This window comes from Tachyglossus aculeatus, chromosome 2 (assembly GCF_015852505.1).
Source record: "Tachyglossus aculeatus isolate mTacAcu1 chromosome 2, mTacAcu1.pri, whole genome shotgun sequence".
In the NCBI taxonomy this organism is placed as follows: domain Eukaryota; kingdom Metazoa; phylum Chordata; class Mammalia; order Monotremata; family Tachyglossidae; genus Tachyglossus; species Tachyglossus aculeatus.
Genome location: NC_052067.1, coordinates 90,781,196 through 90,925,374, shown reverse-complemented (window position 1 = coordinate 90,925,374; position 144,179 = coordinate 90,781,196). Strand labels below are relative to the sequence as shown.

Genomic DNA, 144,179 nt, shown 5'->3' with positions numbered 1-144,179 from the left:
AGTGTGGTTAAACTGGACTCTGGGGGAAGGGGCCATAATAGCTTTATTCTTGCTGCAGTCTCTGCCAGCCGAGTAATGAAGAAGCATTGTCCTCTAAGGAGACTGTATTCCATTCCCAGATTGAAGGAAAAGGTCACTTAGCAGTGACTGAGGAAATGGGAACAAAGTGGGATTCTTGTGGATGTTCAGCATTCTAAACACCAAATTCAATTGTTCTCAATATTCCCAAAAAGCTTCACAAAAATGGAAACAAAGGGCCTCTTGCTCATCCCCTGGCCAGTGGTCGCTATAGGAGGGAGTATCTACCTTAGTCAGGCCTGATGAACTATAGAACCAGAAATAGGAAAGTGTTTTGCTTTCTTTTTTTCAGCTCTCAAGAAGAATCTCGTGTCATTTGTCTGATGTAAATTGTGACTGGCTGATGGTCTCTCATTTGCTCACAAAAGGGGTCAGCTGTCGCTTTTATGAGGACAAATCCCAAATCTACCACTCTAGGCCTGACCTCTTATCTAACCTGCAATCCTGCATTTCTTCATGCCTCTAGGACCTCTGAGCCTGCGGACAGCTCCAACTTGATTCATCTAAAACCAAACCACTCATCTTTCAGAAAAAAATCTCCCCCTCCTCCCCTTCTCCCCTTCTTCCCCTTATTTTTTCTTTTAAGAAAAGCATTGTGGTCTAGTGGACAGAACATTGGCCTGGGAGTTAAAGAACCTAGGTTCAAATACTGGCTCTACCACTTGTTTGCTCTGTGACCTTGGGCAATCATTTAACTTCTCCGTGCTTCAGTTACCTCATCTGTAAAATGGGGATTAAAGCCTCTCCCTCTTACTTAGACCATCAGTCTCATGTGGGGCAGGAACTGTGTCCAACCTGATTAACCTGCATAGACCCCAGTGTTTAGAACAGTGCTTAGCACATAGTAAGTACTTAACAAGCACCCTAATCATCATTATCAGTCAACAGCCACAACACCCTCTCTTTCTCTAAAGTTCACAAACTTGGTATCATTCTGAACTACTCACTCTTCTACAATTCCACACTCAACCAACTGCCAAATCCTGCTGGTTCGTCCAGCATAACATTGCCTGGATCGGCCTCTTCCCTTCCTCTATACCCAAATGGAAAGTACTGTTGTATAAGCTCTGATCACATTGTATCAGTCCTTCATTCATTCATTCAATCACACTAATTGAGCACTTACTGTGTGCAGAGCACTGTACTAAGCACTTGAAAAGTACAAGAGATGGTCCCTACCCAACAGTGGTCTCGCAGTCTAGAAGGGGGAGACAGACAACAAAACAAAACAGGTAGATAGGTGACAAAACATGTAGACAGGTGACAAAACGTGTAGACAGGTGACAAAACATGTAGACAGGTGGATAGTGTAGAATACTGTTGGCAGAGTCGGGGGTCAAAAGAACTGAGGTCTCAGACTTCTCAGTGGTCTCCTCACTTCCTGCCTTTCCCCTCTCCAGTCTTTACTACACAGTGCTATAAGGATCATCTTCCTGAAAACTCACTGAGCACACATTTCCCCCCTCTACAAAACCTCCGCTGTTTCTCCGGGTCCCTCCACATTCAGCAAAACCTTCTCACAACTGGCTTAAAGGCTTTACAGCACCTCACCCAACCCTTAAATAATCTGTTTTCTTCAAGGGCTGTTCCCCAACTCAGTGTCTTCACTCCCTCAGGCTAAACTTCTAATTGTACTTTCCTCTTGATTCTCTCACCTTTGTCCCCTTTCTAATTCTAAGCCCTGTTTTGTAACATACCCCCAAAAAACCAACCGTAGTTCCCATAGTCAAAGCCCTCTTGAAAGCACACTCCTCCAACACACCTTCCCTGATTAATGGGCAGCATAGGAAACCATATAATCCCATCAGTCATCTGTAGCACTAATGTACCTATGAATACCCCTCCTCAGTAAATATATATGCTTGCATATATATATATTCAGTTGCACATTCAATTTTAATTACTCTGCTTGTAAATATTTTTGTCTCTCTCCCCCCTTAGAGTATAAATTCCCTGTGGATAGGGAATATGTCACTTTCTTGTTCTGTGCTTCCCAAGCACTCAGTGCAGTTCATTATGTCCAGCAGGTACACAATAAACTACTAGCAGGATGAACTGAGCATTTGAGGCCTACTTTATTAGATGAAACCTGATTTGGAAACCAAGTTCTGGAAAATGCAAATTAGGGAGGGAGAGGAGAAGGAGGAGAAAGCCAGGCGCAAGCAGGGAAAGTGTCTGTTTATTGTTAATTTTATTCATTCATTCATTCATTCATATTTATTGAGCACTTACTGTGTGCAGAGCACTATACTAAGCTCTTGTAAAGTACAATTTGGCAACAGATAGAGACAATCCCGGGGGGGAGAGCAATTATCTGTTCATTCATTCATTGTACTCTCCCAAGTGCTTAGTGCAGTGTTTTGCTTAGTGCAGTACTTTGCACAAAGTAAGCGCTCAAGAAATACAATTGAATAAATGAATGAGTGTCACTAGGTGGTGACCCCTCTAGAAGGAAGTGTAATACTTAGCCAAGATAATCAGAGAGAAGGATGATGTCGGGCAGCGGGGGCATGGGAGGGTGAAAGGGATTGGACAGGTAGTTGTAGAGGAAGACTTTGGGCCATCTTGAGGTGAGAGGTTGTGAGCTGTGTGAGTAGGACACAGGGAGAGCTCATGCTGTGACCCTAGATGGACACAGCACAGACAAAAGTAGGTGAAAATCCTGGATTAGTGCTAAGATACCCTGGAGGTTAGGGGCCCAAAGTTAGGACTCCAGAGGAGTGAAGGTCCTGGCATTGAGTGGTAGAAAGAATGCTAAGAGATTCTGCTTCCAGAAGACTCAGTGAGATTGAGAATGGAACTTGGCACTCCCCAAGAGAAGAGGGGAGAGGGTCGGGTGAACACAAACTCTGGGTAACCTGCAGGAATGTAGTGGGTCCTGCAGGAGAAAAGCAATAGATCAAGAGAAAAATAACTTGAAACATAATTGTTTTCACTGTTACTAAAACCCATTAAATGTTGTTGAGATTTCATCTTTGTGACTGCCTAAGGTAGGAGCTCCATGAGATGCTTTGAGTGCCTGGGAGATGTGTGAAATTGGGAAGCCACAGGAAGGGGATGGAGCACTTTTTCCATTAGCCTCTTGCTGCCAGCCCTAGAAGGGGTTTGGCAGGCTTTATCCTCGGGAAAACCACTCGGCCCCAGTCGAAGGGTGGTGACAGCGATGGGAGGACTTGGAGTGCCCCGAGCAGAAAGGGTAGCAAACTTGTGAAACTAGAGGGGAAGAACCTAAGGACTTTAGGGCTTGGCAGAAGCTGACGAGAGTCTACCTGTTCCTTAAGTGACTCTGGGGACTCTTTTGGCTGAGAACCCTCGATAATATCACAGGAAGTCAACCTATTTCATAGACAGACACCTATATCCACATCAGGTGGGGACGAGTGCTGGGAAGGACAGACACAGGTGGCCCTGTTAGTTGAGTCAGAGAGGGATCATATCAAAGACATCATAGACACATGTTGCAGCCCATTGATTGGGCCCGCAGATGACATCATCCTTATTTTGGAAAGGAATTTTCTACTAGACCAAATTAGTGAGGAACACCCACAACTCTGAGAGGAAAGCAAGGATCAGCGAGGATTATATCGGAAGCAATGATGAAGTATATTTTGGTGCATTTTTTGTATGGAAAACATTGTACTAGGCTGGGAAAAAAGGGTACACAGAAGAGGGAAGAAGGGGTGAGAAGGGGTTAGCATCAGGAACATGAGGAAAGAAGAAAAACAAATAAATATGAAAGACATAGATGACGATAATAAGAGGAACAATATGGCACAGTGGCTAGAGGTACGGGGTGTCAGAGTCCTTGAGGCTCTATCTAACAGCCCCAGGAATCACAGCTGCAGTCATGGCTATAAAAATTGAGAAGTTCTCATGCCTCTCCTCTTTAATTCCTTTCTGGGATGGAGCAGGAGCTGGAGGAAATCCCAAAGGAATGTGTTGGGGCTGAGCGAGTACAGAAAGCATCTCATTTCCTGTGGGGCAGGCCCTGGCAGTTCCATGTAAGGGGACCCAGGATAGGCTCACTCTGCTGCTACTGCTGCTCTTTGGGTCCTTCCTAGAGTGGAGTAGGAGCTCTGTATTTGTGCTGCTTTGGGCTCAGCAATCTCTAATTACCAGGTAGAATTCAGGTAAATATCCCCAAAAGTCAAGTCTAAAACCCTTCTGGGGCATTTTCTGTATCTTGGACTTCCCAGCTGACCCATCTCATCATACCATGACCTATAGAGGCTGGGGAAACAGTTCTAGAACATGTGTTTTTCCCCATCTCACTCTCCACCTAACCTCATCACGTCTCAATGCTCAAACTTGCCAGCCTCATTTTCATTCTGCTTTCCTCTCTCTCCCTCTCCTCCACTTACCAACCCCCTTCTCCATTTTCTCTTTTCCTCTGTCTCTCCCATCCCTCACCCTTTCCCCAGCTGAACCTTCTTGCTCCATGTCCTCTTCATCTTCTTTCCTTTCCCTTCACTATTTTCCCACTATCCCGCTCATTTATCTCCTTCCCCTCTGCTCTCTCCCTTCTTTCTTATCTCCTTCCTTTTTCTTTTTCTTTGGGTCTATCCTTTTCCTCTGTTCCTACTGCCAGCAGCATGGCCTAGTGGCGAGAGCACAAGCCTGGGAGTCAAAGGTTGTGAGTTCTAATCTCAGCTCTGCCCCTTGTCTGTTGTGTAACCTTGGGGAAGTCACTTCACTTCTCTATACCTCAGTTACCACATTTGTAAAACGGGGATGGAGACTGTGAGCCCCAAGTGGGACAGGGACTGTGTCCAACCTGAGTACCCTGATTCCACCCTAGTGCTTAGAACAGTGCTTGGCACATAGTAAACACTTAACAAATACCATAATTATTATTGTTATTATTCTCCTTTCTCCATCTTCATGTATTTCTTTCCCTATCCTGTTTCTTCTCCCCAATTTTTTTCTCCTCTTCCTCATCATTCTCCACATTCTCCCTCTTCCCTTTCATCTGATCTTCTTCTGTCTCCAACTCACACTCTCAACTCTTTCCTCACTATCTCCCCAAACCCTTTCCTCTGTCTCTCCCATCCCTCACCCTTTCCCCAGCTGAAACTTCTTGCTCCATGTCTTCTTCATCTTCTTTCCTTTCTCTTCATTATTTTCCCACTATCCCACTCATTTATCTCCTTCCCCTCTGCTCTCATCCCATTCTTTCCCAGTCCCTCTCCTATGTACTCAAGTGTTTAGTACACTCCAAACCCCACCCCACATTTCCAGTCTCTGATCTGCTCTACCTGGAGAAGCAGTGTGGCTTAGTGGAAAGAGCACGGGCTTGGAAGTCAGAGGTTGTGGGTTCTAATCCCAGCTCTGCTGCTTATCAGCTGTGTGAATTTGGGCAAGTCACTTAACTTCTCTGTGCCTCACTTACCTCATCTGTGAAATGAAGATAAAGGCTGTGAGCCCCACGTGGGATAACCTGATCACCTTGTATCTACCCCACTTCTTAGAATAGGGCTTCGCATATAGTAAGCACTTAAATACCATTATTATGATTATTATTGTTACCTACTTTGGTCTTTTCCTCTTTGAGCCCCCTGTTAAACTATCCCACATGGTCCTGGGTCCCACCACTTCTTACTAGCGCAGACCTCCCCACCTACAAACTGTCCCAAGTCAAGGCTTACCCTTCTGCCAACAGGAGAATACATCTCGGAGCTCCACAGGCTCAATTCCAAGCCAGCCAGCTGCTTTACTATCTTAGGTACACATACATTTTCAGGACATGCAAAAATGACCCGCTATTCTACTTTATTTTTAATATGTCACATTCATTGTTTTGTTGGGATTTCAGCTTACACACCAACCAACCAAAGCTATATGTATATAAATATATATATAATTTATAATATATAAATATATATATAAATCCTCTTGTTTTCAGACCCTCAAAAGACTTTCTCTTTTCTTTTCAATTTTAAGACTGAAGCACAACCACCTAGATTCCACCCCCCAGCTGGTACTTTTTTTTTCTTTTTAAAGCCTCTATAGAATGAAATGGATTCATTTTACCATTGTTTAATTAAAATTTGGAAAGCCTAACTGCATCGGATGACAGACTCAACTCTAAAAGAAACATTACCTTGAATGAGAAGTAATTATTTAAAGCTTTAAACATTGTTAATGTAGAATCTGCCAGCCAAATTAATTTTGCTACAAAAAACTCTCAAGCTTGTTAAAAGACACTAATGTACACCCTGGAAGCAGGCGCGGGGGCAGTGGGGAGGGGATTCATCCTTGTCCAGCAAACAAAAGACGAGAATCTCTAAATGAATGATTACCAGAGGAATTTCCAGTGTGTTTCTACGGTACCGCACACTGTGATAGCAGTAAAATCATGAGTTGACACATCCCATTAGAGCCTGAAATGTTAGGGTGTCTCACCAGGTTTATAAATGATTCAGCATTCTTGCTGGATGTCTTTCTCCCTAACATTCCCATGGAGGGTTTTTCCACTCATCTACTTTTACCTCCAGCTGAGTTGGGAAAATACTTGCAAAAAAAAAAAAGCGCTCAAGCTACACTACAGAGCTGCTCCAGCACATTACTCCCGGACGTGAAACCACATTTAAATAAAAGATTTCTCTCTCAGGTTGCATTTATCTTCTGTTGGGAGGGGGTATTTTCTTTGTCAGCAGCTCCTGAGGCCTGTGTGCGTGTGTTTATTATTTTTAAACGTCCAAGCGGCTGCCAGAATCCAGCTTTGTGGCAACCTGTGGCTACTAACCTCATGCCTCAATGTCCGTGAAGGTAAGGATTTTCATTAATCCTGTTGTCGCTCTTAAATAGGTGATTTGAGAGAGCACCACATGGGTGGAATATTTGGGGGTCACTAAGAGAGCAGCTGACCATTTGACACTGTCTGAGTTCTCACCCCCACGCACCGGCTCCTTATTACTGCACGGTTAATCACTGCCAAGGTAGTGAGGCTGGGGCAGCTCATAAATGGCTTCGAAATTGATCTTTCCACATTTGGAGTCAGATTGCAGGGTTAAGTGGGAAACTGGATTGAAGCAAGCTTCTTATTAATTACAAGTGAATGAGGGTGCTTCACTAAATTTAGAGGCTCACTATCTCCTGGATAGTTTCACATGCTGATGCACTGATCAAGCACAGTTTCATTATCGAATATCCACGGTTTGAAATTTGCTCATGTCAGACCACATCCCCAAGGGGTTTTGTCCCTCATTTCATGGCCCACGTGGAGTATAACTTTCATTCAACTCATTCAATTGTATTTATTGAGCACTTACTGTGTGCAGAGTTCTGTTCTAAGCGCTTTGGAGAGTATAAAAATGACAAAAAGCAAATTTCCTGCCCACAGTGAACCCAGCAAATATATTTTCAGGATCTTTTACTGAGCTACGTCTCCACATCACCTCAGTCATGTGGCCCCTGTATCATGCCTGAAGGGAGCATTTGGTTTAGAAAAATCCCTCATATTCAATCAGTCAATCAATCAGTAGCATTAACTGAGCACCTACTATGAGCAAATCGCTTTTCTGAGTACTTGAAAGAGTACAATAGAGTAGGTAAAGATGATCCTTGACTGCAAGGACTTTACAATCTAGAGGGATAGAAATATTCCAATGGGAAACAGTGAGGTGAAGTAGAAAGAGAGCAAGTCTGGAAGCCAGAGGACCTAGGTTCTAATCCTGACTCTGCCAATTGCTTGCTGTGTGACCTTGGACAAGGCACTTAACTTTTCTGTGCCTCAGTTCTCCTGTTCTCCCTTCTACGTAAACTGAGACCCATGCACGACAGGGATTGTGTCCGACCTAAAATTAACTTGTATCTTATGCCAGTGTTTAGAACAGTGCCTGACACATAGTAAAAGCTTAACAAATAGCATCAAAACAAATAAATAATAAGAAAAATAAAAATTCCAATAATTTACAGTTGGTGGATATTTAGATCAATCAATCCTGTTTATTAATTGCATACTGTGTGCAGGGAACTGTACTAAGCATTTAGGAGTGTACAATTGAACATAGTTGGTAGACATGATCCCTCCTCACAGGGAGCTTACAGTCTAGAGGGATGAATGCTTAACTATAAAGATATGTACAAAATTGATACAGGTGGTTGTGAGAAACTAATTGAGGGGTTGAGGGGTAGTAATTCAAGGGATAAAGCTGGAGGAATGGATAAATTATTCAGGAAAGAAGATGTGATCTTAGAAGGGGTTTGCTGATGGGAAGAGAGGAAGTCTGGCAGATGAGTACTCTCCCAAACCTTAGTGCAGTGCTCTGCACACAGTAAGCACTCAATATATACCATTGACTGTTAGACTGTTGTTTCAGAAACAGGAAGGATAGTGTTGTTCTCAACTGTGATGAGAAAATTAGGTGACTAGAGGATTTGAGAGAGAAGATGAAATGATGAGTCCTGGACATATTAAATTTAAGGTGTCTGTGGGGCATCTGGTTAGAGATATACTGGAAGCGGGAGAAAGTTTTAGATTGTAGTGGAGGTGGCTAGTGCTAGTAAGGGAGATTTGGGAGTAATCCCCATACATATGGTAATTGAAACTAACATAGTAGATAAGTTCTTTGAGGGAATGAGTGTAAAGAGCACAGTTGTCTGCTATGTGACCTTGGACAAGTCACTTCTCTTCTTTGTGTCTCAGTTACCTCATCTATAAAACAGGGATTAAGACTTTGAGCCCTATGTGGGACAGGGACTGTGTGTCCAACCTGACTAGCCTGTATCACAGAGAAAATGAGAGAGAGAGAGAGAGAGAGAGAGAGAGAGAGAGAGAGAGAGAGAGAGAGAGAGAGAGAGAGAGAGAGAGAGAGAGAGAGAGAGAGAGAGAGAGAGAGAGAGAGAGAGAGAGAGAGAGAGAGAGAGAGAGAGAGAGAGAGAGAGAGAGAGAGAGAGAGAGAGAGAGAGAGAGAGAGAGAGAGAGAGAGAGAGAGAGAGAGAGAGAGAGAGAGAGAGAGAGAGAGAGAGAGAGAGAGAGAGAGAGAGAGAGAGAGAGAGAGAGAGAGAGAGAGAGAGAGAGAGAGAGAGAGAGAGAGAGAGAGAGAGAAGGGCTCAGAAAGGACCCTTAAGAGAAACCCAGAGTTTGTGGGTGAGAGGTGGAGGAAGAGCTAGGGAAAAAGACTGAGTTCAGCCTATACTTCACTCTGCTGCCTGAATTATCTTTGTACAGAAACGTTCTGGGCATGTCACTCCCCTCCTCAAAAATCTCCAGTGGTTGCCTATCAACCTTTGAATCAAGCAAAAACTCCTCACTCTCGGCTTCAAGGCTCCCCATCACCTCACCCCCTCCTACCTCACCTCCCTTCTCTCCTTCTCCAGCCCAGCCCGCACCCTCCGCTCTCCTGCCGCTAACCTCCTCACTGTGCCTCGTTTTCGCCTGTCCCATCGTTGACCTCTGGACCAAGTCCTTCCCCTGGCCTGGAATGCCCTCCCTCCACACATCCGCCAAACCAGCTCTCTTCATCCCTACCAAGCCCTACTGCGAGCTCACCTCCTCTAGGAGGCCTTCCCTCACTGAGCCCCCCTTTTTTCCTCTCCTCCTCCTCCTCCCCTCCCCATCGCCCCCCTTCCCTCCCTCTGCCCAAACCTCATCCCCTCTCCAGAGCACTTGTATATGTTTGTACATATTTATTACTATATTTATTTTATTTGTGCATATTTACTATATTTATTTTATTAATGATATGTATATAGCTATGAGTCTATTAATTCTGATGGTATTGACACCTATCTATTTGGTTTTTTTGTCTGTTTCCCCCCTTCTAGACTGTGAGCCCATTGGTGGGTAGGGACCATCTCTATATGTTGCCGATTTGTACTTCCCAAGCTCTTAGTACAGTTCTCTGCCCACAGTAAGCTCTCAATAAATACGATTGAGTGAAAAAATGAATGAGTGGTCTGAGAGTAAAAGAAACCAAGAGAAAACTGTGATGAGAAAACCAAGCTTTGGTAGTGCTTCCAGGAGTAAGGAGTGGTCCACAGTGCCAAAGGCAACCTAGAAATCAAAGAGGATTAGTTTAGAACATATTAAATTTTGAAAGGAGGGGTTCATGGATGACCTGAGAGAGAGTTTACCCTTGAAAATTATAATTGTATTAACAAATACATTGGCAAGATGCAGATGTAATACGAAAGTAGGGAAACATGAGGCCAGACAGCTCCAGGAGGGAGTTAGAAGAAATGATTACTGCTTCTCTTCCTCTGCCAGAACAGTGAAGATCCTCAGACATACTGCTTCTCTTCCTCTGCCAGAACAGTGAAGATCCTCAGACACACAATCAGTGGTTGGACCGTGAGCAGGAAAGGGAAACAGATCATTAAAACCAAGATTTGGTCGAGGCAGACTAACCTACTTTAGCCAAACAACATCCCTGAAATATCTTATCATATGCCATTATCTCTGACCCCATAGTGACGCAATGGACATATCTTTTCAGAACGCCTTACCTCTATCTGCAATTATTCTAGTAGTGTATCCATAGAGTTTTCTTGGTAAAAATACGGAAGTGGTTTCCCATTGCATCCTTCCTCACAGTAAAATTTAGTCCCCACCCTTGACTCCTCGGCTCTCTCACCGGCCGATGCTGCCCAGCCCAGGTGAATTTTGACTTGTAGCCGACTGCCTTCCATTCTCTAGCCACTGCCCAAGGTAGGAATGGAATTGGTATGCCTCTGCTTGACTCTTCCTCCCACTTCCAAGACTGGAAGAGGACTGGAAACTCTTCAGGTGCAACCCTGAGAGGGGCCCTGAAGGATAAGGAGAGGCAAATTTATTATTCTCTTAGACTGTAAACTCATTATGGGCAATGAATATGTCTACCAACTCTGTTATATTTACTCTCCCAAGAACTTAGTACAGTGCTAGGCACACAATAAGCACTCAATTAACTCACATTGATTGATCAATTGATTTAAAAGGTGAAGGCGCTGAGGCCCAGATAAATTGAGGGGCTTACTTGAGCTCATGTAGGAGGCCAGGTATTGGGCTCAGCCAATCAATAGTATTTACTGAATGCTTACTCTGGGCAGAGCACTTTACTAAGAACTTGGGCAAATACAATATAACAGAGTTGATAGACACATTCCTTATCCACAGGTAGCTTACAGTCTAGAACCCATGCATCCCATTCATGAGTTCTTTTCATTAGGCCATACTGCCACAACTAGCTCCAACAGGTCCCAGATAGCTGCTCTGATGGAGCAGGAAGAAGAAATGGAGCACCCAGAAGCCTCATAAATGGGCAATTCTTACCAACCCATCCAGCAAACAAAATATCATTCCCTTAGTCTATTGAGAGGCCAGACCAAGTTGCAAAGAGTAGATTTAGCCTTCCTTGACTAAGCCCTCCTTTGCTCTTCTACTACTCCCTTCTGTGTCACACTGATTTGTTCCCTTTATTCATCCCTACTCCCAGCTGCACAGCACTATGTACATATCTGTAATTTATATATATATAAATTTATATATATATATTAATGCCTGTCTCCCCCTCTAGATGTCTGTCTCCCCCTCTAGACTGTAAGCTTGCTATGGGCAGGAACTGTGTCCATTATAATGTTATATTGTATGGTCCCAAGTGCTTAGTACAGTGCTCATCACACAGTAAACACTCAATAAATGTGATTGATTGACTATTTTCTCCCAGTGAGGAAACATTACTGCTCATATAGCCACCTTTCAACCATGCCTGCTTCTCCCCCTGGGGCAGGAGTAAGTGCTCAGCAGGTTCACCCATGAATACATGTGATAACACGTAAACAGAAATGAAAAACTTCACCTCTCCCACCTATCAGTCATTCCACAATGGGAAAGACTGCAATTATTGACCAAAGAGCCTCAGGGTGTCCAGTGCCTTCGTAATCTCTAGGGAGGGTATATGCATAAGATGATTGTGGTCAAGGGATAGGCTGAAAATTGAAATTTAAAACGGTGGTTCTGCAGCAATAAAAAAGGAATATTTTTAAAGCCCCTGTGACTCACTTTATTTCTATTTGTTCTGACGACTTGACACCTGTCCACATGTTTTGTTTTATTGTCTGTCTCCCCCTTCTAGACTGTGAGCCCGTTGTTGGGTAGGGACCATCTCTATATGTTGCCAACTTGTACTTCCCAAGCGCTCAGCACAGTGCTCTGCACACAGTAGGTGTACAATAAATGCAATTGAATGAATGAATGGACTCACACGGTTTAATTCCAATTGATTTTTTTCACATTATCCCTAGGTGTTTATTTAGTTAACTTTCTTGATGCAGTATGGCAGGTGGAAGGTTTGTTCAGCAAGAGAAGGTGTATACATTCTCAGCTGATGACACCTTTGTGGGATCTAAAGAGAATCGCTCTCTTCAGAGAGAAATTCAGTAGTTTTCTTGGGCTCTTCTACTTAGCCATTCACAGCAATGACGCAGGACTCCTGAAGTAGAGAGGTGGTTACCTGATTCTTGCCTGAAAACACATTTTCAATGTGATTCTTCAAGAGAGCTGTCATTATTCTCAGAGGAAGGCAATATGGTTCTTTCTGGCTCTTCCCCCGTTTCCTAAAGCAACAATATTTCCATGAGCTTATATACTGTGTAGGCGAAGCTTGGTAAATATCCCAGTGCATATGGGAGGCAGATCTGAACAAAGGGGTCTGATGAAGTAAAGAAGTCTATTTCTGTAACCCTTTCCTTTCTGAGAATACCATTTCCCAGAATCCTCTAGACCTTCTAGAAGATCAAGTAGACCTTTTTAAATCCAAGGGAGGAAGCATTTTCTCTATTTTTTGTCCTCCCTTTCTCTCAAAGACCTGCTCTTCCTCTAAGTAATGACCTGTAAGTCACTGTAATTACTGATTTGCAGAAACCTCACTTGTTCCTGAATTCAGTGAGATGCCCTAACTACCAGGTGTTATTGGAAATAATTTGGGGTGATATATGATTTTTTTCACAGTCCATCCATTATTACTCTTGGTGATTAAATGCCACGTGGCTCATAACCACTACCTTGAGGTGGGGAACCATTATCTACTAGATAGTGAAAAAGCACAAAATTTCCCAAAATCCAGCATGCTGTCAATCTTTAACATATTGGGCAGTCCTCACAGGATAGGATGTGTTTTCCTTTCATCTCTACTCCTTGTCTCAAGTCCTACAATCCTCAGAACTTCAGTGAAAATTTTTACAGGCCCATCAAAAGAGCAGCCTATTTTTTGTTTAAGGCAAAAGCAGAATTGGTAACTATTAAATAATAATAATAATAATGGCATTTATTAAGCACTTTCTATGTGCAAAGCACTGTTCTAAGTGCTGGGGAGGTTACAAGGTGATCAGGTTGTCCCACGGGGGTTCACAGTCTTCATCCCCATTTTACAGATGAGGTAACTGAGGCCCAGAGAAGTTAAGTGACTTGCCCAGAGTCACACAGCTGACAAGAGGCGGAGCTGGGATTTGAATCCATGACCTCTGACTCCAAAGCCCGGGCACTTTCCACTGAGCCACGCTGCTTCTCTTAAATTTGTTTGAATTAAACAAATTCCAAAGTAAAATTCAAAAAGGAGAAACCAGAAAAAATCAAAAACAAGCTCTTAAGAAGTAGGACTACCAAATAACATTTCTGAAGACACAACAATCAAAAGGGTCAAAAATAGTTTGGATAAATTAATGGATGAGAGGTCTATGTTGGGTAAATAGATGGAGAAGTTTAGAAGGAAGAGGACTAAGCTAGGGGTTTTGGGTGGTGTCTATGACATCACTGGGGGTTTTCAGCACTAAATCCTGGCTAAAAGAACTCAGGAATTACTGTATATATGCCAGACCACGGTCAATCTTCCCTGGGTCCTAAAGCACTACGAATTTCTCATTTTTTTACTACAGGTTTTGAGATGTCCTACTCACTGTTCTCCAAGTCCCTGCGCCCCTCTTGTTGCCCCTTCTATACGGAATAGAAGCATAATAGTAATGATGATAATAACTGTGGTATTTGTAAGCGCTTATTATTTACCTGGCACTGAACTAAGCACTGGAGTACTTACCTCATCTGTAAAATGGGAATTGAAACTGTGAGCCCCCATAGGACAACCTGATCGCCTTGTAACCTCTCCAGCACTTAGAACAGTGTGTTGCACATAGTAAGCACTTAACAAATATCATCATTGTTACTATTATACAAGCAAGTCAAGTTGGACACAGTCCCTGTCCAATGTGGGGCTCACAGCTTCAATCCCCATTTTACAGATGAGGGAAATGAGGCACAGAGAAATGAAATTACTTGCCCAAGGTCACACAACAGACGAATGGCAGAGGCGGGATCGGAACCCATGACCTTCTGACTCCCAGGGCCGTGCTCTATCCACTATGCCATGATCATTGAGGACTGGCCTACCGCCCCTTTCCTGGGACTGGCTGCAGGAGACCCATGGGCAAAGTACTCCTGCTCTTGGCTCCCCAGGTCACATGTCTCTTAGGTCTCCCAGAACATCTGTCCCAGCTCCCGCCACAGTCAGACACCAAGATCTGATATCTCTCGATATTTAATGTATTCTTAATAAGGTAAGAACCAAAGCAAATCCGAGTTAAAATGTCTTTCCCTAGATCTAATTCTATTCCCACCATGACCTTCTGAACTTCTCTTTAGTCATCCTGGGGCTCACATTTGTCTCACCTTGAACCTATAGGGATCATCTCTGATCCCTTCCCATGCCCTATGTCTATCCAGGGTCCACAGCATGAGCTGTCCTGTGTCCTCCTCTCCCAAGAACACCAGTTTGTTTCCCCTTGACTCAAGATGGCTAAGGTTCTCACTGTTCTTCATTCCTTCATTTATACAATCATATTTATTGAGTGCTTACTGTGAGCAGAGCACTGTACTAAGCACTTGGAAAGTACAGTTCAGCAACAGAGACAATCTTCCCACCTTGCTTTTCTCTTTCCCCAATTCTTCTCTTTGATGGGTTGGCCCTTCTCAGTATCACACCTGGAGAGTTTCTAATATTCTACCAGTCTTGGCTACTGGAGGGAGAGTCATGCAGAGGCCTACCCATTCCATTCTTAGCTTGGCCAGTGGCTAACGATTGAAAGACAATCTACTTCAAGTTAAACCTCACCTGTGCTGGGCAGCAGCAGCACGGAAGAGAATCGAGGGTGGAGACTCAAGTTTACTGCGCAGAAGAAGGCAATGGTAAACCACTTCTATATTTTTACCAAGAAGACTCTACAGATCCACTACCAGAACGATTGCAGTTGGAGCTCCTGATGCGAGCTCACCTCCTCCAAGAGGCCTTCCCAGACTGAGCCACCTTTTTCCTCTCCTCCTCCCCATCCCCCCCGACTTACCTCCTTCCCCTCCTCACAGCACCTGTATATATGTTTGTACAGATTTATTACTCTATTCATTTTACTTGTATATATTTAATATTCTATTGATTTTGTTAATGATGTGCATCTAGCTTTAATTCTACTTGTTCTGTCGACTCGACACCTGTCTACATGTTTTATTTTGTTGTCTGTCTCCCCCTGCTAGACTGTGAGACCGTTGTTGGGTAGGAACCGTCTTTATATGTTGCCAGCTTGTACTTCCCAAGTGCTTAGTACAGTGCTCTGCACACAGTAAGCGCTCAATAAATACGATTGAATGAATGAATGGAGGTGGAGCGTTCTGGAAGAGCTGTGTCCATGGCGTTGCTGTGGGTTGGAGATGACTAGACAGCATAAGACAAGACAAGACTTCAGGGAAGGACACTGTGGAGTGATTGACTCTCCTGGCTTCCTCCTTCCTGCCTTAAGTGTGGGGGCTAGTGGGAGTGGTTGTCACAGTATCCACTTGAGCACTCATCATACCTTTCCTCCAGGCATCCCAGTCCCCTTGTTGGGGATAAAATACCGAGTGCATTGACAGTGGCTCCAATGTAGGTTTAAATTTTTTTATGGGGGTTCCCAAAGTTTTGGTCTAGGAACCAAAATAGGTGTGCTACTCCATTCATTCAATCGTATTTGTTGAGCACTTACTGTGTACAGCAGCGTGGCTCAGTAGAAAGAGCCCGGGCTTTGGAGTCAGAGGTCATGGGTTCAAATCCCAGCTCCACCAACTGTCAGCTGTGTGACTTTGGGCAAGTCACTTCACTTTTCTGTGCCTCAGTTACCTCATCTGGAAACTGGGGATGAAGACTGTGAGCCCACCATGCCCCGGAACAACCTGATCACCTTGTATCCTCCCCAGTGCTTAGAATAGTGCTTTGCACATAGTAAGCGCTTAATAAATGCCATTATTATTATTGTTATTATTATTGTTATTATTATTATTACTAAGTGCTTGGGAAGTACAAGTTGGCAACTTATAGAGACGGTCCCTACCCAACAGTAGGCTCAATGAAAGATCACTAATAAGATTCTTGTTCTGCATTAAGGTATACTAATGTCATTAATTTTATGTGTTTGTAGGCCCCATAAAGAAACAGCACAGCCCACACTGGGTCAACAGGCTATACTTAGAACTCATATTATTTTTTTCTGGGTTTTTTTCACAGTATTCATTAAGCACTTACTGGATACCAGGGACTCTACAAAGTTCTGGGGTAGACACAAGCTAATCTGATTGGACACAGTCTATGTCCCACATGAGCCTCAAATCTTAATTCACATTTTACAGATGAGGTAACTGAGACACAGAGAAGTTAAGTGATTTTCCCAAGGTCACACAGCAGACAATTGGCAGAGGCAGGATTAGAACCCAGGTGCTTCTGACACTCAATGCCATGCTGTATCCATTAGGCCATGTTCCTTCTAATCATAGTCTTATGATCAGGTAAATGGTAATTGCTCCATTTATATACTTCATATATTACCCCTCTCCTAGTTTTTGTCAGCCCTTGCACTCTCATGAAGTTTCATTTTGCAGAAACAATAGAAAAATCCCCTGTACTCACAGAGTTCCAGGTGACTTCTGGACAATAGGCAGAAGCTAAGTTTGGTGGTGTCAGAAAATTGCATTTTTTGAGCACTTACTGTATGCAGGGCACTGAACCAAGTCCTGGGGAGAGGACAAAACAACAATAAGGAAACACATTCCCTGCTCACATTGGGCTTTCAGTCGGGTAAGGTCAGGGTTTTGGAAATTCCAGTACCTCAGACATCAGCTGGTCTTCAAGATCAATCAGAGAGTATCTTCAGGTGACACATATCCCTGTCCAACGGCCTTGTCTCCTCAACCCAACCCTCCTCGAAGTAAAATCTATTGAATTATGACTTTCACCTTTCATTCAATGGAAAATAAGACTGGGTGCTCCCACTGTCTTGCAGTTGTTCCCATTCTTTTCATTGTTTTCAAACTGTAGTATTATTCACTTTGGGAGAGACATGCTGTTGGTCTTCTTTACTTCAAATAGCGACCGGCTTCCAGTGCCTTACTGGGTATTGAGCAAAAGCTCAGAACAGCTAACTGAGCTCTTAAAAGTTTGGATAATGCATGGAACCTTAGGAGACTTTTACTCTACCTCAGTAAGTCATTGTGTTGGCTTTTTGCCCAAACTAAGCTGAACAGCTGTTGACATGTTATTATGTATTAAATGTTACCAGAGTACTCTTGTTCCTCTTGGGGAGGGGGCCTAGGGAGGGGGGGAAAGTTCAGTACCACCACCCTGTTTCCCCTGGAATTTGTTCTAGCCTTCTGGGTTGCATGATATTTCCTGGACACGAAGGTCTTGGGAAATGAGAAAGTTGCAGAGCAACACTAGCGGGTTGTTTAAGTTGTTAATTTTGGATTCCTTCTCTCCACCACCCTCCAACTGTGGTAACTGATGACGATTCTAGGAATATGTTCATCTGAACTCTGTCGAAATAATTTCTGAACACCTGGACACAGGACTCTTCCCTCTCCAGCCTGCCTATCTATCCTGCTATACCCCAGACAGAGTTCAGGTTTTTTAAAAAAAACTGATTTCCATGGTACAGGCTTATCTACAAAGGCATCAGCCACCCTGCCCCTGCCAGAATAGAAAAGACTGCATCAATAGGATCTTGCTTAGTGAATTGCTTGAAGGAAAACAAAAATCAGCATGGAAACACAACCAGCATCAGGGGGCTCCTAAACCCCCTCTTCCCACCTCCCACCCCCAGCCCAACAAGATTTTACAAAAATAATGCAATCGGTCCCATCTGTATCTGATGTCCTGACACGGTTATATTCACTTAGTCAGCATAGTCAAACTATTTCATTCCAGTCTTGTCCTGGGGATTAAAATCTATTTTCCCTCCTGAAACTTCATGTGATATAATAGGGATGGCTGGAAGTCATTTAGGAAAAAAACCCCGCAAAAAACCCTGTGTATCCTCAAGGCATAATGAAAATGAACCAAGAGCAAGTTTTTAAGTGTTTAGCATGATGCAGTCCGTGAAACCAGTTGTTACTTAAAAAAATGATTAGTCTCTATGGGTACATTCACTGCATGTCATACCTTAACAGTGTTGCTTAAGGTTTTTCAATTTGAGGGAAAACATCAATTGATTTTTGGTACAGTTAAATAGGAATGGGAATAAAATGTTCAAACTCGCCATCCTGGTACAGTTTTTTCTGTTTAATTTTTTCCTGTGGCCTAGCTGGGTGATAAACAGACACTTATTTTAATAAGAGATGCTAATTCTAGAGAGTTCAATTCAGCTGCACTACTGAGGGTTAGTTAGCTCCTCATCACTCAGTTTGGAAAAGGTTTTTGGTGGAACAATCACCTCTTAGCTAGAAAAGCATGGCTAGAGATAAGATCTTACTGTCAATAGCTGATGGGCAGAACTAACTTGCCGAAGGTCACACAGCAGGTCAGTGGCAGATCTGCGACCTGAATCCAGATCCTGCAACTACCAGGATCATATCCTTTCCCCTAGTTCATGTTATCCAATTTAACGTGAGCCAATTTGATCCAGAGTCTGAAGAGCGATGAAAACACCAAATTCTACATTTGCTTCAAGGTTGGGATAGGATAGCCATTGGAGAAACATTTTGCAGGTGGGCAACAGCTCTCTGAATTCACCTACTTGAGATTTACAAGACTGAGGGAGGGAGGGAGACAGAGGGAAAGATAATTTATTCTGCCAAGGTTGATCAGTTAACTTGTTCTCAGTGACTGGTGGAACTGCCTTTCTAAAATTTCCACACTATTAAATTGCTCCTGTTTCAGGAAGAGTGAAATTATTTTTATTTTGTGTTCACCTGGGGCTTGACCAAAGCTGGGTTAAAAACTCTAGACAAGGTATCAAAGCTTTTATACTAGGTTCTCTTTCTCTCTCTCTCTCTCTCTCTCTCTCTCGCTCTCTCTCTCTCTCTCTCTCTCTCTCTCTCTCTCTCTCTCTCTCTCTCTCTCTCTCTCTCTCTCTCTCTCTCTCTCTCTATTTTCTCTCTCTCCCCACTCTTATGTTTTCCTCTTCACCTCTTCCCATGTTCAGGTCTCAAGGAAATGAATGGCAACAATATTTACATTCCAAGTTAGTATTCTGTATTCTAGAAGTGTTTCAGACAGAAAACAAAATGAATGCATTCATAATCTCCCCAAGGAATTTTTTCCACCAAGAACTTGCAGTTTGGAAAAACTAAGTTTAGTCCACTAGTCACCTAATAACAGCTGGTTTTTTAGGGGATGACCTTGGATATCCCATCATCCACACTAAGCAGGTAGAGAAGATAAAATTATTTGAGCCAGATGCTCGAGGCCATGATGCTGAGAAAAGAATGTGGAAATAGGCTTCTCTCCTTTTGCTTCTCTTCTGTCCGTTCCACTGATTGTGCCCTTCATTGGGCCTGAAATACCTATAAAGCACAGTTTGCTTAGGATGCCTGCCTAAACAAAGGATGTGTCACGTGCTTAAGTATCTGAGATTTGGTCATTTGAGGAAGACCAACTTCTGTCTTCAAGCATTATTACGAAAAAGATATGCTCTCTGGAGCAAACAATTCACACAAACAAACTCCCTCCATGCCCTTCACCACTACTCTGCAGCTTCCAAAGTTCCTGAGAGGCTGAAATTGGAATTGAGACTGAGTGTCTTCACAGCCCATAAGTGTAAAGAAATATGAGCTTGCAACCATGGGAGGAACTGTCTTTTTCCTCTGCCCCCGTGGCCACATTTCAACTATACTCATCAAAGTCCACTGCAATCACTCAACTTTGGAAGTTTGAAGGGAATCTCAGGATCCGGCATGTGGGAAGAAGAGACCATCAGAAACTCTCCAAGATATGATGGGGAAATCCAATTTCTCCAGCAGGCCGGCAGAGTTGGGGCTGGCCCCTGTGTATCTCACAACGTATGGCTCCCAACCTCCCCTGGCAACTGAAGCCATCTCCCTTCTCATGGTTTGCTTCAGTCCCGCCACCTGTATCCGGACTCTGACAATCGACCTCCCACCGTGCATGGGGAGAGGAATGGGGGATCGTACCAAGCCAGCTAGCTGGGGGCAAATCAACAAACGGGAAGTAGGCAAAACATTTTCTTCCCGCATTCTTCAAATACTTTTCTGGGAAAAACCTCTCGAGATGCAACATCTGATTCTTCAGTTCGTCCGGGGAGGTGGATAAAGGAGTCAGTGTGTTAAAGTTATCCATATTCTGATGTAAAAACAAATAGCAAGGCCCTTTTCTCTTTCCTTTTAAATAATGATGATAGACAAGAACAAACAGGTCCTGAAAACTGCAACATGGTGGGTCTCGAAACTTTGCGACAACAAGAGATCTTATATCCATATGGGACAGATTTCCACAGAGATGGGGAAATATATTAAATGCTGTTTGGGAAAAATTCATTTTGACCAAGAAGGGAGTTCTCTTACAATGGCCCAGCATACTCTGTGGTAAGTGATAAAATAAATAGATAGCTCCTCAAGTCTCTTGCTTTGCAATCATCCGGTGGCCAAGGATGCCAGAATAATCATTTGATTGCCGGATGGCCACACAGAGGGTTTAGTTCTTCTGTTTGTGGGAAGAAGATTCCTTTCTCTCTGGCCCTGACCAATGTGGATTATGTTAGCTTCTGGGAACTCACCTCTGTGAGAACCTGAGCTGCCATTTAATTAGGTCAACTCGATGGTTTTTCTGGGAAATTGGGACAGTTTTCCAAGCCTACACTCCTTCCCCTTTTCTCTTAGGCAATTGTGGAGGGGAAGAGAGGGAAGAAAGAGAGAGTGTGGGGTTCAAATTCCCCAGCATTCTGGAACATCCATACTGTGAGTGTGGCTAGGGGAAAGAACACTAGCCCGGGAGTCTGAAGATGCAGGCTCCAATAGTAGCTCTTTTATGGCCCGAGGAGAAGAGGCTTGGCCTAGTAGTAAGGGCACAGGCCCGGGAATCAGGTCGTATAGGTTCTAATCCCTGCTCCACCACTTGCCTGCTTTGTAACAATCCATCAGTCATCTTTACTGAACCCTGAATGTGTTTGGGAGAGGACAATATAACAGAGATGGTAGACATTACCTGCCCATGAGGAGCTTACAGTCTAGACAGGGAGCTTACAGTCTTCGTAACCTTAGTTAAGTCACTTCTATACTGTGAGCCCACTGATGAGTAGGGACCGTCTCTATATGCTGCCAACTTGTACTTCCCAAGCACTTAGTACACAGGAAGCGCTCAATAAATACGATTGAATGAATGAATGAACTTAACTTCTTTGTGCCTCAGTTTTTCATTTGTAAAATGGGAATCAAATGCCTAATCTCTCTCCCCTGTGAGTCCTTATGTAAGACAGGGACTTTGCCATCTGCTGACACTGTAACAACCCCAGAGCTTAGAACAGCACTTGGCACATAGTAAGTGCTTAACAACTACCACAATTACTTATCATTATCGTTTACTTGGTCTGACCTTAAGTCATAAGGAAAGCAAAAGTCCAGGGACCAGAATGATAACAGGGAGCCAAGGAGAGGGAAGTATAACAGGAATATCACCCAGGATTGACTGAGAAACTACTGGGCAGATCATTGCACAAAGTAGAAGCAGTCCCTTCGCTAAAGGAGTTTCCAATCTAAATGGAAGATAATGATCCATGAATTGGGTGTTCAGTAAATATTATTCCTACTACTGCTACTACAACTACTACTTCTGCTGCTGCTACTACTACTATTACTTCTGCTGTTGTTACTACTACTTCTAATGTACAGAGCATGAGGATACATAAAGCGGAGTTTTGAATAAATAAATAAACTGATATAAGCAATAATTTTGAGGTGGCCAAAGGGATGACCTGCTTGGAAAATTGGGAGAGGGGAAGAGGTAGTGCTTAAGATCATACCCATTTGGTATTCACTTCACCCTGGCCGCGCTCCACTTAAATAAATGTCCTTATAGTTTTCCATTCTCCTGTTAGTATTGCATTTTTATGTCCATCTTCCCCTCTAAACGTTGAGCTCCATTTCAGCAGGGAACATTTCTATCAACTCCACTGTATTTTTGTCTCCCAAGAACATGGTATAGCACTCAACACACAGTAAGTGCTCAGCAAATACCACTGGTTGGTTGATTGATGTTTGACAAGCAACTTCAAATTCCTACAGAACAAAAAACCCAAAGAAGTGATGTTTTATAGTGCCCTAGACTGGAGTTTCAGATACCTGGAAAGCAGAATTGCTTTCTGAAAACAATTCCCTCTCCCAAGTTTATACTTAGATTGTGAGCCCCTGAAAGGCTAGAAACCATGACTAATTCTTCCCATGTACTCTTTCCCAGGACTTAGGACAGTATTTTGCGTACAGTAAGCACTTAATAAATAATATTACGACTACTACCGGATTGGACTGGACAGGGCAAATAAAAAGTCTGAGAGGAAACCATCACAGCCACCCTTCTCTCCATCCTACCCCAGCCAGGGCCCCACAGGGGAGGTGAAGAAGGGGAAGGAGTTAGGTCGGGATGGCATCCTCTCCTAAGCCATTGGGGTGCCATATTAGCTTCAGATTGGTAACATGGGCCTGTTTTTGAGAATTTAGCCCCAAATCATTTATGTACATATGCATATTTCATTTATTTATATTTTGTCTGTCTCCCCCTCTAGACTGTATGACAGTTGAGGGCAGGGAATGTGTCTGTTGCATTGTACTATTCTAAGAGCTTAGTTTCATCAGCAGCAGCAGTGGTATTTATTTAGTGCTTACTATATGCAGAACACTGTACTAAGCACTTGGAAGAGTATTCATTCATTCAATCACATTTATTGAGCGCTTACTGTGTGCAGAACACTGTACTAAGCGCATGGGAAGTACAAGTTGGCAACATATAGAGATGGTCCCTACCCAACAACAGGCTCACAGTCTAGAAGGGGGAGACAGACAACAAAACAAAACAGATGTCAAGTCGTCAGAACAGACAGAATTAAAACTAAATGCCCATCATTAACAAAATAAATAGAATAGTAGATATGTACAAGTAAAATAGAGTAATATATCTGTACAAACATATATGCAGGTGCTGTGGGGAGGGGAAGGAGGTAGGGTGGGGGGGGTGATGGGGAGGGGAGGAGGAGAGGAAAAAGGGGGCTCAGTCTGGGAAGGCCTCTTGGAGGAGGTGAGCTCTCAGTAGGGCTATGAAGGGAAGAAGAGAGCTAGCATGGCAGATGTGGGGAGGGAGGGCATTCCAGGCCAGGGGGATGACGTGGGTCAGGGGTCGATGGCAGGACAGGCGAGAATGAGGTACAGTGAGGAGGTTAGCGGCAGAGGAGCGGAGGGTACGGGCTGGGCTGGAGAAGGAGAGAAGGGAGGTGAGATAGGAGGGGGTGAGGTGATGGACAGCCTTGAAGCTGAGAGTGAGGAGCATTTGCTCGATGCGTAGGTACAATATAACAGAGTTGGCAGACACTTTCCCTGCCCACAGTGACTTTACAGTCTAGCAGTGCAGTGCTTTGCACACGGTTAGGTGATTAATAAATATGATTTATTGACTGTTAGCATCAAGTAAATATCATAAGCAGCTATTGAGACAATTGTGAGACCCTCTCCAGATGGAAATAATCATTGACTGCCAACAGAGAAGACTAGACACTTTCTCAGCATGGAGAAGCTGCTGAAGCGTTCGTTTCACCACATGCTGCTGAAACCTGGCATGTTTAATGCGTGGCTGGTTCTATGCTGGTTCATGAGACCATGCAGAATGAACTGGGTAGCAGGTCTCCCCCGAACCTGGTAGGGTTTACAAGCTCTGATGTGCCCCTTTACAGACCGGAGAGGGAATGCATTCCCAGACGATCTAATATTCAGATCTTTTTATGATCCTTCAAGCTGATGTCACCTCTCTGGGTATGCCAGCTCAAAGTGCCAAACCCAACCACAAATTGCAGGATGGATAATTGAAAAATCACCGACACGTAGCCAGATGTTGTGGACATGCTGAGAGGATGTCAGTTGAGGCTTCACTTCCTATGTATTCCTGGAATGCTCAGTCCTGCCTATAGTATTTATCCAAATTCAGCTGAGATAGGGAGAATCGGCCCCTTTCTAACCAAAACCAGGAAGCGTGGAAGAATCTTTCCGCATTCTGCTATGGTTAACTTCCAAAATGGTCATTTCCCTGCAAAAAATACTGACCTAAACTTTGGCCTAAAATTCAAACTGAACAGAACCCAAGGTCTGACCTTTCCCTACTTGTTTTCAATCACTTCATGCACTTCACAGGCTCTCTCTTCAGCTAGAGCTCTAAGTCTTGGTTCCAGGCGGAAAGGTCAACCTTGAAGCCCCTCTTTCGGCCGGCACAAATAAAGATGTTAAGAGAAATGGAGACTGCAAGCTTATTGTGGGCAGGGAATGTGTCTCATTAATGTTTTCATCATCATCATCATCAATCGTATTTATTGAGCGCTTACTATGTGCAGAGCACTGTACTAAGTGCTTGGGAAGTACAAATTGGCAACACATAGAGACAGTCCCTACCCAACAGTGGGCTCACAGTCTAAAAGGGGGAAACAGAGAACAAAACCAAACATACCAACAAAATAAAATAAATAGGATGTATATGTACAAGTAAAATAAATAGAGTAATAAATATGTTTTCATAATACAGGCATTTTTTAAGTGCTTACTATGTGCAAACCACCGTTCTAAGTGCTGGAGAGGTTACAAGGTGATCAGGATGTCCCACGGGGACACAGTCTTCCAACAGTGTCTCACAGTCTTCATCCCCACCAGCACTTAGAACAGTGCTTTGCACATAGTAAGTGCATAATAAATGCCATCATTATTATTATTATTATTATTACATCTGAGGTAACAGACACAGAGAAGTTAGGTGACTTGCCCAAAGTCACACAGCTGACATACCTCCTCCAGGAGGCCTTCCCAGACTGAGCCCCTTCCTTCCTCTCCCCCTCGTCCCCCTCTCCATCCCCCCCATCTTACCTCCTTCCCTTCCCCACAGCACCTGTATATATGTATATATGTTTGTACATATTTATTACTCTATTTATTTATTTATTTATTTTACTTGTACATATCTATTCTATTTATTTTATTTTGTTAGTATGTTTGGTTTTGTTCTCTGTCTCCCCCTTCTAGACTGCGAGCCCACTGATGGGTAGGGACTGTCTCTATGTGTTGCCAATTTGTACTTCCCAAGCGCCTAGTACAGTGCTCTGCACATAGTAAGTGCTCAATAAATACGATTGATGATGATGATGACAAGTGGTGGAGCTGGGATTTGAACCCTTGACCTCTGACTCTAAACCCCAGGGCTTTTTCCACTGAGCCATGCTGCTTCTCAATGTTATGTTAATGTTATGTTGTACTCTCCCAAGTTCTTGATACAGCGCACTTACATAGTAAGTGCTCAGGAAATACAATTGACCGACTGATTGGACTACTGACTGGAAGATAAATTTTGGTAAGAAACAACTTGTCTGCGTTGGTGGCCTGAGTCTGCCAGAGGAAGTTTGCTAATATTGGTACCTAACACTTACTACAGTGCTCTGCAAACAGTATGCACTCAAGAATTACATTTGATTGATTGAATGAACCACGGTGACAAAATTCAGTTCCTCTTGCCAAGCCCACCCAGGAAATTTAATATCAGCCCATCGTCTTGACTGAAACAGCACATATCTGGAGATTATTATTATTGTTATTATTATAATTGTCTTTATTATTAGTACTACTACTACTATTAGAGAAGCAGCGTGGCTCAGTGGAAAGAGCCTGGGCTTTGGAGTCAGAGGTCACGGGTTCAAATCCCGGCTCTGCCATGTGTCAGCTGTGTGACTTTGGGCAAGTCACTTAACCTCTCTGAGCCTCAGTTACCTCATCTGTAAAATGGTGATGAAGACTGTGAACCCCCCGTGGGACAACCTGATCATCTTGTAACCTCCCCAGCGCTTAGAACAGTGCTTTGCACATAGTAAGCACTTAACAAATACCATTATTATTATTATTATTATCTCTGCCACTTGTCTTCTGTGTGACCTTGGGCAGGGCACTTAACTTCTCTGTGCCTCAGTTACCTCATCTGTAAAATGGGGATCAAGACTGTGAGCCTCCCGTGGGACACCCTGATCACCTTGTAACCTCCCCAGTGCTTAGAACAGTGCTTGGCACATAGTAAGTGCTTAATAAATGCCATTATTATTATTACTACTACTAATAATAATAGCATTTGTTAAGTGCTTACTATGTGCCAAACACTGTACTAAACAATGGAGTAGATACAAAGTAATCAGGTTCCACATGGGGCCCACAGTCTAAGAATGAGGAAAATAGAGAAGCAGCATGGCTCAGTGGAAAGAGCACGGGTTTTGGAGTCATGGATTCAAGTCCTGTCTCTGCTAATTGTCAGCTGTGTGACTTTGGGCAAGTCACTTCACTTCTCTGGGCCTCAGTTACCTCATCTGTACAATGGAGATGAAGATTGTGAGCCCCCTGTGGGACAACTTGATCACCTTGTATCCTTCCCAGAGCTTAGAACAGTGCTTTGCACATATTGAGTGCTTAAAAAATGCCATCATTAAATATTAACAGGTATTGAATCCCCATTTTATAGGTGAAGTACCTGAGGCACAGGGAAGTTAAGTGACTTATCCAAGGCCACGTAGCAAGATAAGTGGAGAAGCAGGGGCTGGAACCCAAGTCATTCATTAATTCAATCATTTTTATTGAGCACTTGCTGTACGCAGAGCACTGTACTAAGCTCTAGGGAAGTACAAGTTGGCAACATACAGAGTTGGTCCCTACCCAACAACGGGCTCACAGTCTAGAAGGGGGAGACAGACAACAAAACAAAACATGTGGACAGGTGTCAAGTCACCAGAATAAAAATAAAGCTAAATACACATCATTAACAAAATAAATAGAATAGTAAATACGTACAAGTAAAATTAATAGAGTAATAAATCTGTACAAACATATATACAGGTGCTGTGGGGAGGAGAAGGAGGTAGGCAGGGGGGATGGGGAGGAGGAGAGGAAAAAATGGCCTCAGTCTGGGAAGGTCTCCTGGAGGAGGTGAGCTCTCAGTAGGGCTTTGAAGGGAGGAAGAGAGGTAGTTGGCGGATGTGTGGAGGGAGGGCATTCCAGGCCAGGGGGAGGATGTGGGCCGGGAGTCGATGGCGGGACAGGTGAGAAAGAGGTACAGTGGGGAGGTTAGCAGTAGAGGAGCGAAGGGTGTGGGCTGGGCTGGAGAAGGAGAGAAGGGAGGTGAGATAGGAGGGGGATAATAATGGCATTTATTAAGTGCTTACTATGTGCAAAGCACTGTACTAAGTGCTGGGGAGGTACAAGGTGATCAGGTTGTCCCACAGGGGACTCACAGTCTTCATACCCATTTTACAAATAAGGTAACCGAGGCACAGAGAAGTGAAGTGACTGACCCAAAGTTACACAGCTGACAATTGGTGGAGCCGGGATTTGAACCCATGACCTCTGACTCCAAAGCCCGTGCTCTTTCCACTGAGCCACGCTACTCCTTCTAAGCCCTAGTCCAGTGGTTGTCCCTCCATTTCTGCATCAAACAGAAATTCCTTACCCATCAGCTTTAAAGCACTCAGCTCTTACCTCACTGATTTCCTACTACAACTCAGCCTACAGATTTTGTTCTTCTAGCACCAACCTACTCAATGTACCTCAATCTTGACTATCTCTCTCTTGACTATCTCACCACCAACCTCTAGACGACATGCTCTCTCTGGTCTGGAACTTCCTCTTCCTTCATACACAACAGCCCACCACTCTCTGAACTTTCAAAGTCTTATTAAAATCCCATTGCCTCCAAGAGGCGTTTCACAACTAAGCCCTCATGTAATAATAATAATGGCATTTATTAGGTATTTACTATGTGCAAAGCACTGTTCTAAGTGTTGGAGAGGTTACAAGGTGATCAGGTTGTCCCACGGGGGTGCTCACAGTCTTCATCCCCATTTGACAGATGAGGTAACTGAGGCACAGAGAAGTGACTTGCTCAAAGTCATACAGCTGACAATTCGCAGAGCCAGGATTCAAACCTATGACCTCTGACTCCAAAGCCCATGCTCTTTCCACTGAGCCATGCTGCTTCATGTACCCCTACTCCCTCTCCCTTTTGTGTCAGCTATGCACTTGGATCTGTCCCCTTTAAGCATTTGATTTTCACCCCACCCTCACCCCACAGATTTTATAATAATAACTGCGGTATTTGGTAAGTGCTTACTAAATGTGTGAAGCACTGTTCTAAGTCCTGGAAAAAATGGAAGATCATCAGGTCAGACACAGTCCCTATCCCCAACAAGGCTCACAATCTAAGTAAGAGGGGGAATCTGTATGGAATTGGTACCCATTCCACACGAGGTAACTGAGGCACAGAGAAGTTAAATGACTTGCCCAAAGTCGCACAGCAGAAAAGTGGCAGAGACAGGAGTTAGGATCCAAATCCTCTGGGTCCCAGGCCCATGCTCTTTCCACTCGGCTATGCTGCTTCTCATTCAGAGCCTGCAACAGCCCGGGATAGTCACTGCAAATTGGTAGTGACAGTCAGTAGAGGGCATAACCTCCTCATTAAAGTCCACTGATTTAATCAGTCTAAAGTGTTGTGTATATCCTCATTACTGGATATAAGAAAATGAGACCTTGGGCCACTCCTGGTTCAGACCAGTGGGATATCCATCCCTGGATTCTGTCTCCAACCAGGGCATGAGGAGGAATCACATGCCTGCTAATCATCCTCTTGGACACCCAACATCTTGGTTAGGGATGGACCATCCTACATCCCACTCACTCCTTTCCATCCCTAACTTCTCTTCATCCCTAACGTTCCCTCTAGTAATCCACCATGGATTTCTACTCCATGAATGTATCCAAACCCTTTTTGAATTTACTGATGATTCCGGCCTACCCAGCTTCCTGTGGGAATGAATGCCACATGCCTTTCCCCACACTGGATGGAGAAGAATCTTCTTTGACGAGTTTAGAACCCAACACCCTCAAGGTTCAGTGGGTGTTACGAGAGATGGAGGCGATGATGGCTCAGCAGCCTAAAAAAAAAACATAGAGAGTCCATGACCTCGCTTCCCTTGTGGTACTTGCTCCACACTCTAGAGATTAGGACTCTCCCTTTGACTGGTGAGCAACCTCTGTGAACAGTAAATTGAGTAATAGAGAAGATTTACCCTGAGACCCAGCACAGAGTAGCAGCTGCAGAAGGAAACCACTTCCTCAGTCTGTGTATATTCAGCCAAAAGGGGTATTGGCCAGACCCTGACCACGGGAGTCCATATCACACCATCGCACACCCCAAAATAATAAACATGCAGATTAAGTGATAAAATGAACGGGTTTAACGATTCATGGATATCACAGGGAATTACCAACAGAAGGCCAGCTGGTTCTCATCTGTATTTCCACCTTCTTGCAGGGAAGATTTGTGACTCCATTCTGTGCCGCAGTTATGAGATTTACAAATCTAGAATCACAGCTAGGCTATTTCTAGCCCAGGTTTACCACGATTCTGACAAATTTGTCCAATGTCTGGAAACAGGATTAAGAATGTTGGGGTGGCCTATGGCATATACAAATGGTTTTCAAGGGGAGGAGGCTTTGGGATAAGAATGGGGAAAAAAAGTGGAAAATGATTTTCCCAAGAACTAGAAGCAAAAGCAGCAGAGGCCGAAAACTACTTGGATCTTTCTTTTCACTTGAAAGGTTCACAGTAGACCAAGGTTTTGAGAGTTTTTCACACCTCTGGAAAAGAATATTCTAACTTCAAATTCTCATGGATACTGAAACACCCACTCTAACAAATGGATGCCTATATTATTGCTGCATCTATGATCAATTCACTTCCATTTAATGTGAATATTAAGGAACCAATTCCTTCCTTCCTCAACAATGAGCACATCAGTGTTCCTCTTATTGATCAAGAAAATTTCCTGAACATACAGAAATGCAGAATAATTATAAGCCTTGCTCCATGCTCTCAAGTAGCTTATAGTCTGATGGAGAAGATACGCAGACCTAAATTGACAAATCTACAATAGCTGTAAGAATGTGAAGGAAGGTGTCGCTAATAACACAAAAGGGTTAAGCAGATCAAAACCAAATGAACAGACAAATGTGATAGAATGAGGAGGTAGTTCAGGTTGCTGAAGGGTTTTGTCTCTTTTTCTTAGCTTGAGGGGCCACTATTAGCCTGCTTCCAGCCCAGACTAAAAGACCATTAAGTATGGAAGCTACATTTGGCTCCTATTTTGTTCCTGGAGAGACCTGCAGGGATGGATTCAGGGAACTGGTATCTGTATTTATTACGTTCTATTTCTTCACCATGCCTTTTTTGTTCACCAAAGAGTCTGTGTATTTCTGTGCATTCTAACCCCCCACATTAGACTGTAAACTCCTGCTTTTCCTAAGTAATCACAAACAAGCCTGATTCACAGCCTGATGCTGGGGGAAGCTTAATGATTGTTGTAGATGATGATGAGGATCAAGAAGATGCTGCTGCTTCTGAAGATGCTGATCATGATGATCCACGGACATCAATCATTCAATCAATAAGTGGTATTTACTGAGCATTTACTGTGTACAGAGCAATGAACTTAGCACTTGGGAAAGTACAGCAGAGTTAGTAGATATGATTCCTGCCCACAAGGAGCTGAAAGTCTACAGAAGGAGGCAGACATTAAAATCAATTACAGATAAGGGAAATAATAAAGTGTAAGGACAGCTACATCACTGTGGGGCTAGGATGAGCATCAAAGTGCTTAAGGGATACAAAGACAAGGGCATAGTCAATGCAGAAGGAAGGGCAATTAGGGAAGTTAGTCAGGGAAGGCCTCTTGGGGTAGATGCGGTCATAGCAGTAACGATTTTACCGTTATGCTGCTTTCCCCCAGCCTCCTTATCAGCTCTTTGTATTTATTTGTACTTGATTTATTTATCCTCTTTTGTGTCATATTTCTATTTGCTTTGTGCTATTCAAGTTATTGTCTTGACAATTTTCGTCTCCTTGTCTTCTTCATAAGCCACCCCCCCCCACAACTAGAATGACAGATCCTTGAGGGCCATCAACTCTATTGGATTGAATTCTAACCCAAGTGCTTTGGACAATGCTCTGCACACAGTAAGTGCTCAGTAAGTACCACTGATTGATGGAGGGCCAATGTTTTTCTTCTGCGGCATGTCCTCCAATTGTTTAAACAATGTTCTGCGCAGTAGAACATAGTAGACGTTCAACCAATACTGATGATGATGATGATGGTGGTGGTGGTGGTCCCCACCACACGTGTTTATATGTGCATATTTGTAATTTTGATTCTATTTATTTTTATTAATGATGTGTATATATCTATAATTCTATTTACTTATAATGATGCCACTGATGCCTTGTTTACTTGTTTTGATGTCTGTCTCCCCCCTTCTTGACTGTGAGCCCATTGTGGGTAGAGATTGTCTCTATTTGTTGCTGAATTGTACTTCCCAAGTGCTTAGTACAGTGCTTTGCACACAGTAAGTGCTCAATAATTACCACTGAATGAATGAATGGTGGAGGTGAGGTGGTGACAATGATGTGGATACTGTAATGTTGACCGGCTGAAAGTGAAGAGGGGACAAACACCTTCACAATAAGAATAATACCCAATGAGAAATTGCTTCTTGGGACATCCAACTTCTCTGTTGCCAAAGTTTTACCCTTCTCTCAACTGTAAGCTTTGGGAGACTGTCTTCAGGCCCATATTTTAAGGCCAAGAATTTAGTCGTGTTCCACTAATCAGTGGAAGGTATGTCACGATTATAGCAATAGCTGAGGAACATCAAGAAAGAGTGACCTGGAGGAGAAAAGGAAGAAAAAGATGAAGGAAGAAATTTCTATGTGAATATTCTTGCCAATGCTGCATATCAAACTTTCATGAAAAATGAAAGGTCCTTCCTTGAATTCAGAGAAAACACTGAATAAGAACTATTGATTGATCAATGATTGATCGCTGATTCCCAAGATTCCCAAAGGAACTTTACTTCATTTACTGCTCTCTTTTTGTTTTAATGGTATTTAATAATAATAGTAATAATAATAATAATGGCATTTATTAAGCGCTTACTATGTGCAAAGCACTGTTCTATGCGCTGAATCTGTTAAGTCATTTTTAAGCGTCAGGCAATGTTCTAAGCACCAGGGTAGATGCAAGTTAATCAGATTAGACACAGTCTGTTTCCCACAAGGGGCTTACAGTATCAATCCCCATTTTACAGATGAGGCAACTGAGGCAAAAAGAAGTTAAGTTCACATAGCAGACAAAAGGCAGAGTGGAATTAGAACCCAGATCCTTCTGACTCCCACTATCCGCTAGGCCACACTGCTTCTCATGTTTTGCTTTTGGCAGCATATTACCCTAGGACTATGACACAATTAGATGAATGCTGCTTCTACATGTTACCCCGTTTTAGGGCTTCCATACAATGTTCAAATGACAAAATAAAGAAGTATGGAAAAGAAGCTAAAACTCTCACCTACTATTCCTCCATTCAAATAGTATTGACAAGCAAATAAATATTAAGAAAATGACCTTGTTGAATTTGGGAATTTATATAAGTATAAACTTGTTTACCAAGAATTCCTAAAATGGAGTACTTTCAATGAATGTAATAAGCACAGTCTAATTACCAAAAGGAATAAGAAAGTTTAAAAGAATTCCTACTACCAAGTTAGTATTAATTACTAATTAACAGAGTGATTGGTTGATGCTTAAAAGCAGAAATCTGGGGGCTGTCTTGTGGAAGATATCTGAATTCAGTCTTCTTTATAAAAGTCCATATCCTGTTCCAATTCTCTGTCTCTGCTTCCAGGAAGTGTAAAGCACTGGGTAAACAAAATAAATAAAAAGTGTAATGTTTGCCTTTGTTGAGTTTACAGTCTAATAAAAGAGATGGTGGATTTCACTTGATAAATATACCTTAGTTAAGAGAGAGAGAATGGGTGTAAATAGTAGTCACAAGTAGATAAATGAATCAAAAATAAATTGAAAAACTTGAGAGGTATCAGGACTAGTGGGATAATATGCCTGGGAAGGTAGAAATCAATAAAGGGAATGTTTCCTGGAGAAGTTGGCTTTCTAGAAGGACTTTGAAAGATAGGAGGCATATGACATTGCTAAACTATAGATGGGAGTAGATTTTAGCCGCAGAGAACTTCAAACCATGGATAAAGGGATGGAAAAGGTGGCTAGGTGTTATAGAAAAGACTGATGTGCTTCTGACTATCCTTCCCACACTGTGTCCTTTTAAAAATCAATCAATTGGATTTATTGAGCACTTAGTGTGTGCAGAGTATTGTACTTAAGTGCTTGGGAAAATTACTTAAGTGCTTGGTAAAATTCGACAGGTTGGTAGACACAGTCCCTGCCCATAAAGACCTTACAATCTAAAGGACTGCAAATCTGGAACATTTTATACTCTCCTCGCCTGATGTCCTTTTAATTCCTCCCTCTTCTTTTAGCCCTTGTGTTAAGAGAGTGTCCCCTATTTCTAATTCCTGTATGCCAGGCTATCTTTGCTGCAAACACACAATTAACCCTGGTTACAAATCCTTGTTTGACACACACTTCTGTTATCTTCAATGACTCATATCCCTAGATGCTGGAAATCTACTCTCTGCAGGTATTGTCTTGTACTAAAAACTGACCATGAGTAAGGAAGGTAGATTATGAAGACTGGAGGGAGTAGGGAGAGAGTCAAAGCCTGCTCAAAAAATGGCTAAAGTGTTTCACAAATAATCTTCCAAATAGATCCATACACAACACATATGCTTTGTGGAGGTTTCATTGTAGGTTTCATTCGTCTGGCCCACATATGTTCTGTCACATGAGTCACACAGCATCTCATAGACACCTCGGGCTTCCAGGGGTATTGTAGCCCAAAGTGTCTATGAAATACCGTGTCATTCACATGCCAGAACATATGTGCTCCAGACAAGGCAAAGGCTATTTGCCTGATGCCAGAAACATATTCTTCTCCAGGACGGCCCCAGGACAAAACATACAGAAGGCAGGACAGCGCATCAACTTTGAAAACTTTGAAGAAATCTGAACCATCATTCCATTGACCCAACTTTGGAGTAGGAGAACTGGGGAAACAAAACAAAGATCAATATGCCTGAATGGAATAGAGCTTAGCCACTTCAACTGCTGCAGTTCAATTGAAGAACATCAATGAGACACCTTGAAAATACAAAGCCTCTAGAAGTGTTACTGGCTGTGAAAACCTTACATCGATGTAAGTCTCCGGACATATGAGTAATATGGTTTCATACCCATTAATTAATTTACACCCACTGTTCGAAACAGCCTAGAGGCCCAGTGGATAGAGCACTGGCCTCCTAGGTTCTAATCCCATCTCCCAGCATGGCTCAATGGAAAGAGCATGGGCTTTGGAGTCAGAGGTCATGGGTTCAAATCCCAGGTCCGCCAACTGTCAGCTGTGTGACTTCGGGCAAGTCACTTAACTTCTTTGTGCCTCAGTTACTTCATCTGTAAAATGGGGATTAAAAGTGTGAGCCCACCGTGGGACAACCTGATCACCTCCCCAGTGCTTAGAACAGTGCTTTGCACATAGTAAGCACTTAAAAAATACCATTATTATTATTATCTCTGCCACTTGTCTTCTGTGTGACCTGGGGCAGGGCACTTAACTTCTCTGCGCCTCAATTACCTCATCTATAAAATGGGGGTAAGACTGTGAGCCTGTCGTGGGGCAGAGACTGTGTCCAACCTGATTAGCGTGGATCTACTCCAGCGCTTAGCACAGAGTCTGGTGCAGAGTAAGTACTTAACAAATATAAAAAAAACTTCCCTGTGAAGGGATTCCCATGGCTCCGTCCTCAAAAAGCAGCCTTGGATCCTCCCAGCCTCCACGGAGTGCCAGTCAGACAAGCAAGTATATATTGATGATGTTGTGGCGCTGTCATGCAATACCATAAACCTTCACTTCCAAGGTGGGAAACTCCTCATATCCTTGTTCTTTCCCAGTCACTGCTTCTCATTTCATTCTCAACCTCCCAAACTTCAGGGTTCTGAAATGTTCATTTGAGGAGTCGATAAAAACACCACACACATCACCCTGTTTCTCTTTTACAGCGGCATCCTTTTCTGAAATCCTGGCGATCGTTTAGCCAATGATATACCTGACTGCGTTCCAAGCCAAATGACAGCATCCCATTACTTTTTCCCAGGCTGCTGCAGGCTATCAGGGAGTATTAGAGTTAATGTGCAATCAGGTAAGTAAACCCATATTACATATCTGTAATTTCCATCCAGTAGAAAGAAAATATTATATTACAGTGCCTATAATTACATTCAAATGTAATCAAACCCAAATGGTTTAATTTCTCAAATCCTTTGAGTTACAAGATCTCTTTTTCTATATACTTAATTAAGCTTGTAGCTGCAAAACAAAATACAAAAAGTACTAAAACAATTCCTGGGGCCCAAAGAATAAGGAGATGACTGGAAGCTCATTGTGGGCAAGGGAATGTGTCTACCAACTCGGTTATATTGTACTCTCCCAAGAACTGAGTACGGTGCTCAGCATACAGTAAGTGCTCAAGAAATATGATTGATTGATGACTTCCTAAGGTGTTTACCTGTTGTGCAATGATTTGCAAGTTTTTATTCTTTCAGAATAGGTCAGTGTCTTGCCATCAGTTGAAGGAGTTGGAGCTGCCTAGACTGGGCGAGTCAATCTTGTGGGTCACAGATAGGAGCTAATTATCTTGTTTTATATCAGACAGTCCTGTTGAATAATTATGTCATTTGTTAAAGGGCTTACTATGTGTCAAGCACTGTTCTAAGCCTTGGGGTAGATACAAGTTAATCAGGTTAGAGGACTCACAGCCCAAGTGTCTAATCTATTTATTTATATTAATGTCTCTCTCCTCCTCTCTAGACTTAAGCTTATTGTGGGCAGGGAATGTGTCTGTTTACTATTATTATATTGTATTTATTCATTATCATTATTATTCATTCAAATTTCTTAAGTGCTCACTGTGTGCAGAGCACTGTAAAAAAACGCTTGGGAAAGTACAACATAGCAATAAAGAGTGACAATCCCTGCCCACAATGAGCTCACAGTCTAGAGGGTCTGATCTAGTCTGATCAATGACAGACATCAATATAAATAAATAAAATTACAGAAACATACATAAGTGCTGTGGGGCAGGGATGGTGGGGGAAGAGAAAAGGGAGCAAGTTATGGAGACACAGAAGGGAGTGGGAGAAGAGGAAAAGTGGGGCTTAGTCTGGGAGCGTTTCTTGGAGGAGATGTGTCTCCAGTAAGGCTTTGAAGAGGGGGAGAGTAATTGTATTGTACTCTCCCAAGCTCTTAGTACAGTGCTCTGCACATAGTAAACACTCAATAAATACAATTGAATGAATAAGTAGGAGCTCCCTGTCTGCAACTGGCTTGTCCCCTGCCTATAAGCTGGCACTTTAATAAATATATTTTTTTCAATATTCTGTTCAGGTCCTGCCACTAAGTTCTGTGGTTCAGGTGCCGTGCCAGACTTCACACTGACCTGTAAGGGGAATCCAAAGGACCTGCAGCAAGTGGTAGGTTTTTGGGTCCTCCCAGGGAAGTGCTCTTGGATTTTGCAAAATGTGCATTCTTTGGGAAAAGTGCCCCCGTGAAGTCGTCACATTCCGCTGTATGTCTGGCATTATACATGTGATGCCATGTGCATCGGCTTGTTCAGTGTGTGGGAGGACCAACCATGAACACCGTAGCTGGGGACTCCAGACGTTGCTGATGTGGCTTGCAAAGCAGGAAAGATAAGCTGAGGCCCACCCCCTGAGCCTTTGATAGCCCAGCCCCAGTTTCCTGATCAGTGTGGATGGGGCTGATTCTACCACTGCTCTCTGAAGTGTGTCAGGTTCTGGGGATGGTGTTTTATTCAATCTGAACACCCGAGTTCCAGGGGAATGTGGGAGTAGGTGACCCAGTGTCAACTCCTTTGGTGTGGAGCCTGGAGCCAGATGACAGAGAGGATCAGTCTCCCTTCCCCACAGCACCTGTATATATGTATATATGTTTGTACATAGTTATTACTCTATTTATTTATTTATTTTTTACTTGTACATATCTATTCTATTTATTTTATTTTGTTAGTATGTTTGGTTTTGTTCTCTGTCTCCCCCTTCTAGACTGTGAGCCCACTGTTGGGTAGGGACTGTCTCTATATGTTGTCAATTTGTACTTCCCAAGTGCTTAGTACAGTGCTCTGCACACAGTAAGCGCTCAATAAATACGATTGATTGATTGACTCACTCCTACTGCTGCTACGTCTACCCTCACTGTCCAAGGGGGAATAATGTAGTGAGTGAGAGTGAGAGAGAGAGAGAGAGAGAGAGAGAGAGAGAGAGAGAGAGAGAGAGAGAGAGAGAGAGAGAGAGAGAGAGAGAGTGTATGTGTGTGTGTGTGTGTGTGTGTGTGTGTGTGTGTGTGTCTGCCACTCACACATGCCTTCATCTCTCTCCTGTGTCTTTGTCTCTCTTTGGTCTCGTGAGTCTGCCCGAATCATTTTACAGACGAGGGAACTGAGGCCCAGAGAAGTGAAGTGACTTGTCTAAGATCACACAGAGAAGCAGCATGGCTCAGTGAAAAGAGCACGGGCTTTGGAGTCAGAGGTCACAGGTCCAAATCCCAGCTCTGCCAATTGTCAGCTGTGGGACTTTGGGCAAATCACTTAACTTCTCTGTGCCTCAGTTCCCTCATCTGTAAAATGGGGATTAATCAATCAATCAATCAATTGTATTTATTGAGCACTTACTGTGTGCAGAGCACTGTACTAAGCGCTTGGGAAGTACAAGTTGGCAACACATAGAGACAGTCCCTACCCAACAGTGGGCTCACAGTCTAAAAGGGGGAGACAGAGAACAAAACCAAACATATTAACAAAATAAAATAAATAGAATAGATATGTACAAGTAAGATAAATAGAGTAATAAATATGTACAAACATATATACATATATACAGGTGCTGTGGGGAAGGGAAGGAGGAAAGATGGGAGAAGGAGAGGGGGATGAGGGGGAGAGGAAGGAATGGGCTCAGTCTGGGAAGGCCTCCTGGAGGAGGTGAGCTCTCAGTAGGGCCTTGAAGGGAGGAAGAGAGCTAACTTGGCGGATGGGCAGAGGGAGGGCATTCCAGGCCCAGAGGAGGACGTGGGCCGGGGGTCGATGGTGGGACAGGCGAGAACGAGGCACGGGGAGGAGATTAGCGGCAGAGGAGTGGAGGGTGCGGGCTGGGCTGGCGCTGGTACAGAGGGATCCTTGGTAGGGGGTGAGGGGGAGTGGTCTTGGTGGGGAAGAGGGATGGATTAAGACTGTGAGCCCCATGTGGGATAACCTGATCACTTTGTATCTCCCCAGCACTTAGAACAGTGCTTTGCAAATAGTAAAGGCTTAACAAATACCAAAATTATTATTATTATTATTATTAGACAAGCGTCAAAGCCAGATTAGAACCCATAACCTCACGACTCCTAGGCTCTATCCATTCCACCATGCTGCTTCTTGGTAAGCCCTCCTGGAAGAAGTGGGCATTTGAAGGAAAGGACTGATATGAGGAGGAGAAGCTGGGAGGAGAGGGTGTGCTAAGCTGGGACAGTGGGTCAGAGGCAGGAAAATCAAGGGGAGATTTAGCTTGAAAGGGCCAAGAGTCCCAGAGTGGGTAGAGGAGGGGAAGAAAATGGGGAAGAGGGAGCCAACGGAAAGGGAGCCTCCAGCTGTAGTTTGCTTTTGGCCACTTTTGTTTCGACGGGGATTTTATGTTTGTCTCATTGTTAGCTCCTTGAAGGCAGGAACCGTGCTGTCTCTGTGTCTTTTACATCTTTGATCTCTCCACAGTACCTAATACAGTGCTCTGTGTTCCCTGGGTTTTAACCACTATTTAATAACTGTCTCACGGGCAAGTGAACTCACACTATTCTGCAATGAATGGAATATAACCAGAGCACTTAAGCCATTCCAGAACAGAAGAGAACATTCAACCTTTGTGGCACTGAGACACCAAGCTCAATTGGCTACCTTCTAGGGCCAGGCTATGAGGAATGCTGTTGAAACGTTGGGAAATCCTGAAACTGAGAACAAGAACCCAGTCTATGTGGCTCCACTTTGTCAAACCCATTGCGTTGGGCAGAATGAGATCAGGAATCGACATACCCAGGGTCTACCCCTTCAGACCAGCCGGAGCAGGCCGGGATGGCCCCACCTTCCTCTATTGCTTGGGAGACTTGTTGTGTGGCTTACTCATGTTTATGAGCTCTTTGGGAATCAGGGATGATGATGATGGCATTTGTTAAGTGCTTACTATGTGCAAAACACTGTTCTAAGCACTGGGGGGGATACAAGGTGATCAGGTTGTCCAACTTGGGGCTCACAGTCTTAATCCCCATTTTACAGATGAGGTAACTGAGGCTAAGAGAAGTTAAGTGACTTGCCAAGGTCACACAACAGACACGTGGCGGATCTGGGATGACCTCTGACTCCCAAGCCTGGGTTCTTTCCACTGAGCCATGCTGCTTCTCTCGCTGCTTTGCAATCGAACTTCAGTCAAAAGGCCTAGTGCTTTGCAGATAGAATCATATTAATCCTGCTTCTGCTGGGGATGACAATTACACGCTAATAATATTTTATTAATTCATTCAGTTATATTTACTGAGCACTTAACTGTGCAGAGCACTTTACTAAGTGCTTGGGAGAGTACAATGCAACAATAAACAGATACATTCCCTGCCCACAATGAGGTTAGAGTCTAGGGTGGGGAGACAGATATCAATACAAATAAATACATTGTGGACATGAACATAAGTGCTGTGGGGCTGGGAAGGGGGAAGAACAAAGGCAGCAAGTCAGGGAGAGGCAGAAGGAAGTGGTAGGAGAGGAAAGGAGGGGCTTGGTCTGGGAAGACCTTCTGGAGATGTGCCTTCACTAAGGCTTTGAAGAAGGGGAGAGTAATTGTCTACCAAATTTGAGGAGGGAAGGCATTCCAGGCCAAATGGTAGGTGCCCCCATTTTGTATCCTTTAAGCACTTGATATTCAGACCACCTTCAGCGGCACAGCTCCTATGTTCATATCATATGTTCATTAATTTATATTATATGTTCATTAATTTATATTAATTATCTGTCTCCCCCATCAAGACTGTGAACTTCTTGTGGTCGGGGACATGTCTACCAACTCTGCTGTCCTCCACTCTCCCAAGCACTCAGTACAGTGCTCCGCACACAGTAAGCACTAAATAAATACCACTGATGGATTGTCTTCCCCCAGTTAAGCTGCCTCTCCGTGGGTGTCAGCCACAAACCTGTAGTGCCTGGAAGATATTTGCCTCATGGGGTTGCTATATGCATAGAGGGAGACCACATCGTTTCTCTATAATTTACTGTAACCTGTAATTCATCAACTTTCTCTTTTGCCCTCATCTGCTCACGGTTGACCTCTTCTTAATGCACTGAGGGGCACAGTAACTCCCCTAACAGGGCAGTCTTGTTCGCGAAGACTTGATTTGAAATAGGAGTGTTCGGAGAGACAGTACAAGAGAAAGCTCCTGTGAAGCTCTTGACCATCGGAAAATGTTCACTGTAAATTTTTCCACATGAGGGATGAGGGTGTAATCAAAAACCAAACTACTATTGTTAGGACAGCCCTTGTTGGTACTTTTGTCTTTTCTGTGGTTCTCTCAAATACCATTTGTTCATTGTCCTCAGAGCGCTTTGATTCCCCACAAGATTGTTAGGCTCCTCGAGGGTAGGAATGGTGTTTTGTCCTTCTGAATGTTCCCCAAGCACCTAGCACAGTGTCCTGCACACAAAAGGTCCTCGGTGCACTGTTCTGAATGTCCTGCCTCTGGTCTGGAATGCCCTCCCTCTTCAAATCTGACAGATGATTATTCTCACCCTCTTCAAAGCCTTATTAAAGGCACATCTCATCCAAGAGATCTTCCTAGACCAAACCCCACTTTTCCTCATCTCCCACTCCCTTCTGTGATGCCATAACTTGCTCCCTTTGCTCTTCCCCCTTCTCCCTGCCCCCCAGCACTTATGTATATATCTGTCATTTTATTTATTTATGTTGAAGTCTGTCTCCCCTACTCTAGACTGTAAGCCTGTTGTGGGCAAGGAATGTAACTGTTTATTGCTGTTTTGTACTCTCCCAAGTGCATAGTACAGTGCTGTGCACACAGCAAGCACTCAATAAATATGATTGAATGAATGAATTAATGAATAAACGAAGCCCTCGATAAAGAGATCTGCAAAGAATGGAGGCTCTGCCCAGAGAAGATTCCCAGTACAGCAGGGCCTAGTGGGAAGACCACAGGTTTGGGAGTCAGAGGACCTGGGTTCTAATCCCAGCTTCTCCACTTTTCTGCTGTGTGACCTTGAACAAGTCACTTCACTTCCCTGGGCCTCAGTTACCTTATCTGTAAAATGGGGACTAAGATGGTAAGCCTTAAGTTGGATAGGGACTGTGTCCAACCTGACTAGCTTGAATCTACCCCAGTGCTTCGTACAGTGCCCTGGAACATAGTAAGCACGTAATTCATTCAATCATATTTATTGAGATCTTACTGTGTGCACAGCACTGTACTAAGCACTTGGAAAGAGAGACGTCAAAACAAGTAAACAGACATCAATACAAAAAAATAGAATTATACATATATACACATTAAAACAAGCAAATAGGGATCAATATAAATAGAATTATAGATATATACATATACTGTAATTAGTAGTAGTAGTAGTATAGTGCCCTACATTCACTACAATGGCTTTAAAGAGTAGTCACTCATCACAGCACTCTGTACACAGTAGGTGCATGGTACAACAGTAGCAATAATGATATTTATTGAGCACCTACTGAGTGTAAGGCACTTTACTGGGAAAGTACAACCAAAGCAAAACACATTTTCCCTGGTCAAAAGGTCAAAAGAAGTTTGGGGAAACAGTATGGCCTAATGGAAAGAGCATGGGTCTAGGAATCAGAAGACGTGAACTCTACTCCCAGGTCCCTCACTTGTCTTCTGTGTGACCTTGGGCAAGTCACTTCAATTCTCTAGGCTTCAGTTTCCTCACATGCAAAATGGGGATTCAATACCTATTCTTCTCCTATTTATGCTAGGAGCTCCATATGGGGCAGGGACTGTGTCCCTCCAGATTAACTTGTATCTACTCCAGTGCTTAGAAAAGTGCTCAACGTAGTAAGTACTTAACAAATATAATAATAATAATAATAATGATAAAGAGGTAACAGTGCTCTGCACACAGTAGTTAGGCAGTAGTGTTGGTGTGTGGGTTGATGAGAAAATAACCCGATGGAATGCTCCAGGAAGATTGCTCTTATGTGACACCTGAATGATGTGCATGTACTAAATTCATGTACCTGTTAATTTAAGCATGCACCCGTTAATTTAGATGTTGCCCTGCCTGGGATGAAGTCAGAAATCAATGACCATGAGCACTCATTTCAATAAAAGCCCCAATCAACTCCATATGTTGACCCTATGACCAGTCCTTGCAGGCAGAAAAATGAAACCAACAAACCGGTGGTGTTTCTCATAGGATGTTCAAGTCACAGTCTGCGTTCACCTAAGTTGGTTTCTCCAAGCCTGAGTGCACCTGCATAAATAAAACATCCTTTATCCATTCTCTGAAGAACTATGGATTCTACTTCATGTAAAAAGAAATGTTCCCTAACCATACATGCGTGCACACAGATGGATTTACTCCTTCACACATTTATCCACTCCTAAAAGTTAATCCGGACAAACATATGGCTATGAAGATTTTACCCAGAAAACTATATTTTTATCTCTTATATCTGGACCAATGTCCCATGTGTTTCTCATTTTTCAAAATGAGCTCGCTCTACAGTCCTCTGTCCTACTGGAATACATCTCACCCAAAACTCTGATGAAATCCTTAACCTGTGTACTCAGCATACTACAGTTCACAGAATAAAACCCACATCGGTAATGCATAAATTCATAATTAATAACCTGTAATGGGTTTATATAGGGAGAGTTAGGATTATGGGAAAGTCAACTACTTACCATGGTGATGGGTGTCTAGGAGAGTTACTGTCACATCCAAGCATCCTTGGGGCACTACTGTAGATAGAATTCATTCATTCATTCATTCAATCGTATTTATTGAGCACTTACTGTGTGCAGAGCACTGTACTAAGTGCTTGGGAAATACAATCCAATGGGTGGACCATTAATCTGACCCAATGCAGCATTGTAATGTGGCCTACTAGATAGATCATAGGCCTGAGAGTCAGAAGGACCAGGGTTCTAACCTCGACTTCACCACTTGTCTGCTGTGTGACCTTGGGCAAGTTACTTCACTTCTCTGTGCCTCAGTTACCTCATCTGCAAAATGGAGATTATAACTGTGAGCCCCATGTGGGACAGTCCCTGTCCAACCTGATTACCTTGGTAATCTATCCCAGCACTTACAACAGTGCCTCACATATAGTAAATGCTTAACAAATGCCATTATCATCATCTTGTTTCTATCAATCACTCAACATTATGTTTTGAGCACTTACTGTGTGCAGAGCAATGTACTAAGCATTTAGGAGAGTTCTATATAACAGACCTGTTCTTCTAGACTAGACTGTGAGTCTAGTTCTTCTAGACTGTGAGTCCGTTATTGGGTAGGGACTGTCTCTATATGTTGCCGATTTGTACTTCCCAAGAGCTCAGTACAGTGCTCATTCAATAAATACGTTTGAACGAATGAACATTTTCCCTTCCGACGAGGAGCTCGCAGTCCAGAAAGGTAAACAGACATACAAATAAAATTATGGATAGGCACGTGTTATGGGGCTGAGGTGGGGATGAATAAAGGGTTCAAATCCAGGGGCAAGGGTGATGCAGAAGGGAGAGGGAGTAGGGGAAATGAATTCCTGGTCAGGGAAGGACTCTTGAAGGAGATGTGATTTTAATAAAGCTTTGATGGGGCAGAGAATGCTGGCTGGTTGGATATGAAAAGTGAGAGAGTTCCAGGACAGAGACAGGGTGAAGTGTTGGAGATGAGAGATGAGATAACAGATTTGACTGTCAATGAGACATCTTCTTCCCAAATTCTTCCCACCCTCATTTCTGATAAGAAAAGGCATAATAAGGCCTGATACGACTTTATAGAAGGGCTCTAGTTGGTAAGATCGTTGTGGGCCGTGAAGATGTCTGCCAACACTGTTGTGTTCAACTCTCCCAAGTGCTTAGTACAGAGCTCTGCACACAGTCAGCATTCAATAAATATCACTGATGATGATGATGTTGATGACTAAGCCAGCCCTTCATATTCTTCCTTGTCATGAGCCCCCAGTTTGTACCAACCAGGGCCTTCCCTGACCGGAGGAGCTTCAGTGGTATATAGTAGAGTTCAAACCACACCTCTGACCCCCAAGGTTACTGTGGAGAGTTTTTTACAGAGTTTTACCAATGTGCATGGGAGTGACACATGCACACACACTCACTCCACTCCACCCAGGGTCCAATACCAGTCTGTTGCTCATGGGAGCCCGTTCTGCCGATGCTTCTTCTTTCTGCTTCCAAGTGCTACTCTCCTGCTGCTCCAATGCTTGCTTCTCTCTGTATCTCAATGTGCCTCTGCCCACTCCAGATGCTCCCTCTTTAGGCATGCCTCTGTTTGTGTGCCCTGTGTGTACCTCCAGGTGCCCCTTGATGATTCAAAGGAACTGCCTTTTATCTGCCTCAGGTGCTACAGCTGTGGCTCTATGTGGCAATAATTGATTGGTCCAAGCCCATTACCAGGTAGCACAGGGAGATAGTCACACCTCCCTCTGTGCTCTGCCTTCACAGGCCAGCAATCACCTGCCCTCAAATAAATCCCACCTGTGCCTTCACAAAATCTCTCCCTTGTTGTTCGCAAGATCACAAACAGTGAAGGGTAAGGCAGCTTGTTGAGGGCTCACCACATTCCTTACTTGCTTTACAATTAATCAATCAATAGCATTTTTTAACATCTAAGCTCTTGGGAGGAGTGTAGTAGAATTAATAGACACGATGCTTGCTCTCAAGGAGCCTACAATCTAGTCGGGAAGGTGTGGCAATCACCGCAATAAGTTCCTATGCTCAGGATGGAGGAAATTTATTCTGTAGTATCCCTCCTTGAGGGGTTTTTAATTAAAGGCTTATTTGGTAGCATTGGAACCTACGTATTTGGAGGAAGAAGACTCTTATCCCTCTTGAGGAGAGGGACTTGAGCCATGTGACTAGGAGAAAAAGACACAAATAAAGCTTGAGCTGTGAACCTAGACAGACACAAGGAGGAGAGATGATTCCCAGTGAGGGTTGGGATACCCTGAAAGCTTGGGGTCTAGAGATAGGGCTCCAGAGGAGTGAGACTCCTGATCCTTAGGGCATGAAACAGCTCAGAGCTGCCCTGGCATCAAAATGACTCAGAGAGGGTGAAATTGAACTTGACATTCCCATAGAAAAGAGGAGAAAGAAGCAGTGGAGATGAGCCCTGCTATGCCTACTGGAAGTCACACAGGCCATGGAGAGAAAGTATGAGAGATAGGGAAAGGAGGGTTGAGTTGGACTTTAGTTTGATTGATGTTATCAGGAAGCGACACGGCCTAGGGGATAGAGCACAGCCTTGGAGAGTCAGAAGGACCTGCATTCTAATCCCGCCTTTGCCACTGTCTACTGTGTGACCTTGGGCAAGTCACTTCACTTCTCTGTGCTTTAGTTACCTCATCTATAAGACTATGAGCCCCATGTGGGATAGGGACTCTGTCCAACCTGATTATCTTGAACTTCCTCCAGCACTTAGAACAGTGCTTAATAAGAATAAGAATAATTATGCACCTGTTAAGCACTTACAAGCAAATAGGGCTGGACACAGAACCCCGTCCCACGTAGGGCTCAGAGTCTCAGTCTCCATTTTTCAGTTGAGGTAACTGAGGCCCAGAGAAGTGAAGTGACTTGCCCAAGGTCACACAGCAGACAAGTGGTGGAGTCGGAATTAGAGCTCATGACCTTCTAACTCCAAGGTCCATGCTCTGTCCACCAAACCATGCTGCTTCTTACAGTAAGCACTGAACAAATATCATTATTATTGTTATTATTGTTATTATTAGTTGATTAAGAATGCTTGCAAGAAACTATTAAACATTGAAATCTCTTATCTTGTCATTTTCCTGCAATGGAGGCTGAAGGAGATGCTACATGTTTCAGAAAGATGCACAGATCTGAGAAGCTTTGAGAGGGAGGGCTTTCTCCTTGAGTTTCCTGAAGTCAGCCCTATAAGGGGGATGGTTGGCTAGTCACTAGTCAGTAACCCCCCTTCCTTTGGGGAGATGCCTGGGTTTCAGACAAGGGGTGTTGGCAGCATTAGGGATAAGTGGATTTGGGGAACACTAAGTGGAAGGGAAGAAATGGAAGGCTTTAGAGCCCAGCAGAGGTTAACAGGGGCCTCAGCATTATTGAAGAGACTCCAGAAGCTATTCTGACTGAGATTTAGGGTTGAGAACTCTGATAATCTTACAGAGAAACAGACCCTACAATAAAATAAAGATAAGAGTTGTTAAGATATGTATACAAGTGCTTTGTAGAGGGAATGGGAGGCTGTAAGTACCCACATGTTTGGGTGGTGCAGAAGTGCTGAAGTGTGATATAAATCAGGGAGATTAGACATGAACTGCAGAAGGTATCCTGGAGGAGATAGAATTTCAGAAGGACTTTGAATATGAGGAGAGCAGTTGGAGTAAGTCCCAGGCTGGAGCAGGGAAAGGCGTGAGCAAGGAGTGGATGATGGGAGAAACAAGAATAAGGGACAGAGAACAGATTGGCTTGAGAGGAGCAAAGCATCCAAGCAGAAGTGTAGTGGGAAAAGGGAGAACTAGGAGAGAAGCAGAAAGTTGACAGAAACCAAATCAATGGTTCTCTCACACATTGAAACTGGATTTCCAAACCTGTTTAGCATTGGCCCATCCAAAACCCTTAACCTTCCCTTCCAAAGAAATGCATACAAACACGTACACACACACACACACCCCTACATATTCATTTTGTTTCAAAAAAAGTTCCTCCTCACACATCCTTCACTATTCTTTATATGCTATTTCAAGGCTGCCTCTGCTGTTATTCAAGTGTATTTATTGAGCACTTACTGTGTGCAGAGCACTGTACTAAGTTCTTGGGAGAGTACAATATAATAGAGTTAGTTGGTAGGCACGTTTCCCTGCTCACAACAAGCTTACTGTCTGGAAGGGGAGACAGACATTAATATAAGTGAATGAGTAATGGACACTACATAAGTGCCGTGGGGCTGAGGGAGGGGTGAATAAAGGGTGTGACTCCAAGTGCAGCGGTGACACAGAAGGGACTTAAAAAAGAAGAAATGAAGTTTTAATCAGGGAAGGCCTCTGGGAAGAAAAGTACTTTTAATACAGCTTGGAAGGTGGAGAGAGTGATCATCTGTCAGATATGAAGAGCAAGGGCCTTCCAGGTTAGAGGCAGGATGTTGGTGAGGAGTTAGCAGCAAGATAGATGACATTGAGATATCATGAGTAGGTTGGCATTAGAAGAATGAAGTGTGTGGGTTGTATTGCCACAAGAAGTCAGGGAGGTAAGACAGGAGGAAAGGTGATGGATTGCTTTAAAACCTATGGCAAGGATTTTCTGTTTGATCCAGAGGTGGATGGGCAACCACTGGAGGTTCTTGAGGAGTGGGGAAATAAGGACTGAACAATTTTCCAGAAAAGTGGTCCGGACATAGAATGAAACCTGAATTGAAGTGGAGAGGGACAAGAGGCAGGGAGGTCACTGATGCAGTGATCAAGGAGGGATTTGGTAAGTGCTTGAATTAATATAGTTGCAGTTTGGATGGAAAGGAAAGGGTGGATTTTAGTGATCTTGTAAAGGTAGAACTGTTAGGATTTGGTGACAGATTAAAAGTGTGGATTGAATGAGAGAGATTAGTCGAGGATAATGCCATTTTTATGGGTTTGTGATACAGGGAGGATGGCGGTGCTGTCTACAGTGATGGGAAAGTCAGTGGGAGGACAGGGTTTGGGTGGAAATATGAAGAATTCTGTTTTGGATATATTAAGTATGAGGTGTTAGTGGGACATCCAAATATAGATGTCCTGAAGGTGGGAGGAAATGCAAGATTGCAGAGAAAGAAAGAGGTAAGGGCTGGAGAGGTAGATTTAGGAATCATCTGCATAGAGAGGGTAGTTGAAGCCTTGGGAACAAATAAGTTCTCCAAAGGAGTGGGTGCAGAATAGAAGGGGACCCAGTACTGAGACTTGAGGGACTGCTACCATTAAGGGGTGGGAGACAGAGGAGGAGCCCATGATACCAAGAATGAGCAGCCAGAGAGATAGGAGGAGAGCCAGGAAAGGAAAGTGTCAGCAAAGCTAACGTTGGCTAATGTTAAGCGTTTAATACAGTGCTCTGCACACAGTAAGTGCTCAATAAATACGATTGAATGAATGAATGAATGAATAATGTTTCCAGGAGAAAGGAGTGTCCAACAGTTTCAAAGGCAACTGAGTGGTCCAAGAGTATTAGGATGGAGTACAGGCCATTGGATTTGGCAAGAAGGAGATCATTTGTGACCTTTGAGAGCATGATTTCTGTGAATTGAAGGGGATGGAAGCTAGATTAGAAGGGGTTAAGGAGAGAATTGGAGGAGCAGGATGTGGAGGCAGTGGGTGAAAACCACTCACTCAAGGAGTTTGAAGAGGAATGGTAGGAGAGATATGGAGTGATAACTGAAGGGTTAATGTCCAGGTTATCCAATAACTTCCTTCCTCTCCATAAGGATTAGCTGAATCCCAAATTGGACCGGGCATAAAAACAATGGCTCATGTTGAGCAGCTTTGTCTCTCTTCCAGCTGGTTCTCTTCTGCCGCCTGGATCATTCATTCATTCAGTCAATATGATTGCATCTGCTTAGTACAGAGCACTGTACTAAGCGCTTGGGAAGTACAAGTCGGCAACATATAGAGATGGTCCCTACCCAACAACAGCCTTACAGTCTAAAAGGGGGAGACAGACAACAAAACAAAACATGCGGTCAGGTGTCAAGTCATCAGAATAAATAGAAGTAAAGCTAGATGCACATCATTGACACAATAAGTAGAATAGTAAATATGCACAAGTAGAATAAATAGAGTAAAAATCTGTACAAACATGTATACAGGTGCTGTGGGGAGGGGAAGGAGGTAGGGCGGGGGGATGGGGAGGGGAGAGGAAGAAGTGGGCTCAGTCTGGGTAGGCCTCCTGGAGGAGGTGAGCTCTCAGTAGGGCTTTGAAGGGAGGAAGAGAGCTAGCTTGGTGGATGTGTGCCATTTTTCTACAAAACTATTTAGTCCATGTTTCCCCACTCCTCAAGAACCTCCAGTGGTTGTCCACCTGCCTCCACATCAGACAGAAACTCCTCACCACTGGTTTTAAAACATTCAATCACCTTGACCCCTTGTTACCCTGTACCCTATTTCCCTGATTTCCTACTGCAACCCAGCCGGCACTCTTTGCTCCTCTAGTCCCAACCTACTCACTGTACCCTAATGTCATCTATCTCCAGACCAACCTCTCATCCACATCCTTCTTGTGGCCTGGAATGCCCTCCCTTTTCATATCCAAAAGACAATTACTCTCCTCATGTTCAAAGCCTTACTCTCTAATTTAATTTAATTTTGTGTGGTATGAAGAGCTTCTTTCATTTATTCATTCAATCATATTTGTTGAGCATTTACTGTGTGCAAAGCACTGTACTAAGCGCTTGGGAGAATGCCATATAACAACAGGCACATTCCCTGCCCACAACGAGCTCACAGTCTAGAGAGGGATGTTTTGTTTTATCGTCTGTCTCCCCCTTCTAGACTGTGAGCCTGTTGTTGGGTAGCGACCATCTCTAGATGTTGCCAACTTGTACTCCCCAAGTGCGTAATACAGTGCTCTGCACACAGTAAGCACGCAATAAATACAATTGAATGAATGAATGAATGAATGAATGAATGAGGGAGACAGACATTAATATACATAAATAAATAAACAAATAAATAACAGATACATATATATATATTTATTTATGTATATTTATATATACGTAAGAGCTTATTATGTGCAGGCACAGTCCCTGTCCCATGTGGGGCTCACAGTCTTAATCACCATTTTACAGATGAGGGAAGTGAGGCATAGAGAAGTAAAGTGACTTGCCCAAGGCCACACAACAGACAGACAAGTGGCAGAGTTGGAATTAGAACTCAGGTCCTTCTGACTCCCAAGCCCATGGTCTATCACTGGTTTTCCATTACTGAAAGCTATCTCCCCACCTTCAAAGCCTTATTGAAAGCCCATCTCCTCCAAGAGGCCTTCCCCAGCTAAGCCCTCATTCCCTTTTCTCCCACTCTCTCTGTGTTGCCTGTGAAATTGGATTTGCACCCTTTACTCACTCCTCCCTCAGCCCCACAGCACTTATGTATATATCTGCAATTTATTTATTCATATTAATGTCAGTCTCCCCCTCTAGAAGGCAAGCTCATTTTGGACGGGGAACGTGACTACCAACTGTAATTTATTTATATTATTAATATAATTAATAATTATTATTGTTATTGTTATTATTATTGTACTTGTTAAGCAGCAATTACTATGTGCCAAGCACTGTTCTAAGCACTGGGGTAATAATAATAATAATAAATAATAATGATAGCATTTATTAAGCACTTACTATGTGCAAAGCACTGTTCTAAGCGCTGGGGAGGTTAAAAGGTAATCAGGTTGTCCCACGGGGGGCTCACAGTCTTAATCTCCATTTTAAAGATGAGGTAACTGAGGCACAGAGAAGTTAAGTGACTTGCCCAAAGTCACACAGCTGACAAGTGACAGAGCCGGAATTTGAACCCCTGACCTCTGACTTCAAAGCCCGTGCTCTTTCCACTGAGCCATGCTGCAGGTTGTCCCACATGGGGCTCACAATCATAATCCCCATTTGACAGATGAGGTAACTGAGGCACAGAGAAGTTAAGTGGTTTGCCCAAGGTCTGTCTCCCCCTCCAGACTGTAAGCTCATTACAGGCAGGGAACATGTCTGTTATATTGTTATATTGTACACTCCCAAGCATTTAGTACAGTGCTCTGCACACAGTAAGTGCTCAGTAAATATGATGGACTGACAGACTAACTCTGTAGGTGATTGATTAACTGGCTCTCAGTTCCAACTACCAAAATGATTTAAAAGGCACAACTGGAGTTATTCTTCAGAGAAGCAGCGTGGCTCAGTGGAAACAGCCCGGGCTTGGGAGTCAAAGGACTTGGGTTCTAATCCCGGCTCTCCACTTTTCTGCTGGGTGACCTTAGACAAGTCACTTCACTTCTCTGTGCCTCAGTTACCTCATCTGTAAAATGGGGATTAAGACTGTGAGCTCCGCGTGGGACAATCTGATTACCTTGTACCTACCCCAGCATTTAGAACAATGCTTGGCACATAGTAAGTGTTTAAAAAATACCATCGTCATCATCACATAGTAAGCGCTTAACGATACCATCATTATTATTATGTTCAGTTAGCCTTATACTCCCTCCATCCTAAGAATCATCAACTACCAGATTTCATGGCACCAAATCAGTTATCAACATTCATCATTCAGGTTTTGAGCATCGCCCATCAGCAAGAAATAGCTTACAGATGATGCTCTATCCCTGAAAGCCAAATGCCACCACCAGCTGTTGGCACAAGGCAACCACGAATTTTACCGGTCTCCTCTGACTCCAATGGCCAAATCAATCAATCTTGGTACATATTGAACGCTTATTGGATGCAGAGCCCTGGATGCAGAGCCCTGTATCAATGCACCAGAGTTGGTAGATCCCACCATGGGATTTGCATCTGCACTTCTACTTGAACTTGGAGGGTTGCAGAGTGGTCCAGGGCAAAGCAGGACCCAGAGATTCCAAAATAATCAGTTGGTCTCCGCTTACCAAATGTTGGAAAACATGGACATAGCCAAGGTGAACTTAACGCTCCCTACAAATCTCTACAAAGGAAGCGCGAGGCTTTTTAAAGATGCAGAAACTACAGTGGACTGCCATCGCCAAAGTGTGAGGGTCATGAGAAATTTGACATTTCACCAATTACATGTTGCAATGACAATGCCCCTGACCCAAGAGAAAACAACTGTGTGCAGGGCTTTCCAGAAACTTGTTAATCCACTCCTGCCCCACCCCCCTCCCCCAGCCTTTCACAAAACTTCATTCATTCATTCAATCATATTTATTGAGCTCTTACTGTGTGCAGAGCACTGTACTAAGCACTTGGGAAGTACAAGTTCGCAACAGATAGAGACGGTCCCTACCCAACAGCGGGCTCACAGTCTAGAAGGGGGAGGCAGACAACAAAACAAAACATATTAACAAAATAAAATAAATACAATAAATAGGTACAAGTAAAATAAGAAAATGAATAGAGTAATAAATACGTACAAAGATATATACATATATACAGGTGAAACTTCTTGAAAAAGGGTTTTAATAATAATTTAATAATAATAATTTTAATAATAATGATGGCATTTATTAAGTGCTTACTATGTGTAAGGCACTGTTCTAAGCGCTGAAGCACTGTTCTAAGCACTGAGCACTGTTCTAAGCACTTTTATTTCCTACTGAACCCCAAACAGGCGTCCTTACTATTAATCAGCTAAAGGAAAATCCTTCTAAAATGTCACCTCCTCCAGGAGGAGTTCCCGGATTAATCTCCCCCTACTGTAGTCATGTCACTCTCTCAACCATCTGAGCATTCGCTTATTCTTTCCTTCAGTGGTGCTTATTGAACACTTACCGTATGCACTGTGCTAAACACTGGGGAAGAATGCAATAAAAGATAAATTGCTTCCCCTGATCCTCTGGAACTCACAATCGGAATGGAAGGGATTAAGGATGAGCACCTGAGGGAAAAGTAAGTACATAAAAAGAAAATCGCCCAGGTATACCCTAGCAATGACCAACTCAGCAGGCACTTCAGAATACTGTGGTTTAAAGGAACCATTTGGGCTCCTTTCGGACCAGAAAGGACTATTCACACGATCCAGCATAGTCTTAACAACAATGATAATAATAATAATGATGGTATTTGTTAAGCGCTTACTATGTGCAAAGAACTGTTCTAATCGCTGGGGTAGATACAAGGTAATCAGGTTGTCCCATGTGGGGCTTACAGTCTTAATCCCCATTTTACAATGAGGTGACTGAGGCACAGAAAAGTTAAATGACTTGCCCAAAGTCACACAGCTGACAAGCGGGGGAGCTGGGATTAGAACCCACAACCTCTGACTCCCAAGCCCGTGCTCTTTCCACTAAGCCACACTGCTCCTCTACAGGGCTTTGCATATGGGCAGTTGCTCGGGACAGTGCTCTTAACACGGTAAGTCTATACTAGCGATGCTAATACCGATACTAAAGGACATGAAAGGTGAGAGGAAGAAAAGATGTGTGAAGGGTAATAATAATAGTAAGAAGAAGAAGAATTTGTGAAGTGCTTACTATCTGCCAAGCACTGTACTAAGTGCTTGGGTGGTAGAAGATAATCAGATTGAATTCAGTTCCTTTCCCATGTAAGACTCACAGTCTAAGCGGGAGGGAGAATAGGTATCGAATCCCCATTTTACAGATGAGGAAACTGAGCCACAGAGACATTAAGTGGCTTGAACACTGCAGGCACATTGCAGACCTGAGATTAGAGCCCAGGCTCCCTGGCTGCAAAGCACTGAAGCTTTTGCCATAGATTTTCATGGTTTCATGATAATAATAATAATAATAATGGCATTTATTAAGTGCTTACTATGTGCAAAGCACTGTTCTAAGTCCTGGGGAGGTTACAAGGGGATCAGGTTGTCCCATGGGGCGCTCATAGTCTTAATCCCCATTTTACAGATGAAGTAACTGAGGCACAGAGAAGTGAAGTAACTTGCCCGAAGTCACCCAGCTGACAAGTGGCGGAGCTGGGATTTGAACCCATGACCTCTGACTCCAAAGCCCGGGCTCTTTCCACTGAGTCACGCTGCTTCACTGTTGAGAAAAATGTCTCACTGGAGAGGAAAACGTGTCACACACTTGTTGGCCAGAGATGACACCTTGACAGAATAAAAGTGTGTGTCCCCACAGCAGATCAAGGCTAAGGATAAAAGTCTCCCCCTTTTAGACTGTGAGCCAACTGTTGGGTAGGGACTGTCTCTATATGTTGCCAACTTGTACTTCCCAAGCGCTTAGTACAGTGCTCTGCACACAGTAAGCGCTCAATAAATACGATTGATTGATTGTGACAACAGATATGTCAAGATCCTACAACTGTGATAATATGGTGGGTCAAATGAGAAATAGAGAGGTCTTGCTGACCCTCTCTCCATCACCAATGCAGTAAAACAGGGTTGGTTAACCCATCTATTCCTGTTCATCCCATTTTAAGCAATCATGCTTGCCAAAGACTGACAAATATCTGGATTTCTGTTGGCCGTACTGGGGTGTATTGTTACCCTGGATTTTAGTCCCATATCATTGACTTAAAATCAATTTTATAGAGATTTGGTCATTGGGGTCCATTCTGATCTTCCTATTCATTACCTTCTCTAATTAAAGAATCATTTCCTAGAAATATTGGGTAAGAAAAGAGCTCAATAGATCAAATAGTTTACCCTCCTGTCTCCAGATAAGGCTAAACCATCTAACACATATCTATTGTTGATACTGGCCAGGTTACTGATCCAGTCCTGGTTGCACGGGGCAAATGGTAATGGTTTATTTATAGAAATTGGGGTTCGAGTAATCGGATATTTCTGAAAGCAGTCACACTGTGTAAAAAGTCCATTTGTCCCCAAGCACTCCCACTGCTATGTAATACCAGCTCTATCTGGTAAACACATTTCTCACATAATTATCACTTTTTAGACTATGGGATGATTTTGTCCTTGAATATTGAAAGATAAAATAATTTCACTTTCCTAGAGAGAGCAGGATGGAGTGTTAGGGTACTCTGAAGGCTGAAATTCAAGAGGTGCTTGATTGATCAGGGCTAGGAAGAGGAAAATAAGAAGATATGAGCAACAGCATGGCCATCAAGTTGGATAGGATGCAGTGGGTCCAGAGAAGCAGTGTGGTGCCCTGGAAAGAGCCTGGGGCTGAGAGTCAGAATACCTGGGTGCTAGTCCCAGCTCTGCCCTTGGAGTGCTGTGTGACCTTGGGCAAGTCACGCCCACGCCTTGAGAATAACAAATCCTCCTTCCTCTTACCTGTGCGGAGAAAATGAGATAATTGAAGTGAAACCTCTATGGAAAAATAAAAGCTCTAACAAATATCAGCTGTTATTATTGTCATTAAAATGGTTGTGTTTGTTGTCAAATAATTAATAATATCCTAAGCTGTGACTGCTTCTGACCTGAATATCTTGTCTCCATCTCAGTGCCTAGCATAGTGCTTTGCACACAGTAAGTGCATAACAAGTATTATTATGTTTATCATTGATATTAATAATATTAAACTGAAATTAGTGCTCAGCGCTTAGTACAGTGCTCTGCACACAGTAAGTGCTCAATAAATACGATTGAATGAATGAATGAATGAATGAATGAATGATAATAATAATAAACTCACGGTCCACTCAAGCCAACATTATGTCAGAGATAATACCAACACGAAGCTTGGAAGGATAGCATAAGGCTGCTCTCCTGAAAAGTTGTCCTCATGATCAGGAATGGATCATCTAATTACTCATTAATTGACCATTGGGTCTTTTGGACCCTCTTGAATCTTATAGAATATCTAACTTATTTTTCTAATAACCTACCATGCATGCCCCTAAACAAATTAGTCTTCAACTTTATCAAGTAACTCCCTCCACAGCCCTAATTTTTCACTCTGGTTATACTTCAGGAGCCTAGTGTCCATGAATCAATTTAAACCCCACTCAAGCCTTCTAACAACCCTATTTATGTTCCCTAATAGCCCATCTTGGGCCTATCACCCATGAATCTAGAAAAGCAGAATGAGGAGCTGACAATGATCGACCTTTATTCCTTCGGAAACCTAGGCTAGGAGCAGCAGAATATTTCCCTTATATTTCAAACCTCTGCTCTTTTAGAGCTGCTCTTTTTGATTTAGGCATAACCAGGATTTGGAAACTGTAGCTGCGACATGGAGTTCATAAATTTTCAATCCTCTCTGAAACAGTAGAATGGAGCTAGGAAAACAACAGTAATTCATAGCCCCTGGCTAGACCTGGATGAAAGATTTTAAATGGGATAAAGGTGCACAAATGAAAGACCCTATAAATCAGGAGGACTGCACGATGGTTGGCATTCCAAAACTGGTCCTCATTAGGAAGACTCAGCATTGATGCTGCATTTGGGATTTACGAAGTTCTAAATGAACAAATCTGCTCAGTTTTCAGTAGGGGAAGAGGTTCCACTCTGGCCCCGGGGCAGCTAGTTGACATTATTTCCGTTCCCCCACCAGTGGAACTGGTGAATAGTTCCCCTTGGCGTCAGTGAACAGCAAAGTTGGGGTGCAGGAGAGGGAGTTTAGGGACCCTCACACTTCCACCCCAAGGCTAAAGTTTGCATTCTGTGGGCAAACTATATTTTCAGTGCTCATACTCCAAATCCTGAGACTTTTGGCACTGCGCCAGACAGATTTTCCAAGGGAGAATGCCCCCACACCATATGTTAGGGAAGATGTATCTCTCCGCAGGACAAGCAAGAGGAATGGCCGGACACTCCCACTCCAATTCTAAGGGCTCAGTTGCAGTCACTGGGGAGCATGGACAAGGAATTCATCTGCAGGAAGCTGGGCGGTTGTAAATATTAGTTGGTTAAGAAGGGCTCAGATAGCCAGGGAACAGCTCCCTTCCTTTAACTCTTTGCTTCTGTCTTGGAGCTTGCTGGAGTTTCCTTTTGCAAGCATTTCAGACCTCGTGGGGGAACCATCTGGGTAGCAGAAATTGGGAAAGTACTTTGCCTCTCCTTCTGTGTGTTGCCACCACCAGTTAGAGGTCATAGATCTCTTGCACTTTCCCCACTCAGGGCCATGCAAAGCCCCACTTCCCCCGAGGGTTTGCTTCTGTCTGACCCTGTTCCCTTCGCCCACTGAAGCAGCATTGATGGCCTGAGGCTTGTTTTCCTCAACCCTTTCCTTCAGTCAGTCAGTCAAGTGTATTTATTGAGCGCTTACTGGGTGCAGAGTACTGTACTACATGCTTGGGCGAGGACAACAAAGTGAGAAGCAGCATGGCTTAGTGGCAAGAGTACAGGCTTGAGAGTCAGAGGATGTGGGTTCTAATCCCAGCTTTGCCACTTTTCTGCTACGTGACCTTGGACAAGTCACTGAACTTCTCTGTGCCTCCGTTACCTCATCTGTAAAATGGGGATTAAAACTGTGAGAGCTACATGGGACAACTTGGCACATAGTAAGTGCTTAACAAATACCGCAATTATTATTACCTTGTACCTACCCCAATGGTTAGAACAATACTTGCCATATTGTAACTGCTTAACAAATACCATTAATATTATCCAATGCTTAGTACAGTGCCTGGCTCATAGTAATCGCTCAACAAATATCACAATATAACAGATGAATTCCCACCCCTCAACAAGCTTACAGTCCAGAGGGGAAGACAGACATCAATATAAATAAATAAGTTACAGATAAGTACATTTCCTTGGGACCGAGGTGGATGCAGGAATATTTGCTCTGGGGTAATTTCCTGAACATTTTTTTTTCCCGAACATTTCTTTTTCCCTTTGGCTGTCGGCTCCCTGAAGCTCCAGGAGCTCTCGCTCCTACCGGGACGCTGTGACTGTGGGAATCCCTGAGGAATCTATGTGGCGTGTTGTGGGCAGGGAATGTGTCTGTTTATTGTTATACTGTACTTTCCCAAGCGTTTAATACAGTGCTCTGTGCCCACAGTAAGCACTCAATAAATATGACTGAATGAATGATGAAATGACTCTTCCAGGCCTGGAGGAGGTCAAGCGGCTGAGAGCATCATCTGTTCCTCCAGGAAGCAAGTAAGCCTTGCGAGCTTGGACCTCGGTCTCTGCGCCTGCTGGCTGTGGCCAAGATGGAGCAGGGCAGACAACTGGGCTCCCTGGATTGCTCCATCTGGATTTCCTCCTTACTTTTTTGTTAGCGGTATTCCTCCTCAACTGATTTTTAAAATGGTGCTAATCACTTACTATGGGCCGAGCACTGTTTTAAGCACTAAGGTAGATACAAGCTAATCAGGATGGACACTGTCCCTGTCCCACATAGGGCTCACAGTTTTATTGGTTTCTGTTAAGTGATTGCTATGTGCCAGACACTGCACTGAATGCTTGGTTGAATACAAGCTAATCAGGTTGGACACAGTTCCTGTTCCACATGGGGCTCACAGTCGTAATCTCCATTTTACAGATGAGCTAACTGAGGCAAAGAGAAGTTAAGTGATTTGCCCAAGGTCACACAGCAGACAAGTGGTGGAGGCAGAACTGGAACCCAGGTCCTTACGACTCCAAGGCCCGTGCTCTATCCACTAGGCCATGCTGCCTCTCTCATCTACTCTTGTTCTGTCTTGAATGAGAGTCTGAATTACATCCTCATGGCCCATTGAACTTGCTCAGATGAGTTGGAATGTGTTTCATGAAATCAGTATCATCCATCTGGGCATTATGGTCCAGTAATATTCAAAAAGAAGCCCAGCCTATTGGAAAAAACATGAAGCTCATGTTCTGGGACCCAGAGTGTGGGGGTTCTAATTCCAGGTCTGCCACTTATCTGCTGTGTGACCTTGGGCAAGTCACTTCAGTTTTCTGTGCCTCAGTTTCCTCATCCATAAAACGGAGATTAAGACCCTGAGCCCCATGTGGGACAGGGACTGTGTCCAACTCAATTATCTTGCATTCAACCAAGCACTTAGTGCAGTGCCTGGCACATAGTAATCACTTCAATAAAAGCCATAAAAAATTAATAATTCCATGGTGCTGGCATGGCCAGATAGGGCAGCAGCCTACAAAACTATGCCTTCATATTTTTTCAGCCACGTTGATGTTCATGTCCAGTTTTAAATTCAGCATAGTCCTAAGGACACTATCACTGCCTTTCCCAGCGGCCCACATAGAGGAAGTTTGCCTCTCAAGTTCAAAGTCATCTTTCACAGAGAGATGTTTCAAAAATGCTTCCACTGTTTCTGCAAAGTTGCTCTGGGCTGCATAGTGCAGTTGGGTGTTGGTTTGTTTGATGGTACTTACTACATGTCTAACAACAGGCACTGAATCCTCATTTTACGGTTGAGAAAACCAAGGCAAGGAAAAGTTAAGTGACTTTCCCAAATCACATGGCTAGCAATTGGCAGATCTGTGAATAGAACACAGGCCCACTCTCTTTCCACTAGGTCATGCTAATTCCCTGGATCTATGACTTCTGACAGGACGATTCCATATGTATATCTTTGCAAAAGAAGGTGGGCAGTTTGGGCATGACTAAGAAAAGCTAATCAGTGGAAGGGAGTCCAGTGGGTCAGTACACCCACCATAGTCATGTTCCCATCAGCAATGGCAAAATGAAGGGAGGTGAGGCCTCCATAATCAATTATTCAGTCAATCAATCATATTTATTGAGGGTTTACTGTTTGCAGAGCACTGTACTAAGCTCTTGGGAGAGTACAATACAAGAAAAAACAGATTTCCTGACCACACAAGCTTACAGTCTAGAAGGGCATATATATAAATATATACATTCTGGATATGTACGTAAGTGCTGTAGGGCCTAGGGAAGGGTGAACAAAGGGTGCAAATCCAAATACAAGAGTGACGCAGAAGGGAGTGGAAAAAGAGGAATTGAGGGCCTAGTCAGGGAAGTCCTCCTGGAGGAGATGGGCGTTCAATAGGCCTTTGAAGGTGGGAAGAGTGATAATCCGTCAAATATGAAGAGGAAGAATATTCCAGGCCAGAACCAGGATGTTGGAAAGAGGAGTGTGGCGAGACAGACAAGATCGAGGTTCAGGAAGTAGGTTGGAATTAGAAGACCAAGGTGTGCGGGCTGGGCTGAAGTAGCGTGGCTCAGTGGAAAGATCCCGGGCTTGGGAGTCCAAGGTCATGGGTTTGAATCCCGACTCTGCCATATTTCTGCTGTGTGACCTTGGGCAAGTCACTTAAGTTCTCTGAGCCTCAGTTACCTCATCTGTAAATTAGGGATTAAGACTGTGAGTCCCACGTGGGACAACCTGATTACCTTGTATCCCCCCAAAGCTTAGAACAGTGCTTTGCACATAGTAAGCGCTTAACAAATGCCATCAGCATCATCAAGTAGGAAATCAGAGAGGTGAGGCAGGCAGGAGCAAGCACTATCAGTGCAGCCAAGATTCCACTAGGGAGGAATCCAGGAGACCTTTGACCGTGTGTATGGGTCCGGGATTTTTGTAGTTGGTTCCCCAAGGAAGAAGAAGATGTGATTTTAATAAGACTTCGAAGGTGCAGAGAGTGGTGATCTGTCGTATATGAAGGGGCAGGGAGTTCTGGGCCAGATAGAGGATTGGGCAAGAGGTCAGAGGTGAGAGAAATGAGATGGAGGTACAGTGGTTAGGTTGGCATTAAAAGAGTCCCAGTATGTGGACTGGGTCAAAGTAGAAAATGGGCAAGGCAAGGTAGGAGAGGGAGAGGTGAGAGAGTGCTTTAAAGCCAATGGTAAGAAGTGTTTGTTGCAGTGGTGAATAATAATAATAATGATAGCATTTATAAAGTGCTTACTATATGCAAAGCACTGTTCTAAGCGCCGGGGAGTTTACAAGGTGATCAGGTTATCCCATGTGGGGCTCACAGTCTTAATCTCCATTTTCCAGATGAGGGAACTGAGGTACAGAGAAGTTAAGTGACTTGCCCAAAGTCACAGAGCTGACAGTTGGCGGAGCCAGGATTTGAACCCATGACCTCTGACTCCAAAGCCCAGGCTCTTTCCACTGAGCCACGCTGCTTCCCCTACCACTGGAGGTTCTTGAGGAATGAGGATAAATATGCTGAATTTTATTTTTTAATAATAATAATAATATTGATGATGGTATTTGTTAAGCGCTTACTATGTGCAAAGCACTGTTCTAAGTGCTGGGGGAATACAGGGTGATCAGGTTGTCCCACATGGGGCTCTCAATCTTAATCCCCATTTTACAGACGAGGTAACTGAGGCTCAGAGAAGTTAAGTGAGTTGCCCAAGGTCACACAGCAGACATGTGGCAGAGCTGGGATTTGAACCCATGACCTCTGACTCCCAAGCCTGGGCTCTTTCCACTGAGCCATGCTGCTTTTTTAGAAAAATGATCCAAACACCAGAGTGAAGTAAGGACTGGAATAGGTAGACATAAGAGACAGTGAGGTCAGCAAGGATATCATAAATGCTTGGATCAGTGAGACAGCAATTTGTATAGAGGAAAGGGAGGATTTTAGGGGTGTTATGAAGGTAGAACTGACTGGATTTGTGACAGATTGAATATGTGGGTGGAACAAGACAGCTGGTTCGAGAACAGCACCAAGGTTATGGGCTTGTGAGTGGGGGAGGATTGTGTTGTCCACAGTGATGGAAGAGTCAGGAAGAGGACAAGGTTTGGTTGGGAAGATAAGGAGTTCTGTTTTGGACACGTAAAGTTTAAGGTGTCGTCAGGTCATTCATTTATTCATTCAATCGTATTTATTGTGTGCTTACTGTGTGCAGAGCACTGTACTAAGCGCTTGGAAGTACAAATCGGCAACATATAGAGATGGTCCCTACCCAACAACGGGCTCACAGTCATCCAATAGAGGTGTCTTGAAGGCAGGAGGAAATGCAAGACTGCAGAGAAAGGGACAAGTCAGGGCTGGAGAGGTAGACTTGGGATTCATCAGCGTAGAGATGGTAGTTAGAGCCATGGGAGTGAATGAGTTCTTCAAGGGAATTAGTTGAAATGAAGCAGAGAAGCAGCATGGCCTAGTGGGTTGAACACAAGTCTGGAAGTCAGAAGGACTTGGTTTCTAAAGCCAGCTCCTCCGCTTCATTGCTATGTGACCTTGGACAAGTCACGTAACTTCCCTGTGCGTCAGTTACCTCACCTGTAAAATGAGGATTAAAACTGAGCCCCACATGGGACATGGACTGTGTCCAACCTATGTAACATATCTACCCCAGGATTTAATACAGTGCCTGGCATTCCCGAGAAGCAGCATGGCTTAGTGGAAAGGGCATGGGCTTGGGGGTCAGAGAATGTGGGTTCCAATCCCAGCTCCGCCACTTGTCTGCTGTGTGACTCTGGGCAAGCCACTTAACTTCTCTGTGCCTTAGTTCCTCATCTGTCAAATGGGGATTAAGACTGTGAGTCCCAAGTGGGACAACCTGTTTACCTTGTATCTACCCCAGTGCTTAGAACTGTACTTGGCACATAGTAAGTACTTAACAAATAACATAATAACTATTATTTCTAGACTGTGAGCCCACTGTTGGGTAGGGACCATCTCTATATGTTGCCAACTTGTACTTCCCAAGCGCTTAGTACAGTGTTCTGCACACAGTAAGTGCTCAATAAATACGATTGATACTATTATTATTATTATTATTATTATTTAATAAGCCTTTAAGAAACACCATATTAAAAAAATGGAGAATAGACAGGGATTCAGAACTTTGTCTTGAGGGACTCCCACTCTTAGAGGATTGGAGGCAGGGGAGGAGCCTGCCAAAGAGATTGAGAAAGAGTGGCCAGAGAAATAGGAGAGGACAATGTTAGTGCAGCTAAGGTTAGATGACATTTCAAGGAGAAGGGAGTGGTCCACAGGGTTCAAAGCATTTGAGAGGTCGAGCAGGATTAGGACAGAACAGAAGCCGTTGGCTCTGGAAAGAAGGAGGTCATTGGTGACGTTAAAGAGAGTCTTTTTCATGGAGTGAAAGGGGCAGAAACCAGATTAGATGGAGGCAGGGGCAGGAGAGAAATGGAGGAGAGGTTGATTGATTGCAACTGGAAGAATCATAATGTTTATGCATTTTCTAACTTTGAGGATCCATCCAAGTTTGCTAACTTCCTCTGCTTTTGAATTTCATGTATCATATTTCCTACGTGAGGAAGGTTTCCAATTAGCATGACAAATATTTTCCTTGATAATTTCGTAACTCAATTATCCTCCCTTCTCATCTGCCATCTTCGGCACAGACATCAATGAGGGCTACAATTTTAAGTTTTCTGCATCATATGTAGCCTCTCAGAGTGTCTCCCACATTTACATTACCCAGAACAGGATCGGGGAATGGATCCCATTATCACGACCAACTGTGGAGTGTTTGAAACATAATCCTCCGCAGAAACCTGGTCCTTTATACAAGGATTCCACCCTCTGTTTCTCCTGCAGGTCCGGGCTAATTAGGTTCTTGAAATGTCAGTGCAAACACCGGGCCTGAGCCACAGTTGTGGCTCATTATGTAGGATGGTTCTTATGTCAATAAACTCACATTATCAAATCTCCATATAAGATGCCTTCATTTAATTAGACTCTGACTTTGTCCTAAGAAGTCTAGTTTACGGAAGGTCAATTTCTGTACGGCTGCTAAAAGAAGAAATCCTTCCACAATCTAACAGCTGGACAATTAATAGTAATAACTGTAGTATTTGTTACCCCTCTCAGGGTCGCACCTGGAGAGTTTCCAGTACTCTACCAGTCTCGGCTAAGGGAGAGAGAGTCAAGCAGAGGCCTACCCTTTGCATTCCTAGCTTAGGCAGTGGCTAGTGAGTGGAAGGCAATCTGCTACAAGTCCAAACTAACCCATGCTGAGCAGCAGTGGCATGGGAGAGAGTTGAGGGTGGAGATTCACGTTAATGGCGCGGAAGACCATATCCGTATTTTTACCAGGAAAACTCTAAGGATCCACTACCAGAATGATTGCAGATGGAGGTCGGGAGTCCTTGGAGAGATGTGTCCTTGGTGTCTCTATGCGTGGGAAACGACTCAACGGCATAAGACATGACAAGTACTTGTTAAGCACTTACTGTTTAATAAGCAGTGTATTAAGGGCTGGGTTAGATACAAGATAAGTAGGTGGGACACTGTCCCACAATATAAGTAGGAGGGAATCCCCATGATAGAGATGAGGAAACGCACTAGGCAAGTAGCAGAGCTGCGATTAGAACCCAGATCTTCTAATCCGCTTTTCTACTGCATTTCGTATTGGAAGTAGCGAGGCCTAGTAAATAGAGCACAGACTTGGGAGTCAGAAGGACCTGAATTATAATCCTGGCTCCACCACGTGTTTGCTGTGGCAAGTCATTTGACTTCTCTATGCCTCATTTCCATCATCTGTACAATAGGAATTAAGACTGTGAGTCCCATGTGGGGCACAGACTGAGTCCAACCTGATTACCGTGCATCTACCCCAGTGCTTAGAACTGTGCCTGGCCCATAGTAAGTGTTTCACAAATACTTTAAAAACATTGTGGATCTTTAAATTCTTCCCTCAAGTTAAAAAGTAAACCTGCAGTGGCATAGAGTGCACCTCAACACTGGGGAAACCCTATATTCTCCATGTCCTTGGCAACAATACTAACTTAATGGTGAAACCCACGGTTAATTGTTTAAAAATACAAGAAGGTTTTCTCTTGATTGTGTCTTCCACCAGTATTTAATAAAACTCCTGAAACACATCTTCAATTATGTAGCTTTACTGACTGTCTATTGGATCATGGATTTTTTGTATGTGCAGGTATATTCTTAACCATGTACCTATGCTTCTCCATTATAAATTTCAAACTCTTCTTTTCTCCTATCTGTCACACTTCCCAATCACCTGAGTAATGTGACTCTTTTGTCTTGTTAGGCACGCTCTGGTTAAATCTTCTTTTAAATTCTTTATTGAGGGTAGGATATTAATTTTCTTTGCACCCAACTTGAGAAAAGGGAAATAAAACACTCTTTCCAGTATTCTCTTCCACATACCCATTCCTCTTAGTTCTTTAAGCAGGCTGGAAAAGGTCAAATGTGTTTCAGTCAGACATGGAATCCAGTTTCAGCGTAACGTCTTAAAAGGCCTGGGTAAATGAGGAAGGTGTGGTTTATAATGATTATCGATTTAAAGAAGGCAGATATCAAATATCAGGCTCTGGTGTGTCAAAGGACAAGTCACCTTACATACTTAAGAAACCTAGAGCTGCCTTTAGGCTCAAAGGTAACACTGCTGATGGAGATTGAATCTATGAGGGCCAGTTTTATGTTCAATGACAGGACATTCACAAAATTGACACAATATTACATGCAGGTTGCTCCTCTCTAGACTGTAAACTCCTTGTGGACAGAGAACGTGTCTACCATTTCTGCTGTTTGTACTTTTTCACGTACTTAGAACAGTGTCTGCACACAGTAAGAGCTCAATAAATACCACTTATTGATTACCTGGGCTGCAGAGTGGAACCTAGTGTTGTCACACACACAGCATTTTGTGCCCAAGTTCATCCAAGCCTAAAATGTTTCTCCCAGATAATAATTGTGGTATTTTTTAAGCACTTACTATGTGCCAAGTACTGTTCGAAGCACTGGGGTAGATATGAGGTAATCAGGTTGTCCCGCGTGGGGCTCACAGTCTTAATCCCCATTTGACAGATGAGGTCACTGAAGCACAAAGAATCAATCAATCGATCATATTTATTGAGCACTTACTGTGTGCAGAGCACTGAACTAAGTGCTTGGTAAGTACAAGTCGGCAACACATAGAGACAGTCCCTACCCAACAGCGGGCTCACAGTCTAGAAGGGGGAGACAGAGAACAAAACCAAACATACTAACAAAATAAAATAACTAGAATAGATATGTACAAGTAAGATAAATAAATAGAGTAATAAATATGTACAAACATATATACATATATACAGGTGCTGTGGGGAAGGGAAGGAGGTAAGATGGGGGGATGGAGAGGGGGACGAGGGGGAGAGGAAGGAAGGGGCTCAGTCTGGAAAGGCCTCCTGGAGGAGGTGAGCTCTCAGTAGGGCCTTGAAGGGAGGGAGAGAGGTTGCCCGAGATCACATAGCTCAGTGGAAAGAGCATGGGCTTGGGAGCCAGAGTCCACGGGTTCTAATCCCGGCTCCACCACTTGTCAGCTGTGTGACTTTGGGCAAGTCACTTCACTTCTCTGGGCCTCAGTTCCCTCATCTGTAAAATGGGGATTAAGATTGTGAGCCCCACGTGGGACAACCTGATCACCTTGAATCCCCCCCAGCACATAGAACATAGTAAGCACTTAACAAATGCCGTAATTATTATTATTAAGTGACCTAGCCAGGATTAGAACCCACATCTTCTGACTCCCAAGCCTGTGCTTATTCCACTAAGCCACGCTGCTTCTCATGAGCTCTCACTTCCTGAATTGCTCCAGAAACACTGCATTCCCTTCGCCAGATCTCTGCTGACACAGGAGCCATTTCTGAGCTGTGGAACTCGGCAGCAGGAGCCGAGGTGGAGGTGAGGTGAGGTGAGGTGGTACTGCTTTCAGAGATGAGAGGGGACAAATAAGCTGAGCACCTGCCTGTCTCGTATAAAACTGGAAGAATGGCCGTCCTATGTGGGAGTGTTACGGAAAGGGACTCCCTTGCCTGCTGGCTCACAGAGTCCAGGAGAGTACTAGACTGTACTAGATTCTAGACTGTAAGCTCACTGTGGGCAGGGAAAGTATCTACCAACTCCGTTATACTGCTATCAATCAATCAATCAATCGTATTTATTGAGCGCGTACTGTGTGCAGAGCACTGTACTAAGCGCTTGGGAAGTACAAGTTGGCAACATATAGAGACAGTCCCTACTCAACTGTGGGCTCACAGTCTAAAAGAGTACTGCTATATTGTACTCTCCCAAGAGCTCAGTACAGTTTTCTGTACTCAGCAAACATTCAATAAATACAATTGATTGATTGATATGGGGAACCTTTTATGGCCCCTCCCCATTCAGGGTGAGCATTACACTGTTTCATTTTTTTTAATGGAATCTGTGAAATGTTTACTGTGTGTCAAGCACTGTTCTAAGCAATATTGCTTAGATACCAAGTGTGCTGCTGAACGACACAACTTTATCCTTCAAAAGGCAAAAGAAGTAAAAGATTTTTGTCTATAATTGGGAGAGGGAGGAATGAGATCTCTCTCTCTCTTTTTTAATGGTATCTGCTAAGCATTTATTATGTGTCAAACACTGTTCTGTGCCCTGAGGTAGATGTAAGTGAATTAACAGTACCTGTCCTCCATGGAACTCACCATCTTAGTAAGAGGGAGAACAGGAGAATTGAGGCAAGTGACTTGCCCAAAGTCACACAATAGCATTTGGCAGAGCTGGGATTAGAACCCAGGTCCTCTAACTCTCCGACCCATGGCCTTCCCACTAGGCCACATTAGTACTGGAGAAGCAGCGTGGCTCAGTGGAAAGAGCACGGGCTTTGGAGTCAGAGATCATGGGTTTGAATCCCGCTTTGTCAATTGTCAGCTGTGTGACTATGGGCAAGTCACTTAACTTCTCTGGGCCTCAGTTACCTCATCTGTAAAATGGGGATGAAGACTGTGAGCCCCACGCGGGACAACCTGATCACCTTGTAACCTCCCCAGCACTTACAACAGTGCTTTGCACATAGTAAGTGCTTAATAAATGCCATCATTATTATTATATTATTATTACTCTCTTGCCACAAGCAGGACATGTGCTTGAGTCTTCATTCATTCATTCATTCAATTGTATTTACTGAGCACTTATTGTGCGCAAAGCACTGTACTAAGCGCTAGCAGGAGGGAAGGCTTCCCACGATCTTTTCACCTTCTCAAGTTGGTTCTCCTCCCCATGTTCAGTTGCAAGCATGGCAAGATGTCTGGTGGGGATAATGGGTGTAGTCTATTGTCTTGAACCAGAATATCTCTGAGTTCTTAACAGCAATAGACACCACTGAGACCTCACCCTCTTCATATGCCTCTGCTGAATAGGGTAGTCAAAGTCAGGAAGCACTCAATAAATATGATTGATGGATTGATTTATTCAACGGTATTTCTAATGGCATTTGTTAAGCACTTACTATGTGCCACATACTGTATTAAGTATTGAGGTAGGTGCTGAACGACACAACTTTATCCTTCAAAAAGCAAAAGAAGTAAAAGATTTTTGTCTATGGTTGGGAGAGGGAGGAATGAGATCTCTCTCTCTCTCTTTTTTAATGGTATCTGCAAAGCATTTATTATGTATCAAACACTGTTCTGTGCCCTGAGGTAGATGTAAGTGAATTAACAGTACCTATCCTCCATGGAACTCACCATCTTAGTAAGAGGGAGAACAGGAGAATTGAGGCAAGTGAGACTGTGTCAGGTTGGACACAGTCCATGTCCCACATGGGACTCACAGTCCTAGTCCTCATTTTACGAAAGAGATAACTGAGGCCCGGGGAAGTTAAGCGATTCGACCAAGGTGACCTAGCAGGTGAGTGGCAGGGCTGGGGGTTAGAACCCAGGTCCTTTAGGTTCCAGTCCTGTGATCTTTCCACTTTGTGAGCCCTGTGCAAGACAGGGACTATGTCTGAGCTGATTACCTTACATCCATCTCAGGGTTTAGCACAGTGCTTGGCACTGAGCCAATGCTTAAAAAAATCAACTGTTCAATGGTATCAATCAGTCAATGATATTTATTGAGTGCCTTATTGTGTGCAGAGCACTGTACTAACAACTTGGGAGAGTACCCTATAAAAGAGTTAGTGGACAAATTCCCTGCCCATAACGAGCTTACGGTCCGGAGTGGGAGACAGATATTAATTCAAGAAAATAAATTACAGACACGTACATAACTGTTGTGGGGCTGAGGGGTGAATAAGAGTGGAAATCCAAGTGCAGCGGTGACACAGAAGTGAGAGGGAGAAAAGGAAATGAGGGCTCAGTTGGGGAGGGCCTTCTGGAGGAGATGTGCTTTAATAAAGTTTTGAAGGTGGGGAGAGTGATCATCTGTCGGATATGAATAGGGGAGGCATTGCAGGCTAGAGACAGGACTTGTGCTAAAGTGTTGGTGGTGAGATAAATGAGATCAAGGTACAGTGAATCATTCATTCATTCATTCAATCGTATTTATTGAGCGCTTACTGTGTGCAGAGCACTGTACTAAGCGCTTGGGAATCAGTTGGATTTAGAGGAGTGAACTGCGTGGGCTGGGTTGTAGTACGAAATCAGGGAGGTTAGGTAGGAGGGGGCCCGGTGAATGAAGTCAGAAAGGCTTAAAAAGACTTGGGTGATGTTTTCCCTTTCCTCGCAAGAGAGCTAGGGTAAAAGTGAAAAGAAAGTTTTAGGAATGGAATGAAAACATATGCCATATTTTATTTTTAAAACAAAATTAAAGTTTTCATAAATCATCAAACTTTCCTACCTCTTCAGGAAAACAAAGGATATTCACAGATGATACAGGAAATCAGAGGACTGCTGTTATTCTGCAAATCTAAATAAATAATTTTTCTTCTTTTATACTCTCCCAAGTGCTTAGAACTGTGCATTTCACCCAGTTGTACTCAATAAATAACCTGTCTCTATATAACCTGTCTACATCTATTTATAACCTGCATAAATAACTCACTGCAAAAACCAATGTCTGGCTGCTTAGGAATTATTCATTTTGAGCTTTCTGGTAGTGTGTTATTCTCCTGAGTTTAGCAGTGTAGTTGCCTTAACTTATTCCTTTCAAAAAATGTCAGAAAATTAACCCGTTCAGGAAAAAAAATGCCTCTATTGCTCCTACCCACTATCCAGTTGAGTCAATCAATCAGCATTCAATTAGTCCACAGTAAAATAATAATAAATAACGGCATTTATTAAGTGCTTATTATGTGCCAAGCACCGTTCTAAGTGCTGGGGAGGTTACAAGGTGATCAGTTTGTCCCACGTGGGGCTCACAGTCTCAATCCCCACCTTACAGATGAGGGAACTGAGGCACAGAGAAGTTAAGTGACTTACCCAAAGTCACACAGCTGACAATTGGTGGAGCCGGGATTAGAATCCATGACCTCTGACTCCAAAGTCCGTGCTTTTTCCACTAAGCCATGCTGCTTCTCAGTATCTCAGTATCTAAGGAGGCTTCCATAGAATCCTATAACAATTTCCCAGTGTATCCTGAGCTCTGAACCCTGCTCCCTTCTGCACATCACCTTTTGGTCCTGCAAGCCTTTCTGTGGGAATGTCCTTCATATGCTTATCACTCACCATGGAAAAGAAGTGCTTTCTTTTGTTTGTTTTGGACCTTCACACTTCAGTGGGTGGTCTTCTCATCCTGTGTGAGAAGGGGGGTAAGTGGGGGGTGGCATTTGGCAAACAATTCTGCAGTGGATTTATCCGCCCCCAAGTTGAGGACTCACCTGGGATTTGTTCCCTGGTTTTCTTCCATCCAGAGTCACACACCTAGGTGAAGGAGCCAAATTAAGACAAGCAAAATAGGCCATGGAAGGAAAGAGTTGGGGAAATACCACAGCTATTTAAAATGCCGGTAGCCTAATGCAAAAAGAGTGAAAAACAAATAAAGGCAATTGGCCTAGAAGTGGAGACCAGACCAGAAGAGGAGTCATGTGTGCATTAAGGATATCCCACATAAATTTACGCCCCAAATTAAGAAATCAGGAAATCCATCTGACACATGAGTTACACTGGAAGGGGATTCAAACTGTAACTACAAAAGATTTCCCAACAAAGGGGAAATAACAAACTCAGCCTTCTCCAAGCAGCATATCTAAACTTCTAATCCTCTACTGCAGCTCAATCAAATCTTTTGATGAGGGGTAGTAAAAGGTGTTCAATTATTTTAAAATTAGTTTTTCTTTTCTTTTTCTCCACATCTGAGCCCTACCAGGAATCAACACAAGCCTCGAGAGTGACCAGGGTTTTGTTAAAAAAGATTATTATTATTATTTATTTTTAATATTCCTTTTTTCTTTACCAGAAGTGGGAAAGATCAGAAGACCTAGGAGAAAGCTTTTCAACCCACACTTGTGTTTGGCCCTGTTTCACTGCTGCTAATGAGGTTTGGAGAATGATTCAAATTTTCATTTGATCTACTGTGCTTGTCTGCCTCGATTCTTCCCCCAAATCTATTGTCTCACTTATTCACATGTTGCAAAAGCTCTTAAGCATTTTTTTTTTTAGTAAATGAATTAGCAGTGGCTTATTCCACGTTAGACCAATTGTCCGACTTTCTTGGTTCCCATTTTCTTTCAGAGAAACAACACACTTTGGGGTCCTAGCTGCAGCAGCTTGATAAAGTGTGACTTTGCAGATAGTTGAGTTTTCCTGAATAGAAATCATCACTGATTTCTGCCAGTGATGCCAGCAAAAAAAACATGTAGACAGGTGTCAAAATTGTCAGAACAAATAAAATAATACCTATATGTACATCATTAACAAAATAAATAGAATGGTAAATAAGTACATGTAAAATAAATAGAATATTAAATCTGTAAAAATATATGCAAGTGCTGTGGGGAGGGGAAAGGAGGTAGGGCAGACGGGGGCAATGGGGAGGAGGAGAGGAAAAAGGGGGCTCAGTCTGGGAAGGCCTCCTGGAGGAGATGAGCTCTCAGTTGGGCTTTCACATTTATTGAGGTCTTACTGTGTGCTAAGCACTGGGGAGAGGACAACAGAACAACATAACAGATACATTCTGTTATACTGTGAGCCCACTGTTGGGTAGGGACTGTCTCTATATGTTGCCAATTTGTACTTCCCAAGCACTTAGTACAGTGTTCTGCACATAGTAAGCGCTCAATAAATATGATTGATGATACATTCCTTTCCCACAGTGAGCTTACAGTCTAGGTAAGGGGTCAGACTAATGGGGAAACCAAACAGCTACAACTGATGGATGTCCAATAATTAGGCATGGGAGAGCTGCGATCAATCATGAACACTGGTGGGGAGGCAGTTTTTTGTATTACTCCAAGACCGAATTTCATCCCATTGTGTTTCTAGCCACAGCTCCATTGGGAGACAAGAGCACAGTGTAATAGAGGGACTGACTCCCCGTGCTGGCTATAACTGACTTGGTTTTGGTATGAATCAAGCACTTACTATGCACCAAGTACATTTAATTTAATTTAATGATGGCATTCGTTAAGCGCTTGCTATGTGCAAAGCACTGTTCTAAGTGCTGGGGGGATACAAGGTGATCAGGTTGTCCCACGTGGGGCTCAGAGTCTTAATCCCCATTTTACAGATGAGGTAACTGAGGCTCAGAGAAGTTAAGTGACTTGCCCAAGGTCACACAGCAGACATGTGGTGGAGCCGGGATTCGAACCCACGACCTCTGACTCCAAAGCTCGTGCTGTTTCCACTGAGCCACGCTGCTTACCTGAAGTACACGCTTAATACTGAGGTTGATGCAGAGAATCTAACCCTGGCCCACACAGGCTCACAATCTGAGGTGTCAAAAAACAGGAATCAAATCTCTAGTTTACAGATTAAGGTACTGATGTACAGAAAGGCTGTGGACCTACTACCGGTCAGACAGCGAGCTAATAATAATTATTATTATTATAACATTTGTTAAGCACTTACTATGTGCCAGGCACTGTTCTAAGCACTGGGGTGGAATACAAAGTAATTGGGTTGGACACAGTCCCCGTCTCACACTGGGTTCTCAGTCTCAGTCCCCATTCTACAGATGAGGCAACTGAGGCATAGACAAGTGAAGTGACTTGCCCAAGGTCATATAGTGGATAAGTGGTGGAGCTGGAATCAGAACCCATGATCTTCTGATTCTGAGGCCCATGCTCTATCCACTACATCACAGAACCCAATATTCTTGACTCTCAGGCCCAATGGCTTTTCCACAACCCTTCTTCTCATAATAATTTATGATTTAAAAATAAAAATAACTGAAAAGATATCATCATCCTGATCATTATGATATTTGTTTAGCACTTACTATGTGTGAAGCATTGTTTTAAACACTGGGGTAGATACAATTTGTTCAGGTAGGATATAGTGCCTTCCTCACTTGTGGCTGATAACCTAAGTATGAGGAACAACAATCTACTTTTTCAGACGAGGAACCTGAGGCACAGAATGATTAAGTGACTTGTCCAAGGTCACCCAATTGGCAAAACTGGCATTAAAACCCAGGTCCTCTGATTCTCAGGCCTGTGCTCTTTCCACTAGCCCAAGCTGCTTCTCCATCATTGTACAAACTGAGAGGACGCAGCTCCAAAAACCGCAAACAATTGCTCCATATTTGTACTTCAGACCCATTCAAAGTATTTACTTGCCGCCCATACATTTCCCTCTATTTTCCTTAATCAGCGCCTCTTTGATTAAAACCAGAAGGCCTATGAAAGATAAGACGGATTTCATCGTGTGATTGCTACCTCTAGTTGAGATTGAAACCAGTGAATGAACAAGGTTGAGGGGAAACTGAGTAAAGTGGTTACAGATTACAGAAGATGAACATGGCCTTAATTCACGAGGATAATCATTTACTGCATGGTAGTACCAGTATAAACCTTGCAAGAGAACAGCTTGAAATGAACCATCCTGGCTAATGGTCCTTGTCTCTTCAAGTATCACTTCATTTGTGTATATGTCCGTAACTAGAGAGGGATTTATATCAGTTGGCCCTGGTCTGATGTGTGACCTTGGGCAAATCATTTAACTTCTCTGAGCCTCAATTCCCTCATGGTTAATGTAGTAGTAGTAGCAGTAATAGTAGCAGTAGTAGTAGTAGTAATATTTTTAAGTACTTACTGTGAGGAAAGCTCTGTATAATACAATGGGAAAAAATACACTAGAAAATAAACACAGTCCCTGGCCTTAAAGGTCTTCACAGTCTAAGCATTAAAGTGGGGATGAGAGGCTGATGAAAAACTAGAAAAACTAGAGAGGCCCTGGTCTGATGTGTGACCTTGGGCAAATCATTTAAATTCTCTGAGCCTCAATTCCCTCCCGGTTAATGTAGTAGTAGTAGCAGTAATAGTAGCAGCAGTAGTAGTAGTAATATTTTTAAGTACTTACTGCGAGCAAAGCTCTGTATTATGCAATGGGAAAAAATACACTAGAAAATAAACACAGCCCCTGGCCTTAAAGGTCTTCACAGTTTAAGTGTCAAAGTGAGGATGAAAGACGCATAAGGAGAGATGAAACAATAAAAATAATAGCTACTAATAATTGTGGTATTCATTAAGCACTTACTATGTGTCATTGTACTTTCCAAGCACTTAGTACAGTGCTCTGCACATAGTAAGAGCTCAATAAATACGAATGAATGAATGAAAGAATAAGCACTGGGCGGATACAAGATAACTAGGTCCCACATGGGGTTTACTGTCCAAGTAGGAGGGAGAACAGGTATTGAATTCCTGTTTTTCAGATGAGGGAACTGAGACCCAAGGTCACACAGCTGACAATAAAAAATAATAATAATGATGGTATTTGTTAAGCGCTTACTATGTGCAAAGCACTGTTCTAAGCGCTGGGGAGGTTACAAAGTGATCAGGTTGTCCCACGGGGGGCTCACAGTTTTAATCGCCATTTTACAGATGAGGTAACTGAGTCACAGAGAAGTTAAGTGACTTGCCCAAAGTCACTCAGCCGACAATTAGTCGAGCTGGGATTTGAACCCATGACCTCTGACTCCAAAGCCCGTGCTCTTTCCATTGAGCCACGAGAACCCACGCCATCTGACACCCAGGCCTGTGCTATTTCCACTAGGCCAAGCTGCTTCTCCAACACTACAAAACAAAAGACAAGAACAAACACACACAGAGGAAAGAACAACAAAACCAAGCCAAACAAAGCCATAAGACACTGTGGCTAGAGGGACAGAGGTGCGGGCTCTCTGAAGCTCAGAGTCCAACAGTGACAACCATAGTCACAACAGCTGTCACGGCCAATCCAGCACCTGATGATGATTGCCTGTGAGCCCGCTGTTGGGTAGGGACCGTCTCTATCTGTTGCCAACTTGTACTTCCCAAGCGCTTAGTACAGTGCCCTCCACACAGTAAGGGCTCAATAAATACGATTGATTGATTGATTGATTACAGCACACTGTACTAAGCCCTTGGGATAATCCAATATAACAATATAACAGACACGTTCCCTGCCCACAACCAGCTTAAAGTCTAAGAGAAGCAGTGTGGCTCGGTGGAAAGAGCCTGGGCTTGGGAACCAGAGGTCATGAGTTCTAATCCCAGCTCCACCACTTGTCAGCTGTGTGACTTTGGGCAAGTCACTTCACTTCTCTGAGCCTCAGTTACCTCATCTGTAAAATAGGGATTAAGACTTTGAGCCCCATGTGGGACAACTTGATCACCTTGTATCCCCCCCGGCACTTAGAACAGTGCTCTGCACATAGTAAGCACTTAACAAATGCCATCATTATTATTATTAGAGGGAGAGACAGACATTAATATAAATGAATAAATTACAGACATGTACATTAATGGCTGTAAGCTCCTTATGGACAGGGAAGGTTTCTACCAACATTTGTATTGTACTCACTCTGCACACAGTGAGCGCTCAATAAATGTCGTTGATTAATTAATCACTCTGCTGCTGGTCCAGAGGAGCAAACACGGCCCCAGGAATCAGGACACCTGAGTGCCAGTTCCCATTTCTGCCCATTGGGGCTATTTCATTAGCGACTGAAGAACTGGAGAAGTAGTGGATCGAGCATACTTCTGGGAGTCAGAAGGACCTGGGTTCTAATCCTGGCTTTGCCACAGGTCAGTTGTGTGACCTTGCTTCATTCATTCATTCATTCAATTGTATTTATTAAGCACTTACTGTGTGCAGAGCACTGTACTAAGCGCTTGGGAAGAACAAGTTGGCAACATCTAGAGACGGTCCCTACCCAACAGCGGGCTCACAGTCTAGAAGGGGGAGACAGACAACAAAACAAAACATATAAACAAAATAAAATAAATAGAATAAATATGTTCAAGTAAAATAAATAAATAAATGGAGTAATAAATATGTACAAACATATATACATATATACAGGTGCCATGGGGAGGGGAAAGAGGTAAGGTGGGGGGGGATGGGGAGGGGGGAGAGGGAGAGAGGAAGGAGGGGGCTCAGTCTGGGAAGGCCTCCTTGAGGAGGTGAGCTCTCAGTAGGGCTTTAAAGGGAATAATGACATTTATTAAGCACTTACTATGTGCAAGGCACTGTTCTAAGCGCTGGGGAGGTTACAAGTGATGAGGTTGTCCCACAGGGGGCTCACAGTCTTAATCCCCATTTTACAGATAAGGTAACTGAGGCACAGAGAAGTTAAGTGACTTTCCCAAAGACACACAGCTGACAATTGGCGGAGCCGGGATTTGAACCCATGAACTCTGCCTCCAAAGCCCGTGCTCTTTCCACTGAGCCAGCAAGGCTGCGTCACTTCTCTGTGCCTCAGTTACCACATCTGAACAATAGTGATAAGCGTGAGCCCCATGTGGGACAGGGACCGTGTCTGACCCAATTAACTCCTATGTATCCTAGCACTTAGAACAGTGCTTGGCACATAGTATGCACTTAACAAGTACCGCCACTTAGCTGTGTGACCTTGGGCAAGCCGCTTAACTTCTCTGTGCCTCAGTTACCTCATCTGTAGAATGGGGATTAAGACTGCGAGCCCCACGTGGGACAACCTGATCACCTTGTATCCTCCCCAGAGCTTAGAACAGTGCTTTGCACTTAGTAAGCGCTTAACAAATACCATCATTATTATAATTATTACTATTATTAACTTCCTCGGGTATTTTGCAATGCAGAGAGGCTCAGCAAGAGCCCCAATAATTAGCTGACTAGTGAGGGTGGCCAAGACTACAGTCACTTCCAAGGTCAATCAATCAATCAATCGTATTTATTGAGCGCTTACTATGTGCAGAGCACTGTATTAAGTGCTTAGCACTGTTGCAATCTATTGGGTCATGGTCCCCTGAGCCGTAAATGTGCCCTGCATAGAAAGAACTTCCTTGTGCATTTCTCAACGTCCTGTGCACTAGCTGGCCGCTGTGCCCCAGCCAGAGCATGATTGGCAGGGGTAACACAATGTGAAGCGCTTAGTACAGTGCTCTGCACACAGTAAGCGCTCAATAAATACGATTGAATGAATGGTGCTGGACAAGCCACTGTCACTGTCGTCAATTCCTCTTCACCGCTCTTGGTTTCTGAAATCTCAGAATTGAGGCTCATCCATCGTTCCTAGAGCGAGCATTCATCTCACATCTATTCCCCATTCATGCTCAGAAGTGATGTCGTTGGTGGTGATATTACACCCTTGGGTGCGGGTGTGGTAGAGAATAATAATAATTGTGGTATTTGGTAAGCGCTTTCTGTGTGCCAGGCACTATACTAAGCGCTGGGATGGATACAAATAAACAGGGTTAGACACAGTCCCTGTCCCACATGAGGCTTCCAGTCTCAATCCCCATTTTACAGATGACATAACTGAGGCACAGAGAAGTGAAGTGACTTGCCCAAGGCCACGCAGCAGACAAATGGCAGAGCCAGGATTAGAATCCATGACCTTGTGATGCTGAGGCCTGTGCTCTATCCACTATGTCATGCTGCTTCTGTTTGTCCAACAATCTGTTATTCACTATGTGCTTGTAGAAGTAACTGTATGGCTTCCCAAAGTCCTCTTTCCCAACTCCCTCTCTCTTCTCTGTCAACTGTGCACTTGGAACTGCAGTGTGGCTTAATGGAAAGAGCACAGCCTTGGGAGTCAGAGGTCATGGGTTCTAATCCCTACTCCTCCACTTGTCTGCTGTGTGACCTTGGGCTTAATTTAACTTCTCTGTGCCTCAGTTCCCTCATCTGTAGAAGGGGCATTAAGACTGAGCCCCACATGGGACAACCTAATTACTTTGTATCTCCCTCAGCACTTAGAACAGTGCTTGGCACATAGTAAATGCTTAATGCATACCATCATTATTATTATTCTTATTATTACCCTTTGGGCACTTTATATCCACCCCACCTTCAGCCCCACAGCTCTCATGTACATGGCTGTAAATTATTTATTTGTATTAATGTCTATCTCACCCTCTAGACTGTTAACTTAGGTCAGGGAACGTGTCTTCCAAATCTGTTGTTTTGTACTCTCCTATCAATCAATCAATCAATCAATCGTATTTATTGAGTATTTATTGAGTATTTAGTACAGTTCTCTGTACACAGCAAATGTTCAGTAAATACCATCGATTGATTCATAGATTTGATGGCAGCTGTTTTCTCTTAACAGTCCATCACTGCACACCATTGTTTGAATCTGTGCTTCGTGGTGTCTTTAAAACACGTATTGATAATAATGATGAAAATAATGCTGATGGTTGCAGTATTTATAATAATAATAATGGCATTTGTTAAGCGCTTACTATATGCAAAGCACTGTTCTAAGCGCTGGGGGGGGATACAATGTGATCAAGTTGTCCCACGTACGGCTCACAGTCTTAATCCCCATTTTTACAGATGAGGGAACTGAGGCTCAGAGAAGTTAAGCGACTTGCCCAAGGTCACACAGCAGACTTGTGGTGGAGCCAGGATTTGAACCCACGACCTCTGACTCCAAAGCCCGGGCTCTTTCCACTGAGCCACGCTGCTTCTATTTATAAGTGCTTACTCTGTGAAAAGCACTAAGCACTGAGGCAGATGCAGGGTATTCAGGCCAGGCGCAGTCCCTGTCCCTCAGTGGGCTAACAGTCTAAGTAGGAATGAGAACAGATATTGAATCCCCATTTCACAGATGAGGGAACTGAAGTACAGAGAAGTTGTGAATTATCCAAGGTCACACGGCAGGCAAGTGGCAGAGCTGGAATTAGAACCCAGGTTCTCTGACTCCCAAGTCCATCCTCCTTCCACTAGGCCACACTGCCTCTCCATTCCACCTCCTGGTTGGCATGTGCCCTACTCAGCTCCCAGAACAGCAGCTGCTTGGGTATCCTGCTGTCTTCTACCCTCCTCACAGGTCCGCCCAGCACCGTGAGCATTGTCTCAGTGTCAATCAATCAATCAATCGTATTTATTGAGCGCTTACTATGTGCAGAGCACTGTACTAAGCGCTTGGGAAGTACAAGTTGGCAACATATAGAGAAAGTCCCTGCCCAACAGTGGGCTCACAGTCTAAAAGGGGGAGACAGAGAACAAAGCCAAACATACTAACAAAATAAAATAGAATAGATATGTACAAGTAAAATAACTGGAGTAATAAATATTTACAAACATATATACAGGTAAGCTGACTGTCGGTGAGCTGACTGTGTTCTCTCCTGAACTGCACTTTGATGCTGAACACGGCTCGTCGATTAAATTGTTGAAAGTGCTCCAGGAGCCGGATGTGCTTTCTGTGATACATCAGGCCGGACCCAACTCCAGCTTCATAAGCAATGCGTATCCAGGCGGCCGGAGTCTGCCAGGAGACGTCAACTGTGGTAGCAATGGGGAATGGAGAGGATTCCGGGTTGGCCACTCTCCCCTCTACTCCGGGGAAGGCAGCTGGCGAGCAATTTTGTGGTCAGGGAAGGGAGAATCGAGGCCTCTGGTGTATTGGGAACGCTCGCCTATGTGACAAGCAGAACTTGGCTTGCCGCCCTTTGGCCACAGTTCTTTCAAATGCTCAGTTAGTCTGTGAACCCTGTACGGGACATGGACTGTGGACTGTACCCAATCTGATTAGCTCGTATGGACCCCAGTGCCTAGAACAGGGTCCTCGACTCATAGTAAGTACTTAAAAAACATAATCATAATAATCATCATAATAATATAATAATGAATATGGCTAGACAGCTCTCGGTTTCTCCTTCAGGCTGCCAACGGGAAACTCCCCTATCTGCGTCAGTGAGCTGAGACTTCCCCACCTTAATTTCCTGAGGTGCGCCTTGGGGGCAGGGATCAATCAATCAATCAATCGTATTTATTCAATCAATCAATCAATCAATCGTATTTATTGAGCGCTTACTATGTGCAGAGCACTGTACTAAGCGCTTGGGAAGTACAAATTGGCAACACATAGAGACAGTCCCTACCCAACAGTGGGCTCACAGTCTAAAAGGGGGAGACAGAGAACAGAACCAAACATACCAACAAAATAAAATAAATAGGATAGAAATGTACAAGTAAAATAAATAAATAAATAGAGTAATAAATATGTACAACCATATATACATATATACAGGTGCAGTGGGGAAGGGAAGGAGGTAAGATGGGGGGATGGAGTGGGGGATGAGGGGGAGAGGAAGGAAGGGGCTCAGTCTGGGAAGGCCTCCTGGAGGAGGTGAGCTCTCAGCAGGGCCTTGAAGGGAGGAAGAGAGCTAGCTTGGCGGAGGGGCAGAGGGAGGGCATTCCAGGCCCGGGGGATGACGTGGGCCGGGGGTCGACGGCGGGACAGGCGAGAACGAGGTACAGTGAGGAGATTAGCGGTAGAGGAGCGGAGGTTGCGGGCTGGGCAGTAGAAGGAGAGAAGGGAGGTGAGGTAGGAGGGGGCGAGGTGATGGAGAGCCTTGAAGCCCAGGGTGAGGAGTTTCTGCCTGATGCGCAGATTGATTGGTAGCCACTGGAGATTTTTGAGGAGGGGAGTGATATGCCCAGAGCGTTTCTGGACAAAGATAATCCGGGCAGTGGCATGAAGTATGGATTGAAGTGGAGAGAGACACGAGGAGAGAGAAGGCTGATGCAGTAGTCCAGACGGGATAGGATGAGAGCTTGAATGAGCAGGGTAGCAGTTTGGATGGAGAGGAAAGGGCGGATCTTGGCAATGTTGCGGAGCTGAGACCGGCAGGTTTTGGTGACGGCTTGGATGTGAGGGGTGAATGAGAAAGCGGAGTCGAGGATGACACCAAGGTTGCGGGCTTGTGAGACGGGAAGGATGGTAGTGCCGTCAACAGAGATGGGAAAGTCAGGGAGAGGACAAGGTTTGGGAGGGAAGACAAGGAGCTCAGTCTTCGACATGTTGAGCTTTAGGTGGTGGGCGGACATCCAGATGGAGATGTCCTGAAGGCAGGAGGAGATACGAGCCTGGAGGGAGGGGGAGAGAGCAGGGGCAGAGATGTAGATCTGGGTGTCATCAGCGTAGAGATGATAGTTGAAGCCGTGGGAGCGAATGAGGTCACCAAGGGAGTGAGTGTAGATTGAGAACAGAAGGGGACCAAGCACTGAACCTTGGGGAACCCCCACAGTAAGAGGATGGGAGGGGGAGGAGGAGCCTGCAAAAGAGACTGAGAAAGAACGACCGGAGAGATAAGAGGAGAACCAGGAGAGGACGGAGTCTGTGAAGCCAAGGTCAGATAGCGTGTTGAGGAGAAGGGGGTGGTCCACAGTGTCAAAGGCAGCTGAGAGGTCGAGGAGGATTAGGACAGAATATGAGCCGTTGGATTTGGCAAGCAGGAGGTCATTGGTGACTTTTGAGAGGGCAGTTTCCGTGGAATGAAGGGGACGGAAGCCAGACTGGAGGGGGTCGAGGAGAGAGTTGTTGTTGAGGAATTCTAGGCAGCGCGTGTAGACAACTCGTTCAAGGAGTTTGGAAAGGAATGGTAGGAGGGATATGGGACGATAACTAGAAGGTGAGGTGGGGTCAAGAGAGGGTTTTTTTAGGATGGGAGAGACATGGGCATGTTTGAAGGCAGAGGGGAAGGAACCAGTGGAGAGTGAGCGGTTGAAGATGGAAGTTAAGGAGGGGAGAAGGGATGGAGCGAGAGATTTCATAAGATGAGAGGGAATGGGGTCAGAAGCACAGGTGGCTTACTTATTGAGCGCTTACTGTGTGCAGAGCACTGTACTAAGCGCTTGGGAAGTACAAGTTGGCAACATATAGAGACAGTCCCTACCCAACAGTGGGCTCACAGTCTAGAAGGGGGAGACAGAGAACAAAACCAAACATATTAACCAAATAAAATAAACAGAATAGATATGTACAAGTAAAATAAATAAATAAATAAATAAATAGAGTAATAAATATGTACAAACATATATACATATATACAGGTGCTGTGGGGAAGGGAAAGAGTCTGGCCTGGGGAGGACTCACCTAGCCCAGGCTCTGCCAGCTGAAGAAAGCACCTTCCAAACTCCCAAGATGGGCCGCTGTGGGAAAACAAGGGCCAAGGGCGGTTCTGATTGTGAACACAGCGGACACGGCCCTAACCATCTTCAGATGTGCTCGGCCTCTCTTTCGGTGTCACGATTTGGCACCCCGAGGTAAAACGTGCAACTATTTACATCTAATGATTTACCCCCTTGAAAACCTTTTGCGGTCTGGATACTCTTCAACAATCCCTTTTGCTCACCCGATTAATTTGCATTTTTCTTCCAATAATCATCTGGAAGGACGGCCTCCTGGGGCCTCTGTCATTGCTAGTCTAAACTGGTCCCTGGCAAGTCTTCCCACCAGTCAATAATTTCAAGGGGAATGGGAATCTCTCCCGGAGAAACCATCTTAATTAATAATTGTGGTATTTGTTAAGGGCTTACTACACTTGCCAAACACTGCACTAAGCACTGGGACAGATACAAGATAACCAAGTCGCACGTGGGGCTGACACCTTAAGTAGGAAGTAGAACAGGTATTGAATCCACATTTTGCAGGTGAGGGAACTGAGGCACGGAGAAGTTAAGTGACCTGTCCTAGGTCACACAGCAGATAAGCCAGGAATAGTTCCCAGGTCCTCTGGTTCCCAGGCTCGTGCTCTTTCCACTAGGCCATGACGCTTCCTGAAGGACATGCAAGACAGTGAACCAACCCCAGGAAACCTACTCTAGCAGTTCTGAAGCTTTTCTATTCCAATTCCAAACATGAGACACATGTTCGGAGAAATACAATATCATTATTTCTGTTGTGCATTGACAACATGGTAAACCTTACTAATTTGGACTTGGGAGGTGGTCTGAATTAATGAAACGTGATAATGGGATGTATTTTCAAATTGCATACTTACTCTAGAACAATGGGTGTCTTTCTATAAATCTGAATGTAGTCTTAATTTCCTAATGTGCTAGAGTCCTTAGTTTTTCTGTACTTACCTGTATTATTAAATGGTAAACTCAGTGAGGGCAGGGATTATGTCTTCCTACTCTGTTTTATTGTATGCATTGAATGCTTAGTACAATGCTCTGCACACAATAAGCCCTCAAAACACCAGATAGATTGATTAATCTAACTTTCTCTGGCTGCCTCTTTAAGTGTACGTAGAGAGGTTAGACATTTAGGAAGTAACCTTGTCACCATCTTTGCCATTTCTGGATATCTCCTACTTTGTAGAGCCTAACTGAGATTTTGATCAGCTCAACGTAGATTCATTCATTCATTCAATCGTATTTATTGAGCGCTTACTGTGTGCAGAGCACTGTACTAAGCACAAGTACAAGTAGATCATATCTGCCACCTTTCCTGCTTCTGGATATCTCCTACTTTCTAGAGCCACGTGGCTTAGTGGCAAGAGGACGGGCTTGGGAGCCAGAGGTCGTGGGTTCTAATTCTGCCTCTGCCACTTGTCTGCTGTGTGACCTTGAGCAAACCACTTCACTTCTTGGTGCCTCAGCTACCTCATCTGTAAAATGGGGATTAAGATTGTGAGCCCCACGTGGGACAACCTGATGACCTTGTATCTACCCCAGCTCTTAAAACAGTGCTTGGCACATAGTAAGTGCTTAACAAATACCATTATTATTATTATTATTAATTGAGATTTTGATCATCTCAATGTAGATCAAATCTGCCAATCTTGAACTACAATGGGCTCGCTCAAGTAGGGAAGGCAAAATGAACATTTTCAATTAATTCATTAATTGAAAATCAATTAATTGATTAAGTATTTATTGAGCACTTTGTGCAGAGCACTATACTTATTTAACTAATGATGACATTTATTAAGCACTTACTATGTACAGTGCACTGTTCTAAGTGCTGGGGAGGTTACAAGGTGACCAGGTTGTCCCACGGGAGGCTCACAGTCTTAATCCCCATTTTACAGATGAGGTAACTGTAGCATGGAGAAGTTAAGTGACTTGCCTAAGGTCACACGGCTGACAAGTGGCAGAGGTGGGATTAGAACCCACAACCTCTGACTCCCAAGCCCGGGCTTTTTCCACTAAGCCACGCTCTTAAGATATAATGAAGCACAGGCTCAAGCAAATGAACATATGGTCTCTGCCTTCTAGACTGTGAGCCCACTGTTGGGTAGGGACCGTCTCTATATGTTGCCAACTTGTACTTCCCAAGCACTTAGTACAGTGCTCTGCACACAGTAAGTGCTCAATAAGTACGATTGAATGAATGAATGAATGCATAGAGTGAAGAATCCGGTAATGCTTGAAGAGCATAGTTATATTCCTGTGACAACTGGTAGAGATAAAAGGAGGCAAACAGAGCTCATTGTGGATTTAGAGTAGAGAAATGTCAACTTTAAGAGAAAGGGTGAGAAGCAGGGTGGTTTAGTGGATAGAGCACAGGCCTGGGATTCAGAAGGACCCCCAGGTTCTAATCCCACCTGTGCTACGTGTCTGCTGTGTGACCTTGGGCAAGTCACTTAATTTCTCTGGGCCTCAGTGACCTCATCTGTAAAATGGGGATTCAAAGTATGAGGGACTGTGTCCAACCTGATTAATTTGTGTCTACCCCAGTGCTTTGACTAGTGCTTGGCACATAGTAAGTTCTTAGCAAGTACCATTGTTACTATCATCATAGGCAGGGAAATAGACTGGATTATCATCATCAGCTAGTATTAATGGCAGTACCCCTTCTGCACTAGCCCCTAATGGGGATGTGCAGTGGTTACCCAAACCATGCCTTCCCTGCTCCAGTGAGTTCACTTGTGCACTTAGAACCTGCACACCTGTAACTGTTTTCAAAACAGTCTCCTAGTGTGCTGCTCTTCCTGATCACCATAGCAACAGCTTTCCAATCTCCCCCTCCACTCCCACACAGATTTCTGTTCCACAGCACTCCCTTCCTTTACCCTATGCACCCTCCATTGCCCAGCAAAATGATTTCAACCAAATTTTCCCAGTGAACATTAGACTTGCTTGCACTTAAGGCAAGGCAGGACATGTTCTTACTGAGATGACAGACTGCGGGCTGTTTTGACTCAGTGTCTTTCCTTTTTTTATTTTTTACGGTGTTTGTTAAGCACTTACTAGGCGACAGGCACTGTATTAAGCATTGGAGTAGATACAAGACAATCAGGTCGGACAAAGTCCATATCCCACATGGGGCTCACAGTCTCAGTAGGAGGGGAGAACAGGCATTGAATCCCCATTTTGCAGATGACAAAACTAAGGCACAGAAAAGTGAAATGACATGTCCAAGGTCACACAGCAGACAAGTGTCAAAGCCGGGATTAAAACCCAGGTCTGTTGACTCTCAGGGCCTTGTTCTTTCCATCAGGCCTAACTTCTTCTCAACCGTAACCATCCCTCTGCCCCGTTCCTCTTTCTGCCCCTCAACCGTCTCCAAGTCAGCAAAAGCCGCAGGAATGTCAGGGTGATTATTGGCCGATGTCAAACTCACTTTGGAGCAGAGTGTCCTTAAATTTGGAAGACATATTTACCTTTTCTTAGCTGAGCTTAATAGAATTAAGCAAATCAATGCTTCCTGCCGGGTCTGCTCCAATATAACTCGAATAAAGAGTGTCGTTAAGGCTGCACATGTGTTTGAAATAAGATGGTTTAGAACAGTTAGTTTCAATACCCCCTATGACTTTTTTTGATTTCTAGGACTGCAGTCAAGCTGGAATGAGTTTAAATTGAAGCTTTGAAACTCCCTCTCCTCCCTCAGTCATCTCTGCCACTCCGTCTTATTTTAAGAGAGAGAAGAGATAACTCAGAGGCCAAAGCTGGGAGGGTCAGAGGGATAGTGGGGAGGGGGCTCTTTCCCCAGAAGGGGTGATTCTAATGTCTAAATGTCACGGTAATGCATGTGATGTTTGTCAAATTCTTATAATAATAATAATAATGGTATTTGTTAAGCGCTTACTATGTGCAAAGCACCGTTCTAAGCACTGGGGGGATACAAGGTGATCAGGTTGTCCCACGTGGAGCTCACAGTCTTAACCCCCATTTTACAGATGAGGGAACTGAGGCACAGAGAAGTTAAGTGACTTGCTCAAAGTCACACCGCTGACAATTGGCGGAGCTGGGATTTGAACCCCTGACCTCTGACTCCAAAGCCCATGCTATTTCCACAGAGCCACGCTGCTTCTCTATTGCTTATTATGTGTCAGGCACTGAACTAAGCGCTGGGGTAGAGAGGCGATGATCAGGTTGGACACAGTTACCACCCCACATGGGGCTCACAGTCTAAATAGCATGAAGAACAGGTATCTAACCCCCATTTTATAGATGAGGAAACTGAAGCGCACAGAGAAGTAAAGTGACTTGCCCAAGGTCACTCAGCAGGAAAATGGCAGAATTAGGATTCAAACCAAGGTCCTCCCACTATCAGGCCCCATGCCCTTGCTACTAGGCTACACTGCTTCTTAACATTCCCCACTAATTTCCAAGGAAATATGAGAAGCCCAAGGCCTGGGCTCTAGGATCTTCCCTCCCCGTAGACCCGATTCCCAGAGATGGGATTAAATATACCTGGTCCCCACAGGGTCATTTTGGGTATACGGCGGTACTGATTTTTTCTGAGCCACTCAGAACTGGGCTTCCCATCTGGGGGTAAGCAGAAACCAGACCAGCAAGAGGGTGAGAGGAGGTTAATTCCTATTGCAAACCACCATTCTCCTCATGAAGTTCTCCACAGGGACAGACTTCTGAGCCTGAGGAAAGATACCATTGTTTTGGAGCATAAAGGCTTCAGAGCTCTGGAATAGCAAGACAGAGAATTTCACTGCTAACTTCAGTCCAATAAGCATCGAGTTTATTGGAAAAAGGATGACAAAGAATGTTAAACATGAAAATGGACTGCCCAGAATGCCACTGAATGCCCCTGAATGACTGCTCACCGGCGAGGATGAGCAACTTGCCCTAGGTTTCCCAGCAGTCCAATCAGAGCTGGGATTAGAACCCAGGTCCCCTGATTCCCAGCCACGTGATGAAATTATTTTCTATCTGGGACAACTATATGCCACTGTACCTCTTGAAAGCATCATCAGTTCCAACTGGAGAGAACAGTTTCCACAGCATAATCACCCTAGCAATTTTGCTGGAACTAAGTTTTCCATACATCTATGTGGTTCCAGAAAATGCTGCTCAATATGGCCTATTAAGGCCAAGAAAAATCTCGCCCTGGTCCAGAGAAGTAGCATCGCCTAGTGGAAAGAGCATAGGCCTGGGTGTCAGAGGGGCTGGGCTCTGATTCCAGCCCTGCCAGTATTTTCCTACTGTGTGACCTTGGGCAAGTCACTTATATTAGTATCTGTCTCCCCCTCTAGACTGTAAGCTCACTGTGGGCTGGAAATGTATCTCTCATATTGTTATATTGTACTGTCCCACATGTTTAGTAATAATAATAATAATAGTGATGGCATTTATTAAGCGCTTACTATGTGCAAAGTACACAAGTAAGCATCAGTGAATATGATTGACTGAGTTATCTGTGCTTCAATTTTCTCATCTGCAAAATGGGGATTCAATACCTGTACTCCCTCCTACTTAGATTATGAGCCTCATGTGGGACAGGGACTGTGTCCCTTCTGATTGACCTGTATCTACCTCAGGGCTTAGAACAGTGCTTGACACTTAGTAAGTGCTTAACAAATGCCATTAAAAAAAGAGAGTGACCTTTATGGCTCACACTTTACCATCTTAATTCCCATTTTGCAGATGAGGGAACTGAAGCACAGAGAATTTAAGCGACTTGCCCAAGGTCTCTTTTACTCCTTTCCTGCTGTGGGTGCTAGCATTAACTTCCCTTTGCTTACTTTCCAATCACAGGGTTACAATAACAATAATAATAAAATAATAATGACAATTATTATTATTACAGTACATGTTAAGCGCTTACCATGTGCCAAGCACTGTTCTAAGCTCTGGGGCAGATCCAAGTTAATCAGGTTGGATGCAGTCATTGTCCCAGTCCTTGTCCCACATGGGGTTCCCTTGGCCATGAGGGAGTTCAACATTTTAAAAAGTTCTGGAGTTTCTGTATTGGGTGGGGCTAGTCATTAGATCCCCCTCTCAGTGTCGCACCTGGAGAGTTTCCAGTGCTCTACCAGTCTCGACTATGGAAGGGAGAGTCAAACAGAGGCCTACCCATTCCATTTCTAGCTTGGCCAGTGGCTAGCGAGTGGAAGGCAATCTGCTACAAGTCAAAGCTCACCCACGCTGGGCAGCAGCGGCACTGGAGAGAATCAAGGGCAGAGACTCAAGTGTACTGCCTGGAAGGTGACAATGGTAAACCACTTTTATATTTTTACCAAGAGAACTGTATGGATACACTAGCAGAACGATTGCAGATGGAGAACGGGGTGTTCTGGCAATGATGTGTCCGTGGTGTCGCTATGGGTTGGAAACAACTCGACGGCATAAGACAAGTCATTAGTTGCCATCAATCAATGGTGTTTAGAGAGCACTTGTTGTGTGAGAGCACTGTATTAAATACACAGGGGAATACAACAGTAATAATAGATACTGACCCTGGCCTTAATGGGAAAGTGTACATTAAAATGTGCTATTCTTAAGAAACTTCCAAACTTCCTATCCACCACTGCAACAAGACACATTTTGTAATCAAAACGACTATTTCTACGCCTCCATCTCCAACACCAGAATGGGGAAAAAATATAATAAAACCGAAATCTAGTCATGGAAAAGTGCAACCGTGCTTCAATTCACAAGTGACTCCTATTTGCCAGTAAATGCTATAATGGAGAAGAGACTTCCTTCAAATGTGCTAAGACAATTAATTACCCACATTCACTTTAACATTTGGCTCTATTGAAACCACTTCCAGATGACATCGTGGTTGGGTGGGTAATCCTGGTTCCGTTGATCTACACAACCCTTCCAGCAATAAACTCTGATGGATAAAGAGGGGTAACATAACTCACTCAATGGACTGTAAACGCAGAGCTGGGATTTATTTATTTGGAACCTCAGAGAGGCCACAGGCTCGTCATTTAATCTTGACTCCTTGGTCTCCTCATTAGTAAAAATTGGAATGGCCAAAGGTCGTGGTGAGGCATCGATAATGGAAACGCATGGAAGGCGCATCTCATTTTGCCAAGCAAGCTGCAATGGGTTACACTAAAATTGCTTTGATGCTGCCCTTGATCGTACGTAACGAGGACTTTGTGGGTGAAGGTTTCTATGGAAGGGCTGTGGAAGGCAACACTCGTTCTTCTGCCATTCCATTTCATTCCTTTCTTTCACAGCTAGGACCCTGCTTCATGCATGTCTGCATAAGTCCTTGTTTATAGAGGAATAGACAGAAAATGATAATTTGAAAATCCTTCCCTTGGAAGGCTCTCAGCAGCATCTTGTGTGCCTTAATAATAAGGTTTATTAATTGAACGGTGGTTTTTACAAGCTTTGAATTTACATGTGGAACTGCTTTGCTACTTCTGTGTCTTCTAGAATCTTTTTGTATATTTTTTTTCAAGTTTTGTTCATTCTTCTTATATGGAACCATTAGGCGAAATTAGACTTTTCTCTTTCTCAGTAGGTACTGTGCTCTGGCTGAAGTCACTCCTTTAGAGGAGAGCTTTTTCTCTTCATTGTGAGGGTGAAAAAATCAACCCCTCGCTCCCCATGACTTTTAGTATTTATTATAAAGTCATTTGGCAGGATGCTGTGAAGGCAGCGAAACAAACTAAAAGATTAATCAGAAGTACCAATCTTTTTCTGATTTGCAAAGTAACAGAAAACAGCAGCCCGATCCCCAGTGGTTTATTGCTGAATGTGCCAATGATGGAAAACATGACCTGCCTGTAAAGAAACAATTAGGGCCAGTTCCCACTGACTTAATCAGTCAAAAGGAGAAATTCAAGGAAACAATATAAAAATCAAGCTTCTTCTGTGAGGCTTCCTTAGCCAGAAACACAAACAGGCCCAAGATACAGCACTTTCAGTTTGTGTTTTTAATAACGGCTCCAAGTTTAAAAGTTCACCTTTTAATTACTCCAAATTCCAGGTTAACTGCAAAGCATGGAGTCTAGTGCTCTTTAAACTTTGGGATCATCCACTATCAAACTGCTGGATGGCCTTGGATAAGTTGCTCTACCTCTCTGTGGCTCGTTCCCCACATCTCACCCTCTAATTTGGAAACCATGAGACTGACTGGGTTTTTGTACAATGAATTGTTGCTGTGTATTACTTCTTGACCACTTAAGAGAAAAGGTTATGTTTGGTCAGGTTATTATTATTTCCTTACAAAAGAGATATATGAAAATATCTCAGTCCTCTTCTTGATCAATTTTTGATAGCAGGTACTACCCAGAATGTTTTTGTTATTTTTTTAATGGCACTTGTTAAGCATTTACTATATGCCAGGCACTGTATTAAGTGCTGGGGTAAATGCAAGATAATCAGGTTGGACACAGACCATCTCCCCCATGGGACTCACAGTCTTAATCCCTGTTTTTACAGATGAGTTTACTAAGGTTCAGAAGAATTAAGTAACTTGCCCTTAATGTCCTTAAAATCAACCATCAATGCTGAATTTTCCCAGGGCTATGTTGATTCTTTTCCTTTCTCCTAATAGTGGATAATTCAATTCACCATAGCCTGTACGTAGGCTGTTGTATTATTTTTTATTGAAAACCAAGACATCGGGATACCATTCCATGAATTCTTCTTTCATCTCTACAACTGTCAGAATGGTAGGGTTGGAGATGAGTAAATTCTAGAAAGCCTGTACTACAAATCCCAAAATAGCATGGACTTTTGGATATTCTGTTGCAGAATACCAAGAACAGAACAGAATACAACAGAAATACACAGAATACACATTGAACGAGCTCCAGTTGGCATGTAAACATCCTAGCACTCTAGAAGTTCAGAACTTATGAACTACTACTAATAATAATAATGATGGTATTTGTTAAGCACTTACTATGTGCAAAGCACTGTTCTAAGCTCCGGGTGGGATACAAGGTGATCAGGTTGTCCCACGGAGGGCTCACATTCTCAATCCCCATTTTACAGATGAAGTAACTGAGGTTCAGAGAAGTTAAGTGACTTGCCCAAGGTCACACAACAGACATGTGGTGGAGCCGGGATTAGAACCCATGAGCTAATGTAGAGGAGCATCATGGCCTAGTGGCAAGAGCATGGGCTTGGGAGTCAGAGGACCTGAGTTCTAGTCATGGCTCCAACTACTTGTCTGCTGTGTGAACTTGGGCAAGTCACCTAACTTCACTACTGCTACTATCACCACTACTACTATAACTGAGAATTAGTGCAAGGTGACTCAACCGGTTTAGCTACTTCAGTCCTGACTTCAGATAACTTGTTTAATCATTTTTCTGGAATAGCCCAGGACAGTGCATAAAAATTCAGGGCTACCTCTACAATATGAGCGGTATGATCAGCCCACCTGGGTCATTGTTCTGAGCTCATTGAGGGCAGGGAACGTGTCTATCAACTCTATAGTATTATACCCTCCCAAGCGGTTAGTACAGTGCTCTGAACAGAGTAAGTGTTCAATAATTATTGATTGATTTATTCCCTCTGCCACTCTGTTAGCCGCCCAACCCATCCCTTCTGATCAAGTCTGATTCCCACCTCCACATCCCAGTCTTTTCCATCCAGATTCGAGGGGATAAACTCCAAGTCATCCAGGTCTCATAACAACTCACTTGCTCTGGAAGATGTATGTCTGGATAATGGACATCTGCCAAGATTTTGAAGGTGATGTTGTGAAGGTTGAAGCGACAGGATTTAGGTGATAGATTAAATATGTGGGTTGAGTGTGGGAGATGAGTCAAGGTTAATGGCAAGACTGTGAGCCCACTGTTGGGTAGGGACCATCAACAACTTGTACTTCCCAAGAGCTTAGTACAGTGCTCTGCACACAGTAGGCACACAATAAATATGATTGAATGAATGAACGAATGAGGGTTTGTGAAACAGTAAGGATGATGGCACTGTCTACAGTGATAGGAAAGGCAGGGTGAGGACAACATTTGGGTAGGAAGATGAGTTCCATTTTGGACATGTTAAGTTTGAGGGGATGGCCGGGCATCCAAGTAGAGATGTCCTGAAGGTTAGGAGAAAATGCGAGACTACAAAGAAGGAGAGACATCAGAGTTCAAGATGTGGACTTGGGAATCATCCACATAGAGGTGTAGGTGAAGCCATAGGAACCAATGAATCCTCCAAGGGAGTGGATGTAGATGGAGACTAGAAGGGGACCCAGAACTGAACCTTAAGGGACACCCACAGTTAGGGGTTGGGAGGCAGAGGACAAGCTGCAGAAGAGACAGAATGAGCAGCCAGACAGATAGGAGGAGAACCAGGAGAGGACAGTGTCAGTGAAGCAGAGGTTGGATAATGTGTTTTCCTAGTGTCAGTGAAGCTGAGGCTGGGTGATTTTTCCTGAACAAGGGAGTGGTCCACCGTGGCAAAGGCAACTGAGAGGTTGAGGAGGATTAGAAAGAAGTAGAGGCCATTGGGGCTGTCAAGAAAGAGATGATTGGTGACATTTGAGAAGGCAATTTCTGTGGAGTGAAGGGGACAGAAGCCAGATTGGAGAAGAGGAAGTGGAGGCAGCAGGTGTAGACAACTTGTTCAGGAAGTTTGAAGGAGAATGAGAAGAGGGACATAGGGTGGAAACTGGCTGGGGTGCTGGGGGGTCAGTGGAGGATTTTTTAAGGATAAATTGCTGGCAAGTTTGTTTTTAGGATTTAGAGTTGATACAGAAGAAATATTCTTCTCTGTGAAGCTGAGGTTGGATAATGTCTCCAGGAGAAAGCTGCTGAGAGATAGAGGAGGATTAGGATGGAGTAGAGGGTCTTAGCTTTGGCAAGAATGAAATCATTTTTGACCTTTGAGAGGGCAGTTTCTGTGGAGTGAAGGGGACAGAAGCCAGATTGGAAGGTGTCTCTTATGCGACCTCGGGCAAGTCACTTCACTTCCCTGTGCCTCAGTTACCTCAGTTTTAAAATGGGGGAAAAGGCTGTGAGCCTCTTGTGGGGCATGGACTGTGTCCAACTTGATTAGCATTTACCTACCAGCACTTAGCACAGTACAAGGCACATACCAAGTGCTCAGCAAATACCCCCTCAAAAAACCCCAGATATTGGGTAGTGAGCCAATGGCCCATCTGCCAGAAGGAAGGACAGTAACAAAGTGTTTTGAGAATAGTGTGGAAGAACAGGTGACAGTAGCCACCAGCCCAGCCTGGCATGTGGTAATTGAGAGTGGGATCACTCTCTTTGAGCAAAGACTTTGGGGAGAGCAAAGCTGAGAGGCCAGTTCAAAGGCAAGACAGGGACTGGAAGATGCTTCCTCAGGACAGCCAAGGATAATCTTTACATGCATGCCGTGCAGAATGAAGTGTTGGGCTAAAATAGGTCTTAACCACACCTTCACATAAGGATTGCACCTAGGTTAGCCAATGATGGTATTCCAAAAACAAAGACCTTTTTGCCAGCCTGTTATAGTCTACTCTCCCAAGAGCTTAGTACAGTGCTCTGCACACAGTAAGTGCTCAATAAATATGACTGACAGGCAGGAACCGACATCCATTTCATTTTGTAGGTTTTGAAACACCAAAGGATTTTCAGATAAATTGTTTCCTTTCCAGATCCCTGCAAATGCAGGCACCCCTTGCCAGGCATGGATCCGGACAGTAGGAGCCAAGGTCAGAGAGACTGGGGGGTGAAATACAAAAGTTAGCAATAAAGTCTTCTTCTGAGGCTATTCAGAAATGGAAATGGGCAGGAAGTGAAGCAGAAGTAAACTGGGATAATGGGATAAAGGCAATCATTCCCTACTGAGTATAGAACTCTATTTTGCACGCTTATAGAAACCTTGATAGAAGTATGTCACAGTCCCTGCCCTCAGTGAGTTTACATCAAAAGGGGGAGACAAGAAGTTACAGATTTCTAAATATTTAATAGGTAAGAAGGTTAGTTTAGAGTTAGAAACAAATGATATTGAACCCCAGCAAACAATTCCCAAAACACATCAGGGATAAATGTATATAAATGTGTATACATATATATATAAGTATACATGGGATAGCTTTTCAAGTCCTGACTAAGCCCTCATTTGCTTTTCTCCCACTCCCTTCTGCATCACCCTGGCACTTGAATTTGCTCCCTTATTCGCCCCTCCCTCAGCCCACACACCTATGTACATATTCATAATTTATTTATTTCTGTTAATGTCTGTCTCCACTCCTAGACTGTTAAGCATGTTGTGGGTAGGAAATGTGTCTACCAACTCTGTTACATTGTATTCTCTCCCTAGCGCTTAGTACGGTGCTCTGCACATAGTAAGCACTCAGTAAATACGATTGATCGACTGATTGATTTAGGAGAACTTTGAAGAAAGGGAGCAATGTGATCTGGAAACACTTTTTAATTCCCACCACCCAGCCACTCCACCATGCAAGCATGCACAGATACAACGCACCATCAGGAGCTCCCAATCCACGCACAAAGTGGTGTCCTCCATTCACCCTGACAAGGGAGGGGACAGTGTTTCCTGTCAACACTGAGTCGGGCCGGACAGATCGGCTGCTTCTGGAAGCCACCACCATTTTAATGGAGAATTCAGGGGTCAGAGCGGTTTACGATGACTGTTGAGGCACTTGCTCTTGCATTCACTCCAAGTCAACAGTCTCCCCTTGGAGTAGTAAATCCTAGCACTCTCCCTAAATCCTGTAATGTTTGGGAATTTGAGAATTTGACTGAAGGGGAAAGCAAAAAGCATTCAGTTGAGCCATGGACTAAACCAAACCGCCCTCAGTTGGCCATGTCTGCACAAGCTGTGCATTAACTCTGGGATGGCTAGACTGTAGAGAATGGGATGGCATCTCCCCCTTGAAGCTAAGCGGCACCCTAATTGCCCAGTAGTTTGTCCCTCACTGCTTTTTGTCCTCACTCGCCCCAGCATCAGGGGAATGGTGGGCATTGGCTAGCTGGAACCAGCCATTTGAAACGTGTGCCACGGCAGCCTGCTCATGAAACGAGCTTCCTCTACTGTCTACTGAAGCCAGAGACAAGCACTCCATGCTTGCGTTGGTACATTGCCAATGCCCGTGCTGCTGGTTGGCTCCAAAACAGTTCCAATGAGAATGGTGAGAGTGGGTGGAACAGATGTATATGGGTATTATAAAAACAGCATGACCTAGTGGATAGTGCATCAGCCTGAGCCCCTGTTCAATGTGGGGCTCAGAGTCTTAATCCCCATTTTACAGATGAGGGAACCGAGGCACAGAGAAGTAAAGTCACTTGCCCAAAGTCAAACAGCTGACAATTGGCGGAGCAGGGATTGGAACCCAAGTCCTTCTGATTCCCAGGCTCGTGCTCTATCCATTAAGCAACATTGCTCATCTAACCCATACATCAACCCTGGAGAGGATTATTATTATTATTATTTTTATTATTATTATTGTTATTATTGTTGTTATTATTATTATTATTATTATTATGACTAGTAATAATTGTGGTATTTGTTAAGTGCTTACTATGTGCCAAGCATTGTAATAAGCGCTGGAATAAATACAAATCAATTGAGTTGGACACAGTCCCTGTCCCATATAAGGCTCACATTCTTAACCCACACTTTACAGCATTAGTTATAATCTTATGGTTTGGGGCCCCAAAACACTTTGGAACCTATAATCCATTAAAATGTATTAGAAGGGAAGAAGAGATGTAACAATACAGTCTGATCCTTTCTTTTTGATCCAGACCCTGAAACCATTATTTACTAAAGCATTTAATAGTAAAAGAGCACAGGCTGGGAGTCAGAGGCTCTAGTTTAAACCCCGTTCCATCACATTAATGTGTGACCTTGGGTTAAGTCACTCAACTCCTCTGTGCCTCACTTACCTCCTTTAAAATAGGGATTAAAAATTTTAGATTGTGAGCCCCATGTGGTTCATGGACTGTGTCGAGTCTGATTAGCTTGTATCTACCCAGTCAATCAGGAAGTCAGTCAGTCAATCATATTTATTAAGAGATTACTGTGTGCAGAGCACTGTACTAAGCACTTAGGAGAGTGAAATATTACAGTATAACAAAAACATTCCCTGCCCACAACGAGTTTATGGTTTAGAGAGGGAGACAGACATTAATATAATTATGGATATTCATTCATTCATTCATTCATTCAATCGTATTTATTGAGCGCTTACTGTGTGCAGAGCACTGTACCGAGCGCTTGGAAAGTGCAATTCGGCAACAGATATGTACAGCGGTGCAGTGGGACTGGGAGGGGTTATGAATGAAAGGAAAGGGAGTAGAGAAAAGGACAAGTGGGCTTAATACCAATGATAATGGTATTAAGTGCTTACTTTGTGCCAGGCACTGTACTAAGCACTGGGGTGGATACAAGCAGATCGAGTTGGACCCAATCCTTTTTCCATTCGGGACTCACATTCTCAATCCCTATTTTACAGACTAGGTAACTGAGGCATAGAGAATTGAAATGACTTGCCCGCAGTCACACGGCAGAGAAGCAGCTTGGCCCAGAGAAGCAGCGTGGCTCAGTGGAAAGAGCCCAGGCTTTGGAGTCAGAGGTTATGGGTTCAAATCCCGGCTCCACCACTTGTCAGCTGTATGACTTTGGGCAAGTCACTTCACTTCTCTGGGCCTCAGTTACCTCATCTGTAAAATGGGGATGAGGACTGTGAGCCCCCGTGGGACAACCTAATCACCCTGTTAACCTCCCCAGTGCTTATAATAAATGCTATCATTATTGTTATTAAGTGGCAGAGCTGGGATTAGAACCCTTTATCATCTGACTCTGAGGTCTGTGCTCTACCCACTATGTTATGTTGCGGCCACCTAAGTTAGTTAGGCTTAGTTAGGGAAGGCCTCTTGTAGGAGATGGGCCTTAAATAAGACTTTGAATCAGGGGAGAGTAATTGTCTGTCATTATGATACCTCAGCCCTTAGTACAGTGTCTGGCATGTTGTAAGCACTTAACAAATATTCTGTTTCTCTTCTATTTAATTATATGCTTTAAGAGGGTTATAACCACACTTAGGCTATTTTGAGTAATTTCTACAGGTGTAGCACAGTGCTCTGCTCGCAAAAGACTCTCAGTAAATACCTGCCTGCCTAAGATTTGCATAGAATCCTTGAGAATTGGATTCTCTTGGGTTAATTTCTGACACAGATTAACTTTGGAGAAAATAAATCCTTGACTCAGGAACCAATCATCCATCTAAAAATATTTTTCCCATGAAGAAATTTCTTCCAACTTACCAAGTTTCATTTTTTATTTTTAATGGTACTTGTTAAGTGTTCACTTTGTGCCAGGCACTGTACTAAGCACTGGGGTTGATACAAGATAATCATGTCCCACATGGGAATCACAACCTAAGTAGGAGGGGAGAACAGGTATTGAATCCCATTTTACAGATGAGGTAACTGAGACATAGAGAAGTTAAGTGACTTGCCTAGGGTCACTCAGCAGACAAGTGGCATAGCCAGAATTAGAACCCTGGTCCTCTGAGTCCCAGGCTCATGCTCTTTCCACTAGGCCATACTGCTTCAATTTAAGACAGTTTTATAGAATCAATTGTTTTGTGAGTGCCGTGCTTTCCTGAACTGCAGACCTCCTGTGAACAGCTAAGTTACAGCCATTACTGAAGTAGCCATATGCATTAGTGAGAAATCCATGTCCCCGTTAGTCAATGAGGCAGTCAGTCAATTGTACTTATTGAGTGTTTACTGTGTGCAGAGCTTATCCTTCAAAACCACCAGGTTATAGTCCTTAAGCATGCACTTATGGAAAGAACGGTTGCATCATGGAGCATTTTTTATCACAAACTTACCCATTATATGTTCTGATCTATTCCAGACCCTCTGGAAAAGAAATGTGAAATTCCTTTAGGTGTTATATATTCTAATGATAAATATGGCTAAATGATTTAATCTTTGTTAAAACAATTCAAAGCAAAACATCGCTAGTCTAAGTGCTTGACACATAGTAAGCCCTTAAGAAATACCACAATACCAACGATAAAATGCTTTCAAATATAAAGGTACAGTTGACTCAACCTACAGCAGACCCTTTTTTAAGTCACAGATTGGAGACTGCCTGCTCTTTTGCAGTGCATTCTCCCAAGTGCTTAATGCAGTGTTCCGCACACAGCAGCCTCTCAATAAATACCTCTGACTGAAGAGTTAAAATATGTTTATGAGTGTTTACAGGAGGTGGTAGAAATTAAAACTTGTTCTGCTCACTGGGGTTTAGGCTTTCCACCGCCAGTGAATAATTTGCCCAAGGATGGTAAGAACAAATTACCTCACTATCTTACCCTGTCGTTTTATATTGAGTGTGCTGTGAAGATGGGGCCAGCAAAATGGTGCTAAAAGAAGAATAGGTCTTCTGTAATAGGCTCATTCATTCATTCAGTCACATTTATTGAGTGCTTACTGTGTGCAGAGCACTGTACTAAGCGCTTGGGAAGTACAGGTTGGCAACATCTCACGGACTTACAAACAGTTGAACACTGCAATAGCCCAGACTTTTCAAGGTGGTATGGAGTTTTATGCCTTTTGAAACCTCCGACTCTACTTTGTAGATTGCCAAGCAAGCACTTAACAAATGCCACAATTCTTTTTCTTCTTGTTATTACTATAAACTAATACCTCAATTCTTACTATTAGACCTTATTACACACAGCTGTTTTGTAGGTTATCAAGGCCCCGCCGACCTCCTTCGTTCTGTTTTCTGTCTCCTTATTTATGTGTGCATCTTGGGTTGCAGAATTCAGACAGCTTTAAGTTCTGAATTGTTGATGCAAACCCTTGTGTGTATAGTTCCCTGGGCGTGAGCTGATACCTAGCTTCCACTTTCTTCAGACTTAGTAGTGAGGTGTTGCACTTCAAAACAAAATTTCTAGTAAAACTGATACTCACCCCATCTTCAGCCCCAAAGCACTTTTCTGGAGGCGGCATGACCTAGTAGAAAGAGCCCAGGACTGGGAATCAGAAGACCTGCGTTCTAATCCCATCTCTGTGCAAGTCACTTAAATTATCTGCACCTCAGTTTCCCTAACTGTAAAATGGAGATTAAATACCTGTTCTCACCCTTACTTACTTAAGACTGTGAGCCCCATGTGGGTCAGAGACAGGTTCCAACCTATTTAACTTGTATCTACCCTGGTGTTTAGAACGGTGCTTGACACACACTAAGCACTTAACAAATAAAATAATGATATATGTTATTTATTTATTTATATTAGGGTCTATCTTCCCCTCTGGACTGTAAGCTCCTTGTGAGCAGGGAAGTGTCTACCAACTCTTGCTTTTTTATACTTTCCCAAGTGTTTAGTATGGTGTTCTACACACTAGTAAATGCTCCATTAATACCAGAGATTGATTGATTGACTAGGGTGTCCTGAGAAATTCAACAAGATCCTCAATTTGCTGCATGATGGAAAAGTTGTTAAAGTTAGAGTTGAAGGTGCACTGTCTGGCCCTTTTCCCATCACTGACAGAACTGTATAAAAAGATCTAATAGTAAGAATTGGGGTATTAGTTTATAATAATAAGAAGAATAATTGTGGTATTTTTAAGCACTCACTATGTGCCAAACACTGTACTAAGCCCTGGGGTGGACATGAGATAATCAGTTGGACACAGTCCCCATGCCACAAGAGGCTCACAGACTAAAGAAAAGGAAGAACAGGTATTAAATTCCTATTTTACAGACGAGGAAACTGAGGCACAGAAAAACTAAGTGACTTGCCCAAGACTGCACAGCAGGCAAACGGTTGATCCAGGATTAGAACCAAGGTCTTCTGACATCCAAGTCCATGATCTTTCCATTAGACCACACTGCTATTCAACAATCTATTCTACACCACCACACTTGAGGAAGCAAAAAGAGAACTGCATACTGGAATCCAAATGCATTTTGGATTCACTGGGAAACTATTTCAGATCATCAAACCGTGAGTATCCTCAAATGTCTTTCAGGAAGTGGTTCAGGAACTGATCCACGCAGATGAGTGCGCTCGGAAGACACACACATTGAAGCATTCTAATGATTTTGAATCACATGACTAGATAAATACCGACTGAATATTAAATTTATTAAAAGGTACTTTGAAAAATCTTCAAGAACCAAAGTAATAATTAAGTAGGACAACATCCAACCTTCAAATGTTAAGTTACTGGCACTCAAAATTGACCAACCAGTCATGAGGACCGTAATCCCAACCTCAACTTCCACCCAATCAATCAATCCATCATATTTATTAAGCACTTAACTGTGTACAGAACACTATACTAAATATTTGGGAGAGTACAATATAACAGAATTGGTAGACAACATGTTCCCTGCCCACAGTGAGCTTACAGTCTGGAGGGGGAAACAGATATCAGTATAAATAGTATACAGTAATGGATATGTACATAAATGCTGTGTGACTGAAGGAAGAGTGAATAAAGGGTGCAAATCCAAGTGGAAGGACAACACTGAAGGGAGTGAGAGAAGAGGAAATGAGGGTTTGGATGGAGAAAGCCTCTTGGAGGAAATGTGCCTGCAATAAGGCTTTGAAGGTGGGGTGAGTGATCATCTGTCAGATATGAAGATGGGAGGCATTCCAGGCCAGAGGCAGGACATGAGTGAGAGGTCAGTGGCGAGATAGATGAGAATGAGAATACAGTGAGAAGGTTGAGCATTAGAGGAGTGAAGTGTGCAGATTGGGTTGTAATAGTCATATCAGGAAGTTAGGGTACGAGGGGGCAAGGAGATTGAGTGCTTTAAACCCAACGGTAAGAAGATTCTATTTATATGGAGGCAGAGGGCAACCACCTGAGAATCCTGAGGAGTGGGAAAATGTGGACTGAATGTTTTTGTAGAAAAATCATCTGGGCAGCAGAGTGAAGAATGGACTAGAGTGGGAAGAGACAGGAGGCAGGGAGCTCAGCAAAGAGGCTGATACAGTAACCAAGGCAGGATGGATAAGTGCTTGGATTAATGGAATAGCAATTTGGATAGAGAGTAAACTCCTATCTTATGCCTAACTTTAATAGTGAGAGCGAATGAGAGAGGGGAGAGAGCTGTTCCTCATTTATTCGTTCATTCAATCGTATTTATTGAGCACTTCTTGAGCTCCACTGCTTGTCTGCTATGTGACCTTGGGTAAATCACTTCACTTCTCTGTGCCTGTTACCTCATTTGTAAAATGGGGATTGAGACTGCGAGCCCCTTGGGGGACAGGGACTATGTCCAAAACTAAACCCAGTGTTTAGTATGGTGTCTGGCAGTAGTAAACACTTAACAGATACCATCATCAGTATTATTATTACAATTATTATTATTATCACTGCGTGTAGAGCTCTGTACTATATGCTTGGGAGAGTACAATAAAAGAATAAGCAGACAAATTCCCTGCCCACAATGATCTTACAGTCCAGAGGACTATCTCCCTAGTCATATGAATAACTACAGCCCATAGGACTATCTTCATCTTCATATTAATAGCTTCATATTCAGATATGATGCCAGCGTTGTAAACCTGTCCATCTCTAACCCTTAGCTCTAACTCTAGAAAGATAGTAAGCATTCCATTCCATTCAAAGATAGATACCAGCTTTTCATTTTGAGTATGATGGAAAGGAGAGGGGGCTTTTTCTTGGAGGCAAATACAATAGTGGTTCGGGGTGGTAGATAGACTTCAAAGTATTAATGGGTCAGGGCACCCTAATTTAGCATTCTTTTCTGCTCTGCTTAGGTCCAGCTAGAGACTTGCGATGAGCGAGATTGGGTGATCAGTCCCCCACCAAGGTGGAGGCGCAGTCCTCTACACCAACATGGAATTGCCACTCTTGGTTACCAGTGCAAATCTGTTAATATCAAACCCCAACCCTCACTCTAATCTTACCCTGAATGTAGTTTTTCAGTAACTGAATTTGATGACTCCTGAACTTTGATACTTGACCTTGTCAACAAAGTGAATTAGCAAACTCTCGGCTATTCTGTTATACTCTTCCAAGCATCTAGTACAGTGGAAGCAGCGTGCCTCAGTGGAAAGAGCACGGATGGGCTTTGGAGTCAGAGGTCATGGGTTCAAATCCCGGCTCCGACGCTTGTCAGCTATGTGACTTTGGGCAAGTAACAACTTCTCTGGGCCTCAGTTCCCTCATTTGTTAAATGGGGATTAAGACTGTGAGCCCCTCCATGGGGCAGCCTGATCACCTTGTAACCTCCCTAGGGCTTAGAACAGTGCGTTGCACATAGTAAGCGATTAATAAATGCCATCATTATTATTATTATTATTACCGTGCTCTGCACACAGTAAGTGTACAATGAAGACAACTGGTTGATATTCATTACTTGATTTTAGAAAACTAGTTGTCAGGTGTTTGGGTCACACTGTTTAACCGCTGACTGAGCCCTCAATGATGTAATTTTTCTCTATCTTCTGCAAGTCCAAGTGGACAGACAACACTGAAGGGAGTGGGAGAAGAGGAAATGAGGGCTTAGACGGGGAAGGCCTCTTGGAGGAAATGTGCCTTCAATAAGGCTTTGAAAGTGGGGAGAGTGATCATCTGTCAGATATGAAGAAGGGGGGCAATCCAGAGGCAGGATGTGAGTGAGAGGTCAGTGGCAAGATAGAGGAGATTGAGGTACAATGAGAAGGTTGGCATTAGAGGAGTGAAGTGGTTAATTTATTTTACTTGTATATATTTACTATTCTATTTATTTTATTAATGATGTGTATATGGCTATAATTCTATTTATTCTGATGGTATTGTCACCTGTCTACTTATTTTGTTTTGTTGTTTGTCTCCCCTTTCTAGACTGAACCCATTGTTGGGTAGGGACCGTCTCTATATGTTGCCAACTTGTACTTCCCAAGCGCTTAGTACAGTGCTCTGCACACAGTAAGTGCTCAATAAATATGATTGAATGAATGAATGAATGAATGTCTACCTCCCTTCTCTATCTGGCTTGAGGCAATCACAAATAAACCCCGTACTTCAATTCTTCCATTTCAAATCAAGAAACTGAAATGAAATGTCATGTTTTGACTGGCTCTCAGACAGAGTTGAATTTAACCCAGACCACGAATGGCTGTCCTTTCATTCATTCATTCATTCAATTGTATTTATTGAGTGCTTACTGTGTGCAGAGCACTGTACTAAGCACTTGGGAAGTACAAGTTGGCAACATATAGAGACGGTCCCTATCCAACAGTGGGCTCACAGTCTAGAAGGGAGAGACAGAGAACAAAACAAAACATATTAACAAAATAAAATAAGTAGAATAAATATGTACAAGTAAAATAAATAAATAAGTAGAGTAATAAATACGTACAAACATATATACATATATACAGGTGCTGTGGGGAAGGGAAGGAGGTAAGGCGGGGGGGGATGGAGAGGGGGAGGAGGGGGAGAGGAAGGAGGGGGTTCAGTCTGGGAAGGCCTCTTGGAGGAGGTGAGCTCTCAGTAGGGCCTTGAAGGGAGGAAGAGAGCTAGCTTGGCGGATGTGGGGAGGGAGGGCATTCCAGGCCAGGGGGATGGCATGGGCCGGGGGTCGATGGTGGGACAGGCGAGAACGAGGAACGGTGAGGAGGTTAGTGGCAGAGGAGTGGAGGGTGTGGACTGGGCTGTAGAAGGAGAGAAGGGAGGTGAGGTAGGAGCGGGCGAGGTGATGGACAGCCTTGAAGCCGAGGGTGAGGAGTTTCTGCCTGATGTGTAGGTTGATTGGTAGCCACTGGAAATTTTTATAGAGGGGAGTAACATGCCCAGAGCATTTCTGGACAAAGACAATCCGGGCAGCGGCATGAAGTATGGATTGAAGTGGGGAGAGACAGGAGGATGGGAGATCGGAGAGGAGGCTGATACAGTAATCCAGACGGGATAGGGTGAGAGCTTGAACGAGTAGGGTAGCGGTTTGGATGGAGAGGAAAGGGCGGATCTTGGCAATGTTGCGGAGGTGAGACCTGCAGGTTTTGGTGACAGCTTGAATGTGAGGGGTAAACGAGAGAGCGGAGATGAGGATGACACCAAGGTTGAGGGCTTGTGAGAAGGGAAGGATGGTAGTGCCATCAACAGAGATGGGAAAGTCAGGGAGAGGGCAGGGTTTGGGAGGGAAGACAAGGAGTTCAGTCTTGGACATGTTGAGTTTTAGGTGGCAGGCAGACATACAGATGGAGATGTCCTGAAGGCAGGAGGAGATGCGAGCCTGGAGGGAGGGAGAGAGAGCAGGGGCAAAGATGTAGATTTGGGTGTCATCAGCGTAGAGATAACAGTTGAAGCCGTGGGAGTGAATGAGGTCACCAAGGGAGTGAGTGTAAATCTCCAGTGGTTGCCCATCCACCTCCACAACAAAGAGAAACTCCTTACCACGAGCTTCAAAGCATTCAATCACTTTGCCCCTTTCTACCTCATCTCGCTACTCTCCTACTACGATCCAGCCCACACACCTCATTCCTCTAATGCCAACTTACTCACTGTACCTTGATCTCATTTATCTCACTGCCAACCTCTTGCCCATGTCCTCTTTTCGATGACCTCCTTCTTCATATCTGAAAATTAGTCTCCCCCGCTTCAAAGCCTTCTTGAAGGCACATCTCCTCCAAGAGGCCTTCCCTGACCAAGCTCTCTTTTCCTTTTCTTCCACTTCCTTCTGCATTAGCCTGTTGTGCTCCCTTTATTCATCTCCCCTCCCAGCCCCACGACACATATGTACCCATCCAGAATTTGTTTATTTATATTAATATCCGTCTTCCCTTTTAGACTGTAAGCTTGTTGTGGGCAGGGAATGTGTCTGCTATGTTGTTGTATTGTACTCCCCCAAGCATGTACTCTGCACATAGTAAGTGCTCAGTAAGTATGTATGATTGATTGATTGATTGATTGGTTTAAGGCAGTAGCTTCCATCATCATTCAAAACTGTACCAGCCAGGATCAAGTCTACCAAAGTTTACATCCCTCTGGGAGCTCACAGCCTTCAAGATAGAGACCAAGTCTAAATCTCAGTGGCTTCCTGCCATCCTGTTAGCATGAAAACATTCCCTGAGCCTTAGTCATGCCTGTCTAGTAGCCCTTGGATGAGGAATATTGGTGGAACTTGGAATCAGGAATTGCAACAGGAGGGAAAATGAGGAAGCTATCAAGAAAAGATTTTTCAGATTGATGAAAAATGAAACTTTTATCACTTTCTGTTTGACTAGTACATCTGTTTCCTGCAAAGAAAGAATTCAGTGCAGCTACAAGTATGCTAATTACAATTTGGGTTGTAGCATCAAGATCTTTAAGTAATGTTGAATACTTGGGTTGAGTCGGAAAATTTGCCAGGACACATTTCTTCTGACAGCTGCCAGAGAGAAGATCTGTTTTTAATATTTGAAAAATAAACCAGATTTGCACTTTTCAATAACCACATTTTTACAGCTCCAGCTTGACAGCTATCAAGGTCTTGACTACATGTTCAGCAGCAAATGTCGAAAGGTAGCTTAGGGCAAATGAGTGTCTTTTTTTTTTCTGCTTTTCCCCACCAGCCATTTGGCTGTTTCAGAAGGGCATTTGCTTCGCTGGCAGGAGAACTAATTGCTTTTCTGGGTTTCTGTTTTTTTCTTCTAGGGCTTGGGAGTGAAGGGGGCAAGGGGAGGGTGCTCTATCATGGAGAAAGCAGAGCATTTCAACCTGTTTTGATCAACTTGTCAGACTAACGGTCCCAGGGGACATTCATCATCATCATCAATCGTATTTATTGAGCGCTTACTGTGTGCAGAGCACTGTACTAAGCGCGTGGGAAGTACAAGTTGGAAACATAGAGAGACAGTCCCTACCCAACAGTGGGCTCACAGTCTAAAAGGAGGAGACAGAGAACAAAACCAAACATACTAACAAAATAAAATAAATAGAATAGATATGTACAAGTAAAAAAATAAATAAATAGAGTAACACTCAACTCTACCCACTCTTCCAGCTCGATCACACTGTTCCCTCAGCCTAGAGATCCCTCCCATCCCAGCTTCCCCAGACCACCTCACTCCCCACCTTTAAAGTTCTTCTGAAACCCTGCCTTCACCAGGATCACCAGCGGCCCGGTCATGTCTAGTCCGTCTAGTACGTATGTATCTTATCCCTATACCTGGCACTTGGGTCCAGGGGGGAATTTTTATTTTTGCCTATCATTTTCAGTTGAGCAATGCATGGTATTTATTGAGTGCTTACTATGTGCAGCATACTAGGGAAAGCAGCATGGCTCAGTGGAAAGAGCACAAGCTTTGGAGTCAGAGTTCATTCGATTTCATTTCACCCAGTGCACCCACTGGAAAATCAACAGTTGTCCTTACTATTCCCAGGGTGGACCAGGGGCTAATAAGGTGGTGGGGAGGGAGCTGGAAAAAGGGACTGCAGCCTAGATCTCAAAAGCCACTTAAGCTTAAGGGAAGCAGAGAAGCCATCACTGCCCTTCTGTCAAAACTCTGTCAGGGCTCTGGACCCCCAGAGCCACAGACCTGACTGGACACTGTAGTTGGAGTTTGTGTTCTGAGGGACAGACCCATGAGATGGCATACCTCCACGTCCTTCCCAGGCAAACCTGATCCTCAGAGGTTTAACCTTTCGGCATTGCTGCCCCCTAAACCTGCCTGTGCCTCCCTGGGAAAGAAGATTTGAGTAGCAAATGGGCTCTTCCTGGCAGTCAGGATGTCGAAGAAATTATTGTGAGGACATGAGAACAAAAACAATATTTTCTGAAGATTTGTTTCTTCATGTGTAAAATGGGACTTAGGAGTTGCTATTCTTCCTCGGAATAGGCAAGGAAACCACAGATCAGGACTTTTGGAAAGGGAGATCACTGGAGGCTAACTGACATCACAGGGAAGCAATGTGGCTCAGTGGAAAGAGCATGGCCTTGGGAGTAAGAGGTCATGGGTTCAAAACCCGGCTCCACCACTTGTCAGCTGTGTGACTTTGGGCAAGTTACTTAACTTCTCTGAGCCTCAGTTCCCTCATCTGTAAAATGGGGATTAAGACTGTGAGCCCCATGTGGGACAACCTGATCAATCAATCAATCAATTGCATTTATTGAGCGTTTACTGTGTGCAGAGCACTGTACTAAGCGCTCACCTTGTATCCTCCCCAGCACTTAGAACAGTGCTTTGCACACAATAAGCGCTTAACAAATGCCATCATCATTATTATTATTATTATCTTGCTGATGTCGCCTGCATCCATCCCCTTCCCTGCCAGACCCATCCACTCCCAGGCCCCAGCCCCCTTCTCTCCAGCTTTCTCCCTCTCCTCTGGAGCTCGGAAGATGGGGGGAAGCTTTCTCTGCCACTGATTCTGGTGGAGAGCTGAGGGATGGGATGTACCTCTGCTTTCCACAGCTTCTTGGACATGCAGGGGGGGGAAGGCAGGGAGGGACCATAGTATGCCCACTCATATCCAGGTGATTTCACAGAGAAAGAAATTTGAAGCTTCTACACAGCCCAACTAAAATCCCATCTCCTCCAGGAAGACTTCCCTGACTAATCTCTCACTCCCAACCTTATTTTCCTTCCCTACCTCATCATAGATGCACTTTAAGCTACAATTCCTAAGTAGTACTAATGGTAGTAATCATCTTGATTAAGTACTCACTTTATGAAGCAAAGCACTGGGAGAGAATACTCAAGAGGGAATGAGACATAGCTTCATTCCCTCAGGGACAATCTAAGCAACACTTAGGGACTCAACCCTCTCCCCTCCTCACATCTCACCACTTATGCATCTATCCTTAGAGAAGCAGCGTGGCTCAGTGGAAAGAGCACAGGCTTTGGAGTCAGAGGTCATGGGTTCAAACCCCGGCTCCACCAATTGTCAGCTGTGTGACTTTGGGCAAGTCACTTAACTTCCCTGTGCCTCAGTACCTCATCTGTAAAATGGGGATTAAGACTGTGAGCTCCCCGTGGGACAACCTGATTACCTCCCCAGCGCTTAGAACAGTGCTTTGCACATAGTAAGTGCTTAATAAATGCCATCATTAATATTATATTATATGCAGTCAGATGCTTCCCTCTACCAGTCGGAGAAGCATGGTGTAGTGGATAGAGCAGGGTCCTGGGAGTGAGTATTTATTTATTTATTTTACTTGTACATATCTATTCTATTTATTTTATTTTGTTAGTATGTTTGGTTTTGTCTCCCCCTTTTAGACTGTGAGCCCACTGTTGGGTAGAGACTGTCTCTATATGTTGTCAACTTGTACTTCCCAAACACTTAGTACAGTGCTCTGCACACAGTAAGCGCTCAACAAATACGATTGATGATGATGATGATGAGAAGGTCATGGGTTCTAATCCCAGCTCTGCCACTTGTCTGCTGCGTGGCCTTAGGCAAGCCAGTTTATTCCTCTGTACTTCAGTTACCTCATCTGTAAAATGGGGATTAAGACTGTGAGTCCTGTGCAGGACAGGGACTGTGTCCAACCTGATTTGCTTGTATCCACCCCAGCACTCAGTACAGTGTCTGGAACATAGTAAGTGCTTAACAGGTACCATTATTATCATTATTATTATTATTATTCTTGTTTAATGTCTGTCTCCCTTGTTAGATTGTAAGCTCCTTGAGGGTAGGTGTCATGTCTACCTATTCTGTTGTATTGTACTTCCCCAAGCGCTTAGTACAGAGCTTTGCTCATGTCAGTGTTCTGTAAATACCATTTGATTGATTCCATTTCTGCCACCTCCTCCACATTTGAATCTCTGGAGTGGCAGTAGGTTGCATTCATTCATTGTCAGTCATATTTATTGAGCACTCACTGTGTGAAAAGCACTGTACTAAGCGCTTGGGAGAGTACAATATAACAATAAATAGACACATTCCCTGTCCACAGTGAGCTTACATTCATTCATTCATTCAATTGCATTTATTGAACACTTACTGTGTGCAGAGCACTACAGTCTAGAGGATGAGCTTACAGTTGAGGGGATTGCGTGACAGTCTATGTGCTAGACTTCATGTGTGCCAATGTCATTCTGGGACATATAATAAGAAAAACAATTGTTAAGCACTTATTATGTGTTAAGTACCATACTGAGCATTGAAGTAGATATAAAATAATCCAGTCAGACACTGTTCCGGTCCCACATGGGGTTCACAGTCTAAGTGTGAGGGAGAATGATCATTTTATCCCCATTTTACAAATGAGGAAACTGAGGAATGGAAAAATTAAGTGACCTGTCCAAGTTCACACAGCAGGGAAGTGGCAAGGCTGGGACTAGAACCTAGGTCTTCTGAATCCCATGTGACAAGCATTACCATCTTCAGTTCTGCCATGTAGTCTGAGCTTCTATTTACAAAGAAATGTACACTCCCAATATACAGCTCACCAAAGAGGTTCCTGTGGACACTCCTACTTCACCTCTCTTGACTGAGCTTCCTAAATGATGGAGAGTAAACAGGTTCCTGGCCCTTGACTAGCTCCCCTGGACTGTAAACTCATTATGGGTGGGGAATGTGTCTGTTAGTTGTTACATTGTACTCTCCCAAGTGCTAGAACAATGCTCTTCACCCAGTAACTGCTCAAAAATACAGTTGAATGAATGAATGAATGAAGCTCCATGCAGGAAGAAGGTATCACATTTTTTTTAATGGTATTAAGCACCAATGGGTCAAACACTGTTTTAAGACCAGGCCAGGGGGAATGTAAGTTAATCAGATTGGGCACGGTCCTTGTCCCATATGGGGCTCACAGTCTAAGTAGGAGGGAGAGCAGGTTACCTCTGAGGAAACTGAGGTACAGAAAAGTTAAGCAACTTGCCTAAAGTCACACAGCAGGCACATGGCAGAGCTGGAATTAGAACCCTGGCCCTCCGACTCTCAGGACTGTGGTCTTTCCACAAGGCTATGCTGCTTCCCAGTTAAAACTAACTGCAACTCACAGTCTTCAGCAAAGCTATATTAACAGAGCATAAAAGCAGGTGCTTAGATATATCTCCCTCCAATTTTTAAAAATTGCATGTATTTCCAGAAAATCTTTAAGAGAAAGAGCGATCCCTGAGCCGAAGAATGCAGGGGGTCTACCTCAGATCTGAAAATTCCCTTACCCAGTGACAGCATTCACGAGTTGCTGTTTCACATAGCTGTCTGAACTAACATCCAAACCCCCAGGGCCAGGGATTGGATAATCCAGAATCTTTCCCATTCACAGCTACCAGGTGGAGGGACTAGCAACTCCAAGCAAAGATCCTCCAGGGCCAACCAGAAGAAGTGTGACCTACTGGTCTACTTAGGTCTTGGAGTCAGAGGGACTTGAGTTCTAATCCCAGCTCCACCACATGTCTGCTGTGTGACCTTGTGCAGGTCACGTCACTTCTCTGTGCCTCAGTGACCTCATCTGTAAAATGAGGATTGAAATTCTGAGCCCCACGTGGGACAGGGGCTGTGTCCAACCTGATTACCTTGGCAGGTGGGAAGCGCTTAACAAATGCCATAAGCAGAAAACAAAAACAAAGCAAAACAGAAAATCTGGGAACGGTCAACCTGCAGCTCCCTAAGGTGCTAGCGTGGTGGAGATGCGGGATAATCCAGAGAATGTCCAATTCACAGCTATCAGATGGAGGAAATGGTGGCTCAAAGCACAGTTCCTCCGGGCCCAATATGGGCCTGTCTGCCTGCAGCTCCCCAAGATGGCAGCATCTTGATCGGGAGATAAAAGAGCACAAAAGACCACCAGTAGATCCATCAATCAATCTTATTTATTAAACGCGTACTATGTACAGAACACCATACTAAGTACTTGGAAAAGAGCAATACACATTAGAGTTCTCTTGAAGGAGGGACTAGTGGGGCCAGAATTCAGTCCCATCAGCCCAATTGGCTCAACACGAGCCCACAGTTGTTTTGTGGGTTTTTTTAATGGTATTTGTTAAGGTCTTATTATATTTATTCATTCAGTCATATTTATTAAGCGCTTACTGTGTGCAAAGCACTGTACTAAGCGCTTGGGAGAGTACAATACAACAACAAACAGACACATTCCCTTCCCAGAACAAGTTCACGGTGCAGAGGGTGTTCCAGACACTGTGCTAAGAGCTTGGGTAGGAATCTGCGTGGCTCAGTAGAGAAGCTGCGTGGCTCAGTGGAAAGAGCCCGGGCTTTGGAGTCAGAGGTCATGGGTTCGAATCCCGGCTCCGCCACATGTCTGCTCTGTGACCTTGGGCAAGTCACTTAACTTCTCTGAGCCTCAGTTACCTCATCTGTAAAATGGGGATTATGACTGTGAGCCCCACGTGGGACAACCTGATCACCTTGTATCCCCCCCAGCGCTTAGAACAGTGCTTTGCACATAGTAAGCGCTTAACAAATGCCATTATTAATTAATTAATTACAAGATAATCCAATTGGACACAGTCCTTATTCCACATGGGGCTCACAGTCTTAATCTCCATTTTTCAGGTGAAGTAACTGAGGCACAGAGAGTTAGACCCATGTCTAGCCTTAGTCTTGTCCCAGAAGATTGAGTCCAAAGAAAACTGCCTGATGCAGCCCCTCTCCCCTCCCCAAAAATTGCTCCTAGCCCAGGTATGGACAATAGGATCTCTCTCCAGTTCACACTACAATAAACATTTCCTGACCATAGCTGAAGGCATAGCCAAAACAACCTCATTTTCAACAAAGCATCTGCTTAACAGAATGGACATTGGACTAAACTCCCCTCAGGGTTGTCCTGCAATGTGAGGGAATCTCTTAGAAATCTCTGCGCCTTAGATCCAATGTTCACTATTGCAGTAATTTGATTTTACATCACATCTTTAACCAGCAATGTGGTATTTACAGCCACGCAATTAAACTCGCTCTAATTTGATTTAAGACGTGTGCCTTGTTCTTGTATGGCCAACAGGGTGTGTAGAAACAGGAGAGAGCACGCGTGCTCACAGGGGAGAGGGAGAGGAGCTGAAAAGCCACGTAAACAAAAGGGGAAACCTTACCCTTTAGCATGGGGATAAAAGTTGCCTCGTTTGTAAACATCCATATTGGTTTATTTAGCAGAGGAGAAATTGGTGGCAGCCACCTCCCTTCCCTCCATCTGAGTGCTTGAAAAGTAAACCGAGTTACAATGCTCTTTCCTTAAAATGCCTTGAAACCCCACATCAATGATCTGAGACTGAATTTGAGTGACTTTCCCTTTTCTACTCAGGATTTCATGAGAAGCAAAGAATTTATTGACCCCTTTTCACTGCTCATTATTGATTTTTCTTTTTCTTCCCTGCTGATTTAGTTTAAGAGCCTCTTCCATTGCCTCTGGGACCTTGAAAGTCCACTAAACACTTTGTTTCCAATTATGGCATATTATTTTAATTGTGGTCTTTTTAAGAGCTTATCTGAGCTGAGCTCTGGGGGTACATATGAGAAAATGTGTTCCTATGTAGTCCCTCTCTCAACTGGAGCTCGCATTCAAAGAAGTAGGAAGGGCAGAGATTTATCCCGATTTTACAGTTGAGGAATCTGAGGCCCGGAGAGGTTAAGCGATCGCCCCAGGCTGCACCACAGACCACTGCAAAAGCTGGGACTAGAATCTGTGTCTCTTATAACCCTGTGCCTGGCTCTCTCTACCCGGATGAGCTGTCACTGACTGATGTAGATGGTTAAGGTTCTCAGGAAATAAAACCAATAACTCTCATGGAACATTTTAAATATAGTTTGTCTCTACAAATAAGCAACAGGGTGCTGCTGACTTGATAGTAATGTTTGGAAAATGGTTTGCTCATGTAGTTCTTCCTACTCTAATGCTTGTCTTCCCCTCCCTTCTATCACATAATAATAATAATAATAATGGCATTTATTAGTGCTTACTATGTGCAAAGCACTGTTCTAAGCACTGGGGAGATACAAGGTGATCAGGTTGTCCCACGTGGGGTTCACAGTCTTAATCCCCATTTTACAGGTGAGGTAACTGAGGCTCAGAGAAGTTAAGTGACTTGCCCAATGTCACACAGCAGGCATGTGGCAGAATCAGGATTTGAACCCACGACCTCTGATTCCAAAGCCCGGGCTCTTTCCACTGAGCCACGCTGCTTCTCTAGAGATCTAGAGATAATCAGGGAATGCCCCTCAAATTTGCCTACTTTCCTCTCTGCTTTTCAGCAATAGTGAGAGCAGATCATGAGGACAAAGTGTCGGTCGCAAGTGCCCCAGCATTCGGGAACATAATAATGACAATAATAATAATTGCATTTGTTAAGCACTTACCACGTGAAAAGCACTGTTTGGAACACTGGGGTACATACAAGGTGATCACGTTGAACAGTCCCTGTCCCACATGGAGCTCACAGTCTTCATCCCCATTTGATGGAGGAGGTAACTGAGGCACAGAGAAGTTAAGTGACTTGCCCAAGATCACACAGCAGGCATGTGGCAGAGGTGGGATTAGAATGCACATCCTACTGACTCACAGGTTTATGCTATATCCACTAAGTCACTCTGCTTCTCCCTGCTAGGAGTAGGCGAACAAGTGAGACCACCAACAGTGCCACTTACGCATCCAGACCAATGGCCCCTTCGGTCTGATGTTTGGCCCTTGTCCGTGGCCCTGGGATGCTTGGATGAGAAGGAGAAAGGCCCCAGATGGCCAGAAGAAAAACCAAGGAGGATCAGAGAGGTAGTGTGGCTCAGTGGAAGGAAGACGGGCTTGGGAGTCAGAGGTCATGGGTTCTAATTCTGGCTCCGCCACTTGTCAGCTGTCTGACTTTGGGCAAGTCACTTAACTTCTCTGTCTCCCCCTTCTAGACTGTGAGCCCACTGTTCAGTAGGGACTGTCTCTATATGTTGCCAGCTTGTACTTCCCAAGCGCTTAGTACAGTGCTCTGCACACAGTAAGCACTCAATAAATACGATTGATTGATTGACTGATTCTCTGTGCCTCAGTTTTCTCATCTGTAAAATGGGGATTAAGACTGTGAGCCCCATGTGGGACAACCTGACCACCTTGTGTCCTCCCCAGCGCTTAGAAAATTGCTTGACACATAGTAAGCGCTTAACAAATGCCATTATTATTATTATTATTGTTATTATTATTATTATACACTGGCTTTATAACCACAGGCTTGTGCTACTGGGCCTCCCGAGGGGTGACTCAGGGAAACCCGGGGGGTGACTCAGGGAAACACCGTCCATTGGGTTGCCTCTACGTAATGATAGTCCCTTCAGTGCAGCCCCAAATATGGAACATAAATTCAATTCAACCCACGGACACGACTTAGGCCAGACTCAGGTCAGATGCAACGTGGAGATTGAATTACTCCTCTTCTCTTCTGGCCGCTGCAAGGCTTTGTGAGTAAACTCACTGAGCTGTTGTCCGAACTGTATCTTGTCCAGCATCAGAGACAAAATCTCCACTTCCAGCCTGCCAGTTGCTAAACCTTCCTAAGAACCAAAAACACTGAGCCATTTTTTTATCCCCAACAGGCTAAAATTATCCTCAACAGACTAAAAGAGATAACGTTCCTTAATTTCTAAAAATGTAACCAGCGTGCTAAGCATTAACTTCCTGGAGGAAAAGCATCAAGCATCTAAGCATCTAAGTTAAGCTACTTAGAACCAAACATCACTTAGAGGTTTGGCAATCCTTTCCTGCCTATCCTAATATTAAGGAGTCACGGAAGTCAAAACACTTTCAGAGATTAAGATACTCGCTAAAAAAGGAAGGGTTGACACAAAAGGCATTTGAAGCCCCAGGTTGCATTCAAGTAAAAAAAAAAAATTGAATGGTACCTGTTTGAGCTTTAAATCCTCAGAGAAAGGTCAGGGGCTCACTCTGAGCAACAGGTTAAAGCCAAAGACATAGAGAGGCTTTCTCAACGGGATCTCTTGACCCATGAAAATCCTCTACAGATCAACGGGACAAATGTGCTGGAGACTCGCAAAGGAATCTAGATCAGTCAAAGTTTGATCAAAGCCAAGAAAAGACAGTCATCATCATCAGCAGCAGGTTAGACTGACAGACAGACAGACTGAAAGCGTGTAAAGTCCAATTTCTGTGCTCACGAAACTTGTGAGCTAGAGGGCAAAGCAGGCCAACGAATCCCCACAGCACTTGTATATATTTGTACAGATTTATTACTCTATTCATTTTACTTGTACATATTCACTATTCTATTTATTTTGTTAATGATGTGCATATAGCTATAATTCTATTTGTTCTGACGATTTTGACACCTGTCTATATGTTTTGTTTTGCTGTCTGTCTCCCCCTTCTAGACTGTGAGCCCGTTGTTGGGTAGGAACTGTCTCTATATGTTGCTGACTTGTACTTCCCAAGCGCTTAGTACAGTGCTCTGCACGCACTAAGCATCAATAAATATGATTGAATGAATGACTGAATGAATGAATCGATGAATCCACAATAGCTAGAAGAAAAGAGTGTGCATAACTAATAATAACAAATAACGACATGTGTGAGAGGATTGATTGGCTTATGAGAAGCTCTCTGTGGGCAGGGAATGTACCTATGAACTCTGTTTTATTGTACTCTCCTGAGCGCTTAGTACAGTGTTCTACACACAGTAAGAGCTCAATAAAGACCATTCATTGATTGATAAGCAGGATAGTGAGGGGATTGATCAAGGAGGTCCTTAAGGAGGTGGCTTTTCAGAAGGGTTTTGAAGTTGTAGAGGGGGTAAGAGTGATCCAACCAGGAGAAAAGGTAAAATCATTAGGTCAAAAGTCAGAGCCAAAAGCTTAACTGTTGAGGCTTCTCCTTCAGGAAACAAGGACTTCACCCTTAGACTTAGACCATGTGCAACAGAGACTGTGTCTCACCTGATTAACTTGTACCTACCCCAGTACTTAGTACAGTGCTTAGCACAAAGTAACTTTTAATAAATACCACAAACTTAGACTGTGAGCCCCATGTGGGATAGAGACTGTGTCTGACCTGATTAATTTGTATCTACCCCAGCACTTCATACAACTCTTGGCATGTGGAATGGTTCTTTTCCTGCCAACATTTTGTAAGGAAAGAGAGACTGTAAGCTTCCTACTGAAATCTCACCTCCTCCAGGAGGCCTTCCCAGACTGAGCCCCCCTTTTCCTCTGCTCCTCCTCCCCTCCCCATCACCCCAACTCCCTCCCTCTGCTCTACCCCACTCCCCACCCCACAGCACTTGTGTATATATGTACATACTTATTCTACTCATTTTATTAATGATGTGCATATATCTATAATTCTATTCATTTATATTGATGCTATTGATGCCTGTCTATTGCTTTGTTTTGTTGTCTGTCTCCCCCTTCTAGACTGTGAGCCTGTTGTTAGGCAGGGATTGTCTCTATTTGTTGCCAAATTATACTTTCCAAGCACTTAGTAAAGTGCTCTGTACACAGTAAGTGCTCAATAAATACAATTGAATGAATGAATGAATGTGGTAAACATTTGTTAAATACCATTATCATTAGTATTGGTAGCACTTGGGTTATCCGTTCAGTAAATAGGGATTCTGACCCCGTGAAATTAAGGACTCTCTTTTTAAAATCCCCTGGGCCAGAGGACAGGCTGCCAAAAGAGAAGTTAATCTACAGAGTATCCCTACTCTGATCCCCTTTCTAGGAAGATTTTCTAAGTGAATGTTAGTAGTAGTAATAGTATGTATTAAATGATTGATGTTTGCAAAGCACTATATTAAGCACTGGAAGAGAATGCATAGGTGGGAATTAGACATGATCACTGTCTGGTTGCATCTCTCTCTTCCCCTGGCTTTTGCCAGACCCCCCAAGTCCCTGATTCTCAGCTTTATATTCTGGTCTTGCACTTATTTGCCCATTAAAAAAGACTTTAAGCACCTCCAATCAGTAGCCTAGTCTGTTGTTAATAATAATAATAATAATAGTGGCATTTGTTAAATACTTATTTAATGCCAAGTACTGTTCTAAGCTCTAATAATCAGGTCCCACTTGGGGCTCACAGAGTAAGTAGGAAGGCAGAACAGTTATTGAATTCCCATTTTGCAGATCAGGGAAGTGAAGCACAGTGAAGTGAAGGGCCTTGCCCAAGATCACACAGCAGGTAAGTGGGGAAACCGGGATTAAAATCCAGGGCATCTTACTCCCAGGCCCATGTTCTATCCATTAGGCCATGCTGGCTACTGTTACACATGCCCCCACTGCCCTCCATAAATGCAATAATCTTGTGTGTTAGGGAGATTCCTCCATGAGGCAAATAATAATAATAATAATAATAATAATAATAATAATAATAATGGCATTTGTTAAACACTTACTGTGTGCAACACACTGTTCTAAGCTCTGGGGATGCTACAAGGTGATCAGATTGTCCCACAGCCTCAATCCCCATTTTACAGATGAGGTAACTGAGGCACAGAGAAGTGACTTGCCCAAGGTCACACAGCTGACAATTGGCGGAGCCGGGATTTGAACCCATAACCTCTGACTCCCAAGCCCATGCTCTTTCCATTGATCCACGCTGCTTCTTTTTCACATGTCACTCTATGGGTTGTGTAGCAGAGATCTTGGACAAAGCCATACTCAATCAATGGTATTTATTGAACACTTACTGTGCGCAAAGCACTGCTCTAATGGCCTATTTTTATGGGGTACTTGCACTTTCGGATGAAAAGCATTTTTTTTTTACAATTCCCATTAGTCAGTTTTCAGCACACATATTGGAAAAGTAATGAACCCCAGTTAAAGTTGGGATTATAGGATTCAGGTAATAGTATTTATCGAGCACTTAGTGTGTGCAGAACACCGTACTAAGCACTTGGAAGAGTACAATATTCCAGTATAACAGACACATTATGTGCCTACAATGAGCTTGCAGTCTAGAGGGTAAAACTTACAGTCTAGAGGGAGAAACTTTCTGTGACATCTACTCTCCCAAGCTCTTACTTAGTATAGTATTCTGCACACAGTAAGCACACAATAAATACAGTTGACTGACTGACAAGGTGATCAACGATAAAAAACAGACAATGGACATCTGTGCCTCTGCCCTTAGCACTCACTAACAGCGCTCTAGTTCCCCCATGCACCAACTGGGGAAGCAGGAAGCATCAGAAGTGGGAATGGCACAGATTGCTAGCGGGGGGCAATGTTAGTGGTACTGTCCATCATCATCATCAATCGTATTTATTGAGCGCTTACTGTGTGCAGAGCACTGTACTAAGCGCTTGGGAAGTACAAATTAGCAACATATAGAGACAGTCCCTGAGGTGAAATCAACATCCCCACGCTGCCCCCATACCAAACCCTGCTGGAACACCACTAGCCGGATTAGGGTCAGTCAGTCAATTAATCAAGTATAGTCATTGTTCACTTAATCTGGGCAGAGCACTGTACTGTGTGTTTGGGAGAGTTCAATAGAGTTCGAAGACTCAATCCTTGCCCTCAAGGAATTGTCAGTCTAGTGAGCCTAGGAGAAGCAGGAGGGCAGTAGCCATATTACTGGAGATATTATTGTCTTGTCTTATTCTGTCAAGTCGTTTCCGACCCACAGCAACGTCATGGACCCATCTCTCCCGGAATGCCCCACCTCCATCTGCAGTCGTTCTGGTAGTATATCCATACAGTTTTCTCGGTAAAAATACAGAAGTGGTTGACCATTGACTCCTTCAAAACAGTAAACCTGAGTCTCCATCCACGACTCTCTACCATGCTCCTGCTGCCCAGCACAGGTGAGTTTTAACTTGTAGCAGATTGCCTTCCAGTTGCTGGCCACTGCCCAACCTAGGAATTCATTCATTCATTCAATCGTATTTATTGAGCGCTTACTTTGTGCAGAGCACTGTACTAAGCGCTTTGGGTAGGCCTCTGCTTGACTCTGCCTCCTGTAGTCAAGACTGGTAGAGTACTGGAAACTCTCCAAAGGCAACCCTGAGAAGTGGGAGCTAATATTACTGGAGCCATGTTACTGGAACTTCAAAACAAGGGAATTTCAAAATAGAAAATATTTGAAAATTAAGGACCAACCCCTTCCCTTTCTCTCTGAAAGGAAAACACCACTTTCTTACTAGATTTCTACTTATGGGAATTTCCAGTCATAAATCCAGGATGCCAGCACTCTAGATATCCTTGCTTTCTCTCCCTCCCCTCTGCCTGTATATGTTCAAAGTCCCACCACCCATCAGAGGTAGTTGACAGACGAAAAGCTTGGTAATGCCTCAAGCTGCCCATCAATGAATGGTATTTATTGACTGCTTACTGTATGGAAAGCACTGTATTAAATGCTGAGAAAATACAATACGAGTTGCTAGACACATTTCTGTCCATAAGGAGCTTGCGGTCTACAAGGGGAGACAGACACTAAAATAAATTTGATGTGATTTTAGGAGGGTTTTGAAGGTGGGGAGAGGTGGACTGTTGGTTATGAATGGGGAGGAAGTTTCAGGCCTAAAGGAGGACACGAGTGAGAGGTCGGCAGCGGAATTGATGAGATCTGGGTATAGACAGTGTGGAAGAGTGGAGCATTTGGGTTGGGTTATAGTAAGAGATCAGAGGCAAGGTAGGAGGGCCAGCGCTGATTGAGTTCCTCAAGGGATTAATTATGGTACTTGTTAAGTACTTACTATTTGCCAATCAATCAATCAATCATACTTATTGAGTGCTTACTAAGTGTAGAGCACTGTACTAAGCACTTGGGAGAGTACAATAGAATTAGCAGACATATTTTCTGCCCATAGCAAGCTTACAGTCTAGAAGGGGCACTCTTCTAAGAGCTGGGGTAGATACAAGTTAGTACGGTTGGACACAGTCCCTGTCCCACATGGGGCTCACGATCTAAGTAAATCCAATGATTAAAGAGTTTCCTTTTGATGTGGAGGTGGATGGGCAACCATTTGAAGTGCTTGAAAGTGGGGAACTGGACTGAACAGCCTTCAGAAAAATCATCCAAGTGGAAGGGTGAAGTCTGCACTAGAGAGAGGAGAGATGGGAAGCAGGGAGGCCTGTGAGGAGGCTGCAGTGAAGGCAGGAAATTATAAATGCTTAGGTCAGCATGACAACAGTTTGGATGGAAAGGAAGGGGTAATAGACTCAGTGGAAAGAGCATGGGCTGCGGAGTCAGAGGTCATGGGTTCAAATCCCGGCTCCTCCAACTGTCAGCTGTGTGACTTTGGGCAAGTCACTTAACTTCTCTGTGCCTCAGTTACCTCATCTGTAAAATAGGGATTAAGACTGTGAGTCCCCCGTGGGACAACCCGATCACCTTGTAACCTCCCCAGCTCTTAGAACAGTGCATTGCACATAGTAAGCGCTTAATAAATGCCATCATTATTAATTATGCTACTTGTTAAGTGCTTACTATGTGTCAGGCACTGTACTAAGTGCTGGGGTGGACACAAGCAAATCGGGTTGGACACAGTCCCTATTCCATGTGGGTCTCACAGTCTCATTCCCCATTGTACAGATGAGGCAACTGAGTCGGAGAGAAGTAAAGTCTGTGTGCATGAGGTCACAGAGCAGACAAGTGGCAGAACTGGGATTAGAACCCATGGCCTTCTGACTTCCGGGCCCATGCTCTAATAATAATAATAATAATAATAATAATGGCATTTTATTAAGCACTGTTCTAAGCACTGGGGAGGTTACAAGGTGATCAGGTTGTCCCACGGGGGGCTTACAGTCTTCATCCCCATTTTACAGATGAGGTAACTGAGGTCCAGAGAAGTGAAGTGATGCCCAAAGTCACACAGCTGACAATTGGTGGAGCCGGGATGATCTCTGACTCCAAAGCCCATGCTCTTTCCATTGAGCCACGCTGCTTCTCTGCTCTATCCACTATGCCTTGCTGGGTAGATTCTAGATGCTGTGAACTAACAGGATTTGTGCAGATTGAATGTGCAAGTTGAAGGAGAGAGTTGATTGAGGCTAATGCCAAGGTTACAGGCTTGTGAGACAGGGAGGAGGGTGGTGTTGTCTATAATGATGGAATGGACGGGGCAAGACAGAGTTTGGGTGGAAAGATAAGGATTTCTGTTTTGGACCTGTTAACTTTGAGGTGTCAGCACAACCAAAGAGAAAAGTCCTGAAGGCAGGAGGAAATGTGAGACTTCATGGAAGGAGAGAGGTCACAGATGCAGAGGTAGATTTGGGAATCATCTGCGTAGAGATGCTAGTTGAAGCCAAGGAAGAAAATGAGTTCTCTAGAGTGAATGCTGATGAAGAATAGAAGGGGACTCAGAACTGAGCTGCAAGTATCAGTACATTCAGGGACTTCTCCATCCCCTCCTGCTCAACAGTTCAATTTAACAATAATAATAATTTCATTGAGATAGATACAGGATAATCACCTCAGATGTGGTCTTATCCCATATGGGGCTCACCATCTAAGGGGGAAGGAGAACAGGTATTCAGTCTCCATCTTACGAATGAGAGAACTGAGGCATAGAGCAGTTAAGGGGCTTACCCAAGCTCTCCCAGCAGGCTAGCTACAGATCCAGAATTAGAACCCAGTTCCTCTGACTCCCAAGCCTGTGGTCTTTCCACTAGGCCAAGCTACTCCTCAACTTTCCTCTGAGACCAGGTTGGGTCATTCCAATAATGAACCTTAGCATTTAATCTGTTTGAGCACAGATTCTACTTCTTCATTCATCTATTTTATCTTTCCATATGCTTGGCATTACCATTTGAATGCTATTTTGCTTTGCCTGCTCCCTCTGTTTTCTGGTCTCTATCATTAGATTTTAAACTCTTTGAAGGCAGGAAGTATGTTCTTTCACTTTTACTGTACCCTTCCAAGAGCTCAGTACAATGTGCTTCATACAATAGGCGCTCAATAAATGCTTTTAAATCACTGATGAAAATAATAAATGCATTTCTGGAATCCCTGAGGGTTTGTTAGAGTTGTGGAAGCCAGCAAAGCATAATAACAGTACGCATGCAACCTAATGTGCTCTTGCTCTTATCAAAATGCTGGCTTACTTCCATTCGCCACTGGGAGACTTGGGTTCATAGTTGTAATAACATTGGCTGATTGATATTGTCTGATTTCAGATTTGGGGAAGAGTTAGGATACCAGCTAATGAGCAGCAATAATCAGAGGCAATTCTTGGGCACTAAAAGTACCTGATTGTCTGTCATGTTCTGGAGAATGAGATTCAAACCTCCCCCAAAAGAACACAGAATGAGAATTAAGACAATGAAGAGTAGTAGGAGAAAGTGAACCTAATGTAAATTCACTCTGAGCTAAGAAAGAAACGATTGCCCAACCATGCTCCAGCAATTTCAGCCTGACCTAATCTAAATTCATCATCACTTACACCAGATGTTTTTGAAGAAATCCCTTATCCACATTCTGTAATATTAACAAGCAATTCCCGTACTTTTCTCGGCACCGTTTCAGATGCTTCAATTATGGCTGATGTGAAAAGCCAAGAACTTATTCACACCCTTTCCCCCTTAAAAAGATGCTGGGTTTTAATTCAGCGTCAAAAAGAAACAAGATATTTAGCTGTTTCTCACTTTGAGGATGGCACTGCGGATGGGGAAATCCTTCCCATGCAGGGGGTATGGCTGAAAACACCCATGTGTGATTAACACACCATTCCATACGCACATAAAAATAGTCTCTCACTGAGTTGATACATTGGCCACTCACAGCCCTGATTCTGTTTTTGAATCTGCCTTTTGGTCTCCAGTTCTTCACAAGGACTCCCCTCAAAGAAAGCAATCTATCCCCTGTTGACTGTAAATTACTTATAAGCAGGAATCATTCATTCATTCATTCAATCGTATTTATTGAGCGCTTACTGTGTGCAGAGCACTGTACTAAGCACTTGGGAAGTACAAGTTGGCAACATATAGAGACGGTCCCTACCCCACAGTGGGCTCACGGTCTAGAAGGGGGAGACAGAGAACAAAACCAAACATACTAACAAAATAAAATAAATAGAATAGATATGTACAAGTAAAATAAATAAATAAATAGAGTAATAAATTCGTACAAACATATATACATATATACAGGTGCTGTGGGGAGGGGAAGGAGGTAAGGCGGGGGGATGGAGAGGGGGAGAGGAAGGGGGGGCTCAGTCTGGGAAGACCTCCTGGAGGAGATGAGCTCTCAGTAGGGTCTTGAAGGGAGGAAGAGAGCTAGCTTCTCCCAACTTAGTTGTAGAAATGGCGTGGCTCAATAGACAGAGCACAGGCTTGGCAGTCAGAAGGTCATAGGTTCTAATCCCAGCTCCCCCACAAGTCTGCGTGTGATCTTGGGCAAGTCACTTCACTTCTCTGTGCCTCAGTTACTTCATCTGTAAAATGGGGATAAGGGTGTGGAGTCCAGTGTTGGCCAGGGACTTTGTCCCACCTAACCTGATTACCTTGTACCTACTAAGGTGTTTCTACCTCTCAGGGTTGCATTTGGAGAGTTTCCAGTACTCTACCTGTCTCGGCTAAGGGAGGGAGAGTCAAGCAGAGGCCTACCCATTCCACTCCTAGCTTGGCCAATGGCTAGCAAGTGAAAGGCACTCTGCTACAAGTCAAAACCCACCAATGCTGGGCAGCAGCGGCACGGGAGAGAGTCAAGGGAGGAGACTTGGGTTTACTGCATGGAAGGAGGCAATGGTAAGTCACTTCCATATTTTTACCAAGAAAACTACATGGATCCACTACCAGAACGATTGCAGCTGGAGAGCGGAACATTCTCGAAGAGATGTGTTCTTGGTGTCGATATGGGTCAGAAAGGACTCAATGGCATAAGACAAGACCACAGTGTTTGGCACATAGTAAGAGCTCAAAAGATACCATAATTATTTTTTATTATTAGGTGCTTAGTACAATGCTCTGCAGAGTAAGCACTCAATGAATAGCTTTGATTTATCCAATGATTGATTTCCTTACTGAGGCCTGTACAGCTTCCAGCAGCAGTTGTCTCTCAATATGGTGTTGTTCATTCATTCATTCAATCATATTTATTGTTCTCTTACTATGTGCAGAGCACTGTATGAAGCAGTGTGACTCATTGGAAAGAGCCCGGGCTTTGGAGTCTGAGGTCATCAGTTCAAATCCCGCCTCTGCCACATGTCAGCTGTGTGACTTTGGGCAGGTCACTTAACTTCTCTGTGCCCCAGTTCCCTCATCTGTAAAATGGGGCTTAAGACTGTGAGCCCCATGTGGGACAACCTGATCACCTTGTAAACTCCCCAGCGCTTCGAACAGTGCTTTGCACATATTAAGCGCTTAATAAATGCCATTATTATTATTATTATTATTATTATTATTATGAAGCTCTTGGAAAGTACAAATTGGCAACATATAGAGTTGGCCCCTACCCAACAGAGTCTAGAATGGGGAGACAGACAAAAACAAAACAAAACAAGTAGACAGGTGTCAGTACCAACAGAATAAATACAATTATAGCTATGTACACATCATTAATAAAATAAATAGAATAATGAATACGTACAAATATATACAAGTGCTGTGGGGAGGGGAAGGGGGAAGGGTGGAAGTGGGGGATGGGGAGGAGAGGAGGAGGAAGAGAGGAAAAAGGGGGTGATCAGTCTGGGAAGGCCTCCTGGAGGAGGTGAGCTCTCAGTAGGGCTTTGAAAGGAGGAAGAGAGCTAGCTTGGCAGATGTGTGGAGGGAGGGCATTCCAGGCCAGGGGGAAGACGAGGGCCGGGGGTCAACGGCGGAACAGGCAAGAATGAGGTACAGTGAGGAGGTTAGTGGCAGAGGAGTGGAGGGTGCGGGCTGGGCTGCAGAAGGAGAGAAGGGAGGTGAGGTAGGAGGGGGAAAGGTGATGGGGAGCTTTGAAGCTGAGAGAGGAGTTTTTGTTTGATTGTTGGAATTGTTGGAAACTGTCTTTAAATTGTCAACTCTGGCCTCCCTGTTCATGTGGGTCCCATTTCAATTCAGTTTATCCAGCAGCTCCTCTGGAATTCTGGGGTCATCCATCCTCCCCCTTTGCCCCACCCTCAGGGACCACGTTGCTGTGGGCATTGTCTCAGTGCTACCTGGGAAGCCTGTCCTGCCATTTGATGAGGAGTGAGACTTGTAGGGCATACTGATGAATCAAAGGCTCAAGAATCAGAGTGGTTCCCAGCTTTGCACAGCTTCCTGCCTGGATCTATCACTTGCCAGTCCACAAGGCACTAAACTTACCATCTCCCCTTAGTTTATGTATCAATCAATTGTATTTATTGTGCACTTACTGTGTGCAGAGCACTGTACTAAGCCCCTGGGAGAGTACAATATAACAGACTGTGGGCCTGTTGTTGGGTAGGGACTGTCTCTTTATGTTCCCGATTTGTACTTCCCAAGCACGTAGTACAGTGCTCTGCACAGTCAGCGCTCAATAAATACGATTGAATGAATGAATTTGGTAGACATGCTACCTGCCCACAAGGAGCTTACAGTCTAGAGGGGGAGGCAGGCATTAAAATAAATTATAGCTATGGGGCCATGGGTGAGGTGAATAAAGTGTGCAAAGCCAAGCACAAGGGTGAAACAGGAGGGAAAGGGAGTAGGGGAAATGCTTTAAATTGGACAAGAGTTAATTGGACATTATAAAATCATCATCATCATCATCAATCATATTTATTGAGCGCTTACTGTGTGCAGAGCACTGTACTAAGCGCTTGGGAATTACAAGTTGGCAACATATAGAGACAGTCCCTACCCAATAGTGGGCTCACAGTCTAAAAGGGGGTGACAGAGAACAAAACCAAACATACTAACAAAATAAAATAAATAGAATAGATATGTACAAGTAAAATAAATAAATGATGATCATAATAAAATGATGATAAAACTGCTAATAAGAATAATAATGATAATGGCATTTTTATTAAGCACTTACTGTGTGCAAAGCACCGTTCTAAGCGCTGAAGCACCGTTCTAAGTGCTGGTATTCTAAACTTAGTCAATAATAAATATTGTGAACTTCCTTTGAACTGTACCAAAGACAGAGCCTCACCTAACTCTCAGCCGAGGAAATCGATGGCGATGCGTCAGGCACACCTAGATTTCTCTAGGGTCACAATCCGGACGAGAAAATGCTCTCCGTAAAACACTCTCAGCATGAACTGCCTTAACTAGCTGTTATTCCATTTCAGATCCACCTGCGGTCCAGAGGCAGACGGCCTGCTCTGTGGTTATTAAGTTTGGGTCCGGGGAGAGCGGAGTGTTCCATTACATGGAGCCGTAACATTCCCCGCCAGCGGCAAACAGCTTCTACCAGGCCCAGAGAAACCTTAGCCTCCCAGTCCGCTATTTTGAAATGCAAACCTCACTATGGAGAACTGGGTCGTAGCTTCTTTTTAATGGTATTTGTTAAGCAATTACTACGTGCCAGGCTCTGTTCTAAGCACTGCGGTAGTTACAAGTTAATCAGATTGGACACCATCCCTGTCCCACGTACGGCTCACAGTCTAAATAGGTGGGAGAACAGGGATTGAATACCCACTTTGCAGTTGACAAAACTGAGGCCCAGAGAAGCGAAGTGATTTGGTCAAGGTCACACAGCAGACAGGTGGCGGAGCCGGGATTAGATACCAGGTCCTCTGATTCCCAGGCTCGAGCTGTTTTCGCTGGGTCACGCTGCTTCTTTGGTAATATGCATTTGGAAAGAAATAGAAACAAGTAAACCTCAACAGCCTGAGTCAGTACTCTCTGTTGCACCACTACCACTATCAAAACATGAGAGTAAGACCGCTTTGCCAGGCGATGGCCCTGAGCCTGGCCATATGTGTTTACCTAATAGAAGTTGCATTGCATGTGTGTGTTTTAAGGGCCAACGTAGATACGTCCACTCGCCCTGGAATGAGAAACCATGCCCGGTTTTCAGTGACACGAACAAACTCTGCAACCTGAAATCATAACAAAGTTCTGGAGTAAAAATATTCTGGCACAATTGCTTTTCAGCACTTCTGAACTTGTGAACCAGCTCGGTTCTTCCAGCCGGAGATTCTCTCGGTCTCACGCTAATGGTGGGAAGCAAAGCTAAGCTCCTTAGGAAGAGCACACCGCATGAGTGAATCCAGGTGGGTTTAGTAAGTTGATGCTGCAGGGTTCTACCAGCCCACTGGAAAATGAAAGGGCATCTTGGAGGTCCTACTAAACACCCAATAGTAGTTTGCCCATTGCCCGGGCTGTGGGCCTGTTATTAGAATGTAAGCTCATTGTGGGCGGGGAATGTGTCTGTTATATCGTACTCTCCCAAGCACTTAGTACAGTGCTGTGAACACAGTAAGCACTTAATAAATACAGTTGACTGACTGACTGGGTGACTGATGTCAAAGGCCATTTTAGGCCTTAGGAACCCAGATCATTCACACAAAATTTGGTGCAGTAAGGAATCGAAGCAGTTTCTCTCCCTTCCTGGGTGGTATTGGTAAAGCGCTTACTATGCGTAAGTCGCTGTACTAAGCACTGGGGTGAATACAAGTAAATTGGGTTGGACAGAGTCCCTGCCCGGCATGAGGCTCACAGTCTTAATCCCCCTTTTTCAGATGCGATAGCTGATGCCCAGAGAAGTGAAGTGACTAGCCCAAGGTCACACATTAGACAAGTGGCGGAGTCAGGATTAGAAACCAATACCTTTTGACTCCCGGGCTCGAGCTCTATCCACTAAACCACGCCGCTTCTCCACTGGGCACTGATCCAGAAGGGGCCCCAAAACCTGGTGAAGGGGGTGAAGGCAGGGGAGGGATACGAGGAAATGACAAAATGATAGATTCGACAGAAACGGTAACAGCAGTATGTTACAGCCAGGCCCAGAGAAGTGAAGTGACTTCCCCAAGGTCACACTACAAACAGGTGGTGGAGAAGCAGCGTGGCTTTTTGGAAAGAGCACGGGCTTTAGGAGTCAGAGAACGTGGGTTCTAATCCTGGCTCCGCCACTTGTCTGCTGTGTGACCGGGCAAGCCACTTAACTTCCCTATGCCTCAATTGCCCCATCTGTAAAATGAGGATTAAGACTATGAGCCCCATGTGGGACAACCTGATTACCTTGTATCTGCCCCAGTGCTTAGAACTGTGCTTAGCATGTAGTAAGTGCTTAACAAATAACATCATCATCAAGTACCATAATTATTTAAGAAGCAGCATGGCTCAGTGGAAAGAACCCGGGCTTGGGAATCAGAGGTCATGGATTCTAATCCTGCCTCTGCCACTTGTCTGCTATGTGACCTTGGGCAAGTCACTTAACTTCTCTGTGCCTCAGTTACCTCATCTGTAAAATGGGGATGAAGACTGTGAGCCCCACGTGGACAGCCTATTTACCTGGTATCTACCCCAGCACTTAGAACAGTGCTTGGCACATAGTAAGTGCTTAACAAATACCAACACTATTATTATTATTATTTTGGCTCTACCTCAAGTGGAGTAGCATTTGGGCTTCTCCCCATTCCGGGAGGACCCAATTGTATGTACTTAATACAGTGCTTGCACATAGTAAGTGAGTGAGCACCACTCTAGACTGTGTGCTCGTTGTGGGCAGGAATGTGACTGTTGTTATATTGTACTCTCCCAAGCGCTTAGCACAGTGCTTTGCACATGGTAAGCACTCAATAAATACGATTGAATGAATAAATCCTATTGGTTGACTGATCCTTATCCCTAACCATCGCTCATCAACTTCCACACATTCCAAATGTTGTTACAGGGGAGTTCTCCCTGCTGTGCTCCAATGCGGGTGCGACCTCTCTCTGGCAATGGCCGGGGACATGATGGTGGGGGGTTTGGGGAAAGGGGGTCCCAGTAATGATAATATTAATAATGATGGTATTTGTTAAGCGCTTACTATGTGCAAAGCACTGTTCTAAGCGCTAGGGAGGTTACAAGGTGACCAGATTGTCCCAGGTGGGGCTCACAGTCTTAATCCTCGTTTTACAGATGAGGTAACTGAGGCTCAGGGAAGTTAAGCAACTTGCCCAAGGTCACACAGCAGGAGAGTGGCAGAGCTGGGATTAGAACCCATGTCCTCTGACTCCCGAGCCCATGTTCTTGCCACCTGGCCATGCTGCTTAATCGTCACTGCTACTAGAAATGACTAAGTGGTGAGTCTTGTTAATGGTGGGGAATCCAGCCAAGGAAAGAGCACCGCCAGAGAGAACCTCTTCCCATAAAGACGGCAACTGCCCGCGCCCATGGTGATCCATTAAGGATGGGAGGCAATGCCAACGTGGCAGCTCAATACTCTTTGACTAGGGTTTCCTCCTTTTAATAATAATAATAATGGTATTTATTAAGCACTTCCTATGTGCAAAGCACTGTTCTAAGCCCTGGGGAGGTTACAAGGTGATCAGGTTGTCCCACGAGGGCCTCGCAGTCTTAATCCCCATTTTACAGATGAGGTAACTGAGGCCCAGAGAAGTAAAGTGACTTACCCAAAGTCACACAGCTGACAACTGGCAGAGCTGGGATTTGAACCCATGACCTCTGACTCCAAAGCCTGTGCTCTTTCCACTGAGCCAAGCTGCTTATGTGGAATAAGGTACATACCACACTCTCTCATTATTTTTTAGCTATAATTTTAATTGTTTAGAGAAGCAGCATGGCCTTGTGGAAAGAGCCTAGTCCTGGGAGTCAGAGGGCTTGGGTTCTAATCCTAGCTCTCCCATTTTTTTACGATATTTGTTTAATGCTTACTGTGCTTCAGGCACGGTACTGAGCATTGAGGTTGATACAAGCTAATCAAGTTGGACACAGTCCATGTCCCACGAGGGGCTCACAATCTTAATCCCCACTTTCCAGATGAGGTAACTGAGACAAAGAGAAGCTGAGTGACTTGCCCAAGGTCCCATAGCAGACATGTGGCAGAGCCGGGATCAGAGCCTAGTTTATTTAGCCTCCTAGGCCCGTTCTCTATCCACTAGGCTACACTGCTTAAGCAGCGTGGATCAGTGGAAAGAGCCCAGGCTTTGGAATCAGTGGTCATGGGTTCAAATCCCAGCTCCGCCAGTTGTCAGCTGTGTGACTTTGGTCAAATCACTTAACTTCTCTGTGCCTCAGTTACCTCATTTGTAAAATGGGGATTGACTGTGAGCCCCCCGTGGGACAACCTGATCACCTTGTAACCTCCCCAGCGCTTAGAACAGTGCTTTGTATATAGTAAGCACTTAATAAATGCCATTATTATTATTATTATTATTATTATTTGCCTGTTGTGTGATGCTTAATTTCTGTGTCTGTTTCCTCATTTGTAAAATGGAGATTCAATACCCTTTTAGATTGTGAGCCACATGTGGGAAAGGAACTGCGTCTAACCTGTTTATCCAGTACCTACCCCAGTGCTTGGCACATAGTAAGTAAGCACTTAATAAATACTACAATCATTGTTATTATTACCATAAGATACCGGAGCTCCCCCATCTTTAAGTGTAACGGCTTTTTCCCGCTACGGGTCTGCAGCTAATTGTGACCTTCTCCCTCACTGCACGTTGTAGATGGGAAAGAACAGGGGACGGTGCTACTAAAAACACACCAGACTGTGTCATAAACCAGTCAGAGGTCATAAAAATGTTCCTTGTTAGGTTACTTTACTTATGTAAGGATAAGCTTAGCTGGGTGTATATACATATACCCAATATACTTTATAGGTCATTAGACAATAATAAAATCCACAATGGGGATCCTGTCAAAATAACACCAACCCAGGTCTTTAGAAACTGGCCTCTAAGGTAATAGCCTGGATTGTAATAAAAACGCCCCAATTGAAATAGCAGACATCCTGGGTCAATAGGCTGAAATCGCATAAAGGCCGCTCCTGGCCACCATCCCAGCAACTCCTTTCCCCCAGGTTTCCCTGCGCCCCCACCCTGGCTAGGGGGTGGGGGGCAGGGGGCATCCCTGGTGGCCGACTAGAATAATAATAATAATGAGGGCATTTATTAAGCACTTACTATGTGCAAAGCACTGTTCTAAGCGCTGGGGAGGTTACAAGGGGATCAGGTTGTCCCACGGGGGGCTCCCAGTCTTAATCCCCATTTTACAGATGAGGTAACTGAGGCCCAGAGAAGTTAAGTGACTTGCCCAAGGTCACACAGCAGACATGTGGCGGAGCCGGGATTCGAACCCCTGACCTCTGACTCCCATCGTTCAGTCCCATGACCCCACCCACGCTGGTCAATGTCCACTTTGTCCCCTGCTCAGCCATAGATGGGGACTCACCCAGTGGCCCTGCCCCTTTGCTGGGCTAACAAGAAGGGGTACATCCTTCCCCACTCTGGTCACCATGTGACATTTCCTTATTCATTCATTCATTCATTCAATCGTATTTATTGAGCGCTTACTGTGTGTAGAGCACTGTGCTAAGCACTTGGGAAGTACAAGTTGGCAACATATAGAGACAGTCCCTACCCAACAATAGGCTCACAGTCTAGAAGGGAGAGACAGACAACAAAACAAAACATGTGGACAGGTGTTAATTTGTCAGAACAAACAGAATTGAAGCTAGATGCACATCATTAACACAATAAATAGAATAGTAAATATGTACAAGTAAAATAGAGTAATCAATCTGTACAAACATTCATTCATTCAATCGTATTTATTGAGCTCTTACTGTGTGCACAGCACGGTACTAAGCGCTTGGGAAGTACAAGTTGGCAACATATAGAGATGGTCCCTACCCAAAAATGGGCTCACAGTCTAGAAGGGGGAGACAGACAACAAAACATGTGGACAGGTGTCAAGTTGTCAGAACAAACAGACGCTCACTATGTGTCAGGCACTATACTAAGCCCTGGGGTAGGTACAAGGTAATCAGGTTGCACACAGTCCTTGTCCCACGCAGGACTCATAGTCTTACTCCCCATTTTACAGATGAGATAACTGAAGCACAGAGAAGTGAAGTGACTTGCCCCAGGTCACACAGCAGAAGCGGGATTAAAGCCCAAGTCCTTCTGACCCCCAAGCCCATGCTCCAACCACTAGGCTGCACTGACCGAAGTGGACCCCTGATGTATGGGTTCTTTGAGGGTTCCCAAGCAACTAGGGTTATGCACAAAGTGAACCATCCGCAAACAACAAAAATAAATAAGAATAATGGCGGTATTTGTTAAATGTTTACTGTGTGCCAGGCACTGTGCTAAGCACTGGGGTGGATACAAGCCAATCGGGTTGGCTACCCTCCCTGTCCAGCATGGGGCTCACAGTCTTAATCCCCATTTTACAGATGGGGTAACCAAGGCACAGAGAAATGAAGTGACTTAACCAAGGTCACATAGGAGACAAGTGGCGGAATGGGGATTAGAACCCAGTTCCTTCTGACTCCCAGGAACATGTTCTATCCACCAGGCCATGCTGTGCTCCATCATTACATTCACAGAGTGTCCGCTGACATGCACGTAGTAACGCGTGTGTCTGGGTGTCTGGTATCTGTTACTGCTGGCAGAGGCCAACCTGCTCGTCGCCAACAGGTTAGAAACCTGGTCTTCGGGAGAAACAGCTTGCAGCAAAAATACCGAGCCCAGAGCCCGGCTTGATTTGCACTGCTTGGGACCCAGGGGAGGCCATCTCGGAGATATATCCCCTTTCCCAGCAACTCCAGGGCTAGTCAACTCTTCCCTCCTCGGGACACATTCCAGAGGAAAAGCTGCTTTTCATAAGGTATCAATCACTAACCTGATGACACCTACTGGAGCACAGGCAAATCCAGAAGAGGCACTGGGAGAATGGGGTGGGGGGAAATGAGAGAAATGAATAAAATCCCCAAAAGCCTGGAAAGTGGGGAAGGGAAAGGAGTTTAGAACCTGATGTTCACCAAGAAAACTGAGTTTCATCGGGTGATGCTCCAAAGAAAGATCTGTGGATGAGCAGTCACCAGGGGCTCTGCCACGAAGAATAGAGCAATGCTGAAGGTGGGAAGGAGTCCCTGGGTTAAGGTAAGGAGTACAGGCTCAGGGGTAGTGTGTAAAAATCCCTTTGGGGTCATTCATTCAATCATATTTATTGAGCGCTCACCGTGTGCAGAGCACTGTACTAAGCATGTGGGAAGTACAAGTTGGCAACATATAGAGATGGTCTGGGTCGATTAAGAGACCGGAACTCTTACTCCCCCTCTCCTAGAAAGCCCGTCCTTGTAAGCTCCATACACTTCCACCTCGATCCTGATTCCAAAGCTTTGGGGGAATCATCTTATTTTCTGAGCACTTACTGTGTGTAGAGCACTGTAATAAACACTTGCAAAAGGACAATAATAATTAAGTTGGTAGACAGAATCATTGCCCACCAGTTGCTTTCAGTCTACGGAAGGAGCCGGTGAGAGGCAGACAAAATCAATTACAGATCATGGAAGTAGTAGCCTATAAGTGCCTAGAGTAGCCTAGAGCCTAGAGAAGCAGCATGGCTCAGTGGAAAGAGCACGGGCTTTGGAGTCAGAGGTCATGGGTTCAAATCCCAGCTCTGCCAATTGTCAGCTGTGTGGCTTTGAGCAAGTCACAACTTCTCTATGCCTCAATTCCCTCATCTGTAAAATGGGGATTAAGACTGTGAGCCCCGCGTGGGACAACCTGATCACCTTGTAAACTCCCCAGAGCTTAGAACAGTGCTTTGCACAGAGTAAGTGCTTAATAAATGCCATCATTATTATTATTATAAGGATATTAAATGCCTGGGGCTGGGATAAATAGCAGTGTGCTTAAGGGGTAGCCGGCCAAATACACAGTTGGTGCAGAGGGGAGGACTGATAGGGGCAATGAGGTGTTATTCAGGAAAGGCCTCTTGGAGGAGGTGTGATTTTAGAAGGGTTTTGAAGGTGGGGAGGTCTGTTGTATGTGAAATGAGAGTGAGGTCCAGATAAAAGGGAGGACATGGCCAAGGAGCAAGGGAAGGCAGGTAGACGTGAGGAGAGATGAATATACAGGAATTAAAAGAGCATTAAAGAAGATTTTTAAATATTCATTCAAGTAAATAAGCTAAAACAAAATCACTAGGTGAGCAAGGAGGAATGCAACATGGTTGAGGGGTGGCACTATCAGGATGATGGGCATAGAAATCAGGGATGTGCTCAAACAATCGATAACCATTAATCAATGGTATTTATTGAGAACTTATTGCATGCAGGGTACTATACTAAGCACTTGGGAGAATACAATGCATTTAGTGAGCTTCTTTGTGCAGAGCATGGGACTAAGTACTAGGGACAGTATGACAGAATTAGAAGTAACAGGGTACATAAAACGTCAGAACGCCTGAGATGTTTTGAGCGCTTAAATTCTGAGGTGGCAGATGTAGAATCTAAGGTGCTGAGATTAGAAATGAACTGGGGATGCTTCATCTGGGAGACGTGATTTCTGGAGGGCTTTGAAGAAGGGGGAGAGAGGTAATCTATGGGAGAAGAAGCATGGTTCAGTGGAAAGAGCACGGGCTTTGGAGTCAGAGGTCATGGGTTCAAATCCCGGCTCCTCCAACTGTCAGCTGTGTGACTTTGGGCAAGTCACTTAACTTCTCTGTGCCTAAGTTACTTTATCTGTAAAATGGGGATTAAAACTGAGAGCCCCCCTTGGGACAACCTGATCACCTTGTATCCTCCCCAGCGCTTAGAACAGTGCTTTGCACACAGTAAGTGCTTAACAAATGCCATCATGATTATTATTGTTATTATTATATGGAGGGAAAGGAAGTCTGAAGCAAGGAATATGGCATCAGTGAGATACCAGTGGAGGGAGAGATGAGAATGAGGCACAATGTGTAAATTAGCTTGAGAGGATCAGAGAATACAAGCTAGGGGGTGGTAGAATAATAATAATAATAATAGGCATTTGTTAAGTGCTTCCTATGTGCAAAGCACTGTTCTAAGCACTGGGGAGGATACAGGGTGATCAGGTTATCCCATGTGGGGCTCACAGTCCTAATCCCCATTTTACAGATGAGGTAACTGAGGCCCAGAGAAGTTAAGTGACTGCCCAAGATCACACAGCAGACATGTGGTGGTCGGAATTCGAACCCATGACCTCTGACTCCAGAGCCCATGCTCTTTCCACTGAGCCACGCTGTAGAAAGAGAGAGAGGATAAATAGAAGGGCGAGAGAGCTCAATGAGTGTCTTAAATCCTAGTCAGAGAGGGATGGATAACCACCAGAGGTATCTGAGGAGTGGTGAGGTGTGTGAAAAATGGCATTTTAGAAACATGATAAAGGCAGCAGAGTGAAATAAGGACTGGAAACAGAAGAGACTCAACACAGGGAGGTCAGAGAGAAGATGTGTAGATATCTATAATTCTATTTATTTATACTGATGTTACTGGTGCCTGTTTACTTGTTTGGATGTGTGACTCTCCCCTTCTAGACTGTGAGCCCGTTGTGGGCAGGGATTATCTCTGTTGCTGAATTGTACTGCCCAAGTGCTTAGTACAGTGCTCTGCACACAGTAAGCACTCAATAAATATGATGGAATGAATGAAAGGGTGATGCAGAAATCAACTTGGAATATGACAAGCCCGTGAACCAGTGTAGTGCCACTTGAATTGAGAGAAAGGGGTGGATTCTGGAAATGTTGTGGAGGAAATGTGGAGGAATCGTAACCTCCCATGTGGGACAAGGTCTGGGTCTGATCTTACTACCTTGGATCTACCTCAGCACATGGTATAGTGCTTCACACACAGTAATCATTTAGCAAATACCACAATCTTTATTATTATTTTCGTTGTTAATGTTGTGAGGAAGAACCAACAGGATTGGAAAGCAGACAGAACATGGGGGTTAAAAGAGAGGGAGAAGTCAAGAATACTGCCACAGATGTGGGGTTGAGATATGGGGCTTTTACAGCATTGTCACCTGTGATGGGACAGTTAGGTGGTTAAGGGGATTTGTGAGGATAGATTGGATAGGTTGAGCATCATGGGCCAATGGGCCATCCAGGTAGGGATGTCCTGAAGGAAATGTGTGGTGGTCTAGTGGGAACAGCATGGACCTGGGTTCTAATCCCTGCTCCCCTACTTTTCTGCTCTGCAACCTTGAACAAGTCACTTCACTTCTGTTGTCTCAGTTGCCTCATCTGTAAAATGGGGATTAAGACCATTAGCCCCACCGGGGACATGGACTGTGTCAACCTGATTATCTTTTAACTATCCCAGTGCTTAGTACAGTGTCTGTTACGTAGTAAGGGCTTTGCAAATACTATTCAAAAGATGTGAGATTTCAGAGAAGAAGGGGGACCCAGACAGAGGCTTAAGGAGACCCTACATTTAGGGAGTGGGAGGCTGAAGAAGAGCCAATGAAAGAGGCTAAGGAGAAAGAACCAGACAGAAAAGCAAGAGAACCATGAGAGGATGGTGTGGGTGAAACTAGGGTTTAGATAATGTTCTCAAGATAAGGGAGTGGTACACAGTATTGAAGGCAGCTGAGAAAATGAGGATTAGAATGGAGTTGAGGCCACTGGATTTGGCGAGAAGGGTGTTGGTGATATTGGAGAGAGCAGACTCAGATTCTTTCATGAAGAGATTACTTTTCTCCTCTCATCATTCCTTCTTCTCCTTGAAACATTTTCTCATCCCATATTCTTTTCCCTCCCTTTCACCCCAGCCTCTCCTAACATCTCCACTAACCCAGGATTTATAATAAAATACTGAGGCAATGGCCCCAGTTCACACCTTGACTCTACCAGCGGAGAGGAAATCATAGCTTGAGAACCTCCAGAAGTTGCCCATCCACCTCCACATGAAACAGAAGCTCCTTACCACTTGTTCCTTCCGACCGCACCTTGCTGCTCTTCTACTACAACCCAGCCCACGCACTTCACTCCTCTAATGCCAATGTGCTCACTGTAGCCCAGTCTCATCTACCTCGCTGCCAACCTCTCACCCACATCCTGCCTCTGGCCCAGAATGTCCTCCTTCCCAATATCCAAGAGACAATCACTCTCCCCACCTTCAAAGCCTTATTGAAGGCACATTTCCTCCAAGAAGCCTTCCCTGACTAGGCCCTCATTTCTTCTTCTCCCACTTCCTTCTGCATCACCCTTGCTCTTGTATTTGCACCCTTCGTTCACCCCTCCCTTGTCCCCTCAGCACATATGTATATATACTTGTGTATATATCTATAATTCTATTTATCTATTTCAATGGTATCGACACCCTCTACTTGTTTGTTTTGTCATTAATTCATTCATTCATTCAATAGTATTTATTGAGAACTTACTGTGTGCAGAGCACTGTACTAAGCACTTGGGAAGTACAAGTTGGCCACATATAGAGACGGTCCCTACCCAACAGCGGGCTCACAGTCTAGAAGGGGGAGCCAGACAACAAAACAAAACATATTAACAAAATAAAATAAATAGAATAGCAAATATGTACAAGTAAAATAAATAGAGTAATAAATCTGTACAAACATATATACAGGTGCTGTGGGGAGGGGAAGGAGGTAGGGTGGGTGGATGGGGAGGGGCAGAGGAAGGAGAGGGCTCAGTCTGGGGAGGCCTCCTGGAGGAGGTGAGCTCTCAGTAGGGCTTTGAAGGGAGGAAGAGTGCTAGCTTGGCGGATGTGCGGAGGGAGGGCATTCCAGGACGGGGGAGAACATGGGCCGGGGGTCGACGGCGGGACAGGTGAGAATGAGGCACAGTGAGGAGGTTAGTGGCAGAGGAGTGGAGGGTGCGGGCTGGGCTGGAGAAGGAAAGAAGGGAGGTGAGGGAGGAGGGGGGGGAGGGGATGGACAGCCTTGAAGCCCAGGGTGAGGAGTTTTTGCCTGATGTGTAGGTTGATTGGTAGCCACTGGAGATTTTTGAGGAGGGGAGTAACATGCCCAGAGCGTTTCTGCACAAAGATGATCTGGGCAGCAGTGTGAAGTATAGACTGAAGTGGGGAGAGACAGGAGAATGGGAGATCAGAGAGGAGGCTGATGCAGTAATACAGTTGGGATAGGATGAGAGATTGAACCAGCAGGGTAGCGGTTTGGATGGAGAGGAAAGGGCAGATCTTGGCGATGTTGCGGAAGTGAGACCGGCAGGTTTTGGTGACGGATTGGATGTGACGGGTGAACGAGGGAGCGGAGTCGAGGATGACCCCAAGGTTGCCGGCTTGTGAGACAGGAAGGGTGGTACTGTCATCAACAGTTATGGGAAAGTTAGGGAGAGGGCAGGGTTTGGGAGGGAAGACAAGGAGTTCAGTCTTGGACATGTTGAGTTTTAGATGGCGAGCAGACATCCAGATGGAGATGTCTTGAAGGCAGGAGGAGACCTGAGCATGAAGGGAAGGAGAGAGAGCAGGGGCAGAGATGTAGATTTGAGTGTCATCAGCACAGAGATGATAGTTGAAGTCGTGGGAGCGAATGAGTTCACCAAGGGAGTGAGTGTAGATAGACTGTGAGCCCGTTGTTGGGTAGGGACTGTCTCTGAATTGTACTTTCCAAGTGCTTAGTACAGTGCCCTGCACACAGTAAGCGCTCAATAATTGCGATTGAAAGAATGAATGAATGAATATCCATAATCTATTTATTCAGATCAATGTCTGCCTCCCCTCTAGATTGTAATCTCGTTGAGGGCAGGGAGTGTGCCTACCAACTCTGTTATATTGTACAGTGCTTTGCACATAGTAAGTGCTTAATAAATGCCATCATTATTATTATTATTACTCTCCCAAGAACTTAGTAGAGTACTCTGCCTTCATTCAGTCATTCATTCAATTGTATTTATTGATCGCTTACTGTGTGCAGCACAAAGTAAAGGCTCAATAAATATGATGAATTGATTGATACTGTATATTCCATTGTCTACTGCAATTCAAGTGTTCCTGCATTAAGGGATAAATGAAAAGAAACAGTGAAAGATGGGATTGGTCCTATTTAGGTAAAAAAGTAAAAAAAACAGTGAGAGAAATGAGACAAAATAGGCCGCACCACCTCTAGGGGGGCATGGATTGAGGGTCACCCAATGTTGGGGTGTCAATTTGGAGGGGGAGATTTAAAGAGAAAATTATTGGTTCAATTCCTTCATCACTCCTCCTCAAGAACAGATGCCTGAAGACATTAGTTCCAGGACTGATTCATTCATTCAATCGTATTTATTGAGCGCTTACTGATTTGGCCCTCCACCAAGTGGATTTGCTACTTGCTTGTGGTTGGTAAGGCCTCCTAGTAAATCGGCCCCGGGGCAATCCCCTGATCTTAAAACCAGCCTACGAGACCTCCTGATGTGAGTTCAATTAAGGAGAATCCTACCTGAGTACTTAGTAAATCCTAATTGGTGAGGAGATTTAGCAGAGAAGAAAACCTTCACTTTTCTGTATGGCTTTGGAGCATTAAGAATAGAACCTCAAACTGAAAACACATATCCTTTTCTGTTCTCTCTTTCTCTTTTTTCCTTTCATTTAAACAGCATCGAACTTACTGGGCTATTGGCAGTACCTTTACTCTGCTATTCTCCTGAATCATTTCAGCAGTAAATCTTAAGGAACGTCTACTTAAGCAGCAAGAGCCATAAATATCTCATGGAAGCTATAAAATACAACAGAATTTTGGAAGTCATAATTTTAATGGATGTAACTGCGCCGTAAAAGAAGGGCCTCTGGGACTGAGGCTAGAGCAAAATTTATCTAAGTGAGCTGTGACTCTAATCCATCTGCAAGTCGTAAATTATCTCCCGTCCCCAGGGTGATGTATTATCCCGAAAGGTGTCTAGTGATTAAGGACAAAGAGCTAAAGATACGGCTAAGGTTCAAGTGAATTTTGAGCAATTAAAGAGGGTTGGAAATTGTCAGTGATTCCTCTGGATGTTTGATGGTTTCCTACAGCGTGTGTGTGCCAAAGAGCTCATAGAGGCACAGAGGCATGAATTGGGTGGAGGGGTGGAGGCCTCCAGCAGTGAGGTTGAGTCACAGGTCTGGCAGCTTGCTTTTATTAAGAATAGTAATAATAATTATGGTATTTGTTAAGTGCTTACTGTGTGCCAGGCGTGCTGGGGTGGATACAAGCAAACTGGGTTGGACACAGTCCCTTGTCCCATGTGGGGTTCACATTCTCATCCCATAAACCCCCACAGTTCACCCTCTCCCCTCCCCCTGTCCCCGTGGACATGCATCCCTGTGGGCATGCATCCCCGTTCCCCAACCAGCTCCTAGCCCCATGTCAAAACCACTTGCAGCCACGCCAAGAAATCAACTCCAAATTGGCAAGAAGGGGATTACCCCTTTTTCTGACTAGCAGCACGGCCTACTGGTTAGAGCACAGGCCTTGGGGTCAGAAGCTCATGGGTTCTAATCCCGCCAATGCCACTTGTCTGCTGTGTGACCTCAGGCAAGTCACTTAACCTCTCTCCGTCTCAGGTATCTCATCTGTAAAATGGAGATTGAGACTGTGAGTCCCATGTGGGACTGTGAGCCCACTGTTGGGTAGGGACTGTCTCTATAGGTTGCCAACTTGTACTTCCCAAGCGCTTAGTACAGTGCTCTGCACACAGTAAACGCTCAGTAAATGCGATTGATGATTGATGATGATGATGTGGGACAACAGACTATGTCCAACCTGATTTGCTTGTATCCACCCCAGTGTTTAGCACAGTACCTGGCACATAGTAAGGGCTTAACAAATACAATTATTATTATTGGAGAAGCAGCGTGGCTCTATGGAAGGAGCACGGGCTTTGGAGTCAGAGGTCATAGGTTCAAATCCCGACTCCGCCAGTTGTCAGCTGTGTGACTTTGGGCAAGTCACTTAACTTCTCTGGGCCTCAGTTACCTCATCTGTAAAATGGGGATTAAGACTGTGAGTCCCAAGTGGGACAACCTGATCACCTTGTATCCTCCCCAGTGCTTAGAACAGTGCTTTGCACATAGTAAGCCCTTAACAAATGCCATCATTATTATTATTATTATCATTATGCCCCTGGCACCATACCTCACATCAATCAATCAACGGTATTCATTGAACACTTATTGTGTACAGAGCATTGTACTAAGGGTTAGAGAGGGTACAGTAGAGTAGAAATGATGACTGCCCTCAAGGACCTCCTCCAAGAATTATAATAGCAATAACAATAATAATGATGGTATTTATTAAACACATGTCTTCTCAAGCACTATTCTAAGCACTGTGGTAGATACAGGGTAATCAGGTTGGTTACGGTCTCTGTCCCACATGAATCTCACAGTCTTAATCTCCATTTTACAGATGAGGGAACTGAGGCACAGAGAAGTGAAGTGACTTGCTCAAGGACACACAGTAGACAAGTGGCAGAGGTAGGATTACAACCCAGGTCCTTCTGACTCCCAGGCTTTACCCAGTAGGCCATGATGGTTCCTCTAAGAAACTTCCAGTGCCATTTTGAAGAACAAGTCTGGAAGCACACAACACCATTCATTCATTCATTCAGTCGTATTTATTGAGCGCTTACTGTGTGCAGAACACTGTACTAAGCACACCACACCCGGAGTCAATCAATCAATATCAATCAGTGTTATTCACTGAGCGCTTACTGTGTGCAGAGCACTGTACCAAGTGCTTGGGAGAGCACAATATAACAGAGTTGGTGGACACGTTCCCTGCTCACAATGAGCGGGAGTGGACACACTTGGAGAAGGGACAGATCTGACTGAGAGCAGGAGATGTTTCTCTTGCTCTTCAAGATTGGAGGCCACCATGACCTGGAGAGGGGGATCCCCTTCTCTTTTTATTTTTTTATGATCCATTCTGACCGAAACGACATCTAGTATAGAATCCCTGTGAATATAGATGAGCTGGCTTCCTCCACTGCCTGGGACCAAGGAAGTTCTAATCTGACACTAATAATGGAACTAAATTCAGTCAATTGTATTTATTGAGCACTTGCTGTGTGCAGAGCACTGTACTAAGTGCTTGGAAAGTACAACTTGGCAACATATAAAGGCGGTCCCTACCCAACAACGGGCTCACAGTCTAGGAAGGGGAGACAGACAACAAAACAAAACATGTAAACTGGTGTCAAAGTCATTAGAACAAATAGAATTAAAGCTAAATGCACATCATTAACAAAATCAATAGAATAGTAAACATGTACAAGTAAAATAAATAGAGTAATGAATCTGTACAAATATATATATAAAAGTGCTGTGGGGAGGAGCAGGAGGTAGGGTGGGGGGGATGGGGAGGAGGAGAGGAAAATGGGAGCAACTACTCAACCCACCAGGGTCAAATCATGACCCAATGTAAACCAGTCTTCTGCCTCTTTCTCTTACCACTCCTCAATCCCTTATGTGCCTGGCTGGTCTGTCTTACCGTGGAGAAGTATCAGCCTGGGTATTCAACTTTGCTTGCTGCCCTGAAGGAAGAGCTGAAGTAGGAAAGACTCTTTTTCCAAAAATGGTTAGCTGGACCGCACCCTGCAGTAGAAAGAAAATACAAAAGCTTTAATTGAAGTCATTTTTGTGGCATTATGTTAAATCGCAATCACATATCAAATCAGCTCTGCCAGTTAGCAAGTGAGGGTATAGGACAGGAGTAGGAAATCCAAGCAGTTGTTGCAGGGTGAATTGAAAGGGACCATTGGCAATTTGGGGAGAAGGAATAAACTTATTTAAAAGCACAGTACAAGCCAGTCTCCAACAATGTGGACAGTTGGGTTTCAGCGGTGTCAGACAGCTTTGCCTGGAGGACACCAATCAGATAATTAATTCATTCAATCACATTTATTGAGCCCTTACTACATGCAAAACACTTGGGAGAGTATAATAACAATAGACACATTCCCTGCCCACAACGAGCTCACAGCCTAAAGAAGAGTTATCGTTTTTGAGCAAAGGCTTCATGAGGATCAGAAATCAAGAGGTGGGCTATAAAACAGAGCTAAGCCTCAAATGGGGGAGACCTATCAGCACAGCTAGGAACAATCTTTCCTTACAAAGCCTCCTGGGAAGGACTATCAGTCACGCTTCATTCCTTTCAGCGACACTCACACACACGAGGGTAGGATCTCAAAGCCAATGACATCACCTTCATCACTGACGATTTCATCATCTCTAGATTTCCACTGTAAGGAGCCCAACGGTTCATCTGAGGTTTCCTCTGAAGCAAAGGAGACAGTAGAAGCCGTGTCACCTAGTGAAAAGGGCATGGGACTGGGTGTCAACGGGCCTGGGTTTGCTCTGCCACTGGCTTCCTGTGTGTTCTTGGGCAAGTCACTTAACTTCTCTGTGCCTCAGTTTACTCAACTATAAAATGGAGATTCATTACCTGTTCTCCCTCCTACTTAGACTGTGAGCCCCATCTAGACTGTGAGCCCGTTGTGGGCAGGGATTATCTCTATTTGTTGCTGAATTGTACTTCTGAAGCGCTCAGTACAGTGCTCTGCACACAGTGAGGGATCAATAAATATGAATGAATGAATAAATGGAATAATGAATGGATGAATATGAGACAGGGACTGTGTCCAACCTGATAAACTTGTATCTGCCCCAGTGCTTAGAACAGTGTTTGACACATAGTAATCACTAAACAAATACCAGAAAACAAACAATACCTACCATTCTTTAAGGATCTTTAAGGATTTTATTAATGAGGCTGTGACTATGAAGCTATGTGGCCTGGTGGAAAGAGCATGGGCCCAGGAGTCTGAGGACCTGGGTTCTAATCCTGGCTCTACCACTTGCCTGCTGTGTGACCTTGAATAAGTCACTGCTCTGTGCCCCAGTTTACTTATCTATAAAATGGGGATAAAATGCCTGTTCTCCCTTCTCTAGACTGTGAGCTTCTTGTGGGCAGGGATTGTCACTGTTATTGTTGTACTGTTGTATTGTACTTTCCCAAGCGCTTAGTATGGT

General features: G+C 44.0%; 4 non-coding genes across 4 annotated transcripts; all 4 read left to right on the top strand.

Moving 5' to 3' along the window:
* The first annotated feature begins 15,013 nt into the window (after positions 1 to 15,013).
* On the top strand, positions 15,014 to 15,151 carry LOC119925026. The gene has a single exon (XR_005449698.1). It is a non-coding gene; the product is annotated as a small nucleolar RNA SNORA7 (small nucleolar RNA).
* Positions 15,152 to 64,145: 48,994 nt separating this feature from the next.
* LOC119924831 lies at positions 64,146 to 64,283 on the top strand. The gene has a single exon (XR_005449519.1). It is a non-coding gene; the product is annotated as a small nucleolar RNA SNORA7 (small nucleolar RNA).
* A 24,306-nt stretch (positions 64,284 to 88,589) lies between these two features.
* Positions 88,590 to 88,727, top strand: LOC119924869. The gene has a single exon (XR_005449551.1). It is a non-coding gene; the product is annotated as a small nucleolar RNA SNORA7 (small nucleolar RNA).
* Positions 88,728 to 123,853: 35,126 nt separating this feature from the next.
* Positions 123,854 to 123,991, top strand: LOC119924936. Its single transcript, XR_005449614.1, has one exon. It is a non-coding gene; the product is annotated as a small nucleolar RNA SNORA7 (small nucleolar RNA).
* The last annotated feature ends 20,188 nt before the right edge of the window (positions 123,992 to 144,179 follow it).